The following is a 118,945-nucleotide window of genomic DNA, read 5'->3' as shown; positions in this document are numbered from 1 at the left end:
CCTGTGTACCACTGTATGCTTATAATCCGATGTATCATTCTACTGTAAAAGCCATTTTATGGCGTTTAAATAAATAAATATTGCACAAATATGTTTGAAAGCATAACTTACAAAAAGTGTATTTAAAATAATTAAATCAATGCCATCTATGAATGCGTAGATTATGTCTGAGGCCAGACGAGCGTATTGTAAGTTGTGAGTAGCGCCGTGTGGCACAAACCGGACTTAAACCGAACTTAAGGTTAAACGCAACGCTCGTTGTATTCTACGTGTTCACAGATGGCGTTAATTAATTAATTTTGTTTAAATACGCTTTTGCAAGGTATTGCTTTACAGTATTAAGACAAATTATTTGTTTGCGCCCTCATATACGCAATATGAATATGAATAAATAGTTTTGTCCATATAAAAACTCAATTCTATCGAGAAAGGCATACAAATACAATATTGGATTGAATCATCGGTAAAATATTGTATTTGTGTGCCTTTCTCGAAAGAATTATGTCTTTAAACGAACAAAACTATTGATTCATATTCATATTGCGTATATACGGGCGCAAACAAATGATTTGTCTTAATAAAGCAATTCCTTGCAAAAGCGTATTTAAACAAAATTAATTAATTAACGCCATCTGTGAACACGTAGAATACAACGAGCGTTGCGTTTAACCTTAAATTACGCCACTCACAAAACGCGACTCATAAATCAACTTGAATTACGCTCGTTTGGCCTCAGCCTATAACGTACGTAAGGTTAAACGCGACGCTCATTATATTCAACGTGTTCTTAGATGGCGTTAATTAATTTATTTGATCAAAATACGTTTAAGTATTTGTTTGCGCACGTACATACACAATATAAATATGAATAAAAAGTTTTGTTGGTTTATAAACTCATTTCTTGCGAGAAAGGCATACAAATCATTCATATTTACCAAATATAAATGTTCTTATTTATATTTAGTAAATATCTTATCAAAAATACTAATTTCGGCTATGCGTCTGTCTGTAACTCTGGTTTAATGAACCCTACAACTCGGATTTGCTTTAAATAAGTGTTATTTTTATAATTGGAACTGTTTGTTTGAAGAAATCGGACAAGTGAAAAAGTAAAAATTATATAATACTAGTGGATCCCAGCAATGGTTCTCTATTGCTAATGTCTTTATCGAGGCGCCTCTGACTTCTTCCACCATTCACTACTGTATCCCAAAATGTTACTGTACTACATTACTTCGTCTCCGTATCTCTTTACGGAGCAGAGATATTGCGTTAAGCATTCCTCGAGCGTCCCTGACTTCTACCATTTAAACATCTCTAAATACTCCTGGCACTAATAACAACAAACTTTAAAAATTGGAAATGATTTGTTGAGAATTCATAATTTCTCGCGCTGGGGGTCTGCGCTAGTCTTAATAATTATTATCATGTAGCTACTAAACTTACAGTTAGAGAAAGGAAACATTTTTTTATAGAAATATTATATTTATTGTTACATTATTATTTACATTTTTATTACTTACGAAATGTAAGTACCCATTCTTAGTAACCAAAATAAAATTAAATCAATATTCATAAGGTTATATTTAAAATACAATTTAAACCAATAATAAAAATTGGTATCTAAAAATAACTTAAAAAATTAAGTATGAATTAAAGTTTTTCAATAGAGAGCTATGGCCCCTTATATCAGTCAGACACTATCCTAGCTATGAGAAATATTTACTTCTGTCAAGTTGTTGCGTGGTAGGAAACCTGGCAAGTGATACCATTACAAAAAATACTGATATACGGGACCTATAGAACTCATATTGCATAAGTTAGGTTTCCTTTTATTGTTAAGTATAACAAATAACTATGTAGGTACATACTAATAATTCAATTTGTACTTGTAAATAAATCTAGTAAATGTAATTTTTATTATAATTAAATCACAATTTGAACATTTATCAAGTAATTCAAATATCTCTAGGGAAATATTAAACAAAATAAAAGCAACTCAAACTAAATAATACTAAAAATTGTACAATTTATTATCAGTAAATGTAGTAGATAAAATATGTCAGCAAATTAAACTGTTGAATGTTGAATATGCAGCTGGAGACCATAATAATATTAGCTACATGAAATTAACATATATAAAAAAAAATCTAGCATTCATAATGACGAACAAATATTTTTTATGCTTTTCAAACATCAAGTGTCATCAAAATAAAAATAGCAAAGCACACTAAATTAGATAAACAATATTAAAATGAGTTATGTTTGGACACAGTTCCTTGTTTATGCTTGTTATTCATAAGATGCGAAAGGTTTATCTCCACATACAATTCGCAGCAACGGCACCTTGCGCCACTCCAGGTCGATGCGCAGAAACGAAAAGTCCGAAAGCAAGGTAACGGTTTACAGCGTAGTACATTGCGAGACTTTTCTGCGTGGCGGCCTGGAGAGGTGCATAGTACCTTCGTTCCGAAGTGTACGTATGGGTGGGCCTATAGTCAAAATCAGCAAAACTAATATAATCATTTTTATTTTGGGAAATAGGCAAAGCGGCCCCTCTGCTGAAAGAGTTGTGCATCACAATCATAAATTTACCCCGTGCAGGGATGTAGTTACTCGTAGATAGGTACCTTCATAAACATATTTATTGGTTTTTAAAACAAAATTGACGATAAGTTGTAAAACAAAAGAAGACGTAAAAAGGAAACAATTTTGCAAAGCTCAAATTTCACATGACTTTTGCAGATTTTACATTATGACCGATGGATAGCAATGGTTCACATAGCCGACAATCTTACACAGGTAGTGCCATAAAAATATGAATCCGTCCCCGACGGGATAGGCAATTCCCGCCCCTTTGTGTGTTACTACTTACTTCGGGAATAATTCCCAACTATTTTTTCAAACCTGATAACCCATTCATGTATTCAGAAATTGTGTTGACAAAAATATTTGCACGATATATCAGTAAATCGACCTCGTTATAATAGTCAACAATTATATGAAGATAAGCCTGAAGTAAAATATTGTTTTGTAATTGCTCATTATAGCCGTGAGCTCGCTATTGCCGTGATTGTTATAACCAAGTTCGACTGTATCTATAATATAGATAAAAAAGTAGAGTATCCCTTCGTGGGTCTGCTTTTAGTACAAATTTACAGTTTTATTCCGAGATTGATGAAATTTTGCACACTTGATCTTTGAAGCAAGAGGAATGTCAATGTCTGCTTGAGATTTTACCACTCCTTAATGATGAAATTTTGCACAGTTGACATTCAAAATAAGCTCGTCGTCCCATGGGTCGGAAAGGAGTCGATGTAAACTGAGTGCTGTAAGTTTCTGTGCAGAAAAGTCCCACAATGAACTGCGTTGCAGGCCATACTTTTTTCAGCGAACTTAACTTTTCAACGGGCCTTACAGCACTCCGTTTATGCCGATTCCTTACCGACGAAAGTATTATTTTAGTACTCACTATTGCAGTAAATACAGTCTAATCAGAATAAAAAGATTCTTGCTCGTCAAGTGTGTGATGTTTTGGACATCCACAAAAATAAACGATAAATAATAAAATAACGTGCTCTAAAAATTTTTTGTTTAAACAACGACGGAAGATTTATTGACAGACAGACCTTGAGTAAACAGATTCCCACGGGAAAGGAGAGACCGGAGGACAGTCGAGTTTTGAACCTTGGTGGATTGACAGCCCCGAGAAATAGATACAAATCAGAAGTGTTGTTTGAAATTACAGCTAATTATTGAATCCAAATGGTATTAGAGAATATTGCGGAATATTGAATTAAAGTGAAAGATTATTGATCCGGTGTTTGTGTGAAGTGAAAGTGATTCGACTCAGTGGGAAAACAATTAATAATAATGACAATAATAATAATTGGATAATTTGTAGAGCGCCGTTTTGTAAAAACCCACCTCAGGGGCGCCCGGTGTTGTGCAATCGCGATTGTGTTATAAAGTTGTGTTGATTTAAATGTGTAGTCCAAACTAAATTACTTGTCTTAAAAACATGAAAATAATAATAATAATGATCGCGTTTTTAAAACAGAGTGACCGTATATAAAGGCAGCAAGTTTTAATCGGGCTAGGTTATTGATTTGGCGAGATGGCATTCTATCCACGGAGACCGAAAAACCAGAGAATCAAATAGATTATTAACTGTGGGTTCGAATCCTAACAGATTAGGGAGGTACAATTTTATTTACAGGAATATTTAATTACCCTTTTATAAGCGTAGGGAGGAGGTCGAAAATTAAAGTGATTTAGCTATATAGTGTAACCAGGTAAGCTTCACGCTGAGAATGAGAGGTGCCTAACTGGGTGAGTTTTTATATTATTTATTAAATTCCAGAGGACCCCCTTTAAAAGACGGATAAAACTAAGTTTACGACACCTGCCGCCCAAATAATGTTATCATTAAAAGGAATACCCTAGACGGATTGTCAATCAGCTGTGAGTGAGAGACAGGCCAATGACTTTTCATATATAGGCCGAGAGGCGCGGAGTACAGTCAGTCAAAGGGGAAGTTTTGCTAGCGTATGCCGTCCCAAATTGAAAGCGTTCGGATGCAACCAGACGGAACAAAATGAAAACTTTTCTTCTGTTATTTGACTTTTCTAATTTAATACTTTTCATCTATTGTTTGACTTTCTAAGTTACGAATTGGGATGCACGAAAACAAATCTAAAGTCGAAAGAGGGAGATGGTAATCTCCGAAATAAAACTACCAACCGAACAACTTTTCTCAACAGGTATCTTTCGAGAGGTAGGCAGCCTCTTTAAATTAAATGCAAAACATCAAACCAATTATCCGTTTATACCTTACCTGAGAGGATAGGTATTCAGTAGGAGTTACCCATACCTAATACACGAGGATGCTAGTAACCTCATAAAATAAATACTGGAACCAAATATTAAAATACAGACAGTCCTCATCCCAAATTTGGCATATCGAGTAGACCTTACATATATCTCACATGATAATTGGCTGAATGGGTAGGCACACAACCTATCGTTAATAAGCGGGCAAAATGTCGACAAGATCGTCGTGTGTTATATATGTATTGACCTAGAAAGGGATGTAAATCCCCGACGACGTGGGAGTTACAATGTTTTCTAGAGGTGGCTCGTAACTTAGGACCTTACGTGTCACACTTTCGCGACTAGATTCGTGACAAGGGATGTCATGGCTTTCCCCTTCTACACTCAGTAAAGTAGTTTATCCTGGAGGTGTTTGAGATTGGGGCAATTCTGAAATTGGTGAAGAGACCTGGTTTTCTTTATTCTGGCGTGAAGGTTGCCGATTTGGAACAAGGGGAGACCCGGCCGGTTGTGATATCCAGACACGCAGATATCGATTGCCTTGTTCGAACTATCATCCATCAGTTTTGTTTGGTAAGCGGAGGAGTCAATCTTAGCTTGAAAAAAATTCATTTCCTTTCCTCTCCTTCCCCTCCCAAAAAATATACATGGATGGCGCCGACAACTAACACCATAAACTTATCGTATGTATATCACATATATAAAATCTAACACTTTATTATATTCACATTACCCTACGATAGGTAGAATCGAGTAGCTAGTGGGGGGAGAGCAGGCGACTTAGAAGATAAGGTTTATGAAATGGTTTTAAAACACAGCAGTAATGAATTCAACTCACTCTATCTCAAAAGAACCAAGGGATACCACACATATATAGATAACTAGGTTTCTAAACCGAGAAACAAAAACCCAACACAACGTTCGGTGAAGCCTTTTTATACTGAACCGTCACGTGAAATGAGTACGTTCAAGGTCGTACGTCGCGTAGACAAACTAGGATGTACACACTTGAAGGGGTGTGTAATAAAGAGAGAGGCAAGGGATTGAAAGACGGCAGGGAGGACCTTCCTACCCCGGATATATACATAACCAAAGCCTTATGGAAAAGTTACCTATGGGACTTAAAGGAAAATTTATCGTAGAAAGAAGAGAAGGAAAGGTTTGAAGTAGAAAGGGCACATCATTACATCTGATGCCGCAAACCAGGAGAGATAGATATAAAAGCTGGCTTGAGTTCATTACTGTTGTTGAGAAAAAAAAATGGATTTCATAAACCTTATTAATTCACATTAACAGCAAAAGAAATGGTACCTATCGTCAAAAATGATAACAGAGACATCGTACTTCAAAGGCAAAATAGAATAAACAGACAGACCCGGAAAACATTGAATTCATTGTGACGACAAAAAACATCTAAAATGTTCATAAACAACGAAGCCAAAGGATAAACAAACATCGAAATCGGATTAATTATAACACAAGAATAAGATAGCTGGGACAAATCTAAAATAAACATTGCATCGGATATCGTGAAGTATATGGCATATTTTATACCATTGATATTAGAATAACTGTAAACAATTATTGGTTATTCCAGATCTAAAAGGCAGAGAATGTTTAAGTCATAAATAACACAGACGGACAAAAAACCATCGGATCACAGCCGAGGACACAAAATAAAAACAAATCAACATGGAAATAAATAACACTCGAATATAATACAAATAACGCATTGAGATGAAAAAACACAAAGTTAAGTCAAGTACTATTATGTAATAAACAAAACTCGGAGTTTAAAATTCAAAAATAAACAAGTGTGACATGACATATTGAATTTCTACCCATAGAGAGACAAAAACACTTGAAAAAGCTGAGGGCGGAAAAAAACTCACCAGTAGAACAAGCCGATAATCACGGGAACCAAAAAAATAAACAGATGCTAGGTTAGAAACGAAGAACAGGGGCGCTCAACATTTTGGAAGAATTAAAATAAAATTTAAAATAAAAATAAAAAATAAATACAGAGGTATTCGAGAAACGTAAATTACCTATAGTTATTTCTAATCCCATCGACTAACACGAGGAAGCGAGATTACCCGTTGGGCTTAGAACTAAAGGGAGGCTGTGATGTTTTGGACATCCACAAAAATAAACGATAAATAATAAAATAACGTGCTCTAAAAATTTTTTGTTTAAACAACGACGGAAGATTTATTGACAGACAGACCTTGAGTAAACAGATTCCCACGGGAAAGGAGAGACCGGAGGACAGTCGAGTTTTGAACCTTGGTGGATTGACAGCCCCGAGAAATAGATACAAATCAGAAGTGTTGTTTGAAATTACAGCTAATTATTGAATCCAAATGGTATTAGAGAATATTGCGGAATATTGAATTAAAGTGAAAGATTATTGATCCGGTGTTTGTGTGAAGTGAAAGTGATTCGACTCAGTGGGAAAACAATTAATAATAATGACAATAATAATAATTGGATAATTTGTAGAGCGCCGTTTTGTAAAAACCCACCTCAGGGGCGCCCGGTGTTGTGCAATCGCGATTGTGTTATAAAGTTGTGTTGATTTAAATGTGTAGTCCAAACTAAATTACTTGTCTTAAAAACATGAAAATAATAATAATAATGATCGCGTTTTTAAAACAGAGTGACCGTATATAAAGGCAGCAAGTTTTAATCGGGCTAGGTTATTGATTTGGCGAGATGGCATTCTATCCACGGAGACCGAAAAACCAGAGAATCAAATAGATTATTAACTGTGGGTTCGAATCCTAACAGATTAGGGAGGTACAATTTTATTTACAGGAATATTTAATTACCCTTTTATAAGCGTAGGGAGGAGGTCGAAAATTAAAGTGATTTAGCTATATAGTGTAACCAGGTAAGCTTCACGCTGAGAATGAGAGGTGCCTAACTGGGTGAGTTTTTATATTATTTATTAAATTCCAGAGGACCCCCTTTAAAAGACGGATAAAACTAAGTTTACGACACCTGCCGCCCAAATAATGTTATCATTAAAAGGAATACCCTAGACGGATTGTCAATCAGCTGTGAGTGAGAGACAGGCCAATGACTTTTCATATATAGGCCGAGAGGCGCGGAGTACAGTCAGTCAAAGGGGAAGTTTTGCTAGCGTATGCCGTCCCAAATTGAAAGCGTTCGGATGCAACCAGACGGAACAAAATGAAAACTTTTCTTCTGTTATTTGACTTTTCTAATTTAATACTTTTCATCTATTGTTTGACTTTCTAAGTTACGAATTGGGATGCACGAAAACAAATCTAAAGTCGAAAGAGGGAGATGGTAATCTCCGAAATAAAACTACCAACCGAACAACTTTTCTCAACAGGTATCTTTCGAGAGGTAGGCAGCCTCTTTAAATTAAATGCAAAACATCAAACCAATTATCCGTTTATACCTTACCTGAGAGGATAGGTATTCAGTAGGAGTTACCCATACCTAATACACGAGGATGCTAGTAACCTCATAAAATAAATACTGGAACCAAATATTAAAATACAGACAGTCCTCATCCCAAATTTGGCATATCGAGTAGACCTTACATATATCTCACATGATAATTGGCTGAATGGGTAGGCACACAACCTATCGTTAATAAGCGGGCAAAATGTCGACAAGATCGTCGTGTGTTATATATGTATTGACCTAGAAAGGGATGTAAATCCCCGACGACGTGGGAGTTACAATGTTTTCTAGAGGTGGCTCGTAACTTAGGACCTTACGTGTCACACTTTCGCGACTAGATTCGTGACAAGGGATGTCATGGCTTTCCCCTTCTACACTCAGTAAAGTAGTTTATCCTGGAGGTGTTTGAGATTGGGGCAATTCTGAAATTGGTGAAGAGACCTGGTTTTCTTTATTCTGGCGTGAAGGTTGCCGATTTGGAACAAGGGGAGACCCGGCCGGTTGTGATATCCAGACACGCAGATATCGATTGCCTTGTTCGAACTATCATCCATCAGTTTTGTTTGGTAAGCGGAGGAGTCAATCTTAGCTTGAAAAAAATTCATTTCCTTTCCTCTCCTTCCCCTCCCAAAAAATATACATGGATGGCGCCGACAACTAACACCATAAACTTATCGTATGTATATCACATATATAAAATCTAACACTTTATTATATTCACATTACCCTACGATAGGTAGAATCGAGTAGCTAGTGGGGGGAGAGCAGGCGACTTAGAAGATAAGGTTTATGAAATGGTTTTAAAACACAGCAGTAATGAATTCAACTCACTCTATCTCAAAAGAACCAAGGGATACCACACATATATAGATAACTAGGTTTCTAAACCGAGAAACAAAAACCCAACACAACGTTCGGTGAAGCCTTTTTATACTGAACCGTCACGTGAAATGAGTACGTTCAAGGTCGTACGTCGCGTAGACAAACTAGGATGTACACACTTGAAGGGGTGTGTAATAAAGAGAGAGGCAAGGGATTGAAAGACGGCAGGGAGGACCTTCCTACCCCGGATATATACATAACCAAAGCCTTATGGAAAAGTTACCTATGGGACTTAAAGGAAAATTTATCGTAGAAAGAAGAGAAGGAAAGGTTTGAAGTAGAAAGGGCACATCATTACAAGTGTTGTACCGGTGGATAAAAATATTATTATTATTTTTTTTTGAAAATTATAAATAATTTATTCATATCACAACTAGCTGATCGAAATTATCAATTTCAATAGTTTTTAAGGTACTTTTTAGTGGAGGAAAAACTTTTTGCTCTTCCGGAAAACATTTGTTTTCTGACAATTCTCCGAACAGATCATAAAGAAATGCCAGTTGATTCAACTATCTCTGCTCGTGTGGAAACTGTGCTCATTTTTTCTAATTAAAATTATCCTATCTATATAAATAAAAATGTAAATGTTCATTTGTTCAAAATTTTAATTCTCCGAAAATTCTTCACCGATTGCTTTGAAATTATGACACAACGTTGCATTAGAATACGCGTGTTTTTATATACTTATATTATATAGATGTGACTTGTGACTTGTGACAGGTAAAAACATGCTTTTTTTTTTAAAACAGTTCCATCGGTGCTATTGTTTCTCTAGCTGCACAAACAGATTGAGCCACAACAAAGCGTGGAGGGGTACAGCTAGTAAAGATTATATAAAACTTCCTCTGCTTCGCTGGTCAACGGTCTACCATGACCAGATTTTATTTACGACCACATTTTGAAAATAACAACCTGAGTATACTAAGAGAAAATGAACTATGTATTTCGAGTTAGCCCGTTGTCCTACGGGTCGGTAAGCAATCTACAAAAAGCAAAAATCTGCTCAGCAGACTGTTACCTTACTATGGTGAACTTAATTTTCTGCGCAGGGTCTTTACAGCACTCGGTTTATGTCGATTGCTTAACCGACAAGTGGGACGACGGGCTTAATCAAATTACGACAATATTCGTGATTGCTATACTATCGATGTGCATATATACATTCAAACGTGCGCTCTTTAAAGTGATTTGCTTGTACTTATTAATAATAATTGCCTGAACCGTTTGATATTGTTTGGTTTTATACACCCTACTTTAAATAAAATAATATGATGCTGGATGGCGATCGTATAATGTTTGTTATAATATAATAATCACAAAAGTATAAACCCCACTCAAAGAATGCGTGATGGTGTCGCCTTGAATATAGTATTTACAAAGTATCTTCTCTCTTGTCTATGCATGTCTGCTGATTGCATAATGCAGGTAGCATCTACCAAATGAGAAGAAGTTGTTTTTTGTACCAAATTAAATAAAAGTTAAATAATAATAATCTATAATTGTTTTAATCTAATTTTTGTTACTTATATACAATAATTAAAATTATAATCAAAAATGTTTTATACAGTAGAAATATTTTTTTTAGAGACCCCAGTTCTGCAGCTGTTGACTTTAGCGGCGAACCTCAATGAATTAACAGTTTCCTGGTAGCACTCCTCTAACTGGGCAATGTTGACCAACATCAGCGTTTTAGAGTTGCCACCCAAACTGGGCATCAATAGATACGTCAGCTTGGAGTTCCTGTATGGGATGTGGCTCTGCTTGGCCTGTAGGGCCAGAATAACCTTGGACAACTCGGACAGAGACTTGTTGATGGATTTGGTTTCGTCCATCCTCTGCGAGGTCTTGCCGCTTTCTGAGCCGGCTAAATCCACGAGGTTCAAGTTGCTCACGTATCTCTCCTTCCTTTCTTGGTGGTAAGCAGATATTTTAATCTTGGAGACGGAGTGAGACCGGGAACTGCGCTCGTTGCAGGTGGTGGCCGCAGTTTGCCTGTTTCTCTGCGATGTCATCAAAAGCTTCATGAGCTCTGCGTAGGTAGTCACTGGTTCTTCCTTCAAATTAGTGACGTACACGTCCAATCCTTTGCTGTCTGCCATCTTGATGCAGTGCTCTTCCTGTTCCTTGTTTGGATTTAGTAAGTCATAAATATTTTCATTGTAAATCTCCAAAAAGGAAGCGTGGATAGTAAATTCCCAGCCGACTTTGTTGAGATTGGGAAGGCTGGTGAAAATCATTTCGATGGCTCGAGGGATGATTCCCATCCCATCAGGTCCACCGAGCCCCTCCATGGTGTACGTCTTGCCAGATCCGGTCTGGCCGTACGCAAATATACACACATTGTATCCATCTAGTGCCGACTGGATTAATCCTGACACTTCGGCAAAAACATCACTCTGGGGGGAGTTGGGGGGGAAGATTCCATCAAAAGTGAAGTTGTGTTTTTGTTTCTTTAAGCCCCCAGAGATGCTGTTGGTCAGAGCCTTATCTATTTCCATAGTGCAGGAATCCAACACGTCCACACTCAACAATTGCTTGAAGGACTCCCCAGATAGAGGAGGCCGGATTCTGCAGAAGACTCTGATATGTCCTTTGAGGTCCTGGATTTCGTTCCTCAATTTCTTTTGATTTTCATGCATTGACTCGATAGTTTTTTGTAAATCAATATTGTGTTGTGTAAGGTGGTCAATTTGTTTGCCATCCTGTATAGTCTTCAATTCTAGAAGTTCTTTGCATTTATTTGTAGCTGATAAGTCACTGGAGTAGTTAAGGATTAGTTCGCTCTTCTCTCGAATGATCTCATCCTTTTCTTTTCCTTTTTGAGCTTCCGAATTATAAGCTTCGGTGAATTTAGTGCATTCTGTGCTCTTTTCGTCTAATTTCTTTTGAACACTCAAAAAATCGTCAGTTAGTATGTTCAACTTCTTATTCAACTCAAGATTGAGCTCTGTCAGGTGAACTATGGTCTTGGTGTTATCTTCATTCTTCTGATCAATGAGCTTTTGCCTAGTATTTAAGAAAGTTAGTTCGCTGGTGAATGACACTATCTTTATTTGATTTTCTTCGCAAGCGGAACTTAACTGGGAACATTTAAGAACTTCATTTTCGAAAGATTTTTTCAATAGATCGTATTCAGACACTTTGCTGGCGAGATTGGTGTTAGCTTCACCGAGCTCCGTTGTAATGTGAGCCAAGTCAGCGCTCAGTTTGGATGTTTGATTAGTTAAATCCTGAACTTTGATGGACAATTGGGCGGATGTTATTTTTTCTGACGCGTACATGTTACTGAGATCTTCAAACTGGCTTTTGAGGTTGTTATGACTCAATGTAAGATTTTCTAACTGACCGGTGGCTTGGGAACTTTTACTGGAAACAGAATCTAAGGATGATTTGAGGGTTTCAAGCTCATCCGAGCACTCCTCGAATTGTTCTTTTAACTCTGAATTTTCAGATTTGACCACTTTGTGTTTTTCCAACAAATCATTATACTTAGCTTTGAAATCGTACGGTGCAATTTTAGCTGGCGGATTAGCGGGATGCGCTTTGGGAGCGGTTTTAAATTGTTTCTTGGGAGGGTTTAAACTTTCAGATGGAGCGACCCTTTTGTTGTTTGTATTTAACATCAACTTTGGCGCCATCTTCACCATGTCCGGTTTTCCGATAGTGGCGGGGGTTTTGATTTCCTTGTTGATTTCATGCAACGGCACCTTTTTCACACTGTCAGGAGGGGTCATCTTGGAGCTCGGACATACGAATTTCGGAACCTCCAACATCGATAGAGGAGGTTGACCAAGAGTTGGCAACTTCGATACCGAAATTGGCGTGGCAAATGATCTTGGTATTTTACTCATTTTCTGTAACAGAAGAATAAAACTTACTAGAATAAGTTCTGAAGATAGATAAATAGTTTTGTGCAGAAATACAAACATACAAACAAGAACAATACTAGGGAACAAACCCAATGAACATGTAGATACAAACTTGGGCGAATTAATGTGGAAAAGTATAATTTTTACTTTGAAGGATGTTTTATTCACATAAAAGATAAATTAATTTAACTGATTTTTTTAAATATAAAACGTGCTTTTTAGAGAAAATATTAGGTTGTCCACATTAATTTGTCCAAGGGAATTAATTATGTTAAAGGAAAAAGTTATGGATTAGAATGACCCCAATCAATAATAGTACATATTTAAATTTATTAGTATTTATGTAAATAGAATATCATATATTCATTATTAATGAAGATATTCAGTCTAAATAGCCAAATACAAAAAAGAGCAACAATATCACAATAATATTATGTCATTTAAATCTCAATGTAATTACTCAAAAAGGTTTCCGCTTAATTCGACCAACTTTACTTTAATTACATATCTGTATCTGCGTGGAATAAATAGGAACATAAAGTAAGTGTAACACTTTAATAGTGCAATACATAAAAATGCCTAGTAATAATGTACAAAACACTTTTAATATTAATTCAGAAGAGCAAAGTTTAAGGTGACAGTTACTCAAAGTGTGCTTACATTTTCTGGTATCCAACCTGTGTTGGAGGACGACTGACGGTTTTTTTTCGTTTTTTGGATAATCAACTGATAAACTTTTAAAACTCTTGTTCAATGGATATTCATTCATATAGATATTTTGATAAAACGGTCACGAACGACAAAACCATAACGGCTCCGATGAAATCAAATTTTAGACGTTAAAAATAATAAACACATTTTAATTCAAATCTATTACCAACCTCACAACCATAAATAAACCAACTCACAACATTAAATAACTTCCAAGCAAGTACTGAACGTTCCGACTCATGTTTTTGACAAGAAAAACTAACAACAATAATGGTAAAAGTGGAAATACACGCAAAGGCGAGAATCTTCCTTCGCAAAGAATACATGCTATTTTCCAATTTTTCTTAATGAGATTTTTTGACTGCTATTTTTTATTATGTTAGTATTGTGTTAAACTTTTATTTATATTAGTTTTGTTTTTATTGGGCTGTAATAATAGAAAGTAAAGATCACGGCCCGAAAATAAAAAAATAATAATAAAAAAACTAAAACCCTGGCAAGATAAGTCGACTATTACAATTACTAAAATATGTCCGTTTCCAGTGAAATCATTTTAGTTTTGATTAAATAGTACATTTTATTTTTTTGTTTTCTAGATTAATTTTTTTAACTCTATTTTAATTTTTTAATATTATTATTTATATTTAAAAAAAAACAGTATTTGTAACTAGTTCTGTGATGTAATTATTATAAAGCATTACAGCTATATTGCCTTCCGAAATTATTAGTTTTTTTGTCAGATTTTTAAAGTACTTCTTATTTAATTTAAAAAACCACTGCTATAAATAACGCAACCATTTTGAAAATTCTTATTTATTTTTCATCGTAAAATAAGCAATATTTTGCTGGGTAAAATAGAATACAATAATCAATATTACTGAGCAGTGGTTTCTTTAAACCTTCATTTTTCCGTTTCAACATTTGTGACATCAGCGGTTATATTTTTTTGTTTGTTTTAAATGTTTCTTTTTACCCGTAAAAGGACCACATAATTTTTATTTATTTCCGTGTACTTTCATTTATTTCGTTGTGCAAGCACTAAAATTTGTACGATCGACGAAGTTTTTTAGATTTTGTTTATGTCCTAATAATTTTAGTTTTATGGGTTTTATGTTTAAATTGTCTATGGCAATTGTGCTAGGAGGCGGTGTGTTCTTTGTGCGACGTATATTTCACGAATAAATCTTGTAATCAGGTAATTCATAGTTCCATTGGCATAAATCACCAATCTGTGTTAAATTACACACATTTGGGTAATTTTCGGGAAGTGTTTGATTGTTATTTGTGTATCGATGCAAATTAACGTCAAGATAGAGTTGTGTTGTTATAGTGAGGTACGTTAATCTATACGCTTGCGCGGCGCGTAATTTGAACTTATTTTATTAAATGTCGACGCCAATCGTTTGATTTATAGTTTTATCGGAATAATGTTTTTATTGACATTTAAATAGGTTAAGTTAAAATATTTTTTATCATGGAGGAACAAGAATCTGATAAGGCTGCCAAGGACGAGAATGATGTCCAGATTCCATTGTGCAATGACGACGAGACCTCGAAAATTGAAAATCAGTCGGATGTTATGAATACTAGTGATTCCCAAGTAGATTCCACTCAGGCATCTGATTCCAAAGGAAATGGGAAGAAGGGAAAAAAGTCAAAGAAAAATTGGAACAATCGTTTCTCTAAACAAAAACAAAAAGGTTCTACTTCTCAGGACACTTTGCAGGAAAATAACTTAAACAGACGCCCCTTCCATTTGAATTACAAATTTGCCGGAAGAGCTGGAAGAAAGCGCAGTCAAAGTTTCGCCGCAGGATCCAAATTTTTTCTTCCATACAAGAGACCTCGTAAGGAAACGTTTATACCTCCGACAAAATTTTTGCTCGGTGGAAATATTTCCGATCCCCTCAATTTAAACAGCCTCCAAGATGAAGACATCAACAGAGCGATGAATGCCATTACACCCAAATCATCGCCTCTCCCTACTCCTCCTCGCCACAAGGCCAAGATAGAAGTCATTTACCCCCCGGATATACGAGATCCACTTAACCTGTTGAACCCCCTGGACAACGCGGAGTATGAGAAGCAACTGGAGACCACAAACACCAAGAAACCTCGCAGTCGCAGGAAGAGGGGCAAGACCAAGCGTCGTTCTCAAGATGGTGCCAACAACGTCCCCGTTGAAAACCTGACCAAAGGGTCTCCGGTTAAAAATGAGGAGTCAGCTCCCATGGAGATTCCGCCAGTAGAAGCGCCTCGAGCCTCCACTCCAGAACCTTCCACCAGTACTTGTTTGCCAAAGGATCTCAAGCTGGATCTATCACACATCCGAGGTCACAAACGCACCGTGAGCGAATCGGAAGGATCCTCTAAAGGCAAGGAAGGCAAAAAGCCTCGACGGATGGACTTCCTCGATAAGATCGTGAGCCCCGTGGTGCCCCAGCCGGGTGCCTGGATGCGCGTGCACCCCCGGGGTGGTGGGGCAGGCCGCGGCGGCTCTAGAGGAGGCCCCCGGACCTCCCTATCCCGGGCCAACTCCACCACCAATGATAAGACTAATCCCGGAGCTGCTGCCCTGCCCAAGTTCCGCATACAAGATGCCAGGTATCAATATGGAAACTACGATAGGTAAATACTTGAATGCTCTATTCAAATTCATTTGATACTTAAAATGTTCATTTTTATTTTTTTTAAGTCGCTCCCAAGACGGATCCCAAATCAAGACAGTTTGAGATATTAAAATAAAATAAAGCCTAAGTTTTACGATGCAAAGGAAACTAAATAAAATCTCAAACTTATCAAAAGTATGTACAATATACCTAACTAATACTTAGGACGGGTTGTTTCACACAATTTGAATAATTCATCAAATTTCATAGTTACAATTTAAGTTCTGTTATTATTACATTGTGGGCTCGTTGTTTCACAGTACTTGAATAGGACTTTCAGATAACTTGAATGTTATATTTGAAATTTGACGAATTGTTTGAATTCTGTGAAACAACCCATCTTTATTGTTTTTTAAATTGTATTCTTAGTATAAACCATAATGTCATCCATTTAAATTGCACTGTATAGGCATTAAACTCATGGTGCAATAATAGTCTTTACAAGATGATAAAATTAAATCTCAATTTTCTATTATTTGCAGGTACTACGGCTACAGAAATCTGGATGCCATGATCGACATCCGACTGAAGGTGTTTGGATTAAATCGCCACCTCTTCAACCACAAAGACGTGCTGGACATCGGCTGTAACGTCGGTCACATCTCCATCGCGGTGGCCAAGGACCTGGGGGCTAAGTCAGTCACGGGCATTGACATTGATAAAAATCTTATTGGTATGTTTTCTACACTAAACTTATCCAGGCTTACTTATAAAGATTCCCTAATACGCCGCTGCAGCGAAGACTATAAAGTGAAGTGGGCCATATACTGCTTGAGTTAAAATATTTACTCATAATAATATTCATGCAAGATTTTTTTAGACTGGCAACACTTTGTTCCAATCCTCAAAAACACGGTCATTTTTTCATTTCACATTTAGTTGCTAACTTCACGTTTGACCCGGTCTCCTTTGAATTGCTTCGAAATTTGGCCAATTTGATTATGATTTCCGTATTTGTTTTGGTAAATTGATATTTCGATTTAAAATATTCCTCTGATAGTGCTGCAAATGGGTATTACTGCTTTTTTACATTTTCATTGCGCGACCGATTCGATTTTTGTCAAATCAAAAAAATTGTTAACAAAGTCCGCGATCTTCATCTTAATACGTCCCTACTCCTGGGGGTCGGGCGATTTAAAAATACTGCGGTATTACGGCTGACAGATTTTTGACAGGATGCATATATTACGATACATGCAGTACACAAGCGCGTGTTTATGAGTAATGTTTTCTACTAATCTGTTCTCATCCATCCGTATTATCTATTATGAGTAAGAAGGATCAATTCTAAATTCACCTAGCTCTGGATATTTTATCACTGTTGCCATGTAGATATATGTGCTCACTATTAGGTGACTATTTTAAACCGCCCACGGACCTAAATATGTATGTATATCTGCATCCATTTCAGACCAGGAAGTTAGAACTCTTTCCTTGGTTATATTTGACACATGAATCAGTCAGTTGAACTACCGAAAGTATGTGATAAACAAATACAGGTCAATCATTTTAAAGAAACCCTTTCTTGTGTACTTTCTTACTGGACGGGTTAGTAAAAAAATAATTTGTTTTTTGTTAGGAAACTGAAGAATGAAACACAAAAAACATAAAAAGAAATTTCTCAATTTGAATCGCGAGTCAAAATGGAAAAATGGAAGATTTGGGGTTTTTCGTTGGAAATTTCCAAATTAGCTTGAAAACTTTTTTGAAACTTTCGATGGTATCGGTGTTTGAAATGATTTGCATATGCATTATTGTTTATGTCTGGAATTTAAACAAAATAAATTAAAACAAACAGTTGGTAAAAAATTGTGTGTTCAGCATATTGAACACACAATTAGAAATAATTATAGTATCATTTAAATACTGTTTATTGAATATTTTTATTGCCAATAGCTTAGTTTCTTGAATTTCTGATCGCCCTGCAGTGTCTGTCATCAGGTCAGATGTGATGTTGTCTGTATAATGGTTTGTTTTTGTTACTTCCAGCCCGTGCCCGAAAGAATGTGAAAGAATATGTGTTGGTCCCCCCTCCCGGCAACACTCCTCCCAAAGAAGAACAACGCGAACCAGTGGCTAATGAGAATGCTCCGCAAGTCGAGGATGCTTTCGACCACACCCACGAAGAAGAAGAGGAAGAAAACAAGTACAAGATGGACTCCTGTGCAGAGAATCCCGAAGGTGTGGCTGCGGAAGTGGAAGACGTTACCATGAAGGAAGCCTCGGCCAGCGATCTCAACACCAAAGCCAACTCCCAGAACCTGTCTCACCGGCAGAGGAACAAGTTTAAGCGGAACCGGAGATCGCACCACAAGCATGTGGAGCTGCCCAAGTGCCACTTCCCCATCTCGTGCCCCATCCTGTACGGGCCGGCCGAGGTGGCGGGGTACCCCATGGAGGGACAGCCAACTACCTTTCCACAGAACATTGTGTTCAAGCAGGTTACTAAACTTTCTCTCTTATTATACATCAATTTTATGTATTTTATGAGCCTAATACATATTCACTTACGAACAATAAATTATAATTTAATCATTACAATGATAATGTAATGTAATGAGGTGGTAATAGCTCAATTGAAAGAGACGCCAGTCCTGGTAAAACTAGACAGACGAGACAGACTAGAAGGTTTGGGTTCGAGTCCCAGTTGCGACCATTTTTATTTCCTTTTCTTTTTTTTCAACTTTTTATTTTCTGTGTCTTTGTTTGTTTTATATTCTCATTATCTTCTTCAATAATTAAGTATGTATTGCAATAAGGTTTTAGTACATTAAGGTTTGGTACAAAATAGAAATGAACTTATTTTGCATATTTTTACTGCGCCAATAAATGGAAATATGCGTAATGAATAAAAGGAAGGTTTGTACTTTTAAAGGATTTGAACATATAATAGAGCTGATGAACAAACAAAGAAAGGAGTGTAGGGAGAATATATGACACAAAAGCCAATGGTACAAGTCAAGTATGGAAGGAGGGTTTGTATGGCGGTCCCCTCCGGTGAAAGCTCATGATGGTTAGACTTATAATATACATTTTCCAATTCCAGGCCAACTACATCCTGAAGGACGAGAATCTCCTGCTGGCGGAGCCGTCTCAGTACGACCTGATCCTGTGCCTGTCGGTGACCAAGTGGTTCCACCTGAACTGGGGCGACGCCGGCCTGAAGATGGCCTTCAAGCGGATGTTCACGCAGCTGCGGCCGGGCGGGAAACTCATCCTGGAGGCGCAAAACTGGGCCAGCTATAAAAAGAAAAAGAAACTGACTGTAGGTTTTTGACGCCTCCTTTTAAATTCACCAATCATTTCTTTGGAATAAGTAACTTCTACATTACATGAGACATGTAGTACAGTGAAAGTCAGTAATACCTTTGGATTCATCCTTCCATTTCAGAGCAGAGCAATATTTACAGACAACAGACATTGTACCTATTGAAACATAGGCGCCTGCATTTATGCATGAGGCCGACCATTTTGTTGAAAGTGATTTTTCAAATTGCCATATCTTCTAAACAGAGGCGGATTTGCCCTTAGGCCTATGTAGGCCCGGGCCTAGGGCGGCCAGATATTAGGGGCGGCCAATCGTGACAAAAAAGTCACAGATGATAACAAGAAATTACTTCCTAAGTACCTAAATATTCTACGTACGAAATAGCGATATGCAAGAGCGTGTTCACACACAGCACACAGCGCACGACAATCGACAATTATACAGTAATTGAACTAGCGAATTTAGCAAGCGTATTTTTTTACATTAATTCCACACAGGAGGCTTTGAGGAAAATATTTTCCCTCACGACCTATGTCATCTTAGGTGATGCTGTGTGGAGGGTATTTTTAAGGAAGGGAAGGATAGGAAGTTCTGAAAAGGAAAATGTATGAGGGGTGGGTAGGAATCTGAGGATTAGTGTGTCCAGGAGTGACATACGTATGAATACATCCCTCCAACTGCGGTGCAAGGCGATGGGTCAAGATAGTCCGGCTGGAAAGGTCAAAAGGCCTCCCTCACCCAGTCTCTCTCGATCCGGCCCGTCACGCAGCAGGTGGGCAGACGTATCCGCCGCCAAGACCTGGACAAATCTCACCCCATGAACCATGAATGATAATGGCAGGAAAATTAAAACGGTTTTGACCCTAGGAACTTACTGAAAAGTTTGGATACTCCTGGTCAATATGATGGGTACTGAGAAAGGGGCGGCTACATTGTCTGGGGCCTTAGGGCCTAGGGCGGCCAAGACTGCAAATCCGCCTCTGCTTCTAAAGTATTAAAACAATGTTTATCTACTTTTAAAGACAAATGTAAATAATTGGATAAGGATTAAAACTCTATCGGTCAAAGAAGCTTCTTCTTTTTTTTGGCTTAATTTTTAATCAAAACATATTCATTTTAATGATATGCTTTAAAGAGGAATTTTAATCTACATTAAATGCCCAACGTAACTAACATATTTAATTAGAAAGGATTAATATTTTATTTGCCAAAATAGCTACGTACAAATAACCCATATGTAAAAGGTAAAAATGATTACTGTGGGTTTTCCTTCGGAGATAGACATGTACCAATGCGGACTTTTCTGTTGGCCTTTTTAAGATATACGATTCTGTAGTACATTATTTTGATGTATCTCATAAGGTTTAGCCAGCTTTACCAATGTAAGCGCCCAAAAATATTTTTTTACAACTTGATTATAAAACATTGACTTTTCTCTACCTTTTATAAATATAATATGCGTGTATTATATATATAAACCTAACGGAAGAAATTCTCTAAATGATAGTGAAAATCCTATCAAAATCCGTTGCGTAGTTTAGAAGAACTAAGCGCACAAACAGACAGAATCGAAAAGCGACTTCATTTTATATTATTTAGAGATACAATAATTTTATCTATAATAGGGTATTTATTGTTTATTGTAATTAATTGTTTATTATCAATTCAATTCTCAAAATTATAGCTAACCTGTTAACATTTTTGGTATCCTGAAAAACGACTTGGAGTGTTTTTGTTGTTTGTAATTATTACATTCGTAAACTTGCAGTCAGAACCTTCTTAGAACCTAATTTTTGGACATTTTTATATATTTTTAATCAATTTCGATTAATATACAAGTTAGAGAGAACAAAACACCGCCACCAAGTATGAAATAAATTCAATTTGCCGCCATTGAAAGGAATCTCAAGTTCAAAATGCTATACTAGCGCCTCTAGCAACCAAAGTTGTTGAGATTGCCAATATTTTACTGGAGTTGGATGTAATATTAATATTTATTTAGAATTTCACACCCAGCAGAACATCTAGTAGATTAGTACAGTACAGTACAGTAGTACAATAAATAAATTAAATAAGTTGAAGCTGTTGTATGGTATTTATTATTATGTAATGTTTATTTTCCTAACTATTGCCCCAAATCACCAAGTACATACTGGAGGTCCGGCTAAAGATTTGAAGAGATTCCACAACAATACATGTCTAAATTTTATTTTGTTTGTGTTATTACAGGAAACAATTTACAAGAACTTCATGGGGATAGAATTCTTCCCTAACAAATTTCGTGACTATTTGCTTTCACCCGAAGTGGGCTTTAGCAAGTGCTGCGTCCTCGGAGTTCCCCAGCATCTCAGCAAAGGCTTCCGGAGGCCCATCCATCTCTTCATCAAGGGAGACTTCACCCCCAGCAAGGTGCAGTGGTCCGACACATACGCCCCCTCGTCCCACCACCAGACGGACCTGAACATCGAGAACCAGCCCAAGAAAGTCTATGTCAACGCCTTCAGTCCCAGCTATAATCCTAGTACTAACTTCTGGGGAGGCACACCTCTTTACGGCGCCGCCACTCCGTTCTCTCCCCGACTGGAGAGTACCACAGTGGAGGAATCTCCCTTTTATAATCCTCGCAGCGATAGTTACTTGCCTTCGTATACGAGTTCTGGTCAAACTAAAACTGTCTACGCTAGTTTGAGCTCGCCTCAGAGTGATTACGGAGGAACTCCCGTTCATGTTTCGGAAGCCGCCAGCAATACGCCGGCTCAAGGAGTTTACGCGACCTTAAGATCCCCCGCGTCACCCTTCTTGGAACCATCTCCGGGCAATTCGGGCACGCCGAGTCACCCCTTCACCCCGTCCCACTCAGCGAGCTGCGATGGGCTCACCAGCAAAAAGGTGTATGCAAGTCTACACTCCCCACACGAGGAGGGAGGAAGCAGCGGGCGCCCCCTGGCCCCGCACCCTCCCACCACCAGTCCCGCTCCCGATCTCTGCAACGTGGACTCTTCCTCTTCCCACAAGAGCCCAAAAGAACCAAATAATGATACTGATTAGTGCTTCTCTCAATAAACATTCTACAGTAGAACCCCGTTAATTCGAAATCCACGGGACATCAAAAATCAAATTTCGAATTAACGAATTCCCACGTAATTCGAAATTTTGTGAAAAAAAAAAAAAAAAAAAATATGCCGAAAATCGATTTTCTCGGCCGCCTCTTCAAATCCAGGTGGTATTTTAGTTGTAAATTCGTATTAAAACCAATTATTTCTTTATTTTCGTGGCCGATATCCATAGCGGCGGGCCCTTCAAATTCAGATATTCGCAATAAATTCGTAAAAATGCTATATATTTACGCGTAAATCGAGTATTCGCTGCCGATTTCGGTCGCGGCCTACCCTTTAATTAAGATATTCGTAAAAATACGATATATTTCTGCGTAAAACGGGAATTCGCGGCCGTATTCCGTTGCGGCCGGCTCTTTAAATTCAGATATTCGAAATAAATTCGCAAAAATACGATATATTTCCGTGTAAATCGTGAATACGCGGCCGATTTCCGTCGCGGCCGACCCTTTAAATTCAGATATTTGATGTAAATTCGTAAAAATATGAAATATTTCCGCGTAAATCGAATTTTATCGGCAGTTTTTCGTCGCGGCCGGCCTTTTAAGTTCAGATATTTGAAGTAAATTCGTAAAAATATGTCATATTTCGGCGTGAATCGAAATTTTTCGGCCGATTTCCGTCGCGGCGGGCCCTTTAAAATTCAGATATTCGAAATAAATTCGTAAAAATACGATACATTTATGCGTCAATCGAAATTTCGCGGCCGAGTTTCGTCGCGGCCGACCCTTTAAATTCAGATATTTGGTGTAAACTCGTAAAACTACGACATATATCCGCGTAAAACGTATTTTCTCGGCCCTTCAAACTCGGATATACGAAATAAATTTGAAAAAATACTACATTCCAGTGTAAATCGATTCAGATTTACAAAATAATAATACTAATTAGGACGATGTATAATCACGTAAAAATACATTTTTCGGCGTTTCACCGCCACGGCTGACTTTTAGATTCAGATTTACGAAATATTATGATTTATTTTCGCAAAAATCAAATTTTTTCGAATTACATGAACAAATTTTCGTGCGCGGACAAAAATAAATTTCGAATTACGAATTAACGAATTTCGAATTAAAAAAAATTTTGTATGAAAAAATTTTTCATCGGAAATTTTTTTGGCGAAAATTTCGAATTACGCGTTTTTTCGAATTATCGGGGTTCGAATTAACGGGGTTCTACTGTATTGACAGAAATGTTTCAATCGATGGTGATTTTGAAACAGAGTGATGTTTATTTTATATATTGATGTAATATTATAATATGAAATGTGGCCCAATCTCCATTTCCGTGTATTGGAGTAAGGATCGTGTAAGGATGGTGCGCTGTGTTAGCCGAATAGGGAGTGATTGGATTTGGCATGTACGTGTTTGTGCCAATACATACATGATAGTTGTGAAATCACCGGCCTTTGTTTATATTTGGAATAAATATATCAGGAATAAATGTAAACGAATTACAGATGTGGGATTTTCGTGCTGGCATGAGGATCCCAGCTGACCCGTTGCGTACATTATAATTTAATAATATTTAATGAGCGACCCGCGGCGCATTCTCACCGAATTTGAAATAGGATTAAGTAAATAGTTGCGCCAACTCCTCGGGACAATTTCGTCAAAAAATGTGATATTTGGTTGAAGTGTCGGTCAGACACCCGTAACAGAAGGTTTAGTCTGCCTTTAGTATTAGATGCGTGGTATCGTGCGGCGCTCCTATTTGTGATTACAGATATTCTCTGTGTTCTTTCTTTTGTGTTGATTTTATACATTTTATTTGTGTAATCTCACTGCCACCGTCGGGGACGCATTCTTCACTTCACATTCTTTTGGTCGCGTACTCGCCCACGCCAAATAAGTATTTAATACTTTGCCCTTATTATTGTTACTTGTCTAAGATTTGTTGTTGAATACTTTTTATTTAAAAAATTCCGTATATCACCGAATTTATATTGTTTTTATTGTTACTCAATTATATTAAAATAATTGTTCATTCAATTGTGTACATAATATTTAGATTTATTTCTGAACAGAATTAAGTTATCTAGAAATGCACCTTGCTTAGATGCTACTATAATACAATATATTACATTATGTACTTGGTTACTTGAAGGGTCTGCTTTATCTATTGTCTTGATTTATCAAATAAAATAATTGACTATTGGTAAATATTTTTTTCTGCTTAGAATAAAGAAAAACACTAGAAATGCCTTCCGTGTAGATTTGAAGGTCGCCACTGACTTGGTGCCTTTTGGTTCTAGGTCATTTAGCATGCGCTCTATCACTCTTAGCTCTAACGTGCATTAGGCGACCTGGCCGCAACGGCTATTATTTTCTAGCGCTTATTACAGCAGCCAAAAGTGTCAGTTGATTTCAGGTGCAAATTGTGCAGAGGAACTATCTGTGCTTCTGCATTTAGTTACACAATAGAAGAAAATGTGAAATTTACGCAAAAAATTGGGTGCATCCATTATTACATGAAAGGCTACTGGTTATTAAAAATTACAAAAACAAATGCTTTAATTATTCATCTGAGAATGTTGAGAAACACGTTTCCTCAGCTACCAGATGGAATAAAAAAATTGGAACAAAAATAAGGAAATTGTAGCTTAAATTCAAAACACATGCAAAAACGTACCAGCTGCCACGATAGATGCGCTTGCATTTATCTATTTTAACGACTGCGTCTGTCCGCATGCGTCGCATTTCTTGTGTTTTTTATTCTATGTTATTATGAGAATAAAATAATACAAAACACTTGTACTAATCTTTTTAGTTTGTTTTTATTTCCTTCAGTAACATTTAGAGGTCCCGATGATATCTGTAAGAACGCACAAAACTCGGGACTCTTTTTCGTCTCCATTATTTGCAATTCAAATTCCTTGCATTTAGTTGGAAAATCAAAATATGTTTTATATAAGTTTTCCCTGTTAATTTATGTTTATTAAAACCGATGTTTGTATAAATGTGTCATACAGATGACATTGTTTGCATTTATGTCCAGGGTTTTAATCAATAATTAAAATCAATCATAGCTTAAGTCTCAAATGATATGAAAGTCATTTCATTTCATCACTAAATTAACCACTTTGATAAATATAATCGGCATTCATCTCATAATATTACATAATCCAAAAAGACATTATTTGCACTTGAACAATCTCTGATAAAATAAAATAATGATTTTTTACAATAAATCTGAAACAGTCGTATAGTTTAAAATATTTTTTTGTTTTCTAGGAAAAATTTAACTTTTTGTATAAATAGACGTCATTTACTATTTAGCTGGCTCTACACTCGCGCGCGAAGTCGCGCCGTGAATTCACGCCGTGAATATACGCCGCGGTCCGCGCGTGAACTGTGTCCATCCACACTCGCAAAGCTTCAGTCTTGTTCGCGGCTTTAAACCGCAAACCCTTTGTCGCGGGCCAAAAAACCGACAAAAATCGGGGAATGGCGCGAAGATTGCGAAGGCGTGAACAAGATCCACACTCTCGTTTCGCGGCCGTTCGCGCCGCGAGTGTAGAGCGCGCTTTTGAATTCTAAAATAATATCAAAGTGGTTGAGAACAGTATTCCGTAATAGCATGTAAAATGGTTGCTTCGTCAGTTGTTTTAACATATTGTATAGTTTTAAAATGATGAACTTCTTTCTATTCACAACTTTCAAAGTGCTGGGACAAAAATATATCTTTAACAGATTTAAGATTATGGACGCAATCTATAAAATTGTATTTTTTGTCTTATGAACACTTTTGTATTTCTATCCAAATAAAAAGTCAATGTTTTAAAATACATAATTTTGTTCGTTTGTGTTCCTTTTCACCCGGTAAATAAAGAGGCAACCAACTTGAATGTGTGGGTTGTGGCCGTCTGCAGTCTTCTGATGCTCACGGGGCAGAGCTCAACATTCCAGTTCATCAGAGCCCATAAACTGCCTGAACAACCTACGTTGGACTGCTAAATTCCATTGTTGACACAGATGTTGTAATACTATGCAAACAAGCAATGAAAAAAAAATTGCATAACAATTGAAGATTTCTTTCCCAAGTTTGTTAAACTCCTTGTGTACTGAAAAAAAATCATGTTGCAATAGTTTATAACAGAATAATAAAAGCAACTAATAACAAAATGCATATTATTCTTTCTTGGAAGACGATTACAAAATACAAAATAAAATATTGAAAAGTAGGTTTTATTAATATATCTTATTCCAGCATTTGTTCGCCCTCCTTCATTTCCTTCAGGTTGACAAGTTCCATTTGTCCATTGCCCCGTGTCTCCTGGGAGATTATAGCGTCGAGGACCCGGAACTGTCCGGGATCTATGAGGCTCACTAAGACCACGGTGCCCCCGCTCCACTCCTCCTGCTCGTTGCTGCTGGTCAGCGTCGTGATCTTATCTCGGATCTTGCGGGCCTCCTTGCCTGACAGTGTGATCCTCACCCGCATCTGCGCGCGCTCCAGGGGCATGGTCTCCTTGAGCAACGGAATAACATCTAAGGCTTGTTGTTTGGCATTGCGGTTAGGCTTTACCGAATAGTGAGCATCTTTCATGGCTTTCTCAATAATGGAGACTGGGTATGGTCTCTTGGTTTCGGGATTGATGCACTTATCCGCAACCGTTGTCGCAATATCTTTGAATAAAGCATCTAGCTGTGAGCTGCGCTCCTTATCAGATACTTGCAATTCTCCCTTTTCTAATATTTCTTTGCATATTTCAGTGACGTCATCTTTTGAGAAAATTTTTACTAAATCTTCCTTTTTAGCCACCTGTCCTTTTGAAACATTTGTAAATACGGAGTGGGACTGGAGAACTTCATCGATATCCTTTTCTCTGTAAATAAAGAATATATTACAATTATTATACAAAAGTTAAGATCTTTCAAGTGTGCTTCAAATTTTCAATTGTGCAAATTAGCAACTACATAATAAGCTATTTGTACAATAATATTTTCAAAGGTCAACAACGCGATATCAATATAACCTTAAACTGATACGCTCAATACGAAAGTTATTTATTACTTACACCTTATTTCTCCAAGACAAAACTTTGTTTTTGTAACATGCTATTTCAAAGCGCTTTCCTCCCTTCTTCAACCTGACAACCGCGACATTCGTCAGTCTTATTTGATTTGTCGGTGTGAAAATTTTAGACATTTTGAAATCCTATATTTTTGCGGCACTTTGTTTTTTACTTTTTATTCTAGAAATAAATCCAACACAGAGGTTTTCAAGTTGTTTATCACCAAACTCATTTATTTTTAGACTATCCATTGACCAATACCAATAAGCATCCAATAAGGAACGATGACCAATATTTACAATGACAACATTGAAGACCATAGACAGTACACGACATAAATAAACCACTCTCTAGATCGATATCTTCGGGCTTTTTGTATGGCGCCATTTTGTCACCCCCTTAACCACAGACGACCACAGATAAAACGGTCGTTTGGTCCAGACAGGTAAATATATGGTGGACCATAAAGAAATCTCAAGGTCATTTAAAAAAAGAGCGAACATAGACAATATACCTGCACCCAGCTAACATCGTTCATTCACTAGCCCAAAAAAATTATATAATAAAAAATACTGGAATGCAGGAAAAGGAAAATAAAAAAAACCCACAGCTATGCACACATCAAAATATTTTTTATTTTCAAAAAGACAATGGACAGTAATACAAAACAGGGTCAGTACAACCGATGTATTGAGCATTGATTTATCATTGAAGTAGAAGATAATACTAATATATCTAAACAAAACATGAAACAGAACAAGACACAAAAAAATAAAAAGTAACAGTCTCAACTAGGAATCGAACCCAGGATTTCTGTCTTACTGCAACAACTTAATAGGATTTAATTTGACCTTGCACAAAAATACAAGAATATATACACAAAATAGCACTAGAAGTTATTCAAGTTCTCCTGCAAGGGTTTCATATAATTTTCACAGCTTTGTCGTCAGCAAACATCATTGAAAATACTGGTACTTACATGATGTAATTCTGGAGAGGTTTAAATGAACTTGTTTGATGTAATCGTGGCTTTGTTTGGCAATTTTAGTCTCCTAATACGTGGTATAAGATCGCGTCGGAATACGGATAGGTCTGAAAAGGAAAATTAATCAAATTATTAGCCAATGAAGTACATTCAGGAATCATGAACATTGTATCAAAGAACGAGAGGTTAGTACCTGTATTTAACAACGTGATCAGGTCCTTCTTTCAATTGGTGGAGATAGACCGGATATTTTATGATGATTGGAAGATTAAGCGTTGGCAACGCATTATTTTTCCCAAAAGTACCGTATTTTTGATTTCAATCGCGAAATGGCACACACAAACAAACGTATTTCTTGCTGCTTCTTCCTAGCACTGGATTATCGAATCCATTTGAGCAACCTTTAACACAACACGGCATTAATTTATCACCTTGAAGAATTCTAGCACGCAACATTATTTTTAGATGGGTGAAAGAAAATTCAAAATATTTACGCTAAAACCTTCAACTGACTTCAATCTGCGAAATGACGTCTTGGAAATTACCGTTATTTTTTTATCGGAGCATAACACATGTTTAGCTTCTCTTTCTGTTACACGAGTCGCTACGGTAGAGAGCGAGAGATCAAGATACAATTTTTGCTCTGAGCCAATGAGATCTGAGCTTTCAGCCACAACAGCTTTGTCTATAAGAATTTGGGTTGAGGATAACTCCTCCCATCAGGGTTACAAGGTTATGCGAGAGTTATACGCCCCTGGTACACGATCAACTATAAAGTGACCCACATATGGCGGAAAAAAAACAGCGATTTTATCAATTCCTTAACATTATTTTGACTTTTTTTTCTTAGTAACAATGCCTCTGCCTCCATTGCGATTTTGGCCCTCCGGTAACTCAACTAAAAAGGTTATGGTATATTTCAAAATGTTGGATCATAAAAAAGAGAAACAAAATCATATTGCTGATTTGATATGTCCCTAGGTATATACATGACTTGAATTCACAGAAAGACCAAAGTGAACACGTGCTCCAGCATTTGTCTCTGTGATTTTACACGCAGATGGAGGCGGCAGTCGGATATTATTAGACCTTAATATTTAGTCAATAGCCTGGCCGGAAATCGCAATAAAAATTAGAAAGCCAACTTAGAAATACACCCATTAGTCGGCAGATTTAGCTCTAGACCCTCATCAAGTAGTAATTCTGAAATGGGTGTATCGTTAAGCCAGCGACCCGGCAATAAAAAAAACCTTCGCCCAAGGCTAGGCTAAATTGTAATTGTTTGAAGATCATATTTTAATTACACATACGTAATTTTAAAATATTTAACATTAAGTATAAATCTAGATGTAAGAGTAATTGTCAACTTAGATTAGAAATTTAATTGCAACCAGATATTAATTAAGTGTATGGATGCATAATGTTAAGATACTTAAATATATATTAAGATTTTGAACCGTAAGTTAGTCCGAATCAGCCAGACAGCGCAATCTAGCGGTGAGAATGGCGATGCCAGCGCCACGGACTCAGCCAACGCACCGAAGTGGTGTAAAGCGGAACCACTTTAGTTCCAGCACCCCACGAGAGGTGCGCTACGGTCGCCGGATTGCGCAGCTCAACAGATTCCGCAACCAAAACAGTACCCAGTACCCAGTACCCAGTCAGAGAGTGATCATCTCGCCCGCCCCTTGGGGCGGTCGCCGAGGAAGCTGCCCTCTCGGCAGTTCTCATCTCGCCTCAACAGCTGAAGACAGAGTCCGCAACCAACAATCCCGAGTTAAACAGTTGACAGCTGATTTTTTTTTGGCACCCGACAGTCATCATCTCGCCTCCCCTTGGGGCGGCCGCCGAGGCGCCTCCGCCCAGGAGGCTGCCCTCTCGGCGGTCACGATCTCGCCTAGTTCTCGACAGTTCACATTTCCGCACTCGACAGTCATCATCTTGGGAGTCATCATCCTGCTCTCCCCCTTGGAGCGGCGCCGAGGCAGCTGCCGACCAGGGAACTGCCCTAGCAGAAGTTACCGTCTCGCCTCCGCCGAGAAACTTCCTGCTCTCCCCCTTTGGAGCGGCGCCGAGGCTCTCCCGACCAGGGAGCTGCCCTAGCAGAAGTTACCGTCTCGCTTCCGCCGAGAAACTTCCTGCTCTCCCCCTTGGAGCGGCGCTGAGGATATCCCTACGATGAAGCTGCCCTCTCAGGAGTCGCTGCCTGCCGACTCCACCCTTCGGATCAAACCCAAGTTGCCGCTTGTGTGATGTCGGTGATAAGTGCGAACGTGGAGATCCGCGGTTCAAGATAAGAACTATAATTTACGCATAGATTAAGACTAACCCTTCTTTATACATGTGTTTTAAATAAATTTTTAAGAGCGTTTTGTTACTAAGTAACTTCTTTTTTTTTCTCGTTCTTCCTTATCTTTTACATGAATAATATTAATTATTAACTTCCCTCAAGTAGAGTTGTAACAGATTGGTTCAAAGAAAGAGTTATTACTAGCAACACTGAAAAGTTTGACAGTGCTCAGCAATGAGTGGTTTATTTATGTTTATGGTGCTGTCAGGGGATATATCTATGGTGAAGTTTGACATAATTGTCAAAATATGGAGGTTATGCTTGAATAATATTTTGGGTGTGAATGTCGAAATAATTTAAAGTTTATCGTTTTGCTCATGTGGTATTTGTAATTTTTTACAAAATTAAAGGACACAAAGTTTTATAACCTAAGCGAAATCTCTTAATAATTATGCTGAAAACAAACCAGTTTATCCTTTGGCAAGGAAAAGGAGTCAAATCTGCTGTTTCAGGTTGCACTGCGGTCGCTGCACGTAGTTGTCATAATCGTGAATATTCTTCTAGAAGAGTCGTTGTGACAGGAATTGGTATAATATGCCCTATAGGATATTCGACAGCTACTGCTTGGAGAAATGTGATAGAAGGAGTTTGTGGAATAGAGAACTTAGCGGGTGACCAGTATAAAGCATTGCCATGCAGAGTTGCCGGTATTATTTCAAGAGGAGAGGGTGAAGGTCAATTTGATGTAACTAAACATTTTAACAAGAGCGCTTTAAAAACGATGGCACCAGCGTCTTCCTTAGCTCTCATTGCTGCGGAGGAGGCATTGACCGATGCCAAGTGGAAACCAGAAGATGAAAGGTTACGGGAGAAAACAGGTGTTACATTTGGAATGGGGATGATCGACTTACAAGACGTGTGCAGTACCAATGATTCACTCAACCTCGGCTATAACAAAGTTAGCCCTTACTTTGTTCCCAGAATTTTACCGAATATGGCTGCCGGACAAATAAGTATAAAATATGGCTTTAGAGGGCCCAACCATTCAGTATCAACCGCTTGCGCAACAGGAGCACATTCGATCGGAGATGGATTCCGATTTATTAAACATAACGATGCAGACGTCATGGTCTGTGGAGCGGCAGAGGCGTGCATCAGTCCTCTGTCCATAGCCGGTTTCTGCAGACTTCGAGCCTTGAGCACATCCTTCAACGAAAGACCTAAAGAATCATCAAGGCCTTTTGATAAGTCAAGGGACGGCTTTGTCATGGGAGAAGGTTCGGCTGTTTTAATTTTGGAGGAGTATGAACACGCCATCAAAAGAGGAGTCAATATTTATTGTGAAATTTTAGGCTATGGCCTTTCCGGCGACGCTTCTCACATTACTTCGCCGAGGGAAGATGGCTCCGGCGCTATCTTGTCTATGTCCAGGGCTTTGAATGAAGCCAATGTCAAGTCCAGCGATATTGGCTACATAAATGCCCATGCAACATCCACTCCACTCGGTGATACTATTGAATCTAGAGCCATAGCAACGCTGATGGCGGGTTCCGAGAATCTTCAAGGAGTTTCTTCCACAAAAGGGGCCCACGGACACCTGCTCGGGGCAGCAGGAAACTTAGAGACAGCATTTACTGTGTTAGCTTGCCACCACGGAATATTGCCGCCTACCATCAACATGACAGAATGCGATGTGATGCCACTAAATTATATCCCCAATGAAAAGCAAACTTGGGAAACAACTTCAAGAAGAGTAGCTTTAAAGAATTCTTTTGGATTTGGGGGAACAAACGCCACCCTGTGTTTGGCAGCTCTATAAAATGAATATGTACACACAAATAAAGATTGTTTTATTATCGTCTCGGGCAATGATTATTTATTACATCTATAGTTAATTAAAAAGACAAGAGTGGTGGAATATTATGGAATAATATATTTAATAATTGGTTACAAACATGAGAATTGGAACATACATAAATTCTTTGCATTGGAATACTGGGTAGCGAACACCCTAAAAAAGTAACAATATTACCAATTAATTATCGCACCAAATTATTTAACAAATAATATTGTAAAATTATAAAAGTTATAACATAAAAAACCAGGTGACCATAATAATATTTCAATACTTTAATTGTAAAGTGGGCAAAGGAAAGCATTGAAGCCCTAAGGATATCATGTCAACAACTTTCTGTAAGAGAAATTGCAATCTAAACATTAATTTTGTAACAATTAGTCGGCAAAATAGCGCAACTTCTATTATGTTCACATTTCTCTGTTGGAAATATCTACGGAAATACAATATTTAAATATTCAAGTTGACCGCATTGGCGTTGGGCTGATTGCCTTTGGGCGGAGCATTGCAACAAAGCTCAGCAAACTTGTTGCGGAGACTCTGTCGCAGTTCCTGACGCCTTTCTGTTATGTTGTGTCTGGATTTAAACTCCATCACATCTTCAATTGGAATACAGTCGTGCTCTTCATCCGATTCCTGAAAGTACACGTAATTTATAATTGGTTGTATAGAATAACACACGACCAACGCAAAACTTGTGAGATACTTACAAGCAACATCTCTTGAAGCGATAATGTGAACCCAGAATTGGCGAATTTGTCTTTTTTGTTACAGCCCGTAACGACTGAATCTCCCAGGCTGTCGGCTCTCTCGTGGTTGCAGCAGCCGTCGGAGCATGCCACCTCCGAGCCCTCGGGGGAGCTCGGGAGACTGGACGAGCCTGACACCGTGTCACAGCAGCCGTTGTTGTTCTCCGAAGAGTAGCCACAGTCTTGGGAATGTTCGCTGGAGGACCAGCTTCCTTGCACCAGTCTTTTTGAAATGGTATTTGACCCTTGCACGCTGTCACAGGAATGACAAGACCCCGCACCCAGCACCTCGCTGAACTGCAGGCAACCTTTGTTATTGTTGACTATTGAAATAACTTCATTTGACAAAACTTTCTTATCTGCAAAACAGTCGTCACAATGGCAAGCCTCTGTTTCCGCACACTCTTCGTTGTCCACATCGTCACACTTGTCCTCTTCCGTTCTGCGGTCCTTCTTCTTGCGCCTGCGAAGTTTCTTTTGTTCTTTTCGTTGCTGTTTGGCCGCTTCTTCTTTCGTTATTTCTTCATAAAGTAGTTGGAGCTTTGTGACGCCGTATTTGCGTTCCACGGCCGTTTCGAATTTGCGGTGAAGGGCGTCCACGGCCACAGCGGCCAGAACCTGACACGTGCCTTCTTCTTCCTTAAGACGAAGGGATATCCGGTGCAGCCTCTCGTACAGGCAGATTCCCAGACAGATGAGTACTTCCTCTTGGGCTATTTCTAATGTTTTAGCGTGCCTCTCACGGTGGCTTCCCAGCAGTTCAGGCTCGGCTTTCATGATGAGGTTCTTAATGTAATCAGTTTCGGCAGGCAGGTGCAGATGTTTATCAAACAGGCAGCGGCGGATTCCAGCATACAGGGCTCCCACATATCCCTTTTCTTTTTGTGGTTCCTTCTCTTCCACAAGCAACTGATATGCTCGAACAACCTGGAACAAATCCACATTCATTTAACCGATTGTTGCATCAAGAAAATGATTGCCCAATGAGGGTGATGCACTAATATCAGCTGGCTTTAACAACAAATAATAATATTATGTTGGATACAAATTAAACAATGGAGGTGACAAGGAAAAAAGAACTTATCATGTGTCACTAATATCAGATCACAAATTAAGCAAATATTTTTAGAGGTCCCATTAACACCCTTCGGCCGGGAAAGGTAGTTCTACCCGTTCGGTCGATTGATGCTAAACGCCGGGAAGGGGTAGTTCTACCTTTTGCGCCGGCCTCATTTCAATGGCAGAAAAGACGGAATTATTCAATGTTTTTTTATGAATATTATATACCAATCTCTTTGTAAAGGTCCCAACTATATGTATATAATTATAACATATTCTGTCATTAATTCAATTTCTGGAATGAGGGTTTTAATCTCTGTTCTGCCCCACTCAACTCCTATCTGCAAGCGAGTGAGAGATGTTGGGCGTATTTAAAGAAAGCAGGTACAGTAAAGCCTCGTTAATTTGAAATCCGGGGACATCAAAAATCAAATTAATGAATAATTCCAAATTTTATAAAAAAAAAAAAAGACGTCGAACTTCGAGTTCCTCGGCCGCCCCTTTAAATTCAGGTAGTAATCTTTGAAGTAAATTCGTATAAATACAAATTATTCCCCTGTAATATGTAATAATCGAATTTTCGCCGCCGATAACCGCCACAGTCGGCCCTTCAAGTTCAGTTATTTTAAGTAAATTCGTAAAAATAACAGATTTTCGCGTAAATCAAATTTTCGCAGCTGTTTACCGTCGCCTGTAAATTCTGATATTTGAAATAAATTCGTAAAAATACGATATATTTACGCGTCAATCGTAATTTCGCGGCCGATATCAGTCGCGGCCTACCTTAAAATTCAGATATTCGTAAAAATACGATATATTTAGGCGTAAATCGAAATTTTGCGGCCGATTTCCGTCGCGCCGGATCTTTTAACTCAGATATTCGAAGTAAATTTAGTAAAAATAAGATATATTTCCGCATAAATCGAAATTTCACGGCCGACCCTTTAAATTCAGATATTTGGTGTAAATTCGTAAAACTATGACATATTTCCGTGTAAAACGAATTTTCTCTGCCCTTCTAAAACTCGGATATTCTAAATAAATAAGATATTCCGGTGTAAATAGATTCAAATTTACAAAATACTAATTAGGACGATGAATAACCATGTAAAAATACATTTTTCGGCGTTTTACCGCAACGTCTGTCTTTTAGATTATGGTTTACGAGATTTTATTTTCGCAAAAATTGAATTACAAATTAACAAATTTCGAATTAATAAACCTGATATTTTTTTGGCGAAAATTTGGAGAATTAGGGGTTTTTTAGAATTATCGGGGTTTTACTGTATGGGCAAATACCGATAGGCGGACCGTAATAAACATTTTTGTTATTTGTGTTTGGGGTGTTATGCCGTGTTGCGCTAACTTCTTTAGCCAACGTTTCGGACAACGTTACAGTGTCCATCATCAGGACAGATGTGTGTAAATAAGCATATTACAAGATTAATTGAGTTGCATTTCAAATATGTATTCGATTTTTGCTTAGTACTTTATTATACATTATTACTTATTATAGCTTGGGTAAGCTGAGCTACTAAGTAATATTTTTTATAAAAATATGTGAATTATTTTTGAAGATATAGCGGTTTAAAACAAATTAAAGAAATTCGCGCGGGACCTTTATTTTCGCCTGGAGACAGTGTAGCGCAAAAAAATAGCTGCCAGAAATGTGTTAATAAAACAGTATATTACCTTAGTTCTACACTCTCCGCAGAAGCGATGTTTCCTTAAATAATTATCAAGTGTTTCTTGTAAAGTTTGGAAGTTGATGAAGGTGACCTCCTCGCGGCACTGTGCCTGCATGCAGTCCCACACGTCTCTCCACGAGCCGCTCATGATCCGGGAACGGCTGGACTCGAGGGAGTGAAGAACACAACGACGGCTTTTTTTAGATCTGGGCTGGTTTTCCACGAGACATTGTAATTGAGAACTGAAAGTCAAAATATACAGTCAGACAGGCAGAGAATAAAATTGACCAATGTTTTCACTTTTGCAGCGAAAATGTTGTAAGGATAATTTCCAACACATTTTACGCTTCTCTCTATACCTCAGAGATTAAAAAGCATTCCAACAACATAAGTTGTATGTTATTATTTTATTTATGTGACAACTATCAAGAGCTGCCCTGTCTGTACAGCATACAATCAGGGATACTATATTTCCACTCGGTCAGACGACTTTGTGAAGTGGGCAAGAGTGTTAAGTGTCAGCTACACTACTCGCTTCGACGCTTCGACGAAGTCCTCGACGAAGTTAGCCGAAGTTCGAAGTGCGTGCCCACACACTCGTGCAACTTCGCGAGTAACGCTTCGAGTCCTTTGACTCGGGCGCATTTACCGACAACAATCGGAAGTCGGGCGAAGCGAAGCGAAGTTGCCCGAAGCGAAGTGAAGTTCGTGCCCACACTATCGTATTCAATCAACTTCGATCAACTTCGCGAGTAGTGTAGCTGGGCTTTTAGGAATATCCCTTCTTCCACAGGGATATGCAAGTATACAACACTCGACGATTCAAGTATCTTGGTGACTACCGTCATACATCTGCACGGAGGTTTGTACATAGGAACACTTTTCAAACGTTTTGTAAACCAGTCTCCCGCGACCAGCAGGTCGAAGTCATTACCACTCACATTGTCGAGATTTTAAACATGGCTTAGCAATTAATAAAAATGATAGTCATTGTCACTCGTTTCAGACATTTTGCATGTACTTTAGATCAATGCTCGGAACAAGTAGTTATGAGTGAGATTATGAAAGCTTGTTTTGACGTTTCGAGAGGTGGTGGCGTCGCAGGTCTGTGGTTTCAGTAGCAGCATGTACAACAAGTGGGCAACAAGTTATTTGCGATGTGAATACACAACATCAGGAGTATTCCTGTGAAAGAAGGATTTTACTTATGATAATACCTATCGAAAACTGTTCTGACATCTGGAGTACTACAGCCCTACAGACATTCATGGAGGGACAATTGAGCGAATCCAGCGTATATTGCCAATGTCTTCAATCCACAGACACTGTGTAGTCCTTAACCCTTAGAAGACGGCTAATATTTTGTAAATATCTCAAAGCCTAACATAACATTAAAAATTATATTTGAAAAATTCACAGGCATCTACAATGTCAACGTTTTACTTGGGAATTTTCATGGACAATATTGAAATGCGTTCAAAACTTGTAAAACCTAACTCTATGCACTGCACACAGCAGTGCACCTGAAGATAGTCTTGATTTCTGTGAGAGTGAGTAGTAATGAACTATGTGTGTGTGTATAATGTGTTGTTACCTGTGACCGTGCAGCAGTGTACAGAGGGCTTGGGGCTTGAGGAGTTTATCTTGTTTGACCGTCAGTATCCCCTCGGGGGTGACCACCAGTGGATCCAGCGTGCTGTGGCCCGACTCCATTAGTTGGCAGAAGAGTCTCTCCACACTGAAACCAATCAGATCATTGCGCAAATTAGATTTTGCATTTTAGAGGTTATGGCCTACACATATTCCAATGCATTTCACCACCTTGAAGCGGACTTCAAATGGCGCTAATTTCAGTTCAATGCATGGCACCACTCATAAGTAAGCTTCACTCTACAGATATGTACTGGTAAATTCTTCAAATAAACATATTTTAACGGCATATTCATTTTTACTTTTGGTAAATAAATCACCCAACCATGTGCATTAGAGGGTTAAGATAAACAATTATTAAAAATGAATGTTAACCGGTCAGCAACGTAAGCAGATATACACGATAAAATAACGATAGCAGTCAAGTACAATAAGCGTGTTTACACGCCAACGCGTGTGTTTCCACAAAAATCGTCATAACTCCGTTATTCTTCTAGTGACATCCCTAAAACAAAAAGTAGAATATTCGTATTGAATGAAGCTTCACATCTCTATTCAAAGTTATCCATAGAAACCCGTAAAAAGACCTACTCAGTGGAAGCAAATTTTACCCGCCAAATCGTAAAACGACGCCAAGAAAGCCGTTTGACGTGCCGACCCGCCTCGCAAGTTTAATTATTTTTTTAAAAATATATTTTGTATGAAATGGTCAAAAAGTGAAGTGACAGAATTGTTTATTGTACATTTGTACGATGAAATAAGTGTTTTTTTTGTACATTATCCGTGATTTTAGTATCGTTTTTACATAAAACATTACAGGTGAGTCATTTTTACAATTTTTTCATGTTTCCATTCTAAATTTAAATATTTATAAATGTTAATATTTATTTATGATACAACAATTTGAAAGCCTATTTTGTAACCTTTCTAAAACAGTTTTTACTATTCGGCTCCGTTCAGTAATGTTTCATTTATAGAGCTTTGATTGTGAGGCGGTAATAACACAACGTTTTCGTGAAATTGACATTTCGATAAAGACATTTTAGCTTCAAGTTCGCGAAAAGTCGGAGGGGTTAATGACTTATAAAATTGGTATTTTTGGTTCTGACTTCATCATTTTTCAATGACCAACCTATTTTATTCCACTCACTGAACATGACCAAAAATAACCTAAAATGTATTTACGATCATGTTTACTATTTAAGTATAAATGTTTTTAAAAGTATCCCCAGTTGTTATTTTGCAAAGGCAACATTTAATATCTATCCACCAGATTAAAAGGTAGTTAAATATTGCACATTTATCTACCAACATACACATACATTTATGGCCATATTGACTTCTAAAACTGTTTTTTTTTAAACATTAGCTCCATACAGGAGGTCCTGAGGAAAAAAAATTCCCCAGGGCCTATCACCTGTCATTTGGGGATGTTGTGTGGAGAGTTTGTCCTCTACAAGAAAAAGTTCTTAATTCATTTCACGTCTACTAAAATCAGACATTGTGATAATTGAAACATTGAACAATAGCTGATCGGAATGTCCGTGTCAATAAGCAGTCAATACAATATGCACTAGAAAAAACTATCTTAACCTAATTTCTTATAACTATGGTTATCTTTGAAGTATGTGTGCTAATACCGGGACTATTTCTTTTCCCCATTATTCTCTCAGTGCCTACCCCTTATCGAGGCATTGAGCAATTACCTACTGTTTCAGATAAACAACCTATTTAGTTCTTTAACCTGTGTAACATTGATGGGTCTCTGGATAACATTCAAATATGATTCTTAATGCTTCGAAAAATGTATGATAACTAAATCAGCATTGTTTGGGCTAGTAAAAATTTAGGTTCCACCACAGACATAAGAATATATAGACTAGAAATTAAAGGTGAGGGGTAAAATCAACTGTTGAAGAACGAAGGGGGTAAAGCTGACTGTGATTCGTCAATAAATCAATCTGACAGGATATAGGCATCTCGCATTATAATATCACCATTTAGTTCTCAAAAGTAAAATTTGCTTTTGAATGAATAGACTTTTTTACATGGGAGCGCAAATTACTCGCTACGTTATGAACTAATTTGCGAAGTCCAAATTCGTCAAAGTAAATTTCTTCTATTTTCAGAGTCGTAGTTAGTTGCAGAGTATTTAGTTAAGACACTTTTACAAATGTTTCATAATTTACTTACCCCAGTAAACAACGATGAGCACACTTGAGAATCGCTACATTGTGATGTGATAGTATATGTTTCTAAAACTGATCCATATAATACGGTGTGAATAAGCTTAAAATAAAGTAAAATAATGCTTACTTATGGAATGTAATACGACAATTGGGTTTATTCTCTTTTTCACATCTATTTTTACAAGTTTTCATATCACAAGCAACCATTTTGCCGTGTTATTTCGTAAAATGCCTCGACCATAGCTCGACGCTAGTTCAAACAAGAATGATGACGTCACATTCTCAAGATTCACGGGAAGCCATACGCGAGCCCAGCCGGCTCCAATGGAACCGGTATGGGGAGTGGGGAATAATACGCTTTTAATCACTTAGGGCAGGTCTACTAATATTCATATGTCTATGGGTTCCACTAATACTTTTCTGTTTTATGCTCCGGCCTTTGACAGGTTAAGGCATCTACAGACGGTCGCATTGCCCACATACTAATTGAAGCCACCGCGTTGAAAGGCTCAGCCATCCTAATGTCCTTTCCTTAGTCAAGTCTATAGTTCGATCACTTCCCACATGTTTTCTTAAAAACCATAGATAAAATACCGGGCAAACCAGTCATCTGAATCAGGCAACTATCCTAGTTAAGAACTTATATAAACCAGACAAAACATAGTAATGCTACTAGTCATTTTCATAAAGAAACTAAAGTAAAATTAATATGTTTTGTTTCCATGGCAAAACAGAACACTGAAGAAAAGTTGCAAAAAACCTAATCTATTATTTTGTCATGTCCTGTTTTATCAGGTCACCATATGTTTTTTCAAGTAAAACCTTCATACTATTTGACTTTTGGGATTGACACTTCAACATGGTTCATTAACCTAAATACAAAATTAACTTGGAGAAAGTTAAACATTTAATTCCCTTTAATGTGCGTTTAGTAATGTCAGAGTCCGGGATTTTAAATTGACTTGTAAGGGATAATTGATAAATTAATTACATTATTGTAAGTTTGAATATATTAAAATGTATCTACTGCTGACAACAGTTTACCCGTGTTAACAATTTAGATAGAAAACACATTTTGTTTGTTTAAGTAAATTGTTCAAGTCTGTCTAAACAAGTGGGTTCATTGAATTTAAAAAAAAGTATTTCTCCAGTGTTCTTAATATATTCATTAATAGCTTACTTATCGATCAACATATCCTAAAAAGCTGTGAAGATATTTTTTAAGGTTATAGACACATTTGTATCAGTACATAGATTGAATATATAGCGCGCATTCCACCATAACAATGTGTTACAATAAATCTCTTTGGGACAGTTAGTTTTAACCATAGATAGGAGGTACGGTAGAAATGCATGTAGGTACATTCAAGTAAAAATACCTGAATAGTCAACCTTCAGCTGAAAGCGTTTTGCGACTAGATCTAAATGACCAGGAGACCACGAATTATTTCCCCTTTCAGGACACATGCCTAACATGAGTTGAGAGAATGCAGGACCTGGACAGAAGAACTTTTGTATTGTGTCAAAGACAAACAAAAAATAATTGTAAATCCCGTGGCTAAGCACCGTGTATGTAGAAACTGTATCATTGATATTTGGTTGTCATCATTCAATTTAGAAAATCTATTTATTTAACTAAAAATCAATATTGTAGACAAAATTAACCTCAATATATATTTTTTTTTTAAATTGTTGAGTAATCAACTTAAATTAGAACAGGACTTGTTTAATAACAATAATATTATAGAAATAAACAAACCAAAACAATGGGCTGGTCACCAACCTGCCAAAGAACGATTTTATCACAATGTCAAGCAAAAAATCCATAAAGAAAGCAAAATATTTATTATAAACAAAATAATACGTTTGTTGGTTACAACCTTAAACATGTAGATAACATCGATTTGCGGTATTCAATAATTAAAAATTCAAGGATAAGCTCTTAGCAAAAACAAATCACAACATGTGACTCATGTCAAACCTTGCGTTTTTCAGAATGCAACATTTACAATGACTAATTGAAATTTAGATAAACCGTTAAATCTGAAGCATTTTCTTCGTCTAAATAACATAATAAACAACTAAATTTATGACGATTGGATCTAAAAAATGCCTACCTTCTGTTGGTATAGAATGTCAAAATTAAAAATGCATATTCGATTACCTTCTTCGGCAGCCGACGCATGGGACGGTCTGACCCAGGATGAAGAGAAGATCTTCACACGTAACTTGGAATGATTCCTTAATTTCTTCAGGACTGAGAATATTATACTTTCTAATGAAATCTTCCAACTCTCGGCCCTTGACATCGGCGTTGTCGCACACCAGGCCCATCGTGTTGAGGTCCATTACCATCTAAAACAATCGCGCAAATTGTGATTACTTTTCAGAAGGACTGATGCTTACCGTATTTTATAAATTTTAATAGAAAATATTTCAGTGTTATAACATGAGTGTGGTGGAAATGGGCCACTCAAAAAAGTGTTGATTTCGGCGATCGGAACCTCTTGTACAACCTTACGTTCGAAAGTTCAGTTAAAAAAGAATTACAAAGAACTATAATCGTTGCATTTGAAGATAAAGCTACAAAATATCGGTAAAGCGACGAATGTCAAAGTGCATTACTAATTCACTTACTGTAAGATTATCATCGACGATAAGCGGGAATTGCCGCTGTTTTATGACAGGATCCTTTTCGGAACGATATATATCTACTAATTTCGCCATTTTGTGATATTTTGAATTAACGACAAATGATGAATTTCAATAGCAGATACCCAATACAGCCTCCCGTCACACGAAAAATAACACGTCGTGTTGCTACTAGGCCGACTTCCGCCTTCGGAGCATCAGCCCAACTTTATAAGGCTAGTGAGCAAATCGTCGCTGGCATCTCACTGGGGGCGAAACTGAACAACATTGTGGGTAATAGACAATATATTTTTAATTTATGAAAATATTTTTTTCACTTGCCACTTTTCTGTGTACTTGTGAAATTGGTCACTTCTGACCACCAGTTAATTTATTAGAGAAACCAATTTTATAATAATAATAATCTTATTTCCGAAGGTTCGCAAGGTTGGTACAATGAAATACATTATATAATGCAGAGTCACAAACATAATAAAATTACATAAAATAAAAACAGCAAATGGTAAAAAAAAATGTTTCCTCAGAAACTAATAATTTACTTCAAAACTCTTGACAATAATTACTACTGTTGTCATTTTAGAAACGAATTCTACCCAGGAAAACTGGTCCGTAACAAATATAAAAAATAGATAAAGCCGTAAATAAATAATAGTAAGAGTAAAAAATATGACTTAACGAACAAAATACGAATTGAAATTTTAATTTTATTTTTCACTCATGTCATCTTTTCAATCTTATCACTTTCGCAGAATGAAAACTCACTGGAACACTCTATAATTATCAATATTTTTAGATACATTATTTATCTGCTATTAAAAATAATTCGTGATTTGATATTCGAGGTAGTTATTCAGGCCCATTCAGATCAATCGTTCCTCCAATCTCCTAAAAATAATTCAATATCGTAACGTGAATACAACCATACTCCAATAAATAATAATTTTTTTCTTTGAGAAAAAAGTTTATTTTTTAGATAAAAAAATTGGTCATTTGATTTACAATATTTTTTACTTTCCCACATCTGCAATAAATTAATTAGCCTTTTCATAATTAACCACAGAAATGGGCAATCAAATAGAGAATACAAAACAGCTGTCAACTGAAACGTCAAATGAATCCATACGATCATTTTTTCCGTATATTTTTTGGTTGGCCTCTTTATATTTTGGTTATTTTTTTATATATATATATCTGTAAGAAGGGGGTTAAAAAGATTTTAAAATATGGGTATAAAGATCTGTTCCTTGGCTACCACTTTACTGGCGATTGGAGCATATTATTATCAAGAACAAATACTTTTTCATTATAATAGTATTAAAGAAGTGTACTTACCGAAATCTAATGTACTTAAAGAGAGGTTGTTAACGGTTGATGAATTAAGACGATATAATGGCGTGGATTCAGATCTATTGTTTTTGTCGGTATTAGGGAAGGTGTACGATGTGACGGAAGGAAAGAAGCACTACGGCCCATCATCAAACTACCACATTTTCATTGGTAATTAACTCTTCACTATGCAGAAGCTTTCTTTACGGCCAAATTAATAATTGGGTAATTATTTACCTACGACTACCGTTTGAGAAAATATTCCGTACATGTTAGGTTAGGTTGGATTAGGTAGAATTAAATCACAAACCAGTCTATACAAACCTAGCGTAGCCCACAAACTACTTGAAAACTGGGATATAACTCTAAAGGGGACGCGAGCAGGCGTTATTAAAGGGGCAATTTTTTGTAGTAGTAAAAACGGTAGTCGTAGGTAAATATTTACCGAATAATTGTTATACAATTTTGAAATGAAATTCAGAACACGGAGTCAGTCATGTACAAAATGTACATATCGTTGTAAAGTGGCTCATACTCTCTCTCTAAAGAGACGTTGGACTGGACCATGAGAGACTTTAAATGATGTCCAGTTTATTAGAAGATTGAACCTCCAACGTATTTACAGGCACTTGGTATTGCTGCTAACTTTATCAGAATGTGTGCAGTTTGAGATAATGCCGTGAGAATGGTCTTCAGTCGTAAAAAGAAGTTTGCTTTACAATGCTCATAAATTTTCAGTATTCTTCTAAAAACAGTTATGTTCAAATTTGAAGTTTTGAGAAAAACTTAATTAAAGTTTTGGAAGCGAAGGGTAAATCTGGATATAATCAAGTAAAATACCTTTAAAATTAAAATTGTAACACTTAATCACTGAAGACAATATTTATTTATATATTCTATGTCCATACGGGCTTTTACAAACATTTGAAATACATAATAGTTTAGTAGAACAGTAATCGAGAAGTAAAATTAGCTATTAGTTATATAGAAATTCAATGCAGATGAATAGTATTATGCTGAGCTTAGTCAGTAATATTATTGAAGTATATTAATTTAGCCTTCTTGTAACTATATTCCGTGCAGTTGAACCCGTCTACTATTGAAAATGTGAAAAACTGGGAATTCTCCAAAGCGATTGAATCTGTCTTTTCTGTTTCACAGTTTTTGATCGAGAGTAATTTATACTGGCTTCAATAATTAAATGTTACAATTTGAGGTTTTACTCATTCTACTATAAAAATAATGAATACAATTTATTGTAACCTTTATTGGTAATGAAAATTAAAACGAAAATGCTTTCAGAACAAAAAATAAACCCTAAATTAACATTTTGGAAAAAAAGACTATCAATTATGAATATCGTTAACCTTTCCTCATCTGTGGTGTGTATTTACTACACATTTCTTCTGATAACTTTAATAACTCTATAAATATAATAAATTCTGGGTTCAGATTTAAGGTATTCCTCCGTTATACATTTATGCACTGAAAAAATAATATATTACATAGTTTTCAAATTCAATTAAAAATCAGAGTTTTTTGTTAAAAATCGGGAACAAATACACCAATACAATCAACCGTGTGATACTAAATACGCGAAGAGTGTGCGAGGAAATGACACGCTATTGATGTCCCGCGTTAATTCGCTATGCGGGAACATGAGACATCCACACTTCTGCAGTTGTAGTTTTGATTTAGACCATCGATACCTACGACCGCACAGCTGTGTCTGTGCCAGCCGCCAGCCGCGCCGCTAGCCAGTTGGCCGCGAACCGTCGTTAGATGTAGACCTCTCGCACGTTTCTTTAGCATCTGCCGATGGTTTTTTCATGTTTTCAGCAATTAAATTACAATTAATATCACTTTTGATATAAAATATAATAAACATAATCGATTAGCTATGAATATTCATATTTTTCCGATATTAAATCGCTTATTTTGAGATGCACACAGCACCGTAACGCGTGTATTTTTTTAGCACAGTAAGGGAAAGGTTAAAAGAGGATCTATATTAAATCACTGCCCATATTATGTACATAAGTAATAATAATAATTTTCAACAGGGCGGGACGCTTCAAAAGCTTTCATAACGGGAGAGTTTAGCGATACGGGGAAGGATCTGGATGATGTTCTGTTGCTGGAGCCCTCGGATTTGTTGGACCTCCAAAACTGGGCCAATGTCTATGAAAACAAATATATTTACATTGGTAAGAAAGAATATTAATATTTTTTAAATTGCAAATTTTGTGGTGGAACAAGAAAGGCCGTTTGTCCAAAATACTCATAATCTCAAAATCAAGAATTTTTCCTTCAACAAAGGAGCTTTTTCTCTATCCTGATAGGAGAACTTATCCAACACAATCTGATACATTTTTGCTTTGGTATTTATGTAAGCTTTCAACTAATTATGATAATATGTATACACAGTAGTTTTTATGTTGTGAAAATTGCAATTCATAAAAAACAAATGGTTACTAATAATGTATCAATAAATCTAAATATTTATAGTTTATTATATAGCTCTGTAAAGCGCCCTTTGGGTAATATATCCTTCTGTAAAACTTCCGTTACATAAACTTTAAACCGTATTGTAAAGTTTCTCTCTCTCTGGTTTCAATCCTGGGATTGGTTTGCAGCAATTTTATCTAATCTCCTCTTCCATTCTTCCCTGTCTTGTGCGGCTCTTTTGACTTGTGCATATGATGAGCAGCGCACGTCCACCAGCAGGTCCTCCAGGTACTCTCGGCGTGGGCGTCCCCTAGAGTTGGTCCCCTCGGTCATACCCTCCATTATGACATGCAAGAGGCCTTCTTGTCGTATAACATGGCCGATCCATCTTGCACGCCTTTCGGACAAGGTCCTGAGCAGGTGCCTTCCTCCTTCGATTCTTTGGAGAACCTCCTCATTTGTAATATGGTCTCTCCAGGAAATTCATAACAGTCTTCTATAGGACCACATCTCAAAAGCCTCTAGTCTCCGTTTATCTCTTTCGGATAGGCACCATGTTTCGCAGCCGTACATCAAGATACTCCATACATAGGTCTTGATGAGGAGTATTCTCAGTTTTAGGTCTATATTATTGGATTCTATTATTTTCGACCTTTTATTGAATGCAAGCCTAGCCTGATGTATACGGCTGTCGACCTCGCTCTTAGACCGACCGTCCCATGTTATTTTGCTCCCGAGGTAGACAAACTCCTTGGTGTAAAGTTTATGTAACATATATTAGCTTTCAAATATTCAGTATCTCTAAAATGTGTGTTGTGGTTTGGTGATTTTGCCTCAAAGGTGACAATACTTAGTTTATCAGTTTTAAACTTTCGCAGGTAGCAATCACTTTGTGGTTAGACAATTATAATATTGAAAAACAAAAATGTTTGAAAACAACGTTTCAAAACACCAGCCAGTTTCGGTTCAGCCTGAACCTTGAAGGAGTATGTATTTGTACAGCCCTGAGGAAGGTTCAGCCTGAATATATATAGATATAGTCGGTTTCGGTTCAGCCTGAACCAATACCGGTTGTTGTTTTGTATTGTTTATATACTCAATAAAATTAGTAAGTATTAAAAACTTGTAGAATTTTCAATAGATTATTAGGTATATTCTGTTCTTACAATCTATGTAAAAGTTCAGCTGGGCATAAAATCAAAACTAAACTAAACTAAACTAACCATCACGCCGTTTCCTCGCAGGGGTAGGCAGAGAGGACGGACCGCCAAACAACTCGGTCTTGGCACACACTCCTTGCCTCATTCACATTCATACATCGTCTCATACATACTCTTCTATTATTCTGACTCTTGACATGGCCCGACTCGAGTATCTGATTCACTTGATCGTGCCATGTCTTCCTCGGGCGTCCCCGACTTCTGCTACCATTCACATTTGCATCATATATCCTCCTTACACTCCTATCTTCGCTCATTCGTTCTACATGCCCAAACCATCTAAGCGTCCCTTTCTTGATCTTACTCATTCACATCAGTCTTGCACTCTTTGCGGATCTCCACATTCCTCACACGATCAAACACGGTTTTACCACACATACATCTCATTTCAACAGCATTTAATCTACTTTCATCCTTTCTTTGCCAGTTCCATGCCTCACTTCCATACATCAAGGTAGGTACCAGCACTCCGTTGTGGACTGCTAACTTCGCTTCTTTGGAAAATTTTTTGTTAGCGCCAACGGCGTTCAGTCCTCCATTAACGGAATTACCTGCATTTACCCTTCTTTCAATATCTCTGTCAGCCTTCCCATCTCTCGTAAACATACTTCCTAAATACAAAAACTCATCCACCTGCTCCAAGTATTCCTCATTCACAATTATATTTGCACACTGTTTTCGTACTCTCTTTTTCAAACACCATTACTTTAGACTTACTTACATTCATCATTAACTCATTCTTCATGCATACTTCGTTCATCCTAGACACGAGAGACTGTAGATCTAGCAATCAGCACCGTATCATACTTTCAAATTATTCAAATTCGCGCCCAATCTCACCTCTTTCAATTCTTGCATACAATTATCCATGTATAGATTGAATAACCACGGTGACATTACGCAGCCTTGTTTAACGCCTTTTGTGATATCAAACCACCCCGTAAAACCACCGTTTACGCTAAACATGCAACGCTTCCCTCATATAGAGACGCAATTGCCTGAGTCAGATTTGTATTCACTCCATACTTGGACAACACCTTCCATAGCTTTTTCCTATCGGCTCGGTCGTATGCTTTTTGTAGATCTACAAAAGCACAGAAAAGTTTCTGGTTTTTTAATTAAATAAACTTCCATTGAAGATTTTGACTGAACATTAATGGAATATTATGTATTTTAGGTAAATTGATTGGCCGTTATTACAAATCTAGTGGCGAACCGACCGCCTACAACATGATGGTGGAGTCCAAGCTGCGGGAAGCCGCTCAGCAGAAGTTCAATAAGGACCAGGAGAGCATCCGGTATCCCCCTTGCAATGCGGAGTGGGACGCAACCCTCGGCAGTAGGGTGTGGTGCACCAAGAAAAGGTATACTGAGTTTACGTACTACATACAGTTTGACAATTCCCTCGGAAAGCCATAAAGCATAATTATAAAACCTGTCAGTTTTAGCTTTACTTTATCTGTATATATTTGACAGCCTCCGCGGTTGAGGAGTAGGGCTTTCGACTAGCAATCCAAAGGTTGCAGGTTCAAATCCCAGCGTGCGCAAGTAAATTTTATTTGTAACAATTAAATACCACATAGAAGCGATATTGCAATATTTATATATATAATCTAACCATTTGTCCCAAATCTATCTATATCTTAAATACCAATGTGTGGGGTAAGATCAAAATAGAAGGATGATGTCATAATCTAATATTTATTAGCAAGTGTACAAATTTGCGAGAATTAAGATATTAAATATGATATACATAATGTGAACAAGAGACTATAATTAAGATTGAATAATATCTCAGAGCGCGTGCAAGGTTCCACAGGAAACACTTGTTAATTGGAATTTATTGTAAAGCATTATTTCGTATTTGTGTGACATTAAATAAGACTATAAGAACTGCCCTTGTTACGTATGAAGGGCGCCATGTGAGTTCAAGAATTTGAACTCACAAAATTTAATAATGATTAAAGCACGATGTCCAGCAACATCTAGCTAGCTAACACGTTTCCAAAATGTCGATCCATAATGTCGTCTGGAGTTCACCCGTCAATCTTCCCTGTTGACTGCCTCCGATCGCTTCGGGTCGCGCTGTTCGCTACTATTCAAAAATGGGCGGCTGTGCAACCGATAGCTAGGCGGTCCGTAGTTTCTACTACTGACGTGTCAACCTTAAATTCCTGGGGGTAATTTTGAAACTGTTTCATTAAAAATAATATATATTTATTTGCGCACGTTGAAAGATACTCTTAGTATCGACCTGGTGTAAGAACACCGTTCAGAATTGAAACGTTACTTGAAATGGCTTTTGCCGTGTTTGGTGACTAGATCTGAAAAGCCAGGTACTCCCTCACCTTCCTCTTTCTCATCTCCTTTCCCTCCCCACAACCTTCAGCCTCAAATTGGGGATGCCATAGTCTCAATAACTCCAGACGCTTGGGAGCAGTTGAGACTCTTGTGAAGTATTCACATAACAAAATATATATCTATGGTGTGAAGTTGAGACATCTATAAAATGGTCATTATTAAAAAATTACCACAATGTCATAAGTAAAACTTTTACATTTTTCTTTTAAAAATGTAAAAGCGAAAAAAAACCTCAAAGGCGATGTATTAGGTATCATCAGCGCCTTGATAAGTCGGCGCCTGGAGCGGACTGCTCCAATTGCGCCTGTACAGGGCTGACCCTGCCTCTTGACACCAGCCATTTTTCTGTAAAAAGAGATTTATTCTGATGACAGAAGGTTGCTGTCTTGAACTTTTTTTGTCATTTTAAAAAATCTCCTGTGTCAATTATAATAGTATTAATAGTAGTTCTCTTCAGAGCCCATTTTGCATGACGTTACTGTTTCAGATGGAACCTTATTATTAGAAGGGGTCCACCATGCATAATTTATAGATGCAATATTGTTTGTAGTACTTGCACTAGAATGATACAAAGTGAAGTTTAGTGCCTGCCTGTCCTTAACACACTGTAGTCGGGCGCTTCAAACAATAGACTCTAGCCTATAGCGGGTGTTTTTCGCGAATAGCGCAAAAATATATCGCTTCAGCTAAATCTTCACCAGAATGGGCAGACAAATTATCGGCGAATATTTCCTCATGACTTTCGTTATTATCTGAAGACATTTTTGAAGGGTAAAAGAAAATATCAATTAAATAAATTCTACTAAAAAAACACGTCTGTTTTGTAACTCTGTATATCATAACTAAAGCACGTGTATATTAGCGCCACTCTATCTTCACAAGTAACGAGTGCCGGGAAAAGTCATTCAGGAAATGATTATTGTAATAACATCCTCGGGATTATCTCATAAGAGAGGTCCAATGAATTTATAACACGTCATAAGAATATAATAGGTACTCATATTCCCAGTACAACTAACAAACAATCTTTGAAATTTAACACAATAAAATTGCCTAATTATTGCAAGAGTATGTGTGTACATAAAAGAAACAACGGCTTATCTTTTTTTTGTTATGTGTGTGTAGTTTGTAATGTCTTCAAGCGTTTAGATTAAATAGTCACGGGAAATAATAATAATAGTTTTCCTTCCTCGCCTTTGAAGTGGAGCCGGCGTAAAGGGTATTTTTACCCGTCCCGCCGATAAGCACCAGTCGGCCGCGCGGGAAAAATACCGTTCCCGCTCATAGTGTGTTAAGAGATTTTCATGGCAATGTGCAATAATGAACTCTAAAGTAGTTTGCTTCAGAGCCCATTATCGCGTGATGTCAGATGGAACCTATTTATTGAAAGGGTCACCGTGTAGAATTTATAGATAAATTATTGTTGGTACTATTGCTTATACTACAACAAAGTGACATTTAGCGCCTGTCCTGAGATTTTCTGTCTATTATCTTTGATAAGGGTTTTTATGTATGTCTATTTGAATTTCAGCGGGGGAATCGAGAGGGAATGGGAAGGAGTTCCTAGAATGATGTATACAACAGGATCCACTGAATCTCGCTGCGTCTGTGTAAGATCCGAGGATATAAACAATTCCCTCTTAAAAGAATACGAAAAGTGCAAACCTTCTTCACTGAGCTGTTATGTTACTGGCACCGCTATTAATAGTTAGTGGGACGTCGCCACATCACCGCAGATTCTTAATAGAATACCAAGAAAGGCTTATTAACCGTTTCGCTCATCGCTTATTTCAGAGGTTATACATTATACATGTTGCACACTCCAAAGCAAAAGTGACGGTAAAATATTTCTTAAAAGATTCCGCTGTACTTATTTTTTTAATTAATTTAATATCGAGGGCTAATTACTAAAACTAGGTAAAGGGTTATCAACTTTGATACAAATAAAAACAATTAATGATTATTTCACAATTCAGAGTTTGAAGCCAAAGTGCATTGAAGGCAGTTAAATAGAATGTGTTTTGGCAAGCAGAATATTGTATTATTTTATTAAAATACTGAAGGTTAATAAAATAGTTTATCTGAATGTGATAATCTTCAGGACTTAATTCAAATGCGTAATAAACAATGTCAATGTATGTATCCGCTCTTAGAATATTGAATATTCATAGTAAACACTGCTGTCCCTTTTCTGCTATTCACAATAAGTGGGCATTAATAAGACAAAGGACATCGCACAACTCTACAGGGAAATCTCTAAATAGTATAAAACAAAGGATTATCCACAGATGTCTGTTTGTGTGCTTAGTTCTTCTAAACTATGCAACGGAGTTTGATAGGGTTTTCACTATCATTTACATGTCAGCTAGTTAATATTTTTTTTTTTTTTTTTTTTTTTTTTTTTTTATTGTTTAACTTATAACATTGTTACATTGTACATAAAATAAGTTAAAAATAAGTAATAGTGTAAAACATATGTTGTTGAATTTCTACTCCAATGAAGAGTGCTAGCTCTTGAGCTTGGCGTAGGAGTTATTTGACAATTATTTCATGTTTAGATCAGTAATTAACATTATTACAGTACAATAAATATAAACTTAAAAGAGGATTGTGACGTTAATTTTGGTTGAAACATGAATTGAAGTTATAACATTTGATAGGTGATATTAATTTTTTTTAAAGATAAATTTGACCTTCTTTTTGAATAAAATAAAATCTGGTATTTTTTTCACTTCTTCGGGAAGACTATTAAAATATATTATGCCTTTGTAAATGTAGTTATTGTGCATTTGTTGTGTTGAAAATAGAGGAATTTGGATGTTAAAATTATGCCTTAAGGATGAGTTAAATTTAAGTTTTTTTACTACAGTTTCTTTATATATTTGTAATATTGCATCTTTTTTATAGAGGTCTTCAATTTTTGGTACTTCGAAAATTTTGAACAATGATGCTGAAGAGAAAGTTGGTTTTTTTTTCAAAATTACTTTGATAATTAGTTTTTGTACCACTTTAACAGAGCTTAAGAATTTTTCATATGCACCTCCCCACCCAATGATTCCATACTGAAGTAATGATTGGACTAGTGCGTAATAGACTTTTTTCAGGTTGTTTATCTTGAGAACATTTCTTAATCTAATGAATATATAGATACATTTTCTAATGCGTTTAACAAGTTCACATATGTGTCTGTTCCATTTCATATGTTGGTCTACAATTACACCGAGGTATTTTATTTCAGTTGTTTGGTTTAGTATGGTACATGATTCATTACAAACATCTTTGTTACATTTTTTGTTGTGTATTATTATATGAATGTTGGGGTTAGTTTTGAATTTATTTATTGTGAATGGTATATAAACTGTTTTTTTTGCGTTAATTGTAAGTAGATTTGTATCGAACCAGTTTTTTAGGATTTGGATGTCATTATTTGCATTTTCATTTACAATTTTCCAGTCATTACCCTTAATTATGATAATTGTATCATCTGCGTAAGATATAACTGTTCCACTGAGGTTTTGTTTGAAAATATCGTTTACGTACATGATAAAAAGTAAAGGACCCAAAACAGTACCTTGTGGTATCCCAAAATCACTTGTGAGTGGTAGACTAGATGCGTGATTAATTTTTACAACTTGTGTTCTTTGGTGAAGATAACTTTTTAGCCAACTTAATGCTGTGTCATTAAAACCTACGATCTTTAATTTTTGTATTAGTTTGACATGAGATATGCTGTCGAAGGCTTTTTGGAGATCAACAAAAATACCAACACATTTTAATGATTTGTCTAAAGCGTCTTGTATGGTACTAGATAATTTAGCAATGGCGTCTTTTGTGCTTTTGTTTTCCATGAATCCAAACTGATTTTCGTGAATTATATTATTAATCTTTATGAACTGAGTTATTCTTTTTTTGGCAATTTTTTCAAATATTTTTGCAATGTTTGATAGTAAAGAAATAGGGCGGTAATTGGTTGGTTCTTCCGGATTGCCGGTTTTAAATATTGGTATAATTACAGATTGTTTGTACATGGATGGAAAAACTCCGCTTTGAAAACTTGTATTGATTATATGAGTTAATGGTTTTGATACTTGTGATTTTATACATTTCAGTGTTTGTATTGTGACCCCATCAAAACCAGGGGCAGAACCTCCTTTCATACCTGTAATAATTTGTTCAATTTCTTCTGGTGTTGTTGGTTGAAATAATTCAAATTTATGCTCATTATTTACTGTAGTATTTGGGGTAAGGCCTTGTTGGATTTTTTTAGCGAGGTTTTTTCCTACATTAGCAAAAAAATTGTTAAATACATTTGCGGCTTCTAGAGGTTTATCTTTACAGCAGATTTTTGAATCATTATGATTTACATTGTTGATTGTTTTATTTTTTAAATGTTTTTTATCGACAATTTCATTTATGATGGACCAAATCCTTTTACTGTCATTTCCAGATAATTCAAGTTTTTGTTTGTAGTAGTCATCCTTTGTGTTTTTTATTAGATATGTAAGTTTTTTTTTATAAGCTTTGAAATGTTTTTGTAATGTTATATTTTCCGGTTGTTTTGTATATTGTTTGTAGAGTGTTTCTTTGTGTCTAATTGAGATGATTAATCCGTGAGTTATCCATGGTTTGATTGGCTTTAGTTTTGAAGATGTTTTGTTAGATTTAATATTTCTACAAGCATTTATGTGAAAACTCAGTTTTTTATCAAATATTTTGCAGCATTCTTCTACATCGTTACATTGATATATTTCTTGCCATTCTTTTTCGTTACTTAATATTTTAGTGAGAGAATTTATATTAATACTATAGTTGTATTTATCGGTATTATTAACGGCCGTTGTGGTTGGTAATGAGAGGTTTTGATATTTGTAGTCATATTTAAATATACATGCAAAATGATCCGTTACAGATGTTTTAATTACCGCAGATGATATATTTTGTATATCTTTGGTGTTTGTGAATATGTGATCGATACAAGATGGTCGTTGTCCGATAATGTTTCTGGTGTATGAATTTATACATGAAATGTAATTTAATTCTGCTAACATATTTAAATAGTTATCTTTATCGTTAGAGGAGTAGTCATTAGCGATATTTAAGTTAATATCTCCGATGAGTATTGTTTTTTTGTTTCTATGATGTTGTAATATTTTTTTTAATTCTTCTATGTATGTGGTTATAGCAGAAGAGTGTGTCCGATAAATAGCAATGATATTAAATGAATAATTCATAAAATTTATCTCCAAGTTTAATAAATTGACATTATTCACCATTATTTCATTTACACTTGTGACAGCGTAAATATTTGATACAAATATGGCGACGCCGCTATTTCTGTTAATTTTATATTTTGTTGCATAGTACGAGTAACCCGGTATATTATAATTAATTTCACTCGATGAATGCGTTTCTGATAGTATTATACAGTCAAGTCTATTTAATTGTTTAATAGTTATTAGAAATTCTTCGAAATTTTTTTCCAAAGATCTAACGTTCATGTGTATTATTATTAGGCTGGCTGTAGGTTTTATATCTATAAAATCGTTTGTATTATTTACCGTGTCAAAAATCCTTTCGTCTATTTTATATGAATTATCTATTGCGTTTATTATAAAGTCGTTCATTTTGAGGTAGTAATAAAATTAACAATAATGTTGGCGCTGGGAATACACTTCACATTTGCAATTATAATATTATATGTGTTTGCTTGTACATTATCACTGCGTGTTAACACTTTGCGGGCGGGCTTTTCGTAATATTTTTTTGAAATATTGTGCATATTATTTAGGTTTTCGTTACACTTGTAATTAATAATATGCATCATTAGTCGTAATCGATGCGATCCCTCGCAATTTTCAGCATTTTGTTTCTATAGTTGCACCTAATACTGTTGGCTGCGTGGTGTTTTTTTCTCCATATTTAGAATTTTGTCTGGTGCAGTTTACACATGCTGGTACTGTTTTTTCTCTTCCCGGACATTTTGAAAGGATGTGATCGCCCATGCAGTGTGGGCAAATTGGAGGGCTGGTTCGGTGTAGGCATCTTTTAGCCGTATGCATGAACATACAGCAATGAAAACATTGAGTCAGTGGATCGCAATCTTCAATTTTTACTCGTTGAAACTGTATATTTAGTTTACCGAGTGCAAGGAGACTTTTTCGCATTTTGCCACTAGTTTCCATGATGTAGCTAGTGAACTGGCGCTGCTTTTCGTTTATGTTTGTGTTTTTTATCTCCGTTATAAGTGTGATTTTGTTGTCTTCACTTTCCTTGTAAACATCTTCAATTCCTTCGTTCTGGGTAATTATTCCGCAAACTATTTCGTCTTCAGTAAGATTGGATTTTAATCCTTTTATTATTATTTTTGGTCTTTTCTTTTGAATTTCATTTACCACCAAATCGGTATTCAGTTTTTTTATTTCGGCGGTTAAGGTATTTGCATATTCCTTTTTTGGGCATGATATTATTATTTTTTCTTCTTTTGTTTTTCTCAAACCATTTATTCCTATCTTTATGTTGCTTAAATTTATTTCTTTTTTTATTATCTTTTCAATTTCTTCTGCTTTAGCATTATTTTTGGTCGACGAAATGATGATTGAGAATCTCTCTTCTTCTCGAGGAGTGACTTTGGTTGTTGATAATACCTGTGCATAGGATGGTGTTGATGCGCTTTTCATTATTTTTTCAAAGTTTCCCACCAGTTGGTCGTTTTTTTCGATAAGTTTGTCTTGTAGTTGAATTATTTGTTGTTGCATTTTTAATATTTCAGATTTCACTTCATTGTCAAGATCAATAATAATTTTTTCGATATTTGTTTTAGTTTTCGAGTCTTTAACGGTTTGTATTTTTTGAACTTCATTTTTTAGCGTATTTAACAACTCTTCTACCGTCATGAAAGTGTTACGTTGCGGTGTAACGGGAGCGCGAAGACAGTACCGTGCGGGCTGCCGTTACGAGCGTAAGATTAATACTGTATTTTTAAATCATTAGGTTAATGGAAACATATCTATATTGATGTGCATGTATTATCAGCATCAGCCACTGTCTATAACCTATATTTTTTGGTAGTATACATAGTCCAATGAATATGAGAGGAAAAGTAAAATAAACAAATTGTAGTAGAAAAGCTGACACAAATAAATCTATTACATGATAACGACGATAACTTGTAACTTGGAATTGCAAAGCTATCTTGATAATTTGTGCGTATATTGTGAATCAAATTTATTGTCCTTAAACATATCTAAGTGTCACTCGATTACATTTACTAGAAATAAAAACAAAATCATCTATCCATACAACTTGAATAACAAACCTTTACAACCTATGTCTACGTGTAAAGATCTAGGTGTTTACTTAGATAGCAAATTAATTTTTGACAAGCACATTGAACACATTATTTCAAAATCCTACAGAATGCTAGTTTTCTTATTAAGAATATGCAAAGTTTTCAAAAGTGCTAAGAAAATGTTGTTTTGTTCATTGGTCAGAAGTCCACTGGAGTATGCTTCCACAATATGGAATCCTCAATATAAGGTATACATACATAGATTTAGTAGAAAGTATACAGAATAAATTTTCGAAACATTTACTCAAGAAATACAACAAAACTACAAATAATATGTTGACTTTACAAAAAAGACGCACATTGTCAGACCTGTTGTTTCTACATAATCTGCTAAATAATAAAATAGATGGTCCCGAATTGCTATCCGTTATTGGTTTAAATGTTCCAACGAGGCGTACCAGGCACACTACACTATTTCATATTGAAGCCAACAATACCAATGCAGCAAACAACTCAGTAATTACTCGCGCAATCACAACATATACCCATTACGAAAAATTACTACATTTAGACATCTTTCAGGATTCCTTTCTAACATACAAAACTAACTTATTAAATTTCTTAACATGACATATTTCAAAAATATTTTCACATCATTTTTCAAAACTCCTATGTTTTAACAGTCAATTACAATTCGTGAGCTTATTATAATTCTTGTTTTCAATTCATTTATTATTATCTATCCACAAACTTCCTTCCTTTTATAACAATCTCAGGCGAAATTACGTAATGATATTTTATGGACATACATAATAGGTACTACAACTATGTAATAACTAAAAATATCTAACTGTATCTTATTGTACTGTGTATGTCTTAACAAATAAATAAAATAAAACTTAAAATATAAATATAATGATAACTGAGATTATTTCACTTGCGATATCATGCACCCAATCAAACTGAAACCAATATGAATAGAACACGCTGTAAGCTTTCTATCAATATTCTTTTACCAACATCGTATAATAATAATATTTGGATGTTTTGTATATCGCCGTTTTAGTGCAAAATCACCTCAAGGGCGATGCACTTGCTGTCCCTCTTCCGCTAGTGACAATAAGTAGGCGTAAACAAGACAAAGGGCTGTGCCCCGCCAGTGGAAGCGTATGCCTATGCACAAATATATTTAATGCTAAGCTTTTTTTACTGCTGCCAACTCTCGCTGTGTTACCTATAACTCCGAGTCAGCGTTTGAGTTACACATAAAAACCAGGGAAAGGAAATAAAGTAATTGTTTTGGGTGTAACTCAAAATGCTGATTTCGGAGTTACCTAGTTGTAGTAATTACCCCACAATATGTACTTGAATTGATTGTTCATCTTTTCCAAAATGAAAAGCTTACATGTTATGCAAAATAATTTTGATTGCAAACACATTCCATGCCGTTTACTGTTTCTCCATTGGTCTTTTTAAGTCAAGGTTAAATATAACTTTCTAAAATACTCATTAATCTCACTACTAATGGTAAAATTAGGCACATTTATTAGTACTTCTTCAATTTTATGATTTTAATGCATATTTTGGTAAAATAGTTTGGAGTGGTTTTATATTATGTATAAGTAACAATAAAAAAGTAGTTGTAAAAAATGTATATTTAATGCATTAAAATCTCACACATAAACATAAGAAAAGTGAAACAGAGTATAATATTATTAAGTAGCATACGTATTTGTACTATTCTTCAGTCTCTTTGTTTTCATTGTCAATTATTGTTTCTAGTAAACTAGAATTAATGGGTTCGTCAGGATCTAAAATTTGCAAATTTTTAATAAAGGTTTGCATAGAAAGTTTCTTTCTATTCAGGAAATTTTTGCTACCTAAAAGTCTTTTAATTTTGGACCTCCTCCTTTTGATTTTTTCTTTAGTGTGAGGAGTTCCTACGGGGAATGAGAGAGAGCGCTTGATCTTGCGGGAACCTAGGAATATGGTGGTGCTGCAGCTGCCATCAGCCTTGGGCTCCTCCAGAATGGTTTCTAATGTGTTGGAAGTCTTTTTTACTTTTTGATTGCAATACAAGTTCCGTATTTCTTCTTCGGTCATAGACATCTTCAGCTCTCTCTTGCGCGGTTTGAGGATGACCCTCCTGTTGGTGACTCCGCCGGGGGACTGGGGCTTGTAAGTTTTCCTCGCAGACCTGCGGACACCTGATTCCCCTGAGAGGGAGCGCTCTTCCTCCATGGCTGCAGTATTGCTACTTGGCTCCCATATATCTAAAGAAGCCATTTTAATTGGGAGCTCGGAATCCAACCTAAAATGAATTACCCAATTCTATCATCAATATCAATTGATTCGTAATGTTGGTAAACATTATAATATTTTTCAGCTGTGAATAATGAAGAGTTCTCAAGCTCTGAACACAGAAAAAAACGATATAACCATTGATATTTCATAAATTTGTCAAAAACGATCGAAACAATATTTATTGTAATGATAAATGAATCTAGTTACAAACTGTAAGTTTGGCAGGACATTAGTGACATTGGAGACATCAACATGGTTGACATTGATATGTACATTTGTAAAAAGAAGGTTCTCAGTCGACGATGGGTGAGAAAACAATGTTTATTCAATTTTTCTTTCTTTAACAAAATATTTCCATAAAATAAATTCATCCATATTCAACATTTTCCAACACATGCAGTTTATGAAAGTAAAAGGAATATTATTGAATGTGGAACTTCCAATGTTAAAATAGGTTTCTTATTAACTGTGGGATATTGATAACACTAACGTATTGTTTTGAAATAAGGTATTGTGACTTTAATTACGTGCATACCTGTTTTCACCAGAAAATAATGTTGAATGAATACATTTTATCGCTTCTAAAAATACATAGATAGTAATAACAGTTACCTCACATTTTCCATGGCAGATCAACGGGTAACGTGTTAAGAGAGCCTTAAAAAAATAATTGTCCGAACGGGTTTTCAAACATCACCCGACTTGTCAAATTTTAAGCTGATCGAAAACATACCATAGAATAAGTAAATAAAATAGAAATGGAAAAGTTATCTCTTTTTATCATAAACAATTTTCTAAGCTTATTTACAGTGCAGTAGCGATGGTGAGCGATGGGCACAATCGATGATTTTCTCGAACTTTTTGAACATCGAAATATTTCGATTCACTGTCATGGACAAATAGATTCTGTCAAAAATCATCACATTGTCCGAGAGAATCGTTTTGAAACGTCATCGATTCTGTCAAAAATAATTCGAAACCACAGTCGTCATGTCATTGGTCAGAATTCACTCGAAAACGTAAATCGATTCCCAAATCCGACACGTCAAAAATATCTCGAATCGCTTGACAAACGAGATATTATTCCCGCGGGTACATTGTGTTACATACTACCTAATATAATATGATATCCACTGGGATTACGCAATTATTCTTTGCTAATTGTCAAATGTTGAATGTTAGGTGTTTGATTAGGATTATCCAACCGAAGAAGCTACGAGTATGAGAACAATAAAATCATATTTTAGGTGTGGATTTAAGATGCTCGTACATTTAATGTGTCCTAAAAATGGCATTCTGACTTATAATAAGTTGAGAAGGTTATCAATTAAAATAATTAAGTTATAATTTTTATGGCGCCGTTTTTGTAAAAAAAACTATGAAGAATCTACGGGTGATATCTATTTTATGTTATTGTTGTGAAAAACCCAATCGGCCCGAAATATAAATTTAATATATAGTTTTGTTTTAGTGTAAAGGTTTTTATCTCCGTGGGGTTGAAATATTATACTTCACGGAAGTATAAGCATTTAAATTCGTAGTTAAATAAAACGAGCATATCAAATATCATTAGATTGGACCACGCCACGTAAAAAGTAAACAATAAACATTGCATCATTGCCGGTATGAAATAATAAATTGGTTTTGCCCATTTATTGCAACCCCCCCCCCCCCCCCCCAAGTGCAGGTGCGGTGCTTAAAGTGACAAGCAGACAAATCTACTTTTGTGAGCGTGTTTTTCCGATTTTTTTGTCTTTATAGAATTAATTAATCCAGTTTTATGTTATTTCACATTTGAGCTGCCGTGTCAACTTATGGAAGAAGAAATATTAAAAAAATAACTTAACTTTCACTGTATTCTTGCGATATGTTCATAATTGTTGAATTCCAAGAGATCTAAATATAAATTCCAAGATACCTAAATACATAACTGTCACTGACAGGACTCTCCAGTCATTTGAGATCAGTCATTGAAAATGTAACGTGATTAAGTATTTTAAGAAGACTGATAAAAAATAAGATCGTAAAAACGTAGACTACGGAAATTCCTGTTACAAGATGTATATAAGAAAGGGTTTAGGGAGTTCAAATCCCCGCCATCGACCTCAGTATTGTGTAAAAAAAAGAATAGTACTCGTAGACTAATAAGTTGTAATAGGTATAGTTCCCAAAAAACTTTATATTTTTCCAACCCCCCCCGGCTTTTCTCCCTTGCCCCAAACCCCAAGGTAAAACCCTTCCTTTAGGGTCAAACCCCCCCATGCAAATGCTAACTACGCCATTGCTTGTCGCTCATAAGTGAACATACATTTGTGCACAAAAACCTTGCAGCGGAAAACGCTCTTTCGGCTTCCATACGAGAGTGGTTTACTTACGCTAGTGGGACTGTCATCAAGAAGGGGTGTGCTAACTGAAGGTATCTCTCTCCAATCCGTTCTCAAAAAGGGACATCTCTTTCTTCAAAATATATTCCAGGTCTTGAAGTGAAGTACCGCCACCCCGGGAACCATTAATTGGATAACCAACCCCTCTACCATAAGTCACCCATAAGTCTTGGCGACGGATGCGTTTGCTCACCTAAAACGTGGCCGATCAGATCTGGTTGAAGGAGACCTTTTGACCTCTTCAGCCGGACTCTCGACCCAGATTTCTGTTTTCATTTAGATATACTCGATACCGTGGTCGATAGTTAAGGCTCTCCACTATCAATCCGAAGGGTTCAAATTACGTCGCAAGTAAATTGCAATTGATGAATTTGTGTTATTTCACAATTTATTCAGTTAAAATAATATATAGTATAGGCCGCGGCACGTTCCAGACTGGAAAATACTCAAAGTATCGCCCTGGTGTGAGACCACCATTCAGAATTGAAAGACCAGATCTGAATAGCCAGGTACCCTCCACCTCCCACTTCTCCATATCCATCACCTCCCCACTACCTTCAGCCTCACAACATACCCCAATAAGGGATGCAATACTTTAACTGGCTCCAGATGTTTGTAGTCCAGTAACCATGTAGTACATCAGACCTTGCGTCAGATCTGCTAATTTTTTTGCAGAGTTGTTTATGATGTTGGCCCAATGAATAATCCAAGTTTCCGACCTCAATTTCCGAAAGCAACATTTTCAAAAATCAAGAAAACCACAAAATTTTCCACCATTCTTCAGTTTTTGGCGATTTTAACCCTTAAGGACTAGTTTTCGACTATGACCATCTACTACGATTTCTAAGTAGACTAAATTATCTACAATTTGAGCCCAAAAATGTGTCTGTAGACTCAAAATTGACATTTTTTATCGAGCTTTTTTTTTAGGAATTCCGAACCTGTAGGTCTATTTTCTTCGGGAAATGCCCCCTCCCATTCCAATAGACGATGAAGATGTTTGAGGGGACCTAAAGATGAACCACTCCTTAAATTTTTCATATTTCTCATTTCTAGCCCTGTACTTTGAATTACACTATCAAAGCCTCGTCTGAAAGTTTCATGACCATAAACCCATTCCCTTCATTTCCATCCAGGTCAAAAATTCTGAAATGGGCGATATCTATCAACTAATATTAATTATTTAAATTTAAAAAAAAATCATGATTAATTGATACTTTAAATTAAGTAAATGAATGACTATTATCCGCTCCCCTGCTGCTGCTATCTATTTAGTTGTAGAGGTGGTGTTTAGAAAAATAGCAGCTTCCTTTTCGAGGTCCGGGTTTTTTTTACCATGGACAATATTTTAGTCTTCCCTTAGCTGAAGAAGCCGGATATCAAGTCACACCAAAATCTCCTAGATCACAAGGCCGGGACACTGGCTCAAATCAGCATCCTAACTTCTATGAGAACCTCCAAAAAAATGCTTTGAATGAGTGTCCCGGCTTTGTGATCTAGGAGGTTTTGGCTACACCCACTGAAGATATTGGAAAAGGAAAGTATCAAGTTGTCTAGTGTACTTTGAGAAGATGACGAGTCTTTGACATCTGTAGCTTTGCTTCTTCCGCATTTCTTGAAAAAAACGCACGTTGGTGTGACATCCCGCTGAGCATTATTAACAAGTCGATGTCCTCACCAACCACTGATACTTAGAGATGGCAAAATTTCGTTTTAACTAAAAACGCGAAAAAATATGTATGTTTCGAAAATAGGGCATTTATAAGTTTTCTTTGCGTTTCAAGGCATTTGAAAGTGTTTCCAGTGATTTCTATTTCGCGAATTAACGCGAAAATCGTGATTTTGGCCGTATTTCAGCTAAATTATTCTATTTAACGAAATAGGCGCGAATTTCCCGAAAATACCGGGTATAAAAATAATATGTGAGATTTTCAAAAAATCGATATTTACATTACGATTTTTTATAATTTTGTTACTATTTTATGTGTAAATATTTAATATTTTTGTACTGTAGGCTAAAATTGCTTTTTGACATTACACAAATTGTGCGAAATAAATTTCGCCTATTGATGTTAATCGCAATCTGCATTTGTTGTGTTTGTGTTCGACCCACACTTAGAGTTTCCTTCCTTATTAATTTCATATTCAAATTAATTATTTATAATCTTTCACATGGAAATACTTGCAAATGAAGGTTAAACATATATTTTACCAAAAATACTTAAAATATGGGCTAAAAACATTCAGCAAATACATTTTTTTCTATTTTGCTACAAAACGCTAAATTATGCCTAAAAATGCTATAAAACGCTAAATTTCTAATTTGTTAATGCTAAAAAATCTGAAAATTAATGCTAAATTTTGCCATCTCTACAGGCAAGAGTAACAGCTGTAGTGATGATGAGGCTTCTTCATCTTCCTCTGCCTGTAGTACTCGAATATTATGTTTTCATTTTTTTTCAACAGATGCTGCACAAAATTATATGATGATATACTGGGTGTACCGGTCAGCTATTGAAACAAATTATATACTGGGTGTACCGGTCTGGCACTAAACTTGTGACCTTATTAAATTTTGTTTATTACTATGGCACACCAAGCTTGTCACTTGTTTTACAAAAAAATCGCTTTTCGATGTAATGAAAAAAAGCGTAAAATAATAATAAAGATTGAATTATTCTTAGAATCACCTCCTTTCAGAAAGTACAACTTATTTCAACACTTGGATCACGGAGGAATAATTTGGACCATTGTGCTTTATTTAAACTTACATTCATTTGCCCACGAGCCGTCTTGGTGTTGCCATTTGTAAATTTTAGTGTATTTTTTCGCCCACGTTTAGGGGATGTCCCTGCATCTGTATACTTACCAATAATTTCGGGAGCTTAGCTACAAAAACTGGTGTTTTGAGTTAAGCTCGGTTTCGGTAATGCCAAAATCATATTTATTAGACACGAAGCTTTATCTCGTACATACAGACGTTTAAAGAGATACAGTTGGGCACATGAGCATTTCAACCTTTATTTAAGTTTAACTCAAAACTATGTTTTTGTAGATAGGCTCCTGTGATCTTAAACCCCCGATTTTGAACAGAAAGTGCAATGAGCCAAACAGGGAACACAATGTTATTTTATAGGGAAAACATTAAGGTATAAAGAAATAAAAAAAATTATCTTTCTCCACATTTTTTTTATTTTGAATATCAGTCACCAATTATACAATTATCATTATTTGAGCCTTGATTTGTTGATTTTAAGTCATTAACAAATACAACCTGATTTTCAGATTTCCGCAAAATACAAGTTAATAGTACCATACTCGGTACACGGATTATTATTCATCCTACAATACTAGGATCATACTGTACCATACTGAACACGTAACACGACAGAAAGTTAGCATAGGATATGAGATATAGAACAGTGATATCGTACAATTAATATCTACATATTACATTGAAACTCACTAGTATTTATATAACAACACAACCCAACAAATCACAAATCAATTTTGGTTTGGGTCTCAAACGATAATTTATCATGTTTGCATCTGATAGGAATTGAACCCGCGATTGAATATTCACAAAGTGAGAGGTCTCCTTTGCAACTAATCCTCAAATTGCATCAGAATGCTGACAGTCCGCATGTAAGTCATCTTTTGGAGAACCCTCGTACAGTTGCCAGCTGGTTCTGCGTGTCTCTTCTTCAGCTCTTGTGATGAAAGAGTGAGTCGGAGAAACATGTAAAATCACATCATTTGGACTCTAATGTCCACCGCAGTATCCAAAATCTTACCATATATCTTTTGGAAATACTCTACTTATTATTGTTGTTTGTCACTAATAAAGTGGAACATTATCTCTAGCCTACAGTCAGTCATCTGCAGTTGGCTGTGACGGCACCTAGAATAGAATCCCAGCCAAGACAAGGTGACAACTAGTCACCACAAATCACATTGGATGTTCCATGTCTAACATCGTACATATACGTAATACATAATAATATTTATAACCTATTAATATTGTACTTTAGTATTGTCAACATATCTTTGAATACAATGAAGATGTAAAAGAATGTGTTGTTGTGTTATGTCGGTAGTATAATAATATATAATGTTGTTGTCGCCGATGTTAAAGATAAAATCCAGAAAGCGTATAGCTTTATTAACGATTTATTGTATAAAACAATACATTATAATGTACAGGTATTTATATTCTGCCAGATATATAGTTGTCGTCCTGGCAAACATAAGCCCATCAGTAGAAATGCGTGTGGGGGCGAGCGTGGGGTGGACCCAACACAACACTGTGATTGACTCAATAAGCTCTAAAGTTAAGTACAAACGAGACGGGATCCACTTTGTATTGACTCGGCCCGGCCCGGCCCGACAAGCATAAATCCATCAGACACTTCATTCTATTCAACAATTTAAAATACTTTTCCTATTTATATAATATATACACAATTTGTTTTATTTTAATTTCAGTAACTCTACCACTGACATCACGGATGCTTCAACATGTAATAATAGTTCACGGTAGGTGCGAGGCGGCGCGTGATGGCGCTGCGGCGATGGTGACTGCGCCGTCTCCGCTCCCCTCCCTCCTTTGTGCGGTTCCTCCGTAAGGGGATTAATTTAGAAAATACAAGTAGTCGGATTAAAGCCAATAAGATAGAGAAGCGGTAGCGAATTAGGTGTTTTAACTATAGCGGTAGACAGAGGGGCAGATTACCACTTGTCTATCACCACATCGCGTTCTGAAAAACAACAATGTCTGTTAGCCGAGTGCGCGGCAGTTGGCAGATAGTAATGTAATACATAAGCAACAGACAACAGAACAGAAGGAGGCATGCGGTGAGTCGGGGGAGAAGAAATGTTCAAACAGAGATCACAACCAGTGTTATATAATAGGAAGGAAAACACAACAAGAGTGTGGGTGGAATAGGTAGGTGGTTGTTGTTTGTTTGGTTAGACTGGGCGAGGCTCATCATCTCTCAGATCCGAGAGCCCGGCGGCCCCCTCTCCCCTTAGCCTTAGTCCTGCTTTACCACCACCTGGTTCACTGTAGCAAAACACACAATCATTAGAATGGGCCCGCTAACTGTTACTGTTACTGTGAAATGATCACCTCCACTAACTCACTCACAGACAGCAGACAGTCGGCACATCGAGGCTGCGGATATAAATACGTGTATAATATTATGCTCTATTAGGTCAATGAAGGTAAATGACAAGGGTTCACATCAGGATTATAAAAGTATACAAACAAATTGATAAGATGAGAAACAGGAATTCATTGGTAAAATAAATACAAAGGTTGTAAAGTTTAAGTTAAATAAAATCACATTACCTGAATGAGGTCTCCTCAAGGAGGCCTTGTACTTTGTTATAAATAATGTTTACAAAATGGTAAGTTTAATGTACCAGTTATGTTGTGAAGTAGATTTATTCACAAGTTAAGTATAAATGTATGTATGTTACAAATTTGCCATATAATTTGTTTTAATTTATATACAGAACAAAGTTTACGACAATCATTTCCACTAATATTAGGTTAAACAGGAGAAAGTCTCACTAGGGGGGCATGGCTGCACACATGTTATCTATCGGGTTACAATTCCATTACAATTTCATAAATAAACACCCATTGATCGCTAAACATACAATAATTATATATTCCTCACTCTCATTTCAAGTAAAGTTATGAATTGATTTAATGATACTAATAACTGTCTACAACAATGTTTTATACAAGTTTATATGAGTTTACTTACATCACCTTATGGGGGGCGTATGTTGTGGGGTGGTTTGTTGGATGCACAAGGATACATTCACATACGTTAGTCTACTGGAATATATATATATATGTATAATGGTATTGAGCACAGCGCAGCGCAGAGTGGGCCTGGGCTGGCTGGGCTGACCTTATATCAACAGAACAAGGTTTGGCGTGCACGGCATGCCTCACACATACAACCAACTTCAACACAACGGTGCAGCGAGTGTCCCCGCAACACACAGACACACAGGCAGTCCGTACGTTGCGGCGATACTCACACAGGTTCTGCAAACAGTTATTACACTCCATGGATTAATTAATTACAGGTCAACCAATAGTCTGCTAACCAACCAATTTGGGGCGGCTAACGGGTTCATGTTAAATGCGTAAAAGGCACTTCCATCAAATTATAAAATGACCCGCAGATTTGAATAATTGGCTAATTATTAAAAAAAAAAAAAAAGAACACTAAGAAGACAGTAGCTAAAAAAATAAGTTAACATAATACAATCTCCCGATGATATGAGATACATTTAAAACTATATAAATACTAAAAATGAATCTTAAGGTCCATTTGTGGTGTGAAACTGTGGGGCGGATTAGCACCACTTGCACGAGGTTCGTACAATAACGTATAGTATCAGTTCTTCACACTCAAAACACACTGATGATCGTTTGTTGTTGTTTGTTTAGTAACGAGAACGGGTGGATTGATTAGATTAGGTCGGGGAGGGGCACAAACTAGACAAACAGCCTCTGCTTCTGTGGGGGCGTTATAGAGGCCCGTAGAGCAGCAGGCCAAAGAACACGGCCCACATGAGGACAATCCATTGCATGCCTTGAAACAGGTTCTCACCGTCGGCAACCTTTCTCGCCACGAACTTCAGCACCTCGTCCAGCAATACTACCGGGATGGAGAACTTCATGACGGTGATCCATTCCTCCACGGACAGCGGGGTCACCTGGAACACGGTGGACAGTACCTCCACGTACAGGATCACAAAGTGGAGAGTGAACGACAGGGCCATGGAGCCAATCAGCCACATGTTGCACCACGGGGGCATCATCACCAGCGACTGGTTCTCAGACAAGCTGCAACAGACAAGCAACACAAGAGTCAGTCATCAGTTTACTTACTACTCATCCTGCACTATCTGTTACTATCCCACTTCATCTACCTGTTCATGGCGTTGAGCATCTCAATGGTGACCAGCACGGACAGGGCCATGGTCATGGGATGGGGATCGGTGAAGATCTTGCAGTCCACTCCCTTGAAGTCGTCTCCCTCTCCGATGCAGGACAAGTGATGGGTGAGTTGCCAGTAGGTCATCTGGGGTCCTTCGGGCGAGTACATGAACCACCAGGTGGCGGCGGCTACAGTTGCAGCTCCTACGTATCCTCCAATAGCCATGTACCTGAGAGGAATCAGCAAAAACACTATTAGTCTTCACTATTACCAGAATCAGAGAAGAAGAGTAAAGAGTAGTACTAGTCGGTATGTACCTGAAGAACAGCCATCCGGAGATGAGACCTTCATCAGCCTTGCGAGGGGGCTTATCCATGATGTCCAAGTCGGGGGGGTTGAAGCCGAGGGCGGTGGCGGGCAGACCGTCAGTGACAAGGTTGACCCACAGCAACTGGACGGGAATGAGGGCTTCGGGAAGACCCAGAGCGGCAGTCAAGAAGATGGACACCACCTCTCCAACATTGGAGGAGATCAGATAACGGATGAACTGCTTCATGTTGTTGTAGATGGCACGACCTGGAGACCAAATAAATGGTTAGTAAATATACATCATTTTACCAATTACTGAGCAATAATTGGATTGGTGCACCTCAAAGAAAGATTAATGGAAGCCATTGTGCAATAGGTACCTTCTTCAACAGCGGCGACAATGGATGAGAAGTTGTCATCAGCCAACACCATTTCGGAGGCGGACTTGGCGACAGCAGTTCCTGATCCCATGGCAATACCAATCTCAGCCTTCTTCAGGGCGGGAGCATCATTCACACCATCTCCTGTCTGGGTGGGAGAAACAAATGAGATTAGTCAACATTTACATTTTCACACAGGTTTTTCTATGGATAGTAGATAAGTAGTAAAAATATGGTCTGCCGCTGATAGCTCAGTGCTACCTCTCAAAAGGGAGATATAAGCAGTATGATTCAGGAGCAAGGAGGAGTATGGAAGTGGGACTCACCATGGCAGAGATCTCATTCATGCTCTGCAGGAACTCAATGATCTTGGACTTGTGGGAGGGTTCCACACGGGAGAAGAGACGGCCGCGGGCAACAGCCTGCTTCTGTTCAGCGTAGGGGAGGTCATCAAATTCACGTCCAGAGTAAGACTTGCCGGTTGTGTCCTCTTCTTCAGTGAAGACACCGATACGCCTGGAATTGCGTACAATTATTAAGTACATTATAGTATTATATAGTTCAGCATTCTTAAGGTAATATTATCCAATTGTTATTACTAGTAGTTATTTACAAATCCACTCCAAGAGACTTCAATCAACATCCAAATTAATGAAGTCGCGTGATTTGAAGTTTCGAAGAAAAAAATTTGTTCCCTCCTAAATTTTAGAAAAAAAATTTATGATATTACTTTATTCTATATTCTGATTTACGAAATAATGTGACATGTTGTCGGGAAAATCGAAAAAATTATGAAAAAAAAAAAAATGACATTTCTATGATTCTAGATTCAGATTTCCGAAATAACACTACAATGTAACAAATAACATTCCCACGAAAATCGAAATGTATAGCACATGACATGGGCGCTCATTTCAGCATTCAGATTTACGAAATAATACTGTATAATTACAGTGTAAATTGAAAATGTATAAAATAACACGATATTGCCTGATTCTGGATGTTTTTCAAGTTAAACAAGAAAAACGGAATTTTGGTATTTTTTTTTTCGGATCAAAAATGATGATGGATTAAGAAATAAAATAACAATATTATACCTGCAGATAGCTTCTGCTGTAGCCTTGTTATCACCAGTGATTACAATAACACGGATTCCAGCAGCGCGGCACCTGACGATGGAGTCGAACACTTCCTTGCGAGGGGGATCCAACATGCCCACGACACCGACGAAGGTGAGGTTGACTTCATAGGTGTAGAACTTGTTAGAGTCTCCGAGATCCATATCCTCGGGCTTGGTGGGGTTATCGGCGGTGGCGAGGGCCAGGCAGCGGAGGGTGTCGCGACCAGTTCCGTACTGGGCGGTCAGCTCCAGGATGCGCTTCTTCAGGGTGGCGGTCAGGGGCACCTTGCTTGTTCCGACGCGAGCGTGTGTGCAGCGGTCCAGCACGCCTTCGGGCGCTCCCTTCACGAACAGCTTGGGGCCGGTTCCCAGGCGGGAGGTCTTGATGGGCACGCAATAGGAGGACATGGACTTCCTGTCACGGGAGAATTCCAGGGTGAATTCTTTCTTCCACTTGGTTTCGATCTCCTGGCGGACGACGATGGCGGCCGAGCGGCGGTCCAGTCCGGTCTTGGGGGCGCTGAAGGGGTTCATCTTCTCTGCCAACACAATCAGGGCAGTCTCGGTGGCTTCACCGACCTTCTCGAAAGCCTGCTTGAATTCGTTGAAATCAATAGCGGAGTCATTGCACATGATACAGATAGTTCCCATCTCCTGCAGGGTGTCGAATTCGGAGGCCTTGACCTTCTGTCCCTTCAAGAACAGGTCTCCAATGGGTTCGTAGGTGGAGCCGGTGATCTCGAACTCCAGGAAGCTGCTGTCTCCTCCCTCGACCTTTTCGAAGACGAAAGCGCGAGAGACGGACATCTGGTTGGTGGTGAGGGTTCCAGTCTTATCTGAGCAGATGACGGACGTGCAGCCGAGGGTTTCTACGGAGGGCAGAGACCTGACGATGGCGTTCTTCTTAGCCATACGCCTGGTTCCCAGGGCGAGGCAAGTGGTGATGACGGCGGGAAGACCTTCGGGAATGGCTGCGACGGCGAGGGCGACGGCAATCTTGAAGTAATACACCGCGCCCTTGATCCAACTTCCTCCGTGAGCGGGGTCGTTGAAGTGTCCAATGTTGATAGCCCATACAGCAACGCAGATAACGGAGATGACTTTGGAGAGCTGCTCGCCGAATTCGTCCAACTTCTGCTGAAGGGGAGTCTTGATCTCCTCGGTCTCGGACATCTCGGTACGGATTTTACCGATGGCGGTGTTCAAGCCGGTTCCGATGACGATACCGCGGGCCTTGCCGGCAGCCACGTTGGTGCCGGAGAACAGGATGTTCTTCTTGTCCTGGTTGACGGCGCGGGGGTCGGGGATGGCATCGGTGTGCTTGATCACGGACACAGACTCTCCGGTGAGGATGGACTGGTCGATGCGGATGGTGGTGGAGTAGATCTTGATGAGTCTGATATCAGCGGGGATCTTGTCTCCCACAGACACCTCGACCACATCTCCGGGGACGATCTCCTTGGCGCGGATCTTCTGCACCCCGGCCTTGTCTCCGCGAACCACTTTTCCCATTTCAGGCTCATATTCTTTCAGAGCTTCAATGGCTGATTCGGCGTTTCTTTCCTGCCAGACACCGACGATGGCGTTGGCAATAAGAATAAGTAAAATGACCAAGGGTTCCACGAAGGCTGTGAATGCATCTTCATGGTCTTCAAATAAAGCTAGGACCTGCAAGAAACGAGACGGACGTTAGAACCGCGATAGCCTCTAAACACTAAACACACATCGGTGAAACAAATACTTACAAAGGAAATAATAGCGGCTAATAGCAAAATCTTTACTAAGAGGTCATCGAATTGTTCCAACACTAGTTGCCAAATGGATTTGCCTGGAAACATAAACAAATAGCATAGTAAACAATATTTCAGTCATTTTTAAACGAACATAAAAAATGATCTCTTTCAATTAATGAAGAGATAAACAACTGACGGAAGAGAATTCGCCCGAACAAATAATGCGTCCCAAATGATATGTACTATCTGTTATTTGTTTGGTTGGTATACCACAAAGCCGCTTCAGAATAATGTGAGGCCAGGTCTCTGATTATATTTACGCAGGTGTCACTCACACCGCGCACCGGTGCGGCGGGAACGTCTACCATATTAGCTATTTAAGACAACCAAAACATGCGTAACCAAATCAGAAGCAGAACCAAACCCGTACATACTTTCAAGACATCACACGAACTTTTATCCTAGAGGGTCGTGACACCAAATTATCACATCGCCATCATCAATTGGGAATTTTACCAAGTTAAGAAAAGGCAGGAACTAATTAATACATCCGCGTCTGTCTGTTTGTGCGCTCAGTTCTTCTAAACTACGCACCGGATTTTGATAGGGTTTTTATTATCATTTGGAGAATTTCTCCCGGAAGGTTTACATATATAATACGTGCTTATTATATTTATAGAAAGTAGAGAAAAATCGATGTTTTATAATAGAATCGAAAAAATATATGTTCGGGCACTGTATAAACCTGAGATACATCAAAATGATGTACTACGGAATTGTCTATCATAGGCCTGCAGAAAAGTCCGCGATGGTATATGTCTATCTCCTACACGTCAGCTAGTATTAAGATAATATTACTGCTTACCTTCTTCCGTCGGCAGTTCTGTAAACAAAAGAGACAACATATTATTAGACAATGTTTATTTAAATTATACACAATAACACATAGCAAAATTATCATTTAATATAAGACTACATCTACATACAAATGGGGTTATATTACTGAATGTACGGTCGCATTTCGTCTAGCAAATACAATTGCTGGGTTGTTCATTCATGATTACGTATCGCGCTTTTACAGGCAATCCCTTTTATTATTTGTGTTCTAAAATATTTTAAATATTCAATATGTCGCGTGTTAAAGGCCATGTTAATGTCGACTATTATAATACAACCGCTATCTGATAGTGCTCCTAGCCACTATTGCCAGGGCTCTGTCAATAATAATAATAGACAAAAGTGCCTGAAAACTGAATACAAATAAACTGACCATCCACAATGACGACATATCGTTTACGTGTGTAAATTGTACGCAGAATAATAATAATATTTAACAATACAGCGTGTTCGGTATTGTCGCGAATTAATGTCGAAATTGGAGCAATAAAACTCGTAATTGCTTTGCTTTAATAATAAATAATAACTAATAACAGTCGTAAATCAAGAGAAATTTGCGACGTGGGTGGATATCGCTACTATCCGCAACTATATACAGATATGTATATAGTAGCAGCAGGAAATGGAAAACCAAATGGCTTTAGCCGTGTTTAGTGACTAGATCTGAATAGCCAGGTACTTCCCTACCTTCCTCTTTCCCTTCCCCACTTACCTTCAGCCTCACAACATCCCCCAATTGGGGATGCCATAGTCTCACTGGCTCCAGACGGGAGCAGTTGGGACTCTTGTGAGGTATTCACTATAAAAAAAAAAGGACACATCTTTCAACCCTAGATCAAGTTCTTTGAAAATAAACATTTTCTCCAAAATACACACTTTGGCTTACGTCAGCGTAGTTAACAATATGGATCAACCTTTTTAACTTTTGGCTTACACTTCGCAGAAAAATCGAGATAAAAGCCATTTATAAGGGGGTATAACTTCAAATTCGTACCACGAAACTAAATTTATCTTTTCTATGAAACGTGGAGTTAAAAAATAAGCTTTAGAAGTGATTATAAACCGATAACGTTATTTTTGCATGTTATTTTCATGTATTAATTTCGATACTCTTTTCGCCAAGAGATATGAGTTTCAGTTTTATTGGGGATCAAAGAAAATACGATAAACACTTTGGCATTATCGTGATTCATTCTTAAGTTTTTTTTTTGGGCAGAGCACTGCCCTGATGTTGGACTATACTAAAGTTTACTCATATACTATTCTGTTTTCCTTATAACGCCGCATCCGTCAGAACAGGATTTATTTTATTTTATTAGGAGCATTTATTGTATGCATTAAAAAATATAAAGAAGCTACTTTTCTAAACAGTGTTCCTGCTCAGTGAAGCGCAGAAGGACTGGACTGTGTAGTTGTTGGCTAAAGGAGGAAGTGAGACACGGCATAATAACCAAAAACTGAATCACGTTAGTCATCTTGGCCGAGAAAATCTAAAATCATATATTATCTGACGATCACTTTGTTGAATAAAAATAATAACTAGTCAGACATCTACAAAGGAGCGTTACCTAAACACGGGCGTGTAATGTGTGTATTGATGGTTGATATTATTATTGATTCATGTTCTCCCGGTGTGACGGTGCAGACTGCAGTTACTAAAATAATTTCTACTAGCCATAATTGTAAGTCATCTTTATGACTTAAAATTATGACTAATAGAGATGGTTTTTTGAATATACAGGGTGTATCGGCACTAACCCGACAAACTTTAACCAGCTATTCCTTAGCACATTTGGAGTAAAAAATGTTATGGGCGCTTTGCTGTCCGGTAGCATTTTTTTTTTCAATTAATAACAAAAAATTTTAAAATTTCCACACTACATCACTGTCATTGGCATTGCGTTTCGTGTTCAACAGCTGTTATAAGCAAGTATGTCAAAAAGCGTCTTCGCTCTTTCGCACACACTAAATAATAATAGTTAAAAATGAGACGAATGGTGCCGTGCCATTTCGTTGTGATAGTAAAAGTTCGCCAATATAGGTACACACGTGCATTATTCAACGGAATTCGAATAAAAGCCCAGCTACACTACTCGCGAAGTTGATCGAAGTTGACTGAATAGTGTGGGCACGAACTTCACTTCGCTTCGGGCAACTTCGCTTCGGGCAACTTCGCTTCGCTTCGCCCGACTTCCAATTGTTGTCGGTAAATGCGCCCGAGTCAAAGGACTCGAAGCGTTACTCGCGAAGTTGCACGAGTGTGTGGGCAGGCACTTCGAACTTCGGCTAACTTCGTCGAGGACTTCGTCGAAGCGTCGAAGCGAGTAGTGTAGCTGACACTTAAAATATTTGCCAGATGGGTTTTCAAACTTTGACAAAGGATAAAACAATGGTGACATGTGGTGAAAATAGGAATAGTAAATTTTTTATAAAAAAAAAACGTTACCGGACAGCAAAGTGCACATAAGATTTTTTACTCCAAATGTGCTAAGGAATAGCTGGTTAAAGTTTGTCGGGTACGTGCCGATACACCTGTATATTACCAGTATTAAATATATTTTAGTTTTAAGTCACTAAATTATAAGTCCTTAGATGTGAATCTTAGAAGTCTCAGTAGTCGTTGCTAGCTAATTAGTAATTAGTCTTATGGCGTGAATACATTTGCGCGAGCCGATCCTCGAATTATGGCGAGAAACGCCGCTAGCTCTCCAATTACAATAATCAACACCATTGTTTACTAATTAATTTTAATTTGATCACGTCAATGAATGTTTTACAACAAACACAATATAACAAAGTTAATGAACATAATAAGTTATAGTATTGCTAACAATATTTCTCAAGCGATACTAAAATATGATTTACTTCACTAATAAATTTCTACTGAAATCAAACATACTAATTTCACTTGTAGGTGCGTAATCTATAATATAAATTGGAACTGATCAATTCAGACAAGCAAAAATTCCAGATCTAGATCTATAAAAAATGACCGATCTAAAGGGAAAGTATGTTTTGGGAAAGAAGAAGTCACGAGGGGTGGGTAGGAGATCAGTGTGTCCAGGAGTCCTGGACAGAAGGCGACGGGTCAGTAAATCAGCCTCCCGATCCGGCACGATGAACACGGGCACCCCTGATAAATGACCAAACGTAGCAGACCACTTGGGGTGATCTATGGCAGAGGTGTTGGTTATTCAATAAAGGCTCCCGAGCGGACAACATTGGTTTTTGATAGCCAATGATCCCGAGGAAAATATTGGATGAATATTTTCAGTTTCACAAATCCCACAATAATTATAAGATTCCGTGATTTTTTTACGTTGATGAAATTCTGCACACTTGATCTTCAACACTGAAGATCACTGACTACACGAAATAAAAAAAAAACTGGACTTCAGCTGGTATCAACATAAAAAGTTTAATGGCCAGTACTGTAAGTGATTTTTTTGTACTTGTTTTTTTCCTTCTGGTATTTCTCATCCCGTGTACGTCAATACCTCAACTAGCTGACTGAATAAGACAGAATAAGTGTGTAGTTATTATTGACCTTAGGGTTTATGAAGTTCATCAAGACCCTTGAGAGTGAGTGAAGGAATGATTTAGATTAGCGCTTGACTTGAGGCGAGGGGAGGGCGCCAATAAAGAAAGGTGAGTGTTGATGTAGGTCAAGTAGGGGATGGGGGGTGGGCTTGCCAGCGGACGAAATCACTTCAAAACTGGAAGCGTTTCACTTTATTCCAGGCTAATTTACAGCAAAGCAAAAGGCAGGAACTTTTTAATACTGGCCTCCGTGATCGAGGGCTAAGGCTCTCGACTAGCAATCTGCAGATCGCGGGTTCAAATCCCGGCGTGAGCAAGTAAATTTTATTCGCGTTTTTCACAATCTGTTCAATTAGGCTCTTGTGCGGTATTCATATATAAAGAAGATAACCATTGGACATTCTTAATACGCACAAACTATTTATAAAAGACTTCGTTTCAGTTTAATAACAACGAGGAACATCTACTTCAGAAAATGATGCATTTAAATAGCTATTGCCTTGAAATTAATATACGGATAATTAACGTATTTTGTCTACGCCGTATTTTGGCATAAGAAAATGGGTATTTTACGGTGACCGGGTATCGCATCAAACTGACAATTCAACACACCTAAAAAAAGTGATAAAAAGTAATGAAAAGTGATGAAGAAAAAACTAGGTTAAATAGGTTACATATGTAACTATTAAACCTAGTTTTTGTTTAATCACTTTTAAAAGGTGTGTTGAATTTTCATTTTAATGAAATATTATGGAACCATCCTAGCCCGGAAGTATCTGGCTAATATCGGGTGTTGCTCATAAATCCACTATATTGCCGGCAATTTAGATATTAAAATACAAAATCATTATTATGATATCGGATAATTTACGCAGCGGGAAAATACAGATTAATCGGCCGCGTAGGCTCTTCACTTGGATCACTTAAATTATTTTAATAATGCATTATTCGATCGATCGGTAATATCCAAGTAGAGTGTTTGAGATAGGTTTGTTTTTGTACAAAATGAGATGATTGATACATGAGATTTCGAAAAACCACCACAACCATCCAATTTTCCGACCCCTTGATGCAAATGACTTATTTTTTTATATATTTTTTTTTTATATATACAATAATATTATTATTGGGTTTATAAAAACAGTTTATTTTTAAACAAGTTCTGCTGTGTAATTATTATTACGCGTGACAGCTGTTTCGCCCTCTGAAGGCATTATCAAACTGTGGGTAGCCCACTTACAGACGATACATTTATATTATTTCTAGGTAGGTATTTTAATTTCAATTACTGATTTCTTAATTGATTTCTGTGTAAAAATGTTAGAAATTATTGATGGTTATTACCCTAGTAAAGTTTCCCCAATTAGTGTAATGTTTAAATTTGACTGAATGTCTTAATGTTAGTTATTCCCAAACGATGACTCATAGGGTTATTTTAATAGTATAATTAAGTACTTCAATGTGCACTCGTATTTGCACTAGGTTTGAAGATATCTAGTATAATTCGTTCACCCCTACGAAATCAGTAATTGAAATTAAAATACCTACCTAGAAATAATATAAATGTATCGTCTGTAAGTGGGCTACCCACAGTTTGATAATGCCTTCAGAGGGCGAAACAGCTGTCACGCGTAATAATAATTACACAGCAGAACTTGTTTAAAAATAAACTGTTTTTATAAACCCAATAATAATATTATTGTATATATAAAAAAATAAAATGGAGTTCTACAAATTAAACTTAATAACAATAAACAAATGACTTATATTTTTTAATGACTGACGGCCTCCGTGGTCGAGGGAAAAGGCTTACGACTAGCAATCCGAAGGTTGCGGATTCAAATCCTGGCGTGCGCAAGTAAATTTTATTTGATGAATTGGTGTTATTTCACAACTTATTAATTAAAAATAATACATAATATACTTTCGGCACGTTCCAGAGTGGAAGATACTCTTAGTTTCGCCCTGGTGTAAGAACAAAATTCAGAATTATAATTTTGCTTGAAATGGCTTTAGCCGTGTTTGGTCACTAGATCAGAATAGCTAGGTGCTCCCCCACCTTCCTCCTCCCTTCTCCTTCTCCTACCCACTAAATTCAGCCCTACAACATACCCCACATAATTAGGGATGCCAGTCTTACTGGTTCCAGGCGGTTGGAACCAATAAGGACACTTGTGCGGTAATCACATAAAAAAAATGCACACTTGACGTTCAACATAAGAGGAAAATTACTATATACATCTCCTTCAAAAAAACTCCGCGTAAAGACCGGGCAACGCCGGGGACTTGAGCTAGTGTTTACATTAATAAAAAACATAGATGGTTGCAAAAAAATATGGAAAAACAACGGAAAACTTCCGGTATCCTTGACCAAACCAGTTGGTCGGCCAGTTCGTAAACCTGAATCATTTACGCCATAGTTCGGCGTGGTGATATTTAACTGCCGAATATGTATAATGTAATGTACGCAGGTAGGTAGGACAGTAGGTACAGGACAAGTCGAGTATTGACTTCCTTCAGATCAAATGGAATCGGCGCACGCAAACTATTAAAGACGCAGAAAAGGATATTTCCACCGGTCGCGGCTCTTCCGCTCCATTAGCACCGGGGCGAGTCAGGATGTGAAACGGGCTGCGGCTGCGGCTCCGGGCTATAGACTAGATCCTAGTCCTAGTCACTAGGACATTACTTCTCAACTAAAGGGTCGCGACCCCACATTTGGGGTCGCCAAGGGTTTTCTGTGGGGTTGCCGTCCGAAACAGTAAAAAAATATATTTACTTGGAGCTAGAATAGCATCATATTTTTTTAATATAATATCCAGATATAACTTGCTATTTAAGAAAAGTAAAGTCACCCCGAATATTTCATCCGCGGATCTCAATCACTTACGATTTGCGCTAACTTGACAAGACTAATATTTATTTATTAATGTTCTTCATAAAACGGTTATACAGGGTGTATCGGCACTAACCCGACAAACTTTAACCAGCTATTCCTTAGCACATTTGGAGTAAAAAATTTTATGGGCACTTTAAACAAAAAAACAAAAATAATAACAAAATTCCACACTACATCACTGTCATTGGCATTGCTTTTCGTGTTCAACAGCTGTTATAAGCAAGTATGTCGAAAAGCGTCATCGCTCTTTCGCACACACTAAATAATAATAGTTAAAAATGAGACGAATGGTGCCGTGTCATTTCGTTGTGATTGTAAAAGCGCGCCAATATAGGTACACACGTACATTATTCAACGGAATTCGAATAAAATATTGCCAGATGGGTTTTCAAACTTTGACAAAGGATAAAACAGTGGTGACATGTGGTGAAAATATGAATAATAAATTTTTAATAAAAAAAAACGTTACCGGACAGCAAAGTGCACATAAGATTTTTTACTCCAAATATGCTAAAGAATAGCTGGTTAAAGTTTGTCGGGTACGTGCCGATACACCCTGTATATTACGAAGAAGATCACATATTTGAGGTAAATGTAAGTATAAAGGTCACGGAGGCATTATTTAAACGAACTCTAAGCCGAATTCTTGCCTGAACAGACTATGCAATAATTACAACAACCTATTATCCAAGGTTGATATTTTCAGTTGCGAACTTACCACATGTAAGCGGTCCATAAAATAATATTTTTCTGATGGTTTGTGAATAATGTTTATGTCTCTATTATGATTTGATTTATATCTACAACCTCTCTCCATGGCTATAAAACTATTGTTTTGTAAATTTTTCGTTTTATAATCTTTTGTTTTGTATAATTTTTTAATTCATATTCCTTTCTTACAAAGGGGTCGCGGTCACATGATTTTGTAAAATGGGGTCGCGACCCGAAAGAAGTTGCGAACTCCTGGATTAAGAGGTACGACGCTATGCGTTTAATCACCGCTTCCTACGTGTAATTCCGCTAACTGGCGGCGTGCTGGCTGGTACCACTGCCGCCCTCCATCATCTTTACAACCAACCAACCAACCAGTCAGCTCTTCAATCATACTAACAAGGACGACAAAGATACTAACGACGATTATTAGTCATTACCATTAGTTAACTCTGCCGACTGATGCAATTGCCCATCGATAGATTATTATTTATGCGTCGTTGCTTATCCCTAGCTGCAATTATAATTTATTGACGACGCGTCCCTTCAGATACATCGTTGCATTTCTCGCGTAAAACAACAACTAATTTCAACAATACTGTTTTTATTACCTCGCGCAAGCTTTATAATAATAAATTGTCCATTGTTATAAGTTACGATCAGAAATTAATGGCAATCTTATGTTTTCATCTGAAGAACTATTTAGCCATCGATTGCTGTTAATAAAAGTATGATTTCAAAGCGAGGTGCTATGAAAAATCACGACTCGTGGTGCAATAATAATAATGCACACCATACCTGCGGTTATGTAGGTTGTATCGATTGACGTCACAGACTGGACCCGCGCGTCACTACATGGAACATGATTCAAGTGATTCAACCCGTCATCTCAGAGGCCACGTCACGGAGCCACCGCCACGATATTATCTCTTTTGTCCATTGTTACAAAGTAACTAGTACATCATGGACACGCATTTTCAAGCGGTTCATGACATAATATTATGTATAATCAGCAATCTTGTTTCAATTTCTGCGGAGCAATAACATAATAATGTAATATAGGAAGTTAGAGCCCCGCTTGTTAAGTTTAAAGTAAAGCTTATCTCGCGGTTTCCTTTTAGATATTCTGGGCGATTCACGTCGTAATAGAATGGATAACACATTGAGTGCTTGTTAATAGTTGTTACTCGCCTAATCAGGAATTCAGATAACGAATTACACAGTGTATATAATGTACCTCGTGCGAATGAAGGATTGATTCTAGCATTGTAGAGAATGTTTAATTACGAAGAGGTAGGTACACGTAATAGGTCACAGGACTGACAGGATCCGCTCCTCCTCTACGGCTTAAGAAAGGATCAAAAGTGATCTCCACATTAGGGAATGGCTTAGGATGGATCATTTCAACGGTACTTTGTAAACATGGGAACGTCGTGGCAGAAACTATAACAATAAGTGGATACATAATACTATTTCGTGATTTCATCTTTCGAGTGAAATGACCCATCAGAATGCCTTTGCATGGTGTAACAATGGTGGCATGGCCCGCGGAGGTGAAGGCGACTCGCGGCGGACACGATACCACCTGTCGCCGCAGAAGTGCACTGACATTGACACCATATATGAATATGAGGCTGTTAAGCCGCCAGCAATACGCACGCCGCCGTTTTATTTACTTGCTACAATGAACAAGAATGGATTCTAAACATTTGAGACGAGTACTAAAACAAAATAACAGTAAAAAACATTAACCTATTCACCAGTGTCTTACGAAATAGGAAACGTTGTTTAGTGAGTTTGATGAGTTTCAACGGGATAAAGGTAAGTATGGCTCGGAAATAACTAGAAAAAATGGGTATCTGTCGTAGGTTGGTGGGTAAGTCAGTCGTCAGTTCACAGTCCACGTATATTCGGTAGAAAGCAGAAAAGTCCACGTTGTCGTTTCTGCCAGCGCAATACAATGCGGAGTCGCGTTACCGAGGCGAATTAGCATTACGGTAAAACGCTCGCCGCCTAGTTCATTCAGCATAGTGGCTTGATGGTTGTTTTATATCGTGGAAACTTGGTTGCCATCCAGCTAGTCGCGACTGCCATGCCACTACCGGCTGTGTTCTGCCCTGCCACAGTTGCCAGACTAACGGGTAACGGGATGCTGGGACGTTCGACCGAAACACAGTTGTAGTGCGTCTGTTACTTATTGAGTGACTTGACGGATTATGTATATTGCACGGTGGAGTAATCGGTTTCAAAGGGGCGATGCATGCTGCTCGCGGGCATTAATATGCAACTGAACGCGATAACCAGAGGCCGTGAGCCACATTAAACTATACTGGAACATTGTTTCGCTGATTTCAGCACAAACAAAATGAGTCGGCAACAAACATTTAACATTTTTACATTTTCAGCAATGGTTTATATTTGCATGCAGTGAAAGTAAAAGTACCATTACACAATAAGTATTGAATTAATTTGTCCATTTGCTTGTTATTTGGCAACGTTTTGCGGCTTCAGATGTATTTACGTAAGCGAGAGAAAAATACTGTCGGCACGCCATCACACCAGTGTTAGTGGGTTTCACGTTACAACTTCATTAAATAAACTGACTTATTACGCGTTCTGTGTAAACTTTGTACCTACCAATTAGTAAAAACAAAACTCGGATTACAGCAAATATGTGCATAAAATAATACATTTTATCTTACATTATTTATTATCACGAAAATTAATTCAGAGAGAAACTCGAAACTCATATTATTCATAACTAAATAAGAGAGTAGAATACACGTAAAATCAACAAGATTAAACTTATTTTTTGTGCAAGTTTGGTTTCTCATCCTCTATCTGTAAATACCCACCAAGTATAGCCCAATTTACAATGCTTTGATAAATTTATTTAAATACCTGTATAGTTTTAAATATACAGTAAAAGGACATTGACGAGATATTTCACTAAACTAACGCTAAAAATAGCGATCAGGAGAAGAAAAGTGTGTAAACACAATTGAAAAATCTGAGTTTATTGGCTAAAGATAAATCGGTTACGTTGATTTTTACAGCCGGCGAGGATTATTTTTGTAAGACAAATCGTAAAAGAGAAACTATCGAAGAACCAGCGCGAGAAGTGCGCAGGGAGCAACTTCCGGCCTCGCAGCCCACAGACAGCCGCAGCCAGCAGCTGTTCAACCCATCCATCTCCTTATCCTCACTAATCCTGCCGCGACTTCTGTTAGTAAACACGACCACTGACACCTGATGGACGAGGCGAGAGGTTGCTAATGCTGTACCGCCTGTACTGGATACGATTGGACGCGGATGAATGAACGGCTGCCCAATAAAATTATAATATTGTGCATTACGAACATTTCGATGAATCGAATCATCTGGCGACTTGGGTAAATATTTACCTGATAGCAGTTGGAGTATTATTGTTGATATTCATATTAGTACCGAGGCGTCGTAAAAGCATCGTACATATATATCTCATATTAAGGGGGAAGTATCATAAATAGCGCTAAACATCACTTTGTATTTACCTAGTAAAAGGAATACCACTAATAATTTATCTAAAAATTCTATAGGGGTAGTTAGAAAAATGTCTTATGTTACCAGTGAATGAACTTTTTTTATCGTAAACTTTTTTATTCTATATGAAATACACATTGCAACTTTACGTAAAACTTCAAAAATGCCTTCGCTGGAAGCAGAATAGCTCCTATCAGAGAGATTTTTTTTTAAAATCCATCGGTCATCTCAAAGTAAATATGATACAGGTCATTTTAAATAAATAAAAAACACTTTAAGATATATGGATTTTTGTTGTGATTCAATTAAACTTCCCGAATATTTCAATTATTTTCCGTCATACAAAATCCTATGGATGAAATCATTGTCCATGGCTTGACCGAACACCGCTAGTCACTGTCAGTCTCGAGGTGAATTCGGAAGTGAGAGCACGCTTGTTTTGTTTATTCTCCAGTCCTCGGCCAACTTTCAAATTTCTAATAGGAATCCAGAGGAGATTGGTGCTATAGCCAAGGGGTAAGTGGAAATTAAATATTATTTATTTTGTAATATATAATTTGAAACTTGTTTTACGGTCTCAACTTTTTTTTACCTTTTTCAGGTACCAATACGTAAATAATAAAGGGGCACATAAATGGGAAATAATAAAGGGACTCGCGCGTACAGCGCCGAAAGAGACCGCTCCACTGGAGGAAAAGAAGAATAAGGTTTGTCAAAATACATCATTCCGATGGACACGTTTTCTACAAATTTTTACCGACTTCTATCGAAGTCGGTAAAACGGAGTAGGTGGTGGCTTGAACTCGGATCTAATTTCAAAATGCATTATTTCGGCATCAATCAATTTCTCCAGTTCTCTACCGATTTAGTTCAAAATCGGGATTAGGGAGTTTGGATGTGCACTGAACTCGGATCTAATGTCAAAATGCATAATTTCAGCATCCATCTTGGATTTCTTCAGTTCCCTACCGATTTAGTTCAAAATCGGGATTAGGGAGTTTAGATGTGCATTGAACTCGGATCTAATGTCAAAATGCATAATTTCAGCATCCATCTTGGATTTCTTCAGTTCCCTACCGATTTAGTTCAAAATCGGGATTAGGGAGTTTAGATGTGCATTGAACTCGGATCTAATGTCAAAATGCATAATTTCAGCATCCATCTTGGATTTCTGCAGTTCTCTGCCGATTTAGTTCAAAATCGGGATTAGGGAGTTTGGATGTGCATTGAACTCGGATCTAACGTCAAAAAACATAATGTTGGCATCCATTTTGAATTTCTCGAGTTTTCTACTGATTTGGTTCAAAATCGGGATTAAGGAGTTTGGATGTGCATTGAACTCGGATCTAACGTCATAACTTCAGCATCCAGCTTGAATTTCTTGAGTTTTCTGCCGATTTGGTGCAAAATCTGGATTACGGAGTTTGGAGATGGACTTTGCGAGACTAGTGTGAAGGTGCTTTCAACGATTCTACCGATTCCTTTCAAACTGTCGCTAAGATTGGGAACAATGTCTATCAGATCCATTGATAAATGCACTGAATTTCGTTGATGGCTAATTCCGGGTAGTAGTATTATAAATAAATTATTAAAAAAAAATATATAAATATTATTATATGAGAGAGAGAGAAAATAAATATAAAATAATATATTACCGGTAACATGCATAGTAAGAATTATAGTGTATTTTATAAAATGTACAAAAAACTTTTTTAATAGCCTTAACCACAAAGAAAGCCAAAGTTTTGGCACTTTTCGAGGATATTATGCTAAAAACATGAAAAAAGTATTTTTAACCAAGACATTTAGATAATTTTATATCAATTTTTATCAACTTCTTTATATCTATCATAGACTGTGTTTTTTTCTTAGTTTATGTACTTCATTCTACTTTTTTGTATATCTAAGTTAAAATTGTAAAATATATTCTTTCCCGAGTACGAAAAAAACATTGAAATAAATTTTCAAATTACATTCATGATTTACAAATAAACTTTTTTCCATTTCTATCGCACTAAATATATAATCAAAAAATATTTGTCGTAACTTAATTTTACGTTTTCCCTTTTTCACACCCATTGCTTTCTGGTAATATTATATTAAAAAAAACAGTTATTGTCATTACACAAACCATACAATCAAATTTATGAACCAAAAATCTTTTCCAAGTCAAAACACGATTAGATTCTACGTGACTTTGAGTAAAAAACTGAGACGTCAAAAAAGGTCCAGGGCGTAAAAGATGTGACTGTATATCCATTATTTTGCTAGTATGATTTTTATTCTGTCAAGTTGTATCCATTATTTAGTAAATAAATATAAATTTTATAAAGCACGTGTATTTTTATTTCGTATTTTATCAAAACCGTGTCAATCATCCCCCTATCTACTCAAAAGACGCAGGTGTTCTAGCGGCCGACCGATTCATTTACAAGTAGCAATAATACCTAACTGTACTGAAGTCGAGATTTGATACCGTCCCCTTAATGTAAAACTTTTTTTTTGGGGAAATGCGTAAGCATCGAAATCATCATTCTCTGTTGTACGTACTCCGTCTTACTCAGAATAAATAATACGGGAGGATAACAGCGGGTTAGTAGAAAACGTTACTCATAATCACGAGCATACCGGCCGTAACACGATAGTACCCTAAAGTTTAAGTATTAGAAGTTGACAGATTTTTAAAGCAGCCGACCCCCAGGTATAGAAAAACGTATTAAAATCGTAGTAAAACGGAGATCGCGGACTTGTTAACAAATATAAGTTCGCTTGACAAACGTCGATCGGTCGCGCAATGAAAATGTAAAAAGCTATAATACCCATTTGCAGCACCATTAGAGGAATAGTTTAAATCGATTCACCAAAGCAAATACGGAACGCATAATCGAATTGGCCGAATTTCGAAGCAATTCAAAACAGACCGGGTCAATGACATCGCAAATATCATTTGAAGAAACGTAAAATTAGCAACAAAACCGGAAAATGACAGTGTTTTCGAGGATTGGAAGAAAGTGGTGTCAGTCTAAAACAAAACTTGCATGAATATTATTGAGTAAAGATTTTACCCGAGCAGTATACGTCCCTCTTCACCGTATAGCTATACCAACTCTGCAGCGGCGTTAGGGAAGTATTGGTAGGTAATAGGTGTGTATTTTTTTTTAATTTTTTTTTTTTTTTTAGAGTGAATACCTCACAAGAATCCCAACTGCTCCCGTCTGGAGCCAGTGAGACTATGGCATCCCCAATTGGGGGATGTTGTGAGGCTGAAGGTAAGTGGGGAAGGGAAAGAGGAAGGTGGGGAAGTACCTGGCTATTCAGATCTAGTCACTAAACACGGCTAAAGCCATTTGGAGCAACGTTTCAATTCTGAATGGTGGTCTTACACCAGGGCGATACTGGTAGTATCTTCCACTCTGGAACGTGCCGCAAATATACTATATATTATTTTTAATTAATTAATTGTGAAATAACACAAATTAATCAAATAAAATTTATTTGCGCACGCCGGGTTCGAACCCGCGACCTTCGGAATGGCAGTCCAATGCGTTACCACTGGACTATGCCGGCCGTCAAAATTTGACAGATATGACAAAAAGACTAGGTTTATGGATTTATACTATCATTATTTGTAAATAAATAATAAACGGACATGAGAAGCATTAAAAAGTCGTGCTGATGAAGTTGGAAGTTCTTTGGCAACGGATTTTCTCGTTAGCGGTTGAACTACATCAAGCGAAGTTCGCCTTGGAGTCGAGTTCCTCGGGACGTGTAAGCACTCCAATCCTGACTGAATTTCAATATCCCGCTCGGGAAAATCCAATTACACCCTAAGCCGGCATCGCCAGGCGGGGGGCGGGATGTTCAACAGGCTCCGGCCAGGGGGCGTAAGTCGCCAGTGAAGTTAGGGGGCGGTTGTTTGGTAGCGTCGGCGCCACCACCACCCCTCGGCGGTGGTTTCCCGACTGCACCACCCCCGCCGGGAAGAGAGCTTTAGATTAAAACAAATGTTAAATGATTTGAGCAAATAGTTGACATGGCTCGATTGGATGGCCGATGGCGGGTCAGATAGCGCGGGCCCGGGATAAGTTCGAAATACTGCGGTGACGCACGTGCGAGCTAAAATTACCTGGCAGAGGCGACCAACTACAGACTAGGACTAGGACTAGAGACCTGCCGAATGCCGTGCGAGCTGAGCTAACGTCAATTATCTCATCTTTGACGCAGATGAGGCTAAAATACATCCCCCAATAAAAATGACATACTGTCAAAGACAGACGTTATCGCCGGACTAGATATCGATAGGGAAGAGAATTTTGCCAGAAGCTAAGTTATACGGTGACGATGGTGGAGAGGCAATATGGAGGTGAACTTTCTCGAGAAGCTAAATGATGAAGATTATACAGGGAAAAGGCAATAGGGGGGTGAACTTTCTCCAGAAGCTAAATATTTATTGAATTTATTTAAATATGACGATTGTGGGGAGAAGAAGGCAACTGGGAGCACTATTACTAGTTTTCTTGCAACAAGGTAAGGTAACGTGTGTGTCAACAATATATTAAGTCTACTGTATAAATAAATTGCCTTCGCAAAATAGACCAGCGGGCATCAAAACAAGTAATGCATGGTTCAAGAACTGCATGACGAATGCTCGTATCATTTTCATAAAATAACACTTTAATACTAAAGATTTTAGCATTCGGGTTGGTAGAGATGGAAACAAAGCACTACATGGATCGTAGCTTGTTTGCAGTTTAGTACAACGTTACAGTACATTACATTACAGCGTTACGTTGTGTTGTGTCGTCCCGAATGGGTCGAGGACAATTATTACCGCGGTGATTACTCGTGTAACTACCTAGACCAACAGCAACGGCAACGACTTATCGGTCCAATTGTTTGCTGGAATTATTAAATGACAGATAAGGCCCGCGAGAGATAGAGATAGGCCGGGTCCGATTACCTTGTTCCCAGTTGACACAGTTCGGCATACACCGGCTTCTAGGCTACTGTTAGGATACAGCCACTACAGGTATAGACAACCCAAACGGAGTTAGCCGACCCTACCCAATGTTTTGTCTTGCAGATAATGATTTATTATTATATGGCACAAGTGTCGCTTAAACGTAATAAAATATAAAAACAATGTGCAATGAACAATCGCACGCACTTAACCTTACGATTTGACGGCCGATAAAGAAGGTATCTTTGAATAACACTTATTGTTTATGGCACTACGGATGTCAAGAATGCTGTGTCGAACGTTTGGAGATCGACACGGTCGGTCGGGAACAAGTAACAAGTCGAAGGTAAAATAATCTATAGCGTTTACATTTCCTTTCAGGAGAATATATTAGAAAAGTTAAAAAAAACTCTTGCCTCACCTATAACCTAATTAACTAACACGAGTTCAAGGGAGTTTGGAATGTATAGTACATTCGATTGAGATCAGAGCGGGCAGTAGATGATCACATGGACTAGTAATTACACTTATCACTTATCACCAGTGAGGCCATGTGCTTAGATAAACACTACTTGAAATGTCGAGATTACGTTGCAAACTTTCTTCAGTAATGCCTGTGCCGTCATGTCTGCGTATTGACTTAACTGTTCCATATTTAGATGTGAAGATCGGAAGTGAATTAACGCTTGTTAAAATGAACATAGCAAGTGTTGATGTGAACATTTCTCCCGCTTCCTCATCATTATGTGTTCCCAGTCACGGTCAGAGAGTGAAGGAATAATATAACGATGAAAAGAAACAGGGGGAAGTGACCAAGCTTTCTAAATAATGTGAATAGTTCTTTACGATCCCCTTCTATGAATAATTCAGTGTTTCCAGGAATAAGTAAGAAGTTTACCATTATTTGCAAGTAAGCCTGGTCATTTATACAAAATCTTCAATTTACACCATCATGCCTAAAAGTTGGGGACATTGAAAAGAAAGTAAGTACATATGCGGTATAGATTTTCCTATTTAATGAACACGCAGACATAGCTGAAACAGTACGTTATTTTAGTACCTTGTGGATTATTAGTGAAGTTAATGTGCGGACTGATAAGGTTCCGCCCACGGAAGTAAGCCATAGACCGGCAAATGTACATATGGCGCCATGTTCACGGAATACTAGAAAATAAATTAATCTAATGTTAACATGGCGCAATCAAATGAACAAGGTAAACACATTGTTTAGAAGGTGGAATAAAATCCAGATCTCGCTTGGGGAGAACTTACAAGTTTCATTCGTACCGGTGAAAAGAAGAGTGCTCGAATCGTTATCCAATATCTAATGACTGATGACTTATTCATAGTACAGGAAAGTCGTAAGATGCGCGAGATCTGCGTGAAGTGGAAAGCGGGAAGAAGCGACGAGATGAAGGCTGGCGTATTTACGATCTGGCAACAAATAGAATCTACAAAATAACCCGGTGAAAGTAGCGGTCGCCGAAACTCTGTCGACGTAATAATATAATGTCGGCGTTTCGTGGTCAAATCAAATACCAGGGGATTACATCCAAATGGCGAGAGGAAAGACGCGCTAAATCTAAACACATAAAATATGCAGAAACACAAACTCTTTCACAAACATTGACGATAACAAAGCGCTACAATGTAAGGAAGCTACATTAGATAATAATATTTGTATACATTAGTCAAACGAATGCGGACCGGTAGGTACACTGCAAAGAATATTTCGCGGCCCATTTAAATTGGGCTTTAGGTCAACAGTGAAACAAAAGTGAGAGTAAATGCAGCAGCCACCTCAAGACTGCACCGGGGCTGGGTAGGTGACCGATTGCACTGACTTGACAGCTACAGGGCAACAGAGATAAGGACGGATTTACAACCATCTGATAAAGGACTTATCTCGTTTCTATGAGGCTTTCCACGCGAAAGATCGTCCATACCGAAATTAAAATACTCTACATTGTAATTAGGTAAATATTATAAATAAAAGAATAACAACGGCAGACATTTTTATTGAAATGTCATGTTATAAATTATTGTTGCTCAACAATGTTGGCTGCGATGCGTCTGTGAATTTCTTAACAAATTTAAAAAAATAAAACTGTAGACATTCTAGTTTTGCGTCGTGCATCTAGTGTTGATTTACGATGAAAGCAAATCGTGTTTAGCTGAACTAGGGTACAACGATGTTTTAGTATAAGTTAGTACTAATCAGAATTACCGACTGAAACTAAAACGAATCGATGTGTTCTGTTAACCAACTAGTGCATTGAAGAGATGGCTTGATGCTGACGACCAAACGCGACGACCAGAAATACATCCGTACCCGGGACTGCAAATTGACCGCACTTCCGCAAGCATTAGTTGGTGCAGTGGCTAGTTTACAAAGTCAATACGGATGATATTTCCCGACTAACTAAACTTTTCCTAATCCAACTATAAACAAGAAAATCTACAGGCAAAGGAAACAAGGACGAAGAAGCCATTGAAGTTTACATTGTTACCACAATAAAGATGTTAGATAGATAAAGGGAACATCTCTTGCTTATTTTCAAACATTTTGGGCTTATGCCCTTTTCGGCTTTAGCTTTGTTAATAATTCCCAGAACCAAAACACAAAAGAAAAAATATTGTCAAGGTTGTCCGAAATGATTATTATTTAGTGCATTCTTCCGTGGGTAGAGGTACCTACTTATTTTCGGTTACATGATACTCAACACACCTTTAAAAGCAATGAAAAAACTTAACACATAAACCTAACCTACGTATTCTAGTTTTCGTTTCATCACTTTTCATGACTTTATATCACGTTTTAAAGGTGTGTTGAATTGCCATTTTGATGAGTTATCCGGTCACCCTTATTTTCAATGTTAAGTTAGATACGTATAAAATGAAATAACGGTTAATTTATAGATAGGTACTGCCGAACGAGAAATGACGATGGTAGATTTATGGGTAGGTACTGATAAACGTGAATTAATTAATTTAAGGATAGGTACCATCCACGAAATATTATTCGATGATAGGTTAGCGTGAAAAAATGATGGCAGATTTATGGGTAGGTACTGTCAAAGGCCGAAGGGCATGGTAACATTGCGGCAGGTCCGGGTGGTCGCATGTCACAGGTCATAGTGAAAGCTACTAGAGTGGTTTATTTATGCGACTAGACTTCACGTGTCAACATGAAATATTCATTCATGAACTTGAATGAAATTTATTTTCAGACCTCCATTAAAGTGAACCATAGTAAGTAATTTAGTACGAACGGTATTTGCAATATTACACATTCTTTGAACATGCATAAAATAACGATTTCTAACCTAAATTGAACTAGTTTCAAGAACGTTTCATGTGCACTTCACTAAAATAGTAAACAGCAAAATACTTTTATTGCTTGCTACTAGGATTTTATAAATAAGTTTGTTCTTATTTTGGTATTATTTATTTTAAATTTATGCAAGTCAGGAAATAGAATTGACTTATTTTTATACTACAAATAGAGACGAGAGGCAAGTCTTCAAGGAAGTTACCTATGCATGTACCATTTGTTCTTTTGAATCATTCTTATTTTGAAATGTTATATTAATTATGATTCAGGAGTGCAAACATACTCGAATCTATTGTAAAAAATAATAATAATGCTGCTAACAATTATTAAACCTACGATTGTAGTTTTAGTATAGATATTTTATAAATCCATTAATGTAGTTTGAAATATAAATAATTTATACAGAACATTAAGATGAAAATATTGTAAAATGCTGAAATAAGGAAAATGGTAAATGACTAATAATTTGATTTATTTCAAAGAACAAGCTGGGGGGTAGTAAGTAGCTCTGCTATTGCTAGGTAGGTACCTATCGCAAAGTAGAGTATAGTATAGATAGGCTCTATGGCAAGGTTGATGTAACCTCTATTATTGTAATGTTGACATGCTCTTATTTATATAATAATTATGCATTATTTAATGTTTCCCCTATACGAATGCAAGGTGGTAAATACATGTCACAATCAGTAAATATATTTACTTTTCAAACACGGCTTATCATTTTTAGATCTCATCAAGCAAAGAGCAATGATTTAAACATGAACATGTTATAACAATAACCACATTAGAAATATTAGCTCCGTGAATGGGCTGTATAATGTGAACAGACGCCATTATTTGAGTTCCTAGGAACATTAGTTTTATCTCAATATAAGCTGGCCACAGGGGTACGAAATAATGAAAGTCACTCACCGTTAGGTCCATATTTTTCCTGATTTCTTTTGATTTGATCTGGTGTTAGACCCTTGTCTTCATTTGTGCCGAAATAATTTAATATTTCGTCCACGGATTTAGCGTGAGCATCCTCCATGGTTGGTTACTGTAGTGTCGTCAGTTCTGAAACAAAACAATTAGGTTAGGATAATGGTCAAAACATTGTGACACACGGCAGACATACGTCATCTTCTCTAGAATGTACGATGCATTTTTGGTTTAATGATTATTTTGGAAGTTACTTTGGATGGTTTTGATGGAAGGATGATACTTGGACTCGTGGACACTGGAATATCGTAAGCGGTGCCGTTTTATAAAGCCGAGGAGCAGAAGTGACAAGCGAAGCGGGACCGCTGACAATGAAACATCTCGACGAAACCGTTAAATATGAATAAAATATTCCCAAACATAAATCCGCGGGGCCGAATTATGATCCAGAGAAGTCGAAATGTCGAATGTAAAACGGAAATTCAGCAAGCCGTTCTTTAGATCGCGTTGGAAGCGGCACTGGAGGAACTCACCTATGTTAGTTTTGCATGTGAAAGTACGTCAAAACCTTAAGATACACAGGAATTTTCGACACCTTACACTAAATAAATAAGCACTTATTTTACTCTAAAAAGGTCGACATGCGATGTAAATATCATAAAGCACGCGCACACGTAACCAAACCAGCCGTCATTTTTCACTAAACTTGACTAGACTGTCGACACCGGAGAGATTCTAGGTTATGTAGCGCTCTCTCGTAATGCGCGGCCGAACTAATAGTAATCAAGTTGCGAACTTATTATATTTCCAAAACATTTTGTCAGTCACTAATAATTATACATTCGGTTATTTAGCGTTAATAATAAAATAAACAAGGTGATTTTATACGAATAAATTTTAATATTTCACAATTTCGATTTAAAACGGCTCAAAGTTTAGACATAATGTGGATGATCCTGATTGGTCGGTTTGTACCATGTGATTTTCGTGCGGTTATTTCGGTCTCTTTCCTTCCACCCACAAAGTGCGGTATTTTTAAAATAATGTAATTGCAAAATGGTGGGATTGTAAGATTTTAAATCGAGATTACGTAATAAATAATTAATAAAATGAGAGCGACGTCTCTATCATTTTTGACACTAAAGGTTTACACTGTTCACAGTCCATTATCGGCTTGATTTTTTTTTCACAAGTTCGATATCGGCGAACACACAAATCGATGAAATATTAGCGAACTCACTCGAGGGGAACACAGAACACAGGGCAGTTATTAAGTTGAAGTAATGGTAATAACTTGACTGGGTATTTATGTTGGGTGACTTACTCGAGGCAAGTACGGCGGGAAGTGTCGGGGAGGAAAGAACAACAAGTAACGCGCTGCGGCGCTGGACGGTGTGAGCACTAATGGAGTACGGAGTAGGGCGGGGTGAGGTTGGCCCGGGCGGCGACTATGGCAGCGGCCAGCGGGCAGAGGCAGCAAGCTCCCGGCGGATGCTTTTAGCACATCGGGACAAGCGAGCGACTTTCTTAATTATTTTGGCAAAGACCACCGATGGCACAACTAAATCTCCAGGGTTGTATGACGAAAGGATTCAATTCGATTATTACGGTCGCGTCAAATGTCTTTTTATTGGCTTTTTTTAGCTGACTGCCGCCCGGACAACTTCGCGGCCCCGGGTCAGCCCTTGCACCTTCAACTATTTATTCCAAATACGGTGCCAACTCTATTTGCATCGGAGCTATTTTCTCTCGACGTCGGCATCGGCATAATCGCCAACGATGACAAAATCAATGGCACGGGTCATAAATAATTGAGTGACGTTTTCTAGCACATACGCACAAACGGATTTTGATTGCCAATATTTTTTATGAAAAATTGATTGAAGTTTTGCAGGTAAGGGAGTATTTAATTTTTTTAGAAAAAATCGAAGATTGTCTTTCAGATTATAAATTTGCTTTCCTACACTAAAAAGGAGAAAAAACTGGCAACATTATTCAGTATGTTTCAACAGTTTGTTGGTCGCCGGTCGGTAAATATCGGAGATGGTGTCTATTCCTAAATACAATATTATTACGAAATACTACGTTTTTCTATACAGTTATTTTCTTTCAGATGGAATTCATCTGTTTTCAAAATAAACCTTTCATAAAAAAGTACAAAATACAATTTTTGAATTAGAAACCTATTTAATATCCTGATATAGCCTACTGCCGTGGCAAATAAAAACACAGTGTCTTTCTTGAGAAAATTTTTGTTTTAAGCAAATCTATTATGTACAAAACCTATAATAACCGAGTTTGTATAACTTAATTATTCTCGCGCATGATTTTTTTTACTGCATTTCTACAAATTACTAGCATCATTAGAAATCAATAATAAGAAAAGTTCACCTTTTTCATCCCATGGAGGAAACGTGCTCATTCACATCACATGTTACTAACTTCCCGAAATGATTTGATTTGACTCTATATTATAAAATTGAACATTTTATATCGGTGCATCAGATACCTGTTCCAGACATCAGATTCACTTAACGAGATCTTATAGATTCTTGATAGTTTACTTACATCTTAACAATTAGTTATCTTGCAACCAATTCCTAATCCACTTGAATTCGCCCCTGACAAGTCCATATTTACGAGTCTAGTGACAAATCTGTTATAAAATGAATGCCACAAACTATCCAAAACACATTTCTACAACAATAGGCATGTTTTGGAAGTCATTTTTTGGAATCTTTCTCTGATATACCTGAATTCCGAAAAAAACATTTTATTTTTACTTTTGTGCATATCTATTAGAGATCTTCTGCGCTTTTCTTTTTTATTTGAAGTTAATCCAATTTAAAACAAATTCATAGTCACTTTTAACATCTGTCAATAGTAGTTTGAGTTAATTTATTATTTAATATTATTTTTTTTAAATAAATAAAAACATTCCGGGTTACGAATAACCTGATAATATTTAAAAATCTCCTACTACCACCACAGTAAAAGGACTTAGCCAGCAGAGGAATTGAACTCACTACGTCGTGTAGGACTCAAACGCGACGCCAACTCAGCCAACTCGCTGAATCGAGTATTTCGTGAATCCTAACTAAAGTAAAATGGCGAAATTTTTTAATATATAAACTAAAGCTTTTTAAACCTTTGTAAATCGCCCTTGAGATGATATTTCAGACAAACTTCTATCTTCCATATCTAGAAAAATCTTATTACTATTTCTGACTGTAAATAAAGAAAAAGTGTCATTTCTTTGTGCATTATCGTCACATCTTCTGCACTGTTGAACGTTTAAGTTTGGCGCTGTGGGGAAATCTTTGGGAAAACATTTATTTATCTGCACAAATATCGAGTAGGTACAAAATAGAATCTCCTTGCTCGCTACGATAACTAAAACATAGGAAAACTTTTTAAAGATAACTTAAATATTCACGAATACAATATTAGTGATTCTTAAACGATAGCAAGAGGGGTGCCCCGGCAAGGCGAGGGTTCTGGGTTCAAGTCCCAGAGGCGACCGTATCTTTTTCTAATTTTTCAGTTTCAAATTTTCCTTTAAGAATCGCTAAGGTCTTACTATTTAAGTTTTTACAAAAATAAATACATCCTATTTATGGTTTGACGAAATAAATCATTGTCTATTAAACAAATCAAGCCAATCTCATTTCTAAATACTAGTAGGTAAGCTTTTAACCGTTTGGGTGCCAATCGTCGATTTTCGTCGATTCGTGTTTTAACGAAGATTGCCGATCGTCGATTTCCGTCGATTGCGTCAGTCGTGTTCTGATTCGCGCGTACGTCTGTACGTAAAATTCTCATTTTTTCGAAACGCCTGGACTTCAGGATCCTCCTCCGCGTGATTCTAAACCAATATTCTTTAATAAAACACAGAAAAAATCATCAAAATCCTTGAAAATTCAAAGAATTTATGGGGTTTTAAAAAAATATATAGTTTCATAAAAAATAATGTTTTTTGGTGGCATTTTACAAGCAACTGTATGAATTTTTTTGGCACTCAAACGGTTAATATTGATCGTTATTACAATATTAAACCTTTTTATGCTCTAGTTAAGAAATAATAAATTCATCTTTAAAATAATACTATGCACTGATAATAATTTAGGTAATGAACAGTGTAATTAGGTAAAGAATAAAGTAAGTGCGAAGCCAATATGTGTTTTAGGAATTGATGAAATCGATCGTCAAACTGGTTTAGATGCGAACATTTTAAATATTATTTATTAATTTGAAATCTGGTCATTGTGAACGTCTTATGACTACTCCGCATCAGGAAATGTTCCAAGTAAGAATTTCTTTATAATATGCCTTTGATTCAATTTAACATTGGCACTAAGTTGTTCAGTTCTATATTTCTGGTGAATTATAAATTTGGTCAATTTTTTTTTGTGGGTATGTTAATTTTTTTCAAGTAAGTTTTTGTAAGCATGTCAAAATATAACAATGTATGCGTATATAGTCAAAAACACCATAACATGTTTTGTTCACTGTGTAAATAAACGTAGGTCTTGTTTTAAAAAGGGCGGTTAATTATGGAAATCATCCTGTACATAAAAGAGTGACGCAGTTTTATTCGTGTTCTCGCGGGGTATTTGAATACGAATGCATAAAGCAAAAATATTAATGTTTATTTTTTTCTCAATTCAGTAATTTCCACGTGTTTTTAAAAATGCAAACGAAATGTTTTACTATCAAGTATCGGACGTCAATATTGTTTTTCATCTTTTACAGAATATTATTATTTGTATACAAAACGTATTTATCTCTTCAAATGTAGAAGGAATGTGCTTCGTTTTAAATACGTTCATCGTTGAGAAATAAATTTAAGAAAATCTCTCTTTTTCCATTTGCCTTCTGCATCTTGACCTTTATTTGCTTTTCATTTCTTTCCACAAAAGGGATTTCTAGACAACGCCTGGATACATTCTTTACCTATCATAATATCACACTGAATTTAGTTGTTTTATAATTATTTTTTGCTTTATAATGTAAACTTGGAAATGCAAATTTTCTCCAGATTTTCTGTCAAAAAGTCGTCGTTGGTTGACATAAATTTCTAAATATTTATTTTCGAGAATTTAACCTATTTTATTTTCAAACTTTAAAATTGTGAATACCGCATAGGAGTCCCAACTACTCCCAATAAGATTCAATAATAATAAAATAAGTTCTGTTATTATATCACCATAGGCTAGTTGCTTGAAAGAACTTGAAAAAATCTTTCACAGAACTTGAAATTTACCTTTGTAATTTGAAGAATTGTTCAAAGTTTCGGAGAATTTGAACAATTCTTCAAACTTCAAAGTTAATTCTGTTATTATTTCAGTTATGTCTAGCAACTGGCCTGTAATGATATAATAATAGAACTTGAAAAGGACTTTCACAGAACCCGAAAATAAGCTTTGAAATTTGAAGAATTATTAAAATTCTCCGAAACAACCTGTCCTTAGTGTTGTTTGCTGTGAAGAAACCATAGTTTGCATTTCATTCACTTTTACATTCTATCAAACATCATTGTTTATAATTATTAATTATTGTGCATTCACCCAAATTCGCAGTTATTGAAGTCACCACATTATTGAGCGAATACATCTTAATACAAGTATAGGTATGTTCAAAGGTATTAGGAACTAACACGAAAAATTCTGCCTCAACACAGGCTAGCCTAGTGAGGCGGTATTTGAGAAACCTCAACTGTACTTTTATTTTCTTTTTACCTTCACAATATTATGTTTGTATTTATCTGTTAATTTTATAACCTTAAATATAAAAGTTACAAATCAATGTACACCATATGTATAGTTGTAATGTGTAAACTTTCCTTAATAAAGATATTATTATTATTATTGTTTTCAGCTTTTTACAAGTTCACCTGAAGTTGTATAATTCGTATGCAGTTTCAGGTATAACAGTAATATATTTTATAAGTGCTTAAAATGCATAATAATATATTAATGCAAATATGGTGTTGTTACTTATTAACCCGATTGCTTTTCGTTGAGTTAATATAAGAGCAATATATTTTGTTTTATTTAACTAAAAAACGCTAAAAACTCTACAAGTTATCGGTGTTAAGATGACGTTTATTTAACAATATTTGCAATCATGTTTTCTTTGTCCGTTTCCTTACAATACCATAAAGTCAAATTTCCACGACTTTGAATATATTTTACAGTAAAACAATATTTAATTTAAAAAAACTCCCTTAACACGACATGTGTATATTTTTAGCAGTTTCCTCTGGTGTTATACTTACCAAAGCACACAGTCACTAACAACGTACAAAACGTGGATATCAAAATATTCTGATGTTAATATTTAAATTTTTGGTAATCGTTAAAACTTTATGGTACATTTCTGTGCATAACTTTACGATTACTCCGTTGAAAATGTTAAACATAGATGCCATAATTTATAATAGTTTTCTTAACGAAGTACCTACCTAATAGAGCTTTTCTTTACTTTGACTTTTCGTTTCAGCTGTTCGTCAGTAGGTTTTAGGTACCTACTTATTCGAGACTTATCTTGATCTGTTTGGTAACAATATCAGCATAACAAAATAATATAGATTAAGGCGAAGCTTAATGCCAAATCACTATTTTGATTAATCTTTATAAAGAATTTGGTGTACATTATGAATACCAAAAAATATGTTTTAGATAAATTGAAGGTTTTCCTATCGTTTCGCTTGAGTAGAATACAAATAAAAAAATAGATTACTCAATAAAAAATATAAATGTAAAATACTAAAAAAAATATTTTTTGAATGCATAAAGGAAACAACTTTAAAAAAATACAGTATTATAGCCAAGATTAGCTGTGACAGTTTCACTTGATTAACTTTTTTGCTTTCCTATAAAATTATTTAGAAAATAAATAAAAACCATTTTTGTGCTTGAAATCGAACGTTTCTAGACTCTGTTTGTTAAGCGATTTAAATGCTATTGCCTACAATATAAGGTATACCAAGAATTTACACATTTTTGGCTTGTAGCTTCCTTTTAATGTGCGTATTTTTGCAGGCGGAACTACCTAACTTAAAAACTTGATCCATATTTTTTGTATCAAATAAACTCAGTTTTTATAAAAAAATCAGAGTTAAGTATGTCAATCTGTACATGTTTACTTGTAGCTAATGGAAAAATGCTCACTTTTGCCATGTCTATGGAACTGCTTACTGTTTGTCCGAGTTTCAAAAATATTTTGTCAAATATTTTTTAATTGATAAATATGAACCAAGCATTATGGCGTTTTGTTAAGGTACCTGAAGATTTCAGGTCAACTATAAATGTCCAGGTCAACGAAATATAGTTGACCTGGACATTTCAAAAAGAAAAAGCTTTTTAAATTTTATGAAGTCGAAGCTTACCGTTGGTGTTCGCTTTTTTAGTAAACAGATTTCTGCTTTTATAGTAAAAAGACCAAAAAGGAATCAATTAAAGTATATATTAAACGTTTTATTTTATTTTAAACTAGTGGTTAAAACTACGCGTTGAAAATTAGATGAGGTGACGGTTTATAGGAATAAAATACCACTCTCACTCAAAAACCTCAATATTATAACATTTAAATCTCAAATAAAAAGCTGGATACTTAATATGGGGAGATCTGAAATAGAAAATATCCTGATATCAAACACAGACTAAAACCGAATCTACTAAACTGAACTATACAAAAAAAAAACACTATTTTACTTATTTTAAAATTATTTAAAAAAAATAATTATACTACATGAAATATGTTTATAATTAAATTCATATGTTGCTTTGTTGTAATATTAATTTCTTATAATTAAATTATAATATGTAAATGAAATCTTCAGCACGGGAGATCCCAGTGAGGATATCATTATCTATGTATGTTACTAAGAAAAGAAGACAATAAATCATTATTTTTTTATCTTTTCCGATTATATGTCCGTGTTAAATCTCCCCCATAGGAAAAACTAAACCCTTCCACACACTTTTCCACAAATGATCATCTAGTCAATCAACATTATGCAAGTGCATTATATAAGCAAAATAAATACAAAACAATACAAGAACAACACGTCAACTCACAAGAGATCAAATGGGAAAATAATTCACCGACTCCAGATATTTTCATATCAGAGGATTCGGCTCGGTAGAACTCATAACAGGGCCTATAAATCCTACTGATCCCTCAACATAAATATTTAAAATGACTGATTTTTGCATTTTTATGTTAAAATTTTTTGATAGATCTAATACGCCTAAATTTTTAATGAGAGAACTAGGTATTAATGCCAGTAGCCGAAATAACGAATAGTTATATTTTTATAGTCTGAGAATGCCAAATTCTTTTCATATCATTTCCTAAATCTGTGTATTTTCTTATTTTTTCTTTAAATTTTTTTTGAATATTACAGGAATTTGGAATAGCGACATCAATGATTTAAGTTATTTTTTAAATTTTGTCATGTAAAACTATATCGGGTCAATTATGACTAATCGTTCGGTCTGTTAGTATAATTTTATCTTAATATATTTTATAAAATTCGTTTTATAAAAATTATGTTTTTATTAAAATTACTTAACATTACTTTTCAAGATGAAACTAATAAAATTTTATACATTTCTAAGTAGGTACTTTATTGCTTGTCTGGAATTTAAAAGATTATTTTCACAATACACATCACGTAGGTACTTTCATCAATTCCAATTTTGAAAATGTCACACACGTAGCCCACAAGGAAATTATATTGAAATGATTTTTCCCTATTTAATCATTTTACAGATTTCAGTGGCGGGATCTGTTGGTAGTTATAGCTATCTACTGGACTCGTTTGCAGCGAGGGAGAGAGCGTGTCTAAATTATTAATCGTAAATCTAGCGGGAAAAAAGTGATTCGAAATAATCTTGGCAAATGTAAATATTTAATTTTCTTCCACATAAATCATTGCTAAACTGAAAAGTGTTCTCACGGGAAATTCAAGTACCTAATCATTATCATATAAACTGAAGAAATTACATATTGATAAATAGAAAGATTGGCCACATCGAGGGATTTAAATTAACGAGGAAAAAGTTTCACATTGTCCAGGGGTCAAATATTTTAATGATGTATTTTTTTTAAATCTATCAATTATCAGGAGTTTCAGGAAATCGTCGCAGCGCATTTCAAACTGATATAAATATCGTTTTGGAATAAACAACATCAATCATATATAATTTTTCAAACTTAATAATCTATCACACTCAAAAGTCACGAGCCGTCACTGGTTGGGATTATGTAACTAGCGTCATTCGGCACGGTTGACATTTGTCACATGAGAACGGGTCGTTTATACTACTCGTTCTTGAGTTCAACAGCTCGGCTATGGAATTATTTGCCGGCCTCTGTGCTTCCTCCATCTTACAACGTGGGTTTTTTCCAGAACCAATTTCACAACAACAACTCAAAAAGACCCTACACTCAACATTCCCAAAGATTTTAACAACCGTTTACCTGACCGCCTAAAGGTAATTTTTTTCAAATAACGGCAAAATACAAATTACCCAAATATTATTATTATTAAACTATTGTATGACAAATTAATAATACATCTTCACTTATTTGTTTGACAGTTAATTTCGAGTTCTATAACCAGATATAAAAATCTTTACAAGTTTCTCGATGCTATTTTGCAATGTCCGCCAGCTTTTAGTGCGAGAGTCGCAAAACATCTAACTTTACTTAATGTCGAAGTATACTTAATCCACCTATGTTGAAAGAGGTTAACTTATAATATGTGCCTGACACGTGTACTCGTGGAAGATCTTTTGTACTTTTTATGCTCCGAAGCTGCGAGCGATTAACTGCTTAACGATTCTACATTGACCATCGACATTTTCAACGTCACTTACAGACAGTTTAGCAACTATCTTTTGATTCATGACCCAAAATATCAAAACTGCCCGTATGACCTTTATATACTAACATGTACTTCAAATTTATAATCTCCTTCGTGATATATCTTTAAATAGTATAAAACTAAGTCGATATCCGCGTCTATCTGTTTTTGCGAGATAGGGTTTTCGTTATCATTTAGAGAATTTTTCTGGAAGGTTTATGTACATTTATAATACATGCATGTTATGTTTATAGAATGTAGAGAAAAGTTGATGTTTTGTAATCAAGTCGTAAAAATAATATTATGAGATACATTAACATAATATACTACGGAATTATATATCTTCAAAAGGCCTACAAAAAATCCGCGATGGTATACGTCTATTTCCTAAGGATAATCCCCAGTAACACCGGGTACATGTCAGCTAGTGGGTGTATAACAGTTTTATGAAGAATATGAAAAATTAATAAACATCTTGGATATTCTAATGGGATTGTTTTGACGAAAGCCGGCTTGATGAAGGTCTATCAAAGTTATGAAATCACAAACATTTCGACACTTGGATTAAATAATGGAATGAGAGCGAGCTTTCGGATGCATTGTCTCGCCGCTGAGAGCTTTTGATAAATTAGGAAGGCAAGCTTTTACAAGCGTATTCCACACGCTTGTGCCAGCGCAATACGGACGTTTCTTCTTCCTGAAATAAGGCTTACTTGCTTACTGAAACCAATTATGATTTATAAGCGTGAATTAATCCTCGTCCATTGTTCTCCTGACAAAGGAAGCCTGTATTGCGTGTTGGATTTGAGCGGTATAGTCTCTCCGACAGAAGAGGGTAGAGAGTATAACACTAGGGCAGTGTAAGGGTTGCTAAGATTTTAGCAGCTGTCTGCTGAGATTAATTATCTTAGCTGCGAGAAACCGTATGAAATGCTTCAATGTAACACTGCTTGTAAATACACTATTATCTTACACAGATTAATTAAATTTCAGGACATTGTGCGGGTTTTTACACATTTTAACAATACGAAATGTATATAACACTATCGAATCACTCAATGGCTAACCACATAAATAATCACGAACTTTCCAAACTTTCTTTAGTATTTACACAAGCCACTAATTAAGGGTGGCATAGTCCCACTTGATTCGCGTATTTGGTACTCTTGTGCAGTTTAAAAAAAAGTTGAATTGGATGTTTAAGCGTTAAAATGATACGTTGATAAAAACAAATATTTTTATAACATAACCACAACATTTATTTACACTGTTTACCGGCTTCAGAAGAACCCTTCTTTCGTCTGGACGGAAATTAAAAAAAAAACTTAACTACACTTAACTGAACTTACATAAACTTCTAAAGTTAGGTAGCTGTCGTATGTGAATCCAGAACACTACTGCGCTACACAGAATAATACGCGTCTCTGCCTACCCTTGCGGAAACGTGATGACGTATTATCATTAATACGTTAGTCAGAATATATCTGGGCTTTCAGGTTATTTTACGAGCCTGAGTTCTTTCAACTGTTGCTCGTAGCTCGGAGGTACAGAATACCTCGTTTTACTGCATAAGGGAGAATTGGCACTGTTGCGTGTTTATTTATATCGGTTTTAGAAGTCAGACAGAAAAAAATAAATTCCTCCGTTCCGTCATTCCAAGGTCCGCTGATTTCTGCGTATTTTTTTGTGTGACCTTAGTTATAGTTATAGTTATAACGACTGCCAAAACTTGGACATGTTCCATGAGTATCTTTGTATTTTTGTAAAAACAAAAAATAAAGTATTCGCGTTAGTTTCTATTCATTTATAATTTAATTTATAGCTTCAGCCAAGGCAGAATTATTTGTTTTTCTAATTTATGAGCTGAAAGCTATAATAATCATTTCTTTTGTCACTACTTCTGAATTAATACATCAGTAAAACATAAAGAAATAAACATATATTTGATGTAAGTAATGTTGTTTGTAGTCATGTCGGTAATGTTTGCACACTAAAAGGATTTATAAATCACTTTCTCCATCTCTGAATTGTGAACTTACGATAAAATACAGATAAAAACATGAAATTGATTTTATGTTGTTTGACGACGATGTCTATAAATACTAGCAGGATTAGAACTAGAACTATAAGCCCATAGCTGTATCAATATTATTATAAAACACAAACAAACATGTGCTGTCAGTCATGTTATTTGTGACTGTAGTCATGTGCACAACATTAGAATAAGAATATAATATTTAATAAGAAAATTATTTGAATTTAAAATAACTATGACATATGGGCAGGTACAAACATTAAGTTATTTTAATATTATTTATAGGATGATGTATATAAGTTAGTAGAAATTATTCGTATAACCTAACATGTATCTGGAAACATAACCTACTATAAAATGGAATACAAACGTAAAATTTACTTTATGTTCATGAAGTTATGCATACGAACACTAGTAGAATTCTTAACTCCATGTCTGTATCTGAGACCTGATACATAAGCATGAAATACAGATCGAAGTTTACATTTGATATTATAGAGCTATTCGTGTATCTCTATATGAATTCAAGCAGAACTCATATATTTCGTTTTCTAGTTGAAAAAACGAATATTTGTGATTCTGTTACAATACGTAAATAGTGTGTTCATAAAACGAAATGAATAGTTTTCATGAATAAATAGTTTCCAGTCGCAAATATGTGAAATAATTCAGTGGGAATCTGCGTTGCGTTGCAGATAAATTTAACCGTCGCTTAGCGGACAAAATTATCCACGAAAATAACACGAGGAAGTGTAAAGTTATTTCGGCGTAGGATTTAAACGAGTTAATATAATTATTCTGTAGAACGGTTGGTACTTATCACTGGACAACAAGAAATAAACATTCCCTTGTCTCCAACAAAACAAAACATTAATCATGTCATATTCATTGCACAATTAGCCACCCCTTTTAACATTGCGCGAAAGCTTATTCAAGTTCCGACATTGGTTTTTTAAGCGTTCTTCCAAAAGCTACAATGAACTTTATTTCGTAAAGGCTGAAAACTTGTACCATTCAGAGAACAAGACGACAACACCAATGTTGAGATACATAAAGTCAAGTAGGTGTCTATTGTGTGTTAAAAGTGGTAAGAAATAATTACACATAGCGAAGTTTAGCACAAAATTTAGTTATTTTGCAGTAAAAGATTTTAAATTGTTTTATAAGTTGTAAATTCCTTTTAAGTTGCGCATTCCTTCGCAATCTAACTACTTAAGTAATTAAATATATCTAATATTCTTTATAAGGAATTTATAGACTACGACGAAAACAAATACAACTTTAGCAACGAGCACTTTAGTAACTACCACAGGTTTTCCTAGTGAGGTGTTCACGAAACACAAAAATAATATATAAACCATTTATGGTACCCACATGTTATAATTCTTCTTTATACTTCACTAACACAAAATTTAAATGGTAACCGACGTTTGACCGTAATGGAATCGTAAGCAAAGATATCGTAATTAACATTTGATCGTAAATTACCATTTCATCGTATCATTTACTTATTATTTGCTTACGATCATTATTTATGACGATCATTTTATATACGTTCATTTAGTTTACGATAATTTTACATACAACCAATCTATTGTTAATTAATATTAATATATTGAATTTTTTTGAATTATAATAATTATTTTTAACCCGTAAAATTACATACATACTTGAACTTAGCGTAATGTTGAAAGGTTTAAAGCTATTTACATACAATAACTTTAATAATAATCCTTTTAGCGTCATTGAGGTGATTCTACTACTAAATGGCCTTTTATAAAAAAAAATTCAATGATAACCAAATAGAATGGTTTACTTTTTCTCTAATTCCCATGTATCTTATGTTAGCCTTTGATTCTAGTTAGAATTTCATTTGATTTCAGTACCCTGTTTCATTATTAATTTGGAAAACGATGGATTTTGACGTCATTCAGCGCCTTTCCAAGGAATTTCCCTATTAGCAATATTCAAAGTGAAAAAAAAAACGGAAAACTGAAACAATATCGTATTCATCTCAGTGATAAGTATACGAAATAGTTACATCAAGTATATTAAAGTTCAATTATTGTTAATATTGATTTACAGTCCTAAGGTCAATATACACATTGGCGATAAATTTTACCCGATAAGAATCTCTTCAAGCATCAGTTATAAAAGTTTGCAAGTATAAATTTCAATCCTTGGTATATATATATACCTGTAATGGTTTCAAATCTACAGTATCTTTTATGTATTTTATTTTCTTTTTTTGAAAAAATGTTGATAAATATGAATAGTGCTGTATTATTTGTGTCCTGAATTTGAATGGCCCATTTGCAATAATTACGATTGGCTGCATCTGTTCACATCCCTCAGAGTTCTGTTGCCACTTATTTAGTACAAACAAATCTCTGCAAAATACGTAAGACGAGAAGAAGAATGTGCAAATATTAATGTTGAATAATGAATTCAATTTTATTATCCTACGTGTTGTGAATTTCAAACATGTATGACATTGGCGTAGGAGCATATTATTAAACAACTTTCTAGTTGATAATAGTAAATAGGGGTAAAAACGTTCCATGGTGTAGTGGAATTACAATTGCACATCGATTTAATTAATAGGGGTTACAGGACATTGTTACCGTTTAACAATAATAAATAATCAGGTAGAAAAATACTGTTAATTTTTCAAAATAAAACGAATTGGAAAAAACTTTGATAAATTCGAAACATCACGTCGATGTTATAACAAAGCTAAATGTTAAAATGTTATTGCCAGGCGTACGAATAAACATATTATTCTCAATGTGACTACAATTTACACATGTCAATCGACTGGCGTAGAGCCAATTCGACTTGTTCCCCATAAAGTTCCTTTTTATTGACCGCTAATTAATTATTATTTTGACCGACGATACAATGTTATCTCGTAGGAGAATTAATTTCCGCCTTACAAATTGATTTGATTTATAGGACGGATTACTGGGATCCCAATGTATCGAGAGTGAAGTAACCTTTTGGTCTAGAAGAGTCTGTATATTTTTAACGAGATGATGGATCAGTTTTGAATTCCGCGGGTATTAACGACGCGAAGTACGTCAGTATCCCGTCAGTGTATGAACCCGCTTTTTGATAAATATAGCCAGCGATAAACTACAAAATATAAATCACTAGTTTATTTGATGTTTGCAGAAGAGGGATTGCCGGATTAAATTATGCAATGAAACCATGACGTGAAATACCGGAGCACACTATCGAATCGATATTGAAAGCAATAAAAACTTATACTGTTTATTTTTAATTGATTGAAAGCTTTAAAAGCTGTATTACTTTATTGATAGTTAGTTTTAATTGGAAAATATTTTGATATATCGAATTTAGTTTAATTAGAGTTTCACGGCCAATAGTATTATGTATTACACATATTTCTTTAAACAACGTTTGGAAAAGCCTTTCAATACCTATATTATAATTATATCATTAGGGCAAATGTTGACAAGCATTGATTGACTCGAGAAAGAGGATGTTCGATACTCCGAAATCCAAAATAACTTAATATTGGTAATGGCTAACTTTAAGACGAAAATTAGGCTGGTGGCTTTTGTCTCAAAGGTAATGAAAACCTCAAAGACCAAAGGAGCTGACATTGACAACAGAACTCATTATAATATTAAGTCAACCGTCATCGCCGCTAAAGCAATCAAGGTCGCGATAAACAATTAACCTCGAAGCGTATACGAGCATTTTCCGGAAAAGCACGGAGATAAAACATGACAGAAAAGAAGAGTACCGCGAAATAAGAAGGTGGTAGTTAGTAACGGCAAGTTTACCTGTGAGCGCGACACCTCGTGCTTGTAGCTGTGGCTGTTGGCACGGGAAAGTTCCACCACTAAGTGCATGCAAATTGCTGCCAGAGGACCGACGGGAGGCTATGCTTTTTTTTAAATTTCCGTACAAATATTATGTAAATTTGGACAAGCTATTTCTGTCGGCAGCTGTTCGGGTGAAAAATATAATGAGACATCTCAGCTAAATATACCGCAAATCCTCTCGAGAACAAAGCGCGCGGAGAGTTCTTCTACTTCAAAGAGTCGATCGCCAATAGAATTAATTACGCGTTATATTGTTTCAACAAAATACTCGGCCAAAGTTTTTGGTGGTCAATCATTTTTAAGCAATTAACTAGGTCGTCGAATTTTTTTTGTAAAATATTTCACATAATAACATAATAACATAATCACGTTTAATACAAAAATGTGTCTAATTTCTAAATTAGGAACAATGCTGTATCATCTAAAATTTATAGTAAAATTAAAAAAGTTTCATAAAGTAATTTTTTTAAGAATCGTAATTTCAGCTTTCAAAAATAACGACTTTAGCTTAATATGCATATTCGATAAAAAAAAATCACATCAGTTCATTATTTTACATTTATACGCCGGTGAAAATAAAACTTGCATTCCGACGTTATTTAGTTAGTCACGTATTTGCGCATTTTCACGAGCGAAAATTCAGATATACGTATTTTTTATATTCCCGCCGAATATTTGGCAAAGCTGCCGGGCGGCGAGGACAAAATTAAATCTGTTATATAATAGTTTGACGATAGTCGTAGTTCCACTGGCGACCGCTCCACTGGGTAACACTCACTCCTCACTCGCTACAGATAGTATTCCCAGGAAGAGGTCCCGACAGGTAGCCACCAGCTATCAGCTACAAACACACAGCCTGGAGCCTGACACTACCACTGCCACTGTTACACATGTTAAGGACATGATAAGGGATACCCACTCACAATCACCCTATAAGACGACTTACCAATTTATCACTTTGGTTTGTGGTCCCGTAAACGAATCACAAAATCACACACAACGGAAGATGTCACAGGGGGCTCTGTCGGCAGTATCTATGGCCCCATGGACGGAACGGAACTTAAAATAATATAAATGCAACGCCTGCGCTGCTGGACCTGACGGGCACCATTGGCTTGCTCCGCGGGACTTATATAAGCTTCGCAGGCCGGGAGGAGGGAGGGGTGGGCGGCTAGCCAGCCCCCTCACACCACCTCCGCCTCTCACCTCATTACCTTCCGCTTATCTCATCTCCAACATTCAATTTCAATCAATTCAATTCTATTTTATTGTTTTTAAAACACTGCAAAAGGTCCATTTGAACATACTCAGATAAAGCTAACAAAACAGTTACAAGGTTTGCAGTTGAAAAAAAAATGTTGGTATTCGAATTGTTTCTGAGTAAGACTGCTCTCTCCACGGTATGACCAATAATACGGCATTATGTCAATGTCCAAAATTATGGCTTTAGGATGATTCCTTAATAAATGCTGCGAAAAAAAAAAAAAAAACAACATTATGTGTCAAATCCAAATTTGGGCACTTAATGTTTTCCTGTATTGTCAGACCCTATCGAATACATTTCTGGATATCAGCTTCAATAGGCAACATCGATATAATATATTTTCATACTATTTTAACACGTGTTTAGCAGTAGGTACCTCCACGCATTTCGTTACGCACAAGTACACCGGAAGATATTTCCATCCAGAAGCAGAAGAGGCCATCTGCTGATTCCCGATAAACCCACTTCTTATTCAATTAACAAGGCTCACTTGTGTACTTAATTTGTAATATTAATCTTTGCTTAACAATTTCCGCTCCATTCGCTTGTAATAAGAAGCCGAAGAACGTCGGGGAAATGTGAGAAAAACGCGATTAATATTAATAGAAAATTCGTTTTAATTAATGTTATATTAATGTATGGTGTCTAGTCTTTATGCAAGTTATAAAATATTGAAAACATCCAGACATTCAAATCACTCAGAGTCTTCTAAATACAAAGATTCATTGTATTCTAAATAATCTCATTGAGAATCAAATAGTTTTGTGTTATGTTTCAATCCAGTTCCCTTGTTTGAGTTCAAAACGAACACAAAGCAGATAATATGAGCTGAACTTAGAAAGCTCGCAAAGTTTTGTCGGTGCCGACATTCTCCAGGTAAATAATATGTTGGTGTTTCGTGTAACTCTGTTGGTGTATTTGGTGGGATACTTCTGTTATTTACGCAACTGAAAACTTTTCAAGTACACAGCTTATACAAATTTTGGCAAACATAGCACGTGTGGGAACTCGTAGATCAGAGGCTCTCAAAGTGATCTGTATGGATCCCCAGGGGTTGATCCGACTTGCTGGAGGTCCATGTCAACGAGATAAACATTTAGGAGTTCACGAAATTCAAATGGGGGTACACGTGAGCGGACCCTCATTTACATCAAGTCATCATCAACATTCAGACGTTCACTAAATGACACAATACACTTAACATAGATGACACAGTTTAGATTTTTTTTTATCATTTATTAACTTTCAAAAATACATTTTTTTACTATTAAGTCCCGTTAAACTGATTGATTTCAGTTTTTCAACGGGTTCTTTTAACAATTACTTTTTAAATACATATACAATTTTAACAAGTACATAAAATATACAAATAATTACATTAGTAAAAAAAAAGTCTTTCACATAACCATTTTTTTAACATACATTTCCTTCTGTGAGTCAATTCACAGCTTTTTAATGAGTTTGGTAACATGTTGTAAATTATTGGAACGAGGTATTCTAGAGTTCTTTGACCGTATTTATTCAGGTATCTGGGAACTACAAGTCCATCGTTTGCAATTAGTCTTGTATTATGAACATGTGTCACTATTTTATTATGTTCAGATTGAGATGTATGCTGACCTGCAATTTTAAGCCACAATAAAGCACGAACAGATAATAAATTTACAGAATTGTATAGTAATGACTTTGGTACGTCATTTCTTTGTTCGTATTTAGTTTTGTTTAATAATAATTTTACCAAAGAATATTGTACATTTTGGACTGAGAGAAGATTTGTTTTTGTTGAATGTCCCCATGAAGTTATTCCATATCTTATTAGGGATTCCGTCAATGACAGGTATACTATTCTAAGGGTATTTGGTGGAACAAAAAACTTCAATCTATAAAGTTTGCTCACTATAGCTCTAAGCCGTGTGCAGACTTTTTGTATATCTATATCCCATTTAAAATTACAATCAATTGTTAAGCCTAGATATACGTATTTTGAAACAAGTTATATTACAAAGTTATGGATGCAATTAAAATCATGAGAAATAATTTTAGGAGTTATGGTGATGTTATTATGAGGAGATCTGGTGTGCATAAGCTTAGTTTTTTTAGCATTGATTATTAAACCTACATCATGTGACCATTTTTGAAGAGTGACAAAGTCAATTTGCAGTAAAGTACTCGCTATTAGTAAGTCCTCATGTGAAATAACTAATGCAGTGTCGTCAGCATAAACATAATGTTTTACATGAGAAAAAATAAATTTCATTGCAGTAATATATATTATATACAAGGTAGGGCCTAGTATGGACCCTTGTGGTACGCCTGCGAAAACAATATTTTTTTTGCTAAAATGATCAAAAATTTTTACACAAATCTTTCTATTTTGAAAGTAGTTAACAAATAATTTGTGTAGGTTTCCTGTAATTCCAATTGTTTCTAGAGTTTTAAGTAATTTACTATGATCAATCGTATCAAAAGCCTTTGAATTATCAATAAATAATACGAGTACATGTTTTCTTTTGTTAAGATCATTATTAATTTTATTTGAAAATTCTTGATGTAGTAGATCTGTGCTTTTTTTTTTGGAAACCATATTGATGGGTATCAATAATAGAAAAATTTTCAAGGTACTTTATTAGTTTTACAGATATATATTTTTCTAGGATCTTTTCAATTGCAGGTAAAATACTGATCGGTCTATAGTTTTCAATTTCACTGTGTTTACCACCTTTGTAGATGGGTCGGATTATGCTACATTTGAGATCTTCGGGTATAATTGCCTCCGATAAAATCATATTAATTAATAGAGTTAAAATAGGACCTAACATATTAAAGTGTTTTTTAATGTCAGACATTCTAATTTTATCTATCCCCGGCGATTGACTATTTTTTAAGCTTCTGACTACTTTTTCGATATCACAAAGTTTTGCTTGTGTTAAGAGCATGCTGTGTGGAAGTCTATGTATTTCAATATCAAAAGCTTTTTTGTCACATCTATGTAATAGTTGCTTAAAATTGTCAGAAAAAAAGTTTGCAAAATTGTTAGATGTTTGTTCAATCGTTTGTTATTTTTAAAAAATAGTTTGATATTACTTGGTCGCAATTACTTTTGCTCTTCCTTCCTAACAATCTGTTTATTTCGTCCCACGTTTTTTTAGAGCCAGCAAAGTAATTTTTAAATTTTGAGTTGAAGAATTTTAATTTGCATACACTGATTAATTTTGTTTCGATTGCATTTGTACTCTCTTTCATAAAATTTATTTGTAGGATTATTTTTCCATCTTTTGTAAAGTGTATCTTTTAATTTGATTTTTAATAATAAATCATCATTTATCCATTCATTTATGGCATTAGGTCTGATTTGAGGTTTATAAGACTTTACTACAGTACTTTTTTCATAGATTTCATTAAATTTATTTTTTATTTTACTATACAGAGTAACGCAATCCAGTTCTTTCAAAAGGATATTCCAATTATATATTTTTATTTCTTTATCAACATGTTTTTGAGACAGAATTGTGATTTTTTTATTTTGTTCAATATTTTTGACATCATGGTATTGTAACGCGGACAAGTTATATTTATTAGATCTAACATATATATATATGTGGTCAGTACAGGATTTAGTTATTTGAACAGCAACGATTGCTTCTCTAGTCGTATCATTAATACATTTGGTTAAGTAATTACTGGTTAATATATTTTCATAAGCTATTATATTTGAATCACTTTGATTTAGAATGTTAAGATTAATATCCCCAAAAAAATATTATATTATCATTAAAGTTTACATTATTGCAAAAAAACAAGAAATTTCATTTAAGAATCCCTTTTTATTGAGGTTAGGTGGTCTATAAATTGCTAAAATATAAAAATTACATTTATTAGGTAATGTCAATATTCCAAACACATTTTCAAAGTGAATGGTTTCAACTATTTCTTGTTTAAAAAGTAAATGTTCCCTTATATACAGCGATATTCCGCCTCCTTGTTTATTTCTTCTGCAATAATAATACGATTTATATCCTGGAATATCATATAATTTAATAAGTGCCTCGTTAATTGCAGTTTCGCAAAGCATAATTACATCTATGTCTTTCAAACAGTTTTTCAAATAGGCATGAAGAATATCCCAATACTTGTTTAGTGATCTTATATTTATTTGGACACAGGTTAGGTTAGTATTGCATTTATTAATATTTTGTGCGTGAATCCAACATTCTAAATTGCTTGCACGGGTAAATTCTACATCAGTATCATTGTCAATATAGTTGAAAGCCATTTAAAAATATAATATAATAAAATATTATGCTAGTAACATTCAGTATAATGGTTGGAAGTTGAAATATAGCATTTATTAATAAGTAATGTCGTTGCAAGGCAATGATAATACTAATAATAGACACAGACATTACCTATTTGATCTTTCGTAAAATTGTTTACTGAAATATATAAATAGTCTACGTTCCTTTTCTTCTCAGAATTAATATATTGAAGCAAAACATTGGACATTGGAAGGCGCGAATTCTCTCTGTTCCCCAACTTCTCGTTGACAAACGTCCGGTTTGACGTTTTGGTCAACGTTCAACATTCAAACGTACTTCACACAGACTTCAAAACTATGTTTGAGGACGTTTTGATTATAGAAATGGAACGTTGAAGATTCGGATATCAAGTGACAAGAAGAACTGATCGGAATAATCACTAACGAAGAACTTAAGGAGCAGTCATAGGCTTCAGAAAGAAAAGAGCTTATCGTGCTTTATGAACTTCATTTTAATTTTGTTTAAACCTCACAAGGGCGCCCTTGTCTGCACAGTGTAAAGACAGTCGAACTACATCGTCACCCGCTTGTTGGGCAGGCGAGAGAAGAAAATCTTCTTACGAAAAAAATAAAAGAAAATTTTTACGTTAATGGGTCTAGGAATATTCAATAATCGGCAGGATTGTCGATATATGGGGAACCATTGTTCTAGATATACATCAATGAGATAACCACATATATTCGGGTGAAAATATTCTGCAGTTGCACAACAACTTTTTGCAAAGGGAATATCACAGTAATATATCGGAAGATCGAAGTCGTTAATACAAATATCGTAGACTTGGTAAATATTTCGATATTAATTGTACACACGATTAAGAGCGACAAGAAGTGGTTAACTAACAGTTTTGCCAATTTCAGTAATTAACAATGAAGTGTTCTTTACTATTTTCCTATTCTTTCTAGTGAATCCATTTATAATAAACTTGTAATTTTTGTATTCGTAACATTGTTTGTTTTAAGAGTTTTGGATCTGAAGGTATTATTACTTATATTATTTTTTATAAATGTGATTGACGTTTGTTGTTACGTTATTGTAACCTCATAATATACTTTTGTTACCTTTAATGAGGTGCTTTCAATAACAATCTTAAAAGAAAAGTTTGTGGCATTATTTGTGAACCTTGTTTTTAAATGCGGTGAGAGTTTTTGAGTATTTTTTTATTTACCCGAGTCCCATCAACTCCTAACCGTCTAGAGTCTTTGAGACTATGGCGTCCCCAATTGGGTTATGTTGTGAGGCTGAAGGTAATGGAAGAAGATGGCTAATAGTAAGGTGGGGAAGAAACTGGCAGTTTATGTTTTATATTTTTTTTTTACACAATCTCCACCCATGTCTTATTTGGAGACGCTGTGTTGAGGGTCTATTTCTGAAGAGGGAAGGGTCATCATGGGGCTTGAAGAGACCCAATTTTAGGATTGGTCCCCAAACATTGCCAAAACTATTTAGCTATTTCAAGCAAAGCTTCAATTCTGAATCGTGGTCACCAGGGCGACACTGAGAGTATCTTCCTTTCTGGAACGTGGAATATACTTATATTTTTTTGAATTAATTAATTGCGAAACAAAACAAATTATTTAAATGAAATTATATCAAAACTACAAAAATGATTTTTTTTCACATAACTAAAACCCCCGCTTTGTGATTTTATGTGTAATGTATATGCAATTTAAGAAAGAAATTAATATTTCGTTTGAAATCTTTTTTTGGAACGTACATTCTCTAGTTAACCCTAATCAGCAGATTACCTTAGATTATCCCTTAGATCACCTTTATACAAGATTCAAGTAAAATTGTAAGAATACAGCACAAATTTTGTAGGCACATAAATTATATATTCCAGTTGATAATCTAAATTATAGCAATTTAATACTCATAATAATAAAAAAAAACTAGCCCAATTGTCACAGTGAAGAAAAATTTGCAATATTTTGTTACTATATCACACAGCCCTAAATGCGACATAAGACTTAACGTTGATTTGCTCGACGCTCACACTTTCATTATTACTGATGTTTTTCTCGCTTTCTGCTGTTCGCTGACGATCTAAAAATATTTCTTCTAATAAGAAATATTGAGGACTGCCTGCACCTTCAAGCTGATGTTGATAACATTTCAGAATGGAGTCAACGAAACAAGCTTCATTTCAATGTCATGAAATGCGTAGTTCTGACTTTCATCAGAGCATTTAGTCTAACATACCACAGGTACACTATGCTCGGTCATAATCTCAAACGAGTTTCAAACATAAAGGATCTTGGGATTATGTATGAGAATAAGTTGACATTTCGTCCTCATATCGAAGGGGTGTGCCAGTCGGCCTTAAGAATGTTAGGGTTTGTTCTCCGAACCGTCAGAGTTTTTCGGGATACCCGTGCTCTGAAGATTTTATACTTCTCCCTGGTCTGCGGTAGGCTGGAGAGTGGTTCGCTTATCTGGAATCCTCATGAGGTGGGGTGCTCCCTCATGTTGGAGAGGGTTCAAAAAAAGTTTCTAAAATATCTTTACATGAGGGAGTACGGCCACTATCCATGGCTCTACCCGACGAACTTTCTTCTGGGCATGCTGGGACTTCACTCCCTGCAGCTCAGAAGGGAGGGGTATGCCGCTACCCACTTATTCAGACTGCTGCGAGGCTATATTGAGAACTCAGCCATTTTGGAGCGCGTGAGTCTCTATGTTCCAGATGACTATCTTAGACAACGTCATCATAGATTATTCTATCTTCCTGCCTGCAGAACTAACCTGCCAATGGTTCTCCCGGTAGGGAGGAGTATATTGCTCCTGAACCAAATCTCCTCCGAGATTGATATATTTGGCGTCAGTGAGGAGAGATTCAGAAGGGAAATTCTTCTGATTCTTGAAAGAGTCTATCCACATTGACGAGATCTTTCACCACTGCCTGAATTTTTTTTGGAAATTCCACATTTCTTGAAATTTCTTTTTCTATGTATTTTTTTTTTTTTTTTTTTTTACAGTATTACCGCACAAGAGTCCCAACTGCTCCCGTCTGGAGCCAGTGAGACTATGGCATCCCCAATTGGGGTATGTTGTGAGGCTGAGGGTATTGGGGAGGGGAGGGAGATGGGGAAGAGGAAGGTGGGGAAGTACCTGGCTATTCAGATCTGGTCACCAAACACGGCTAAAGCCATTTCAAGCAACGTTTCAATTCTGAATGGTGGTCTTACACCAGGGCGATACTGAGTGTATCTTCCACTCTGGAACGTGCCGCAAATATACTATATATTATTTTAAATGAATTAATTGTGAAATAACACAAATTAATCAAATAAAATTTATTTGCGCACGCCGGGTTCGAACCCGCGACCTTCGGATCTGTAGTCGAAAGCGTATACCACTAGACCACGCCGGCCGTCATGTATAAATACTTAAAGCAATCTTTTGTAAAATTTATATAACCTAATTTCTTATATGTATTAAATCCTAATTTGTAATTGTGTAAGAAATTAATAAAAAAATATTATTATTATTATTATTAAGTATTGCTAAAATATCAAATGTTTCTAGAGTGATGTTTCTACAGATGTAAGTTATTTATATTTAAGACTAATAAAAACATGACGTTGCCATTAAAATATTTTATGTAAAACGGTTATAATAATTTATAAACTATAAAATTAGCGATAAACACCTGATTTTATTTTTTTGAGGTTATCTCATGTAAACAGTTACATTCCTCTTGTTTTGAAGGTCAAGTGTGCAAAATTTCATTAATCTTTTCCGCTTACTGTGGTAGTAGGAAAATTTAAAAATAATTATTTTTTTTTAAAAAACCCACAAACATTCTTTTTTCTGTTACTTTTTATGTAGGCATTTATTCCATTTTTTTTAAATATCTGTGCATATCCAATAATCGTCTAAATAAAAAAATATGCATATATATAAAAATATATGCATATATTTAAAGATTATATATTAGAATATAAATTAATCCATGCAGCAAGTTGCATTGTAAATCATTATAGTTGAACCAGGTGAGTAACTGGGCAAGAGCCTCACGGGAATAGACGAATTGTTATGGCGGTAGTCATTAATG

General features: G+C 36.2%; 8 protein-coding genes and 1 long non-coding RNA gene across 15 annotated transcripts; 3 read left to right on the top strand and 6 right to left on the bottom strand.

Moving 5' to 3' along the window:
- Positions 1 to 9,959: 9,959 nt before the first annotated feature.
- On the bottom strand, positions 9,960 to 13,846 carry LOC149421376 (uncharacterized). The gene is made up of 2 exons (XM_089634361.1): positions 13,683 to 13,846; positions 9,960 to 13,007 (listed from the first exon to the last, which is right to left on the bottom strand). The coding sequence occupies exon 2, from the start codon at positions 13,002 to 13,004 to the stop codon at positions 10,713 to 10,715; it is 2,292 nt and encodes a 763-aa protein (XP_089490487.1). The 5' UTR covers positions 13,005 to 13,007; positions 13,683 to 13,846; the 3' UTR covers positions 9,960 to 10,712.
- A 1,020-nt stretch (positions 13,847 to 14,866) lies between these two features.
- LOC149421375 (7SK snRNA methylphosphate capping enzyme-like) lies at positions 14,867 to 26,621 on the top strand. The gene is made up of 5 exons (XM_089634727.1): positions 14,867 to 16,361; positions 16,885 to 17,075; positions 18,392 to 18,843; positions 19,449 to 19,667; positions 21,900 to 26,621. The coding sequence occupies exons 1-5, from the start codon at positions 15,208 to 15,210 to the stop codon at positions 22,716 to 22,718; spliced, it is 2,835 nt and encodes a 944-aa protein (XP_089490853.1). The 5' UTR covers positions 14,867 to 15,207; the 3' UTR covers positions 22,719 to 26,621.
- Positions 19,510 to 26,774, bottom strand: LOC149421374 (uncharacterized). The gene is made up of 3 exons (XR_016302529.1): positions 26,632 to 26,774; positions 20,546 to 20,656; positions 19,510 to 19,642 (listed from the first exon to the last, which is right to left on the bottom strand). It is a non-coding gene; the product is annotated as an uncharacterized LOC149421374 (long non-coding RNA).
- A 128-nt stretch (positions 26,775 to 26,902) lies between these two features.
- On the bottom strand, positions 26,903 to 28,091 carry Sbds (SBDS ribosome maturation factor). Its single transcript, XM_089634728.1, has 2 exons — positions 27,810 to 28,091; positions 26,903 to 27,617 (listed from the first exon to the last, which is right to left on the bottom strand). The coding sequence occupies exons 1-2, from the start codon at positions 27,938 to 27,940 to the stop codon at positions 26,990 to 26,992; spliced, it is 759 nt and encodes a 252-aa protein (XP_089490854.1). The 5' UTR covers positions 27,941 to 28,091; the 3' UTR covers positions 26,903 to 26,989.
- A 3,256-nt stretch (positions 28,092 to 31,347) lies between these two features.
- LOC149421372 (3-oxoacyl-[acyl-carrier-protein] synthase, mitochondrial) lies at positions 31,348 to 32,936 on the top strand. Its single transcript, XM_089634735.1, has one exon. The coding sequence runs from the start codon at positions 31,533 to 31,535 to the stop codon at positions 32,898 to 32,900; it is 1,368 nt and encodes a 455-aa protein (XP_089490861.1). The 5' UTR covers positions 31,348 to 31,532; the 3' UTR covers positions 32,901 to 32,936.
- An 11-nt stretch (positions 32,937 to 32,947) lies between these two features.
- On the bottom strand, positions 32,948 to 43,108 carry LOC149421371 (gametogenetin-binding protein 2-like). The gene is made up of 6 exons (XM_089634734.1): positions 42,909 to 43,108; positions 42,436 to 42,626; positions 38,027 to 38,170; positions 36,437 to 36,674; positions 33,647 to 34,612; positions 32,948 to 33,572 (listed from the first exon to the last, which is right to left on the bottom strand). Exons 1-6 carry the CDS (start codon positions 42,996 to 42,998, stop codon positions 33,387 to 33,389), a joined length of 1,815 nt encoding a protein of 604 aa, XP_089490860.1. The 5' UTR covers positions 42,999 to 43,108; the 3' UTR covers positions 32,948 to 33,386.
- A 922-nt stretch (positions 43,109 to 44,030) lies between these two features.
- On the top strand, positions 44,031 to 52,656 carry LOC149421370 (neuferricin). The gene is made up of 4 exons (XM_089634360.1): positions 44,031 to 44,420; positions 46,313 to 46,456; positions 49,095 to 49,281; positions 51,810 to 52,656. Exons 1-4 carry the CDS (start codon positions 44,147 to 44,149, stop codon positions 51,988 to 51,990), a joined length of 786 nt encoding a protein of 261 aa, XP_089490486.1. The 5' UTR covers positions 44,031 to 44,146; the 3' UTR covers positions 51,991 to 52,656.
- A 6,534-nt stretch (positions 52,657 to 59,190) lies between these two features.
- On the bottom strand, positions 59,191 to 60,611 carry tant (tantalus). Of its 2 annotated transcripts, none has more exons than XM_089634357.1 (2): positions 60,483 to 60,611; positions 59,191 to 59,877 (listed from the first exon to the last, which is right to left on the bottom strand). In XM_089634357.1, exons 1-2 carry the CDS (start codon positions 60,494 to 60,496, stop codon positions 59,304 to 59,306), a joined length of 588 nt encoding a protein of 195 aa, XP_089490483.1. In that variant the 5' UTR covers positions 60,497 to 60,611; the 3' UTR covers positions 59,191 to 59,303. The 2 variants fall into 2 exon arrangements, with proteins under 2 accessions (XP_089490483.1, XP_089490484.1); XM_089634358.1 differs by having other exon boundaries at positions 60,488 to 60,576.
- A 5,797-nt stretch (positions 60,612 to 66,408) lies between these two features.
- On the bottom strand, positions 66,409 to 110,420 carry SERCA (ATPase sarcoplasmic/endoplasmic reticulum Ca2+ transporting SERCA). 6 transcript variants are annotated; one of them, XM_089634724.1, is made up of 11 exons: positions 110,255 to 110,420; positions 93,537 to 93,680; positions 73,627 to 73,644; positions 72,774 to 72,856; positions 71,006 to 72,696; positions 70,235 to 70,424; positions 69,909 to 70,056; positions 69,537 to 69,795; positions 69,212 to 69,448; positions 68,890 to 69,125; positions 66,409 to 67,316 (listed from the first exon to the last, which is right to left on the bottom strand). In XM_089634724.1, exons 2-11 carry the CDS (start codon positions 93,652 to 93,654, stop codon positions 67,288 to 67,290), a joined length of 3,009 nt encoding a protein of 1,002 aa, XP_089490850.1. In that variant the 5' UTR covers positions 93,655 to 93,680; positions 110,255 to 110,420; the 3' UTR covers positions 66,409 to 67,287. The 6 variants fall into 6 exon arrangements, with proteins under 6 accessions (XP_089490850.1, XP_089490852.1, XP_089490846.1 ...); XM_089634726.1 differs by having other exon boundaries at positions 66,409 to 67,011; XM_089634720.1 differs by having other exon boundaries at positions 66,409 to 69,125.
- Between the last annotated feature and the right edge of the window lie 8,525 nt (positions 110,421 to 118,945).

The sequence above is a fragment of the Hesperophylax consimilis genome, chromosome 8, assembly GCF_061612785.1.
Source record: "Hesperophylax consimilis isolate HC1 chromosome 8, BYU_Hcon_1.0, whole genome shotgun sequence".
Lineage (NCBI taxonomy): Eukaryota > Metazoa > Arthropoda > Insecta > Trichoptera > Limnephilidae > Hesperophylax > Hesperophylax consimilis.
This window is presented reverse-complemented; position numbering and strand designations above follow the sequence as displayed.

Coding starts and splice junctions, on each gene's coding strand:
- LOC149421376 (XM_089634361.1), bottom strand. CDS start 13,004: ATGAGTAAAATACCAAGATCATTTGCCACGCCAATTTCGGTATCGAAG.
- LOC149421375 (XM_089634727.1), top strand. CDS start 15,208: ATGGAGGAACAAGAATCTGATAAGGCTGCCAAGGACGAGAATGATGTC. Junction 16,362..16,884: donor CAATATGGAAACTACGATAG/GTAAATACTTGA, acceptor TATTATTTGCAG/GTACTACGGCTACAGAAATC. Junction 19,668..21,899: donor AAAAGAAAAAGAAACTGACT/GTAGGTTTTTGA, acceptor GTGTTATTACAG/GAAACAATTTACAAGAACTT.
- Sbds (XM_089634728.1), bottom strand. CDS start 27,940: ATGTCTAAAATTTTCACACCGACAAATCAAATAAGACTGACGAATGTC. Junction 27,618..27,809: donor TTGTCTTGGAGAAATAAGGT/GTAAGTAATAAA, acceptor CTTTATTTACAG/AGAAAAGGATATCGATGAAG.
- LOC149421372 (XM_089634735.1), top strand. CDS start 31,533: ATGCTGAAAACAAACCAGTTTATCCTTTGGCAAGGAAAAGGAGTCAAA.
- LOC149421371 (XM_089634734.1), bottom strand. CDS start 42,998: ATGGCGAAATTAGTAGATATATATCGTTCCGAAAAGGATCCTGTCATA. Junction 42,627..42,908: donor TCGTCGATGATAATCTTACA/GTAAGTGAATTA, acceptor CGATTGTTTTAG/ATGGTAATGGACCTCAACAC. Junction 34,613..36,436: donor GCGGAGAGTGTAGAACTAAG/GTAATATACTGT, acceptor GATTTGTTCCAG/GTTGTTCGAGCATATCAGTT.
- LOC149421370 (XM_089634360.1), top strand. CDS start 44,147: ATGGGTATAAAGATCTGTTCCTTGGCTACCACTTTACTGGCGATTGGA. Junction 44,421..46,312: donor AAACTACCACATTTTCATTG/GTAATTAACTCT, acceptor AATTTTCAACAG/GGCGGGACGCTTCAAAAGCT. Junction 46,457..49,094: donor AAACAAATATATTTACATTG/GTAAGAAAGAAT, acceptor TATGTATTTTAG/GTAAATTGATTGGCCGTTAT.
- SERCA (XM_089634720.1), bottom strand. CDS start 93,654: ATGGAGGATGCTCACGCTAAATCCGTGGACGAAATATTAAATTATTTC. Junction 70,425..71,005: donor ACAGCAGAAGCTATCTGCAG/GTATAATATTGT, acceptor ACGCAATTCCAG/GCGTATCGGTGTCTTCACTG. Junction 69,126..69,211: donor ATGCTCAACGCCATGAACAG/GTAGATGAAGTG, acceptor TGTCTGTTGCAG/CTTGTCTGAGAACCAGTCGC.